Source organism: Megascapheus bottae, unplaced genomic scaffold, assembly GCF_031878675.1.
Source record: "Megascapheus bottae isolate mThoBot1 unplaced genomic scaffold, mThoBot2.hap1 HAP1_SCAFFOLD_43, whole genome shotgun sequence".
Lineage (NCBI taxonomy): Eukaryota > Metazoa > Chordata > Mammalia > Rodentia > Geomyidae > Megascapheus > Megascapheus bottae.
In genome coordinates this window covers 1,521,752-1,665,930 of record NW_028327392.1, presented here as the reverse complement: position 1 = coordinate 1,665,930, position 144,179 = coordinate 1,521,752, and the positions used below count along the sequence as shown (strand labels likewise).

At 40.6% G+C, this 144,179-nt stretch overlaps 1 protein-coding gene, 3 long non-coding RNA genes and 2 pseudogenes across 4 annotated transcripts; 1 reads left to right on the top strand and 5 right to left on the bottom strand.

Annotated features, from left to right (window-relative positions):
• Nucleotides 1-39,736: 39,736 nt before the first annotated feature.
• On the bottom strand, nucleotides 39,737-88,413 carry LOC150039983 (phosphatidylinositol 3,4,5-trisphosphate 3-phosphatase TPTE2-like). The gene is made up of 12 exons (XM_090327493.1): nucleotides 88,316-88,413; nucleotides 86,979-87,043; nucleotides 83,187-83,247; nucleotides 81,997-82,078; nucleotides 81,808-81,896; nucleotides 73,464-73,525; nucleotides 68,470-68,575; nucleotides 64,397-64,485; nucleotides 62,186-62,278; nucleotides 48,432-48,495; nucleotides 41,939-42,104; nucleotides 39,737-41,446 (listed from the first exon to the last, which is right to left on the bottom strand). The coding sequence occupies exons 2-12, from the start codon at nucleotides 87,027-87,029 to the stop codon at nucleotides 41,173-41,175; spliced, it is 1,137 nt and encodes a 378-aa protein (XP_090183619.1). The 5' UTR covers nucleotides 87,030-87,043; nucleotides 88,316-88,413; the 3' UTR covers nucleotides 39,737-41,172.
• A 19-nt stretch (nucleotides 88,414-88,432) lies between these two features.
• On the bottom strand, nucleotides 88,433-94,645 carry LOC150039981 (uncharacterized). The gene is made up of 3 exons (XR_016534141.1): nucleotides 94,062-94,645; nucleotides 91,946-92,065; nucleotides 88,433-88,592 (listed from the first exon to the last, which is right to left on the bottom strand). It is a non-coding gene; the product is annotated as an uncharacterized LOC150039981 (long non-coding RNA).
• LOC150039982 (26S proteasome regulatory subunit 4 pseudogene) lies at nucleotides 89,715-90,856 on the bottom strand (annotated as a pseudogene).
• A 1,453-nt stretch (nucleotides 94,646-96,098) lies between the features above and the next one.
• Nucleotides 96,099-103,483, bottom strand: LOC150039979 (uncharacterized). The gene is made up of 3 exons (XR_016534135.1): nucleotides 103,428-103,483; nucleotides 97,375-97,428; nucleotides 96,099-96,133 (listed from the first exon to the last, which is right to left on the bottom strand). It is a non-coding gene; the product is annotated as an uncharacterized LOC150039979 (long non-coding RNA).
• Nucleotides 102,344-102,936, top strand: LOC150039980 (DNA replication complex GINS protein SLD5 pseudogene; annotated as a pseudogene).
• A 19,693-nt stretch (nucleotides 103,484-123,176) lies between the features above and the next one.
• On the bottom strand, nucleotides 123,177-127,484 carry LOC150039978 (uncharacterized). Its single transcript, XR_016534134.1, has 3 exons — nucleotides 127,258-127,484; nucleotides 126,193-126,394; nucleotides 123,177-124,074 (listed from the first exon to the last, which is right to left on the bottom strand). It is a non-coding gene; the product is annotated as an uncharacterized LOC150039978 (long non-coding RNA).
• Between the last annotated feature and the right edge of the window lie 16,695 nt (nucleotides 127,485-144,179).

The following is a 144,179-nucleotide window of genomic DNA, read 5'->3' as shown; positions in this document are numbered from 1 at the left end:
ACTGTTTACACTGTTTTCGTGGGTTTCCTGATGTTCCGTTTCCCTTGCTATGAAGGAAATTGAGCTGATCAATCATCTACATTTCTGCTTCCTCTCTCCCCTCCTTGCTGGCACTACTGTCCTCTGTCTCTCCAGCCTCTCTAATTCATAAAAGGATTTCTAGTTCATGACTTATTCACCTTAACCTACAGAATATATGTGGAAACAAAACCACAGACATGCTTTGGCTGTTTAGGAATATTTGATTTTCACATATTTCAACCCTAACTTGATGATAAAAAACTTCTCATTCACTAAATACATCACAAATGGTATGAGGAGGTTTCTTCAGCTGCCACTTCTCCCATGAACAACTGAAATCCTAGGCAAGTCATTCTATATTAGACAGTCTCCTTCCCACAGCAATGAAATAAGACACATCAGGCATGAACATGGGCATGAACAGATTCGCTGGTCTTTTTATCATCATCATCATCTCTTGAGATAGACATCCAGCACATAATTAGGCAAATTTTTGTTTGGGGCAGAAAACGCACCTTAGCAGTAAGGCATTTTAGGAAAATACACATCAAATTAAAAATCCCCTAATAATCAGCCTTTTCTCATTCATGGAGACAAAGAGACAAGGAGACATACAGAGAGAGAGAGAGAGAGAGAGAGAGAGAGAGAGAGAGAGAGAGAGAGAGAGAGAGAGAGACAGAGACAGAGACAGAGAGACAGGGAGAGAGAGACAGAGACAGAGAGACAGAGACAGAGACAGAGAGACAGAGAGAGACAGAGACAGAGAGACAGAGACAGAGACAGAGAGACAGAGAGACAGAGAGACAGAGAGAAAGAGAGAGAGAGGAGGAGACACAGAGAGAGAGAGAGCTCGCAACTGTAACTTGTTTTATCCTCTATTTATCAGAGAGAAGTTTTTAAATTGCTGAGCCTTACAACAAAACACTAGATTGCCTTTGAACACCACAATAGATTAGGAACAATAACTCTTGACATTTCTTCTTGGAAACACCTAAGATTTTAGAAAGTTATCTACTGATATTACAGCCCAAAAATCTTAGAAAAATATCAAAGGCCCTGCAGTGTCATCAATACCTAAAATAAAGTTCAATAATCCTAATCACTTTCTTTTCAGTGACTATCCTTTTATGTATGATTGTACTTACATACATTTTATTATGCATAGATGCACATAGATGAGAGTATATATATATATATATATATATATATATATATATATATTTAGACTTTACCCTTCATTGTTGTTTGTTTTGTCAAGTTTGGTTGTGGTATAGGATGAGGTGTCCCTATAGGATGAAACCAAATGTCATAGTCAGACTCTCTAATGATTTTTATAGACTTGAACACATATCTATCCTTTCTTTCTTCAATAATCAATTAACCATTCAAAGCGTTTTGTTCCATTTCTATGTATTTCAATATTTTCTGTCTTTTATCGTTTGTCTGGTTCCAATTGAATTCCATCATAGTATGATAGCAAACAGTAACATTGTCTTTTCTTATATGTAATTGTTAAGACTTACTTTATACTCTGCCAAGAAACCTCTTTGAATGATTACTGTAGAGGAATATTAGAGGAAGGGAAAGGGAAAAAGAATAACGCTGCCTCTAGGCTCTAAATATTATTTCCTTTGGAGAAAGCTTGGGGGTTGCTAGGATGATACTTATTCTGGGACTGTTGTGTGGAATATTCTGCAGATATATGCTGCCTTTGGCTCTTGGCCTTCAGTTGAATCTGGTTTCTTGTGGATTCTTTGGAAAGGATCTAACATGGTTGGGATCCATCTACTCATTTATGTTCAGCGATGTCTGTTGTGTCAAATTGGGTGCATTGAGGATTAGTTGCATTTTTTTGTTAATCATTGCAGTGTCTTTAGCAAAATGAAATGACTTTCATGTTGTAATACTTTCATGTTTTCTTTGCCAGATAGGAGTACATTTACATTTGGTTTCTTTTGGGTGCCATATTGGAATATCTCTTTCCATCCATTCACATCAGGCCTGTGACTGTCTCTGACAGGGAGGTAGACTTCCTTCTTTCTCTTTCTTACTGTGTTTATGTGCAGGTACTATTGGGCTTCCTCTTAGGGCCTGGGTGCTCTCCCTTAGCTTTCTCTGTGAAGAAGGTACTCTACCACTTGAGCCATACTTCTGGCTTTCAGGAAGTTAACTGGATAAGAATTCCAGAGTTTCCCACCGATATTACTAATTAGATCTCCACTGCTTCGTCCAGAAAGGATTGTATCACTTGGTTGATATTCAAGGGGCTTGAACTCTGAGCCTGGGCATTGTCCCTGAGCTCTTCAGCTCAGAGCTACCACTCTACTTCTTGAGCCCCAGCCCCGCCTCGGGGTTTTTTTGGTTGTTAATGGGAGGTAGGAATCTCTAGGTCTTTAGTGCCAGGGCTGTGTCTGATCCACGATCCACAGTTCTCAGACTCTTCAGTAGCTAGGATAGCGGCTCTATGTATCTTTTATTTTTATAAAGACAGAGCTACAAATATCCCAAAGACTTTAGGGATTTTGATAAGACATGAAAGTAAATTGATAAGTACTTGATCAATCAGAGGTCTGATAAACCAAGAAAGAAAGTAAAAATTACTTCAAGCAAATAGAAAAATAAATGATTCTATTGCAAAACACACTAATTTTTATGTGGTAGCTCAAGTTGATATTTCAGATGTGTAAGACAGAAGTGTAGTCAACAGTGGGGATTTGGTAGTGTGTGTCCAAGGATTGTGAAATGCCCTTTAGATTGTGCTAGTGTTTTTGCAGTATCTCAATCACAACAGGGACATGAAACATATCTTGTATATATTTCTGTTTTTCCAAACAAAGTTAGAAAGATTCCCAGGCACACAATATCGAGATGCTATAGAAACTTAGTTAATGTCATTTCCCTGAACATCAGAAATCTGTCTCCACATTTCCCTAGAAAGGAAATTAATTTCTTTGGGAATTTACACTCTTATCTCTTCAAAAGAAAGTTTCTATGCACAAGTAAAGAAATTTTCTTTCTTAAAATGTTTATTGGTATCATGTAGTTTAATTGTACATGCAACTCACTACAGAGAAACTCAATCCTTTATGCAATCTGATTTTCAGCTGTCTAAGTCTGCTCTACTCCCTTCTTATTTTCACTAACTTAGCTCTTTTCTTAACTGCTTATCAACAAAATACAAGGAACAACAGCCGAGAAATTGTACTCTCATCAGAACTGACAGTGGGCCTGTCTAAGAAACAGATTTCTGGAGAAGGAAAGAGGCCCAACAACTCTTTTCACCTCAGAACCACTGAGACAACCTAATTGTTCCTGACTGGGATTCATATCTCTATTAGCTCAGTGCAAGTTGCACGTAGGCACTGATAATAGGTCAATAAGGATATGATTGCTAATTTCACTTCCTGGCAGACCATGACCAAGTATGTACTAATTGACTCTATCAATTTCTACTTAGTTTCAGTACAAAAATAACTATTACATGAGGATACTGATAAGCTGTCACATAGATTGTACACTAAACTCACACTACAAATGAATTTACACTCAGATGACAGATAACACAACTTACCAAATGTTAATTCTTGAGTCACAAACTGCACTTGCAGTTAACGTTGTGTCATCTCTAAACAATAAAATAAAATAAGACACAGAAAACTCATTTGGAACATACTGCAGAAATCAAACTTTTCTACGAGGCTGGGAACTTAAACCATGTCTGTGTTCATGCTAGGATCATGTTTGCCACTTGAGCTGCAGCTCCATCTCCAGCTCTTTTGTTCCATCTAGCACTGTGCTCGAGTACTCTGGTGTGAACTAAGAGACCAGAACCAAATGAAAAGCAGTATTTTCATTTTACCACAGAAATGCAGTTGAATCTCTTCAGGAAATTAAATATGGACCGTTTTAATCCAAGGTAGAAGAATTTTTCCCAGTAGCCTAACACTGGACCTAATGCTATCTTGTATGACTTTCAATATGATGTTTTTCAAGGGAACTCAACCCTGAGGTCATACCTAATACTCTGCTTCCTCTGTTCCTTCTATTCCCTCCTTACTTTCAGGAATCCTGGATGTCTTTACTGACTTACTCTCACATTGCACCAATGGGTGGCAGGCCAGAAGCAGAGAACTCTTCACTGCTCACCAGGACAGTGAGAACTCCCTCTCCTTACTGGAGTCTCAGTCCTTCACCCAATTTGCAAAATCATGGAATGGCACAGACAAAATTGCACTTCCCTGACCTCCAAATGGTTCCCACTAACATGTTCCTTCATCTCAGTACAGCTTTCTACACAAGTGTGACTGTATTTGGGTATCTGAGCTCTTATGGCTGTCCTCTGTAGATCTCTGAGTGTTCTCCTCTTCATTACCAACATGAACCATTAAGTTGTGCGCAGTCAAATACTATGGAAATTCCTAAAACTACTTTTTCTCTCCAAACAGCTATAACTAGCTGAATACTAACTCTAAATACTCTTTATATGCTAGGGGTTATTTCCTGTGTTTTCCTAGAAATGAGGCCTCTCTCTCCAATGAAATGTGATTCACAAAGATTTATGCAAGGTCTAAAAGGAGTTTTTTTTCACATGACCCTAAACCACTTTTTGCAGTGATTTTGTGGGTTTCCTTATGTTCCATATCCCTTGCTATGAAGAAAATGGAGCTGATCAACCATCTACATTTCTGTTTCCTCTCTCTCCTCCTTGCTAGCACTACTGTCCTCTGTCTGTCCAGCCTCTCTGATTCATAAAAGGATTTGTAGTTCATGAGTTATTTACCTTAATCTACAGAATATATGTGCAAACAAACATACAGACATGCTTTGGGTATTACCTTTCACATAAAATTCCAACCATCACTTGATGGTAAAAGACTTCTCATCCACTAAAAATATCACAAATGGTATGAGGGAGCTGTCTTCAGCTGTCTGTTTTCCCCAGAACATGTGAAATCCTAGGCAAGTCATTCTATTTTAGCCAGCCTCCTTCCCACAGCAATGAACTGAGACATATCAGGGATGATCATGGGCATGAAAAGATTTTCTGGTCTTTTCATCATCATCTCTTGAGATAGACATCCAGCACATAATTAGGCAAATTTTTGTTTGGGGCTGAAAACACACCTTAACAGTAAGGCATTTCTGGAACATACACATCAAATTTAAAAACCCCTAATGACCAACCTTTTCTCAGTCATTGAGACATAGAGAGAGACAGGGCGAGACACACAGAGACACAGAGAATAGACAGAGAGAGAGAAACAGAGACAGTCAGTCAGACAGACAAGACAGAACCCCTGTAACTTGTTTTATCCTCTAGCTAGACAAAATGGAGTCACCAGAGAGAAATTTCTTAACCTGCTGAGTCTTACAGCATAACACTGAATTGGTTTTGGCCACTACAATAGATTAGGAACAAGAAGAATTCATGGTATTTCTTCTTGGAAATACCTAAGATTTTAGAGAGGTCTCTACTGATACTAGAGCCCAAGGATCTTAGAAAAATATCAAAGGCTCTGCAGTGTCATCAATACTTAAAATTAAATTCTCTAATCTCTATCACTTTCTTTTCTGTAACTATCCATTCACGTGTGTCTGGACTTACCAACATGCAAATATGCATAGATACACATAGGTGAGAGTGTATGTATATTTCGACCCTACCCTTCATTTTTGTTTCTTTCAGGAAGTTCAGTTGTAGTATCAGATGACAGTTCTTCATTTTGGGGCAAAATCTCTTACCTCTCATACATTTCCCATAGAGTTTCCTTCACTGCTTAGGTTTGACAGCAGACTATAGTATTCCTACCTATGTCTCACAGCTGGGATCTCATGCCTATACCATATTGCTCTGCTACTTCTTGTTTAAAATGTTGACATCTGTTTGTGTATGCACATATTTCTTGCCTTCATTCTGACATTAGGAATACACATAGATATGTATATATGTAAATACCATCAGATCATTGAGAGCCTTCAAGGATATTAACTCACATTTCCATCCTAGATCACACATTATGTCCTACAGCCAATTTTCAGGATAGAAGTGTATTGGAATACATAGGCAGGCATGACACATAACTTTAGCATACATGTTCAGTCAAAGAACAATCTACTTTATACAAATGATCAATTTTCACTACTCATAGCAAATTGCTACCTCATAGGATACCATATATATTGATAGATAAAATCAGAAGATAGATGAAACTAGGTCATCATTTTGATTATAATAAAAATGATATATTAACATTTACTGATTGTATAACTATCCTTCACTTAACAATAGATTGTTAATATTACCACAGACCCCACAAAAGCATTTATTTCAAGCTGAAATAAATATGTACTTTGATGATAATCAAGTATTTTACTCATATCTTTACTGACACTCACTAAGTCAACTTACTGCCAGTCATACAGGGTACAATTTTAGGCTAATACACAAAGAAGAAGAGAATCAATCCTTCTCTGGGTTGGCAGCCGCCAAATAACAAAGAAGCAATGAAAAAAGGATATATGACAGAAATAAATGAGAATGGGAGCAATATGTCTCTTCTGATCAATCAGAAACTTAGGGGAATATGCATTATTCTATCCAATGAAAGTGCCAATGGTAGTAGAGTAAGTTTGAAAACCCCTGCCCCAATGATATGCTGGCTGCTGAATACCCATTTTTAAGAGTGAGGATGGAAAGGAAGAGTGTATGTCTAGAAAAAATCAAATGAAAGTAATAACAAGCAGTTCTTGATATGTAAAAAAACCCCAGACTACAGCAATCACTGGAAAAAGATGTCAAGAAGAGCAGGAAATTATGGCAAATACATCAAATAAACAACCAGGAATAGTTATTGTAAAGATAGAGGTATATAGTGCAGGAAAATGCTTTTCTATAAAACCAACATCATGAGACCTACAAGGAGACATATACTTGAAGAGTATATTACATGCATTCATATCCATTGCCAGAAAGGAAGTATCATTTAGACAAAAATGTCAATCACAAAACATCAAAGTTTACCACATTTCAAATTTGTCTAGAAGACACTTCAAAACATTTCATTTTCTAACTGAAGAATATACATTCTACCAGAAAATCACATGTTAAGCTAATAACCAGGTTAGAAGAAACTGAAACAAAAATTGGATATACCAATGTATCTTATTTTTACAAAGCAATAGAGATACAAAAAGAGAGAGGACAAAACAACGCATGAAAGTTAACTGATAGACACTTGAATGATCGGGGGACTGATAAACCAAGAAAGAAATTTAAAGTGTCTTGAAGCAAATGAAAACAAAGTGATGATATTGAAAAACATACTAACTTTAATGTGACAGCTCAACATGATAGTCAAGAAGTGTGAGGTAGAATAGTAGTCACAGGGTGGGGAGTTTTGGAGGTGGGTACAGAGTCAGTGGTGTATTAGCACAGAAGGAGTCACACCTAATGTTTTACAGAGCCCAGTAGGAGCTTGTTGGAAAGTTACTGAATGCTTCCCCTTTTTGTCACACTGGAGTGTGATGACAGGGCATTCTGTTTGCCTGCTAGGCAAACACTCAACCACCTGAGTAATGGCCTAAGTCATTTGGTGCTGTAGATGTCTTTCCAGGAAGGTCTTCCTTCTGTCTAGGTCTGGAAGTGGTCTCAGATCATCACCTGGTTATCTGTGCTCCTGGGAGAAGGGAATACAGCGGTGAGCTTCTAGGACAGGGTCACTGCTTGAGATAAGGGTCTCAATAACTTGTTTTCCATGCTGGCTTCTACATAGGATCACCTCCAATTTCCACACACCACACAGTCAGTGTGACAGGCAGACCCTTCCTGATGCATATTTTTTTCATTTTCCTAGCAGCACTGGTGATCCAACACAGAATCTTTCACTTTCTGAATTGCACTGCATCACACATGTCACCGCCCCTTTCATGCTGTTTGTATTTCTTCAAATAAAAGGGCTCAGTTCCAGCCTTATGAATGTGGATACTTATGTGTCCATGTGTCTGTACATACATTCATATAAAATATGTACATAAACTTCTACATATAGATTTGTCTAGCACTCTATTAGATGGCTTGGATTATAGCTTACCTTTCAGTCACACTGTCATCATCGTGTGCTGAACAAAATTCAAATGCAGATGTGCTATAGGAACAAAAAATACATATAGTCAGATATCACATGAATAATTAAACTTCATATTCTGGGTCAAATTATTTTGCAAGTCACAAAACAGTGGACTATGCTTCTTCCCTATAACTGAGATATTCTTCTCACACTTGATTTCAAATCAGCACAACATTACAGTTTAAGATTATCAAAGAAATATACTTGGTGATAAAATATTAACAATAAGCGTTCTTAAGTAATTGTGTATCTAGCTCACTGGGTCAGAAAAGAAGACAGGTGCAAGGTCATCTCCAAAGGTAAAGAGAACACATTACTCATTGAGTCACCAAGACACTAGGCCACAACTTCCTAAGGAGAAGGCAGGGTAGTCATCTATCCATGATCTTCACATGTAATCAAAACCTCCAGTTTTCCCAAGTAACTGAAGACAGAGGAGAGAAAGTAACCATGGAGTCATTACTTGCTCTGAACGATACTGCAATATCTTCCATTCACATGTTGGGATAATCTTCAGAGTATGTGGTGCCAAGATTGAATATTATTACCATATCAATCCAGTCACTTTGAGACTTGGCAACAACCTTTCCATATAAAGAAGAGAGAGTAGTTTGGGAAGGGACATATTTGGTCTGGGACAATTCCATACAAGAAAGCCATATCCATACAACAAAACTTTTATGCTCATTGTTTGCAACTAAGTAAAAGCAGTGCTGTTAGCTTCTAATGGCCCTGTTTTCTCATTCCAAATTTCTTCTTTTCTCACAGCTAAGTTCCAGATTCTCCACTTCTCATAGCAATTTCTTATATCCACCATTAAAAATATCTACATTGTTATAAAAGAATACAAAGTGTGGTATGAGGGTAAGTGTCTTTTCAGTTTGTTAGAGATTAGGATCAGAACAAGCTGGCAGAGGGGCACAGCTAGACCCAGGGGCATTGTAAACACTAGCTTCAAATAATGACAGGGCTGTATATTATAAGGGATACTTACATGACCTTGATCTTTCATACAAATAGTTCTGCTGCTCACTAGCCTCTACGTCTGTTTCTTTCTGCAATCTACTGCAGACCTGTGGGGACTTGTAGCTAGTGGTTTAGGAGCCATGCTGCTTACCACCTGTGCTTCAGCATGTACACTCTCAGTGATGCAGGCAGTCCAGAATCAGAGAGTGCCTGGTCCCTCCCGCCTGGAAGGATACTCCCGGCGAGTGGGGCCTGTCTCAGGACACCATTGGCTGATGGTCGCATTCAGGGAGGTCCCTATTTGATGACATGACAACCACCGCTTGATCTGTATTTAGCCATCGCGTTTTCTAAAATAAACTTAGATCTGCACTGAGAGTCTGGTGTCCAGACTCTGTGTTCCTGGGATTATTCGTGGGCTCTGTCACCATCTTACCCCCTCCTAGAAGTCTGCGAAAGACCCCAGAAACTGGTGCCCAGACGTGGGGCACAACTAGTAGGTAAGTGGACCTCTATAAGCAATTATGTGGAAAGGGATCTTGGAGAGCAGGCACCTTCACTTTTCTGATAGACAGCTTGAGCAAGTTTATGAAATTCTTCTGTCTCTCTCCCTGTGAGGGATTGGAGGTAGGATACTGGATGAGTCCATGTGGGAAAGGGTAGTCCGGCAGGTCAGAAAGGGGAGCACATTGGTGATTTGCCTCATTTCTTCCCCATCGTGGTCACTATTCTGAGTTGCCTCCGGGGTTCAGTCACCTTAGCTCCAGCGCCAGTCGGGAGACCAGCACACCCCTGGAAGAAGGCTGCCAGCCACAGCCAGCTGACCTGAGTTCTGCCTCCACCTTTGCGACCTCACCAGTATGACCTAGGACACCGACCTAATCCAGAAAAACCACCCTGGATGACTGCTCTGCTGGCTGTGGATGCCACAGACTCTGCCTCCACACTCTCCTCAAAGCTACCTCATCCTATGTCTACCCTGGCATGGGACCGTGATATGATTATGAACAATACAATCAGAGGAACTGCAACCCTATTGTCTTCCCTCAAAGCATGCTGGGGAGTACATGGGGGCTGTGACTCCCGTTAACGCCAGTCCCATCTTAAACCCACCTAGCCCTAGTTCTCTCTGGCCCACCACACTCATTTCCACAGCAGCAGGACCCATGTTTGCTTTAGCTAAGTTGGTTGAGTTTATCCAGGCTTGCCTGGATGCCATCTAGCTAATATCTTTGCACAAGGTTTGGGCCCCATCCTACATTCATTATGAGTGTCCACAAATAAAGAAAAAGGGGAAACTGCGGGGACTCCTAGCTTGTGATTTAGGAGCCCCGCTGCTTGCCACCTGTGCTTCAGCATGTGCACACACACTGACCCAAGCAGTCCAGAGCCAGAGGGCACCTGGCCCCTCCCACCAGAAATAGGAGTTCCCGGGTACTCCTAGCAAGTGGTGCGTGTCTCAGGACATCATTGGCTGACGGTCATACACAGGGAGGTCCCCATTTGCTGATGTGGCAGCCACCACTCGATCTGTATTGAGCAAACTGCACCAAGAGTCTGGAGCCTGGTCTCCAGAGTCTGTGTTCCCGGGATTATTTGTGGGCTCCGTCGCCATCTTACCCCCCTCCTAGATGTCCAAGAAGGACTCCAACACAGATCCATAGGTAATATACTTCATATTTTCTGAAGGAATATGTTATTAATGTGAGCAATGTAGATGAAGCATATTGCTCATGACCTGTTCTTCCCTCACCCAGTTTCATCTGAAGACAGATGTCATCCCCTGACACATCAGTGACAAGCATGGCAGTTAAAATGACACTGCAATTCCAAACCCTCAAGTGGGTCGTTTTACAAATTTGAACGTCTTCTTCCTTTCTCCTCTTGTTTCATCCTGCCCACTTCCAATCATGTGCTCTACACACTTAGCTATCGTTAACTCATGTGTTTTGTGTATTCACTCCTTATAAATATCTCTGCATATGTATATATGCACACTTGTGATAACATACATTTGATCACATATCAGATCTGATATATAAATTCTTAAATATTGTACAAAAATGATTCTGAAGCTTATAGCTACAGGAACCTTACGCCCAAGTAAATCAATTACTTGGAAGTTTGTATATGACTTTACAATTTACTGAGTTGTATAAATTTATGATGCATTAAACACCTATTGCATATAGGAAAATGTTTACTTCCTCTGCCTTTCTTCTCAGATGCAAAAAGGATACAGCATTTGGTGATGGTTTCTGTTACCTCCCGATTCAGTTTGTTCTCCTAGTATACATCTCTTGTATACTATTTAAGTTCTTCATCCCAGTGTCTGTCACTAACACCGAAAGTTCACCATCATAAGAGACTTCACGCTGTAACCCAAGGGTCCTAAACTAGAGACCGGCAGCTGGGCCTCTGAACAATGTACACTGGGATTGAGGTGTCTGCTATCAATATGGACAAAAGTACATAGATACTGTTATTAAATATAACTTTGGAAAAGCAAATCACTGCATTTCTTTGATGAGTCTGGTAATAACTGACCTTGAATGTTCATCTATATCGTCCTAATTCATATCTAACATCTTTAACTAGAAATGAGTTTTCCTGTGATAGTGACCTGAACATTACACTTCTGCAAAGGAAAAGCTGATGGATTCATATTGAAGGACCTATCATCTTAATACCAATGCATAGTCCCCTTTTTTAAGTACAATTACACTCTAGAGGGACACATCTTCATTGCAACCAAGAAATTCCTGATTAAGTCCCTAGACTAACTTCTTACATCCATCCATATCCACCAGAATAAACATGAAACACGTATAAATGTGAGGCAGGTTCCATCAACAGTGATGATGAGTGGGTACTTGTAGAACCAGCTTCACCTGCTGTTGAAGGTTCCTCTACGCCCTGCCAACTGCATCCTGTTCCTGGCTCTTTCCAAATTCTTTGTTTCTTGCTCTTTCAGGATTCTTTTGTCCTTCACCCAATCTGAAAAATCTCATACCAAAGCATTTTGAATGAAATGTTCTTTTAGATTGTGTGGGTGTTTTTACAGTGTCTTAAACACAACAGGGCATACATGAAACATTGCTTTCCTGACATGTTTCTCTTTTATCCAGATAAGTTTCTGTTTTACCCAAAGAAACAAAGTTAGCAAGATTCCTATACACACTGTATTTAAATCAGATAGAAACTAGGTTAATGGTGTTCTCTAGTGCTGGAAACTTCCATGAACATCACAATTCTCAGTCTGCACATTTGTCTACTTGGATAGGTATGTTCAGTATCCATACATGCTAGGAAACTCAATTGGAGGCGTCTTAGAGAAATTAAACTCTTCTACTTGCAAAAGGTAAGACTTTTCCCTAAAAGTTAAGAATACTGTGGCCCAATAAATCTACCTGATCTGATGGAGAATAACCTCTTCTGGTTTCAGTTCAACTGATTTCAATGGAAATCAAGACTTAGATATCATCTAAATATCAGCATTCTAGGTGTCCTCTATTCCCTGGTGACTTTCCTGCCTCTAAGATAGGGACAAGGAACAGAAGTCTAGAAGCAGGGCTACCATTGATTGTGGTTGCAGGCATCTATAGAAGGAAGGATATAATCTTCCTTTATGGGCCATATAGACCGCTGGGATTACTTTTTTGTTTCAGAAAGGGATTCCCAGCTGCCTGGGCTCATGTGACTAGCTGACAGGCACTGTGGTGATCTAAGGATTTGAGATGCTAGTACTTGACTTCATAGCACCCCATGAGCCAGTGTATTTTGATCTACTCTATCATTTTCTAATAAGTTTCAAACCAGATCATGATTACCTGCAGATATGGACAGGCAGTCCTGTGTAGTCTGAAGACACATTATCCTCCAAAATGATATATTACTAAAAAAAATCAACTCACCAATTACTGCTGTCTTCATTAGAATGAAAAACAACCGTTGTCAAGTCGTTGTCTTCACTGTGGACATATTAAACATATACAAAAATCAGGTTGCACCATGTTGGAAAAAAATCACACATTTTTTTCTGACACTACTAGGTATAGAAATTATGACCTTGAGTATGCCACACAAGTATCTGCCAATGGAGCTGTATCTCTAGCTTTTCTGTCCCTAACATCCCTTATCTCCAATACTCAGGTCTCAACTCAGAGCACTATCTGTGATACTCTCTGTTCATGGTATGGTGAATCTTTGTGCCTAGGCTTGCTTGATCAGTGATCTTTCCACTTGGGCTTTTACCAGAATGTACGATGGATGTGCATGCTTTTGGTTCATATGTATAATTATATCTACACAGGTGGCAAAGATCAGAGGACAGCAATATGAAAACATCCAGGGTAGAAATTTATTTTTGTAATTGTCCATCTCCAAGGATCCAGTAAAATGTTGCACTGTATGTGTGGTTCCAGAAGCAGAGCCTCAGGTATAAGCAAGAAAGTAGACTATTCCTGAAGCCCTGACTAGAAGCCATAGTATCAGAGTACCCCATCCCACATGCTCGTGGACCCAATCTGTCTCCAAACTCTTTTATTTGAAATGTGAATTTTTTCATGATCCCTGTATTCACATGTGAGCAGTAAGAAGTAAAATAAAATCATAATGCCATGGATTCATCTCTTTCACCAGTATAAATGCTGTCTATAATCTGAAAGGGTATCAATGTATGTGAATTAATGCACCTTCTATCTGGCAAATATCATGTAACCCTTTTACTAATTACAATAAAAAAATGCTGTCTATAAAGTGTTCATAGTGTCACCAACCTTAGAACCACAGTGTTTAAAATGTGGCATGAAGTGGACAATGAAAATATTATGCATAAATGAAGTTTTGGATCTAGACAAAGAGCACTCCCATCAGAGAACTGGGCATAACCAGCAAAAATATGGGAAAGAGTTGTACAAGAGGTTATTTACCCCTTTCACAATGAAACAAACTTGTAGTCTCTTTGGTATGACATTTTATTTCTTCACCTTGAAAAAAATCATTTGGTCAGAACAAATGCATGGAATTGTGTGTCACTGCTGTAACACCAAAGGAACAAATCTAATTCTAGTAGGATCTCATATATCAGCAAGGTGTGGATTGTCTAGGAATTTTGCTTCACTGCTTACTGAAATAGCAAAACACTTTTATGAGACTCGTTTCTCATTTATTCAACAACCATGGAAAAGGAGTAATATTACAGACAAAAGCTGCACTGAGAACATTTTGAACATAATTCCCAGAAACACTCTGCTTAACAACCATGTATATTTATATATCTTTATCTACATATAGATATCTGACCTTTTTGTCAATTCATCTGTCCCAACTTCTGTTGGATCCTTTCCATCCGTGCTAGAGGATTAAACGATAGTCAAATGCCATGTGAACTCATAGTCTTAGTTTTTTATTCAAATTGGCTACAGTTTATCTAACACAAATAAATTCATAGGAGTAGAAATAATACATAACTTAGCAAAATGAACAAAGGTATTTCCATTTTTCCCTGGAAAGGAAAATTAATTTCTTGTGTAAAAGAAAACTTTTATGCATGATTAAAGTCTTTCTTTCCTAGTAAACTTAGCACAATGCTATTGATATTATGCAGTTTAATGCTAGTTGGAACTCACTTCAGAGGAACTCAATGCTTTAGAACTTCTAATTTTCTGCATTCTAAGTCTGCTCTACTCCCTCTGTCCTTTCATTTATTTGGTTGTTTTTTTTAACTGCCTCTCACAAATGGACAAGGAACGGTAGCCGAAGAAGAAGGATTCTCATCAGTTCTGATAGTGGGTATCAGAATTCTGGAGAATGAAAAAGATCTGTTGTTCGTTTCATTGAGAAACCACTAAGACCATTCTCACTGTTTCTAACTGGGATTCTTACCACTGTTGGCTCTGTGAAAGTTGCATGCAGGAACTGATATGTAAATAAGGATTTGGTTGCTAGGTTTCACTTCAAAGCAGACCATGATCAAGTGTGTGTTCATTTATGCTATCATTCTCTATTTCAATACACACAAGGATTACATGAGAACTCTCTGAGAAGCTGCCATATTGATTGGGCATTGTACTTACATTGAAATGAGTTTAACTTTCAGATGATAGACAACTCACCAAATGTCAATGTTCGAGTCACAAACCGCAGTGGCTGGAAACGTCGTGACATCACTAGTAATGAAATAAAATTAGAAACAGATAATTGAGTTGGACCATGTAGAGGAACTCAAACATGTTTTATACAAGCTGGATATCGAAATCATGGCCTTGCTCCTGCTAGGAAAATGTTCTGCCACTTGAGCTACATCTACATCTCCAGCTCTTGTGTTCCCTCGAGTGATTTTCTCTGGTACTGCAGTGCAAAACTGAGAGGCATGTTATTAAATGAAAAGCAGTATTCCATTTTGCCATAGAAATGGAATTGTATCTCTTGGGGATATTAAATATGGACCTCAGAAAATTAAAGGTTTCATCCAAGATGGAAGAATTTTTCTCAGTACATCTACCACAATGCCTAATTCCATCTTGTGTAACTTTCAATGCAAGTCAAAGGAACTCAACCCTGAATTCCCTAATTTTCTGCTTCCTCCATTCCTTCAATAATCTGGGATATCTTTACTGATTTCAACTCTCAGATAGGAACAATGGACAGTAGGCCAGAAGCAGGACTTCCATCAATATAATGGTGGGCTTTTCAGTATCACCATTGTGGAGAATGCAGGGTCAATCCACACTCAATAAGAACTTTAATAGTAGGCTCTACACACCATTTCACCACAGGGTTAGTTCTGAGTAGGACTGTCACCTCCGTTGGCTAATAGAAAGCAACATACAAGCACTGACATTATGAAAAATTTGGTTGCTTCCTAGACTACAGAGCAGCCAATCCACCAGTGTTCTTTGACCAACTCAATCATCCTCTATTTGTGTCAATATTCAAAATGACTTCATAAAGATATTTCTAGGCTGTCTGTATAATCTGTATTGTCCTCAGACTCCAAAACGGTTGTACACTGAGATGTCAAATCAACTCACCAAACATTTGCGCTCGGTTCAGATATGAGGACCTCTAATGTGTGGTGCTCACTATAACAAAATACAAAACATAGAGACAATTAAGTGGGACACTGGGAGAAGAAACAATGCATTTCCCTAAAAGGTTGGGGGTTTAAACTATGGTTTGTGCTAGATATGCATTTGAGTTGTGTATCTAACTGTTCTATAGCTTCAATCCCTGTCTCTGAAACTGCAGCTTAAAGTTTGGGCCCAGTGCTGAATGAAGCTTCTGAGGACAGAAGATTGCTTTTGTCTATGCTGACTCAATCATCCCTTGCTGGCTGTGCTCTCAGGATGATCTGGCATGGGTAGATGAACCACTGTCAGACCTCTGTGATCTACTGGATCATGTACTGAGAGAACTGAAGACAGATGACAAAAACAAAGTCACTAAGGAAAAGAATGTGTCTGAAAGGCTAATTCAGTTCAGCAGCAAAATGCTGATGAGGGAATCTACAGATCAAGAATGGAAGCAACAGGGCCGGGAGTTTGGCCTAGTGGTTAAAGTGCTTGCCTAGCATGCATGAAGACCCGGGTTCGATTCCTCGGTACCACATACATAGAAAAAACCCGGAAGTGGTGCTGAGGCTCAAGTGGTAGAGCTCTAGCCTTGAGAAAGTCCAAGGACAGTGCTCAGGCCCTGAGCCGAAGCTCAGGACTGGCAAAAAAAAAAAAAAGAATGGAAGCAACACCCGTGGCACAAGAACAAAAGGAGCACAAGGCCAAATACCACAGCAACTGCACAGGAACACACACACACACACACACACACACACACACACACACACACACACAATTGGTAATTTCCTTGATGAAGAATGTGATCTTGTGAGAAAACCCAGCAACTGTCCATTTCAAAAATTACAATCATGTCTTGATGCCAAGACTTTAAGGCTTTACCCAAATAAATGACGTCTGTGCACTATTCATGGAGTCAGAAACCTTCGATTCACATTTATGAAAAAGTTGCATTAACTGTACAGAAGAACATGGCATCTGCCAAATAGGATAGAAATCTAAAGGAGGAGTGGATGGACCAAACAATTGTCCAAGCCAAAAGGGAGACTTTGTAGAGACATTCTCTTCTACTGTCTCGAACAAGAGACAAATGTTCACAGCCACTTTCAGACCTATAATCCCCAGTCGTGGGAGGTAAATTGTTAGTGCACAAGTTCTTCCTTTGTGATCCTTTGTTATTGCCATCCTAGAAAATGTGTACAAACCCTTCAATCTGTGTCTCATGCCCAGGTGGTCTGATCAGAGTTTTCTAAGAGTTCCCTTCACTGCTCACAAGGACCGGGAGAATTCACTTTCTCCTGGAGTCTGAGTCCTTCACCCAACTTTCAGAAGGATGGAATGGCACAGACAAAATCGCACTGCCGTGACACTCCAATAGTTCTCCACATTCTATGTGCTCAGTCTCTGAACATCTTTGTACACATGTATATCCATATTCTGGTATCTGTTATTTTATGCTGACCTCTCTAGATATACGTGTGATCTGCTTTGAATCATTAAATTATACACAGTAAAACACTGTGGAAATTCCTAAAACTATTTTTCACCCAAATTTGGTACAATTCATCAAAAACAATCACAAAATATACTATTTTTGGAAGGGGGAATTTCCTAGAAATGAGGTTCTTGGTCCAAAGAAATGTTGACCTCTGATAAAGGAATCTTGTATAAAAGATTGACAAAGAATTCTTTCCTTATGGACATATATTGTGGATTTGTGTCTTTCCTTATTTTCCATTTCACTTGCTATGCAGGAAATCAAGCTGATATACCATCTACACTGCTGCTTCCATGACTCCCTCAGTTCCCACTTGCTGGTGCTACTGTTGGCTGTCTTTCTAGCCTCCTTGATTGATAGAAAGATCTGTAGGCTCCCATCCAATGTGATAGTATGCCTTTCAAGGTAACAGAGGAGTGGAGTATGAAGAAGTGATTCAGGTTCCATTAGTGTTTTTTTTATGTGAAATCTGTTTCCAATACATTCAATTGGTGTGAGTTTTATACATGAACTGTGACCATCTTCATTTCCCTTTATAGATCCTACTACTTGACTTTCAAAGAAAACAGGAACAATTGTCTTTTGACCTTTTCTATTCTTATTTATGTCAAAACTTAAAACAAGGATGTACTGATACTGATCGACTGTCATATATATTGTCTACGGTTACAACACTTTACATTGTTTATCACTTAGTTGACAAGTACATGGACTCACCATATGTTGAGGGCCGGCCAGGACTGGGATACATTTCCCCTCTGGGTGTCAGATTCCACACTGTGAAGAAATTAAAGACATACACAAAAATTGAGCCAGAACAGTACAGAAAAATATCTACATTGCTGGGTATTGAAACCATGCCAAGCATGGGATCTGATATTAGAGCTACACCTCCACCTCTGCTATCCCTGCCAGGCCTCCTTGAAGTATTGAGGTTTGACTTCAGAATCTTGGGTTAGATGAAGCTGCATAGGAGTGATTCGAGTTTTGGCAATGCTGCCTCATCATGTGAACCTCTGTTTTCTCTTAGAATGGCAGGGAATGGACTGGTGAACCACTGAATAACATTTCGTGGAAGATCTGATGATAGCAAGTGGAAGGCACTCAGAGTAGAAATGGCTTTGAATGGCTATTTCCAATCCTGCACCAAAACATTGGACTACAAATGTGGAGTTTGAGTGATAATGCGTTATATTAGAGCACAAGAGCAGAGGGGCATGTCATAATACCAGTGCATAATCATATGAATACACATAAACACACATATCACACACACACACACACACAAACACACACACATACAAACACATAGGTTACACAGTCCATAATTTCTTTGGTTGAGTATGTGATTTCTTTGGAACACCCAGTCACTCTTCACTTCAGCAATTAAAATCATGTCTTGATCCCAAGACTTTAATGATTCGCCCAAGATAAATGATGCTATACAATACACATCAACTCATAAACCCTGGATTCATATTTGTTAAAAATTGGCATTGGGATGGGAATTTGGCCTAGTGGTGGAGTGCTAGCCTAGCACATGAAGATCTGGCTTCAATTCCTCAGTACCACACACATAGAAAAAAAAAGCCAGAAATGGTGCTGAGGCTCAAGTGGTAGAGCTCTAGACTTGAGAAAATCCAAGGACAGGATTCAGGCCCTGACCTCAAGGCCAGGACTGGCCAAAAAAATGTTAGTATTTACTGTACAGAAAGAATGGCATGTGCCATGTAGGTCAGAAAACTAGAGGATGAATCCATGGGCAAGAAAACTATCACAACAAAATGGGACTTTGTGCTTCAATTATTTTCTTCATCCTTGAGTCAGAGCCAAGTGTTCATGGGCCCTTGGAGAACTGAATCCCCTCAGTGCTCTCAAATACATTGTTAGTGCAGAAGCTACTTCATTGTGATTTGTCACTGAGCTCTAGAAAACATACACAATCCCTTGGAATAAAGTCTCATGGAGGTGATCTGATTATAGATTTTTCTAAGAGTTCTCTTTATGGCTCACTAGAACAACAGAAACTCCATTCTCCTCACTCATCTTAGTCATTCACCCAACTCGTGAAAGGATGGAATGGCACAGATAAAAGTGCACTACTGTGACATTCAAAATACTGCCCACAAACTTGATGCATACTCTCTGTACAACTTTATACACATACCTATCTATATTCCAGTATCTGACCCTCATGGCTGACTTCTCTAGACATACATTTCCTTCCCCTTATGATCACTACTTTATCTTTAAATTATACGCAGTCAAATACTATGTTAATTCTCACACCTACTTTTTTCCCAAAGTATCTATAATTCATCAAAAACTATCTATATATTGTATATGCAAGAGAGTACTTCCTGAATTTTCCTGGAAAATGATGCTTCGTACTGTAATAAATGTTCACCTCTGCCAAACAAAGTTTTTATTCAACATTGGCCAAGAGATCTTGCCTTATGAATCTACACAGTGTTGACTGTGGCTTTGTGGCTTCCCTTATTTTCCATTTCACTTGCTATGTAGGAAATCAAGATGACATATCCTTTACATTTCTGCTTCCGTAGCTCCTCTGTTCCCTACTTGGTTGCAGTATTAGTGGCTGTCTGTCCTACCTCTCTGATTGATAAAAGGATCTGCAGGACCTCTATCTGATGTGATGCTGAGTCTTTCAAGGTAACATAAGTGTGGGGTATAAAGAACTGATTCAGGCTCCTTTAGCTACTTTGTATGTGAAATCTGATTCCATTCCATTCAATTAGTGTGAGTTTCATATATTCACTGTGACCATCTTCATTTATCTGCATAGATCCTGGAACTTGACTTCCAAAGAGAACAGGAACAGTTGTTTATTGGTGTGTTCCATTGTGGCCTGTTTATTTTCAAAACTGAAAACAAGGTTGTACTAACACTGTGTGCCTGCCATGGGTATTGTCTATGGTTACAACACTGCATATTGGTTAGCATTGTGATGAGAAGTACACGGGGGACTCACCAGATGTTCAGGGCCGGCCAGGACTGGGACAACTTTCCCCTCTGGGTGTAAGTGTCCACACTGTGAAGAAATTAAACACATACGCAAAAATTGAGTCTAAAAAGTAAAGAAAACTATCATTTTCTATCTACAATGCTGGGTATTGAAACCATGGACTTCTCCATGCCAAGCATGGGATCTGCTACAGGAGCTACCCCTCCCCCTCTGCTATCCCTACCAGGCCTCTTTGCAGTACTGAGATTTGACTTCAGAAGCCTGCACTAGATGAAGCTGCATGGGATGAGACTAGCATTTGGCAACGCAGTCTCATCACATGAACCCCTGTTGTGCCCTCAGCATGGCCAGGAATGGATTGGTGAACCACTGCTCAACTCAATAATGACATTTACTGAGAGGACTGATGATAATAAATGGAAGGAAATCAAAGTGGAAATGGCTTTGAAAGGACATTTCCAATTCAAAATATTGGCAACAAAATATTGGACTGGAAAGGAGAGTTAAAAAGAAAATATCAGACTTAAGCACAAGAGCAGAGGGGCAGATGTCATAATACCAGAGTACCAGCACACAAACACACATATAAACACACACACACACACACACACACACACACACACACACATACTCTCTCCCTAATTTCTTTGAGAATATGATTTCTTTGGAACACCCAGTCACTGTTCATTTTCACAATTAAAATCATTCTTGATGCCTAGACTTCAATGCTTTACCCAAGGTTATTGATATCTACACACTATTCATTGAGTCATAAATCTTGGATTTAGATTTTGAAAAAGTATTCACTGTACCAGAAGAATGTGTTATTTGTACACACTGGAATTCTATGCTGCTGTCAGAAAGAATGACATTGCCCATTTGTTCGGAAATGGGAAGACTTAGAAAAAAATCATATCAACTAAAGTAAGCCAGACTCAAAGGAACTTAGGCTCAGTGGTTTCCCTCATTTGTCATAATCAGTGGAAACCTTGGGCTGTCCTAGCAGAGATTTGCAATAGGGCAAAAACCTTGATACAAAAGGCCATAGAGTAGGACGCTAAATCAAAGGATTTCTAGGATGTAGAAACATAAGCCATATAATGAATGATTGTTGTTCTTAAGGTACTATGTTATCTCTCATCTCTTTTGCTGTCCCTTGGTTGTCTCATATTGTTACAGTATCTCACTTTGTTACCTGATATATCGGATATATTTCTTTTTGGTTATTTGAAATTGGATAGGGAAGGGGGGGGGAAACTAGATGAGGGGTGGGGGTGGGGGGAGGGAAATGGGGACCAAGACATGTGAAAGGTTATCAATGTATGTGAAGTGATGCACCATCTATCTGGCAAATATCATATAACCCTTCTATTAAGTACAATAAAAATATATGAAAAAATAAGAATGGCATGTGCCAAGCAGGGCAGCAATCTAGAGGAGGAATCATGGGCCTGACAATTGTCCACAACCAGGAAAACAGGGAAAAGGGATCTACAAGGAACTTCCTTTTCCTCAGCCCTGTGTAGGTGCCAAGTAGCTGTGGGCCCTTTGATTTGAGCCCTATATCCCCCAGTGTTGTGATGTAAATTGTTACTGTGGAAGCTACTTTTTCTGTGATCATTTGTCATTGCAGTCTACAAAATGTGTACAGTCTCTCAGAATAGGGTCTTATAAACAAGCTATCCTATCAGAGTTTTCTAAGATTTCTCTTTACTGTTCACTGAAACATCAAGAACCCCATCTCCTCACTGGTGTCTCAATCATTCACCCAACTTTAAAAGGACAGTATGGCATAGATAGAGCTGTACAGCTGTGACCTTCAAAATAGTTTCCATAATGCAGGGATCAAGTGACTAAAATCCTAGCTACTCAGGAGGTTGAAATCTGAGGATCATATTTCAAAGCCAGCCTTGCCACTGTAATTTCCAATGAGACTGGAATCTCCAGTTAGCCACCAGAAACCCAGAAGTAGTGCTATGGCTCAAGTGGTATAGCCCCTGCCTTGTGCTGAGGAGCTCAGGGACAATAGCACACAGGCCCAGAGTTCAAGTCCCCATCCTACAAAATAAAATCAAAGAAAATAATCGGTCCTACATACTTATTTAGTCTCTGTATATCTTCATACATATGCCTATCTATGTTCATTATTTGACCTATCATAGCTGACCTCTCTAGATAGAGATGGGATCTGCTTTAATCATTAAATTAAGCACAGTCAAATACTATGTACAATCCTATATATACTTTTTTAATTTTTGCTAATTCTGGAGCCTGAACTCAGGGCCTGGGCACTGACCTTGAGCTTTCTCAAGACTAGCGTTATATCACTTGAAACACAGCACCATTTCCAACTTTTCCTGTGTATGTGTTACCAAGAAATAGAACCGAGGGCTTCCTGCATGCTAAGCAAGCACTCTACCACTAGGCCATACACCTGGCCCTTCCTATATGTACTTTTTCACACAAATTAGCTGCAATTCACTGAAGACTAACTATAAATATGATATATATATATATATATATATATATTCAAGAGGGTATTTCTTGTGTTTTCCTAAAAAAGAGACTTTGGGATCTAACTAAATGTTCATCTCTAAAAAACAAAGCTTTTAGACAAGACTGATGAAGAATTCTTTCCTTGTGAACCTACACCAATGTTTTCTGTGGTTTTGTTGTTTCCTAGATTTTCTTTCCCTTGCTATATAGAAGCTGAATCTGATATATCACCCAAATTCTGCTTCCAGGTCTCCTTTTATCCCTTTTGCTCGTTATGTAGAAACTCCAGCTGATATGGCTTTTAAATTTTGTATCCTTGTTCACTGTTTTCCACTTCATGCATTATAATAAAAATTCCAGCTGATATATCATCAAAATGTTTGATTCTGTTTCCCCTTTACTCCTTGCTTCCACCAATACTAGCTTTCTTTCCTGCCTGTCTTATGGAGAAAAAGATCTGCACAGCGGAAGCAAGATTCCTATCCATCATGATGGTGGTATTTCAGGTGAAATAGTCCTGGCTTTTGACACATTTATCCTGATTCCTTTAGCTATTTCATATCTGAATTCCTCCTCACTTCAAACTAGTCATTGTGACTTGAGTGCCTGACCTGTGATACTCTTTTAGCTCCTCATAGTTAACTTTAGAACAGCCTATGAGAAAGTTTCTTTTGACCTCTTTCCTTTGGTATTTATTTTCAAAACAGATAATAGTTACATGATATGGTTGGGCAGTAATATCAACTTTGTCCTGGTACCATACTTCAAAATGATTTTACTTTCAGATGACAGGTAAATCCACTCACCAATTGCTCATGCTGGATCAACAGCTGCTGCCAGAGCCCAGTTTACATGGACTCAGGCATGCCTATCACAGCATCTCAACTGCAGTATTTTAAACAGAAGGAAGCCTGGTGGTGCTGGCATACGCTGGTAGTTCTCCTCTGTAGGAGATAGAGCTGAGGCTCAGGGTTGAAGCCAGCCGCAGCCAACAGTCCCTGAGACTCTCATCTGCAATTCACAAACAGAAATGGAGATGTGGCACAAAGTATCTGAAAACTAGCTCCAAGCACAAGAGCTCAGGGACAGTGCTAATGTCCTCAATTTTAAGTACCAAGACCACAAAAAGAAAAAGAGAAAGAAAGAAAGAAAAAGAAATGTGTTTAATTTGTGAATGTGTGACATATCATTTCCATAGAGTTGACATTTATTAACAAAGAAAGTATAGGTATATTCTCAATCTCATCAGCCCAGCTTGGGACTTTTACTCATGGTTTAAAGCATCTTTGGATCCCATGACTTACATATTATATTTGTTGAGGGTCAACACTGCTACAGTGTAATCCGGATATATCTCAGTATAGTATCACTAGGTAACAAACCATTCACCTAAGAGAAGGAAAACACAGAAGAATTTCACACTGATTGTGTTGAAAATATACTTAATATACCAAACATTATGGAAAGTCATGCACACAGAACTGTTTTAGGTGGTGGTGAGCCTTTTAAAATCTATAGCCTATGAAACCTTGAAAGCCATAATTCTTCAGAGTTGACCAATCCTGGGAAAAGTACATTCTGCAATTACTTTTCAAAGTTCTGTTACAGAACAAGAGAAGAAAAATTTTTGAATCAACAAACTTTCACTGATATACAAGGCACCTTTACAGATAATGCATTGCTTCACAGGACATAGAGATGTAAATAAATCCATTATTAAGAGAGTTTATATCACAGTTATTATGGATTTTCTACTTGGAAACATTTTATAATAGAAATAAAAAGGATGAGAAATATTGTACATTCTATAATATTTCACAGAGTGGGTACATGTTAAGATAATACAATGTCAATGGGAAATAAAAAGATATTATAACCCTAGCTACTAAGGTGTTCTGAGGATCTCAATTCAAAGAAACCTAAAAAAACAGCCAGGAGACTCCACTTATCTAAAAGGAAAAAAAGCTGCACTTGAGAAAGGGTATCAATGTATGTGAAGTAATGCACCTTCCATCTGGCGAATGTAATGTAACCCTTCTATTAATTACAATAAAAAATATATGAAAAAATATATATCTGAAAAAAAGCTGAAATTGGACCTGTAGCAGATGTCATAATTCACTAATCCTGGGTGCAAAAAAAGTTGTGAAAGCATTTAAGACCCTTAATTAAAACCCCAGTGTTACCACACATTCACAACATCTGTACACACACACAAACACACCCACATACTCAAAATTGTCCAATAATAATAATAATATGATATTTACACTAAGGCATCCAGATACATGTAATACATTCCTACACTCTTCAAAAGAAAAAGTAACATGAAAATAAAATTCTTCTTGTAAAAATATATAAATAAATACATTTAGGTAAAATACTGGTTCTGACTTTTAGATCTGGAGCAGACACTTGTAAAGCACATTGCATCCAGCCATACCATTTCATACAGAAAGGAAACAGAACTCCCAATGCTTGCAGTCCCTAGTCCTTAGGCCCTAGCCATGGGAGCCAGAAGAGGTTAAGGCAGAGAAAAAAGACTTGTAGCCAGCCCTGCTTCTGCTGTGGAGCTGTGACAGAACTGTGAAGAGCTTCAGATACCCTAAAATAATTAGGCAAAAGGACTCAAACTGTCTCCAGCCTTTCAGTTTGTAAACAGCTAGACACAGAGGAGGATCAAACTCTGTCACAAATTTAAATCATAGCTGATTTTCCTGCTACCTTTCAGGCTAAGAACTTTCTTTTCTTTTTCTTTTCATTCATTTTGGTTCATCACTTCCCCTAAACCCAGTTTGTTAAGATAAATCTTTAGAGGAAATGAGCTTTAGGTGATTAATCAGAAATCCCAGCTATTCAGGAGCTGAGATCTGAAGACAAGAAGTTCAAAGCCTCAAAAAGCTTCGTGGAACTCTAATCTCCACTAACCAGCAAAACTTGTACATGGAGTTGTAGCTCAAGTGGCAGAGTGGTAGGAGTTGGAGAAAAAAAAAGCTAAGGAACAGTGTCCAGGCCCCAGTTTCAAGTCCCCATACAGACACACACACACACACTTTATTCAGGTAGCTACAAGGCAAAGCCTTCATATGTAAGAACCAGAGAGATCCCCAGTCAGCTCTCACTCCTCCAAGTCCCCTCCAATCAGCCCCTTCTCCTCCTCACATTATCCAACAAGCCCTCCCTCAAAAAACTCATTCTTTTTACTTTAATCCCTATGGAAAGGATGGGAAGAAAGTCCAATGTCATAGAGAGCAAACCCTATGATAGACAGACTGCCCTTGCTCAGACCCTTACCTTGTAGAGCAAACTCTACTCATATAGTTGCTCCTATGGCAACCCCAAACAGAATGTACTGGTCATCTTTACATCACTGCAGAATGAGGAATGGAATGTTTGAGAATTAAAGGCATACCAGTTCTCCTTAAAGACAGTGGACTGAAATTGGAAAGGACATAAGACCAAAGTCGAACACTACAGTAAAATAGTTTCAACACATAGAATACCTCACCTTTTCTTTTGCCTATATATTTAATCTGGAGAATTTTTCCGTTAACCCAAACTTGAAAAATGATTTCTGAAATAAAAGTCTGGGAGATTGGCCTAGTGGTAGAGCATTTGCCTAGCATGCATGAAGACTTGGATTTGATTATTTGGTTCATACCTAGAAAAAAATCCAGAATTGGGGTGTTACAAAACCATTTATTAGCTCAAAATTCAGCCAAAAATTAGGTATGTTTTTAATTTGGCAAAACTAGTGGAGCTTGTTCCCATGGAATATGCTGGCATACCAGAATGCATAAAACAAGTTGATCAAGAACTAAATGGAAAACAAGATGACCTGAAGAGTGAACAGTAAGTTTGGCCTCTCATCCAGACAGAAGTGAAGAATGTGCTGATGAAGCAGTGCCCTTTTTACTTTTATTTTTATGTAAAATGTTACAAAATTGACTTTTCTTAATGGACTTCTGTATTAGGAACTGTTCACTGCTGTATTGGTTTGCAGATATTTACCAAAATGCTTCCATATCACTTAGTTGAACTAAGGACTTTGAGCTAGTCACATAAGGTGTGCTATAAAATTTTTGTGGAATTCTGTTTGGCAATACTGTAAATTACATTATGTTTCCAAGTCATAGAACACCATTACATTGTTGTTTGGGATGACACATTTAATAGAAACATGAAAAATTTGTTCTGCATTGAAATAAATTTTATTTTTGCCTCCAAACCCAGATTAATTACATAGAATAATCCTATTACAAGTAGCATACTATATGTCATATGCTAGACATAAATTTACTTAGTAAACTTAATATCCAATATATTTGAAGGCCATACTTCAGAGCTCTTCATATAAGCTCTTTTTTCAAGAGTGGCCTAGATTAGTAAAATTAAACCAGAAGTGAGCTAAGCTTTTAAGATTCATTCTCTCTCCTGTACTGAACACATTATATCTATGGTTCTTTGTTTTTTAGAAATTTTTTGTATAAACTTTCTTTTACAAAGGAATTCTTTTTTAAAAAAATTTATTCCTGCTAAGTCAAATCCAGTTATAAGAGATATTGAAGCATTCCAGGGGTTCCCCAGTAGCCTCTTATCTTTGATCCAAGATGTCCATTCTGTATTAATGTCACTACAGTGAGTTAAGCCAAAGACTTTTACTTAGGCATTCCTTCTGAGTTCAACACATCAGAATTATGAATAAAAATCATGTTGGGTTTCATTGTAATTGTATACGGTATATGGAGGACATCTCAAACTGTCACTCATCTATATGTCTTCATCATCTTAAAATGGACTGAACTTTTGGGAGGTGGTTTTCTACTACATTTAGGACTTGGCTCTTCAAAGAGTTTCAAAAATACAAAAAATAATTTCAAAAAAAAAAAGAAAAAGCCAGGAGTGGTACTGTGGTTTAAGTGGTAGAGCTCTAGCCTTTAGAAAGTCCAAAGACAGTGCTCAAGCCCTGAGGTCAATCCCAGGACTGGCAAAAAAGAGATTTCTGAAATAAAAAGCTTTACTAAACTCTTACAAACTCTAATTAAAAATAAGTGTTAATACTGTTCCAATTCCCTACTGAGAATAGGTAAAAGGAAAATTGCCCACCTAGTGAAGAGAACCAGGGTATTTCATTAATACAAAGAATATCTTGAAAGAATACTAAAATATTATACTGCATCACATGAAAAGGAAAGCACAACACAAAGGGAGGAAAGTCTTGAACTGATAGAAATTTGCTCTTCCTTGATTGGTTCTTAAGGAGAAGTACAAAGTTCTTGGTGACTAACCTTAAGAATGCAGGGACTCAGTTGAAGCATTGTCCCCTTTTCTCTAGTTTAATGTTGTTGATGTACTCTGTTTTTCTCTTTCCTCCTCCATCCTACAGTCAGTAACAAGTTGAGAAGTCTCAGAATCCTCTTATCACCTATTATGTATTCTGATAAATATATTACATTGATCTGTGTCTTCCACTGTTGGTTGGATAGAATGACTAGAAGGCTGGATATTTTCTGACCCATATTCAATTGGGGTCCACTAGGCAAGAGCGATAGTGAGGACTTGGGGAGGAATAGTTGAATCGCTCACGCTCTCATTTCAGAGAATTGAGAATTTATATGGCTGAGTATGGTGGCTGTAGCTTGCCATCTTATCTATTGAGAAGCAGAGACTGGAGACTGTGGTTCAAGGTCAGCCAAGGAATACTAGTTCTTGAAAGCACATCTGAACTAACTGTTATTATCATAGCTCCAAGGGAGACACAATGGCTGGGATCCGTGTTGCACGCCTATCCTACCCAGCAAGGTGACTGCAAAAAGCTCATCTGGACCAGACACAAAGCAAGAGCTGCCTCCCTCAAAAAGAAATGAAAAGAAATAAATCACTGCAAATTAACATTTTTAACACTATACATCATAGTTATGGTTGAATACAGTAACAGAAGAAAATTAAATGAAATAAAGCTAAAATGCCCTGGATATGACTCCTTGGAGATTTCTATGAAAAAAAATTACCACAAAGGGGGACTCAGTAACCCAACAAATGGGCAAACACACGGAAGAGACATATCTTGAAAGAATACAATCAGGAAGAAGTCTTCAAAAATTCCTTGCCCTTAGAGAAATAGAAACCAAACGTGAGAACTTCTTCAACATCAGTCAGAATTGGCAATCACTCACAACACAAACAGCAACAAATGGTAAGGAAACAGAAATCAGTACAAGCACTATGGAAACTGATACGGAGGTTCCTCAAAAACCTAAAAATACATTTACCAACCAATACAGTGATAACATTTTGGGTCATGTATCTGAAAGAATGTAAATCAGGATATGATAGAAGCACAAGCAAACACACAATCTTTGTAGCACTGTTTAAAATAGCCAACATATGGAAACAGTTGGCCCAAAACTGTCAAATGAATTGTTAAATGGGGTATAGCTACATAATATGTATTATTCATCCATAAAGATGAAGTTATATTGTTTTCAGGCCAGGTTCACAAGGGAAAAATCACATGTTTCCTCTCATATATGCAAAAACATATGTAAAAGGATACATGGGATCATACACAAAAATACAGGAGTATCTTCATTATTATGGGAATGTTTTATTAGATTAGAAGGAAATGAGGAAAAGAGAAGGATAGATGTTGAAAACTACTGCAATAGAATGTATCTGTGAATGGAGACAGTATTCAGACGCTGCTGAATAATACCAGATATAGGGAGAGTAAGAAAACGTGGGTCCATCTAATTCAAGAATACTAGGTGTAGGTTTGAAACACCCTGGTGAAGGATGTAGGTTCTACAAATAGATTTAGCTTGGGACCCTGCCATATTGCTATTGGGGATATATCTCAAGGAATCTAATGAATATACAGGAAAACCCATGCATACCATGTTTATTTCAATTCGATTACCACAAGCATACGATGGATTCAGCTAAAGTGCCTAGGAACTAAAGATTAAATAAAGAATTGTAGTACATATATATGATGGAATATGACTCCGTTATTTTTTCTCTCATATATTTTATTGTAATTAATATAAGAGTTACATTATATTCACCAGATAGAAGGTACATTACTTCATATATATTCATACACTTTTTCATGTCATGGTCCCCATTCCACTCCCCCTTCCCACCGCACAACTTGATTTCCCCTCTTCCCTCTCCTATTTCAAATAAGCAATGAAGCATATATAAAATATATCAGATAACAAGGTGAAATATTGTAATAATATGAGATAACCAAGGGACAGTAAAAGAGATGAGAGATAACATGGTACGTTAAGGACAGCAATCACTCATTATATGGCTTTTGTTTCTTTATCCTGGACGTCCTTACATTTAGCGTCATACTATATGGCCTTATGAATCTAGATTTGGTTCTATTGTGAATCTCTGCTAGGAGAGCCCAAGGTTTCTATTGATTATGACAAATGAGGGAAATCATTGAGCCTGTGTTCCTTTGAGTCTGGCTTACTTCACTTAATATGGTTTCTTCCAAAGTTTTCCATTTCCTTACAAATGGGCGGTGTCATTCTTTCTGACTGCAGCATAGAATTCCATTGTGTACAAATACCACATCTTGTTGATCCACTCATCAACTGAGGGACATCTGGATTGGTTCCATATCTTTGTTATGGTAAATAGTGCTGCAATGAACATTGTTGTGCTGGTGGATTTAGTATGTCCTTGTTTCTGCATGATTGGGTAAATGGCAAGTAGTGGAATTGCTGGGTCATAGGGGAGTTCTATATTTAGTGTTTTGAGGGACTGCCTTGCTTTCCATAGTGGTTGAACGAGTTTGTACTCCACCAATAGTGTAGTAATGATCCCTCCTTGTCCATATCCCCTCCAGCACCTGCTGGTAATAGATTTTTTGATCCTGGCCATTCTAACTGGAGTGAGGTGGAATCTTAGAGTTGTTTTGATCTGCATTTCTTTTATGACTAGAGATGTCGAGCATTTCTTCATGTGTCTATAGGCCATTCTTATTTCTTCTTCAGAGAAGTCTCTCTTTAAGTCTTTGGCCCATCTTTTAATGGGATGGTTTTTTCTTTGGAGATTACTTTTGGAGTGATTCAATTTTTTGAGCTGTTCATATATTTTAGATATGAGGCCTTTGTCTATTCTATGGTTAGTGAAGATCTTCTCCCACTCTGTAGCCTTTCTAGTTAATTTGCTAGCTATGTCCTTTGCCATACAGAAGTTCTGCAGTTTAATGCAGTCCCAATTATCCATTGTTTCTTGGTCCTTATTAAGAAAGTTTCAACCTGTGCCAAGGAGACCTAGAGTATCTCCAATTCCTTCTTATAAAGTTTTCAGTGTATCAGCTTTTACTTCGAGGTCTTTGGTCCATTTGGAATTAATCCTAGTGCAAGGTGAGAAAGAAGGATCCAACTTTAGTTTTCTGCAGGTGCTGAATGAGTTCTGTCAGCAACATTTGTTGAAGAGGCTTTCTTTCTTCCATTTTATTTTTTTGGCTCCCTTATCAAAGATTAGGTGACCATAGGTCTGTGGGTTAATGTCTGGGTCCTCAGTTCCATGCCGTCTTCCGTAAATCCTCAGTTATTTTTTTTTTAAATCCTAACATCCTGTGATTTACAGTAAAGTGGACAGTCCTGGAGATGATCATGTGATTGAGATGAACCAAGCTCAAAAAGAAAATATCACATTTTCAATTATTGCTGGAATCCAAACTTTAAAGGCATACCAGTACATGTATATTATATATATATATGTCTGTACACACACATATACACAGAAAAACCAACATGGAGGCTAAATATAATCAAACTATAGTAAATAAAAAGGCTGTTAATGAACAGAGGAATGGGAGATGGAAAGAGAAATAGGATGAGATTCTTCCTATTAAAATGCAGTGTATACACATGGCAAATATTATGGATATACTGCTTTATGTAGTAAATATACACTAAAAATTAAGCTCTTCAATTAATACCAGCCTTTATTAAAACAATACCTAGCAGGAACCCTAAATAATAACTAGAGGGGCGTACTCTATCAATCCTTCAAAAAATGGATAAAGACATTAAAACATGGAAAACTGAATTGTCGGAATTTATATTAATAGTACTTCATCATTATAATTAAGGGATAGTTACAGTAAAGCCTTAACATGTATCATTATTTCATGTTAATTATTTACTAATTTCAGTTTTAAACCTTTCTGAAAGTAATCTTCACATCTCTGCAAAATTTCACCCAAACTTCACAGTGATTTTTTTCCTGAAATCATCATAGCAATAAATCATTAAATTCATAGGGAAACATAAAATATCCCAGGTAGTAAAAATAATCCTGGGTAAAAAGATCAAAACACTAAAGGTTTTATACTACCAGACTTTAAAAGATTGTAAAGCTACATGGATAAAAACAACATGGTCCTTAGAAAACTAAGAAAACAAAATAGAAGACTCAAAATTAAATGCACACAGCCATCCTCATACAATTATTGGAAAAAGGAATCAAAAGTATGGTTTAACAATTTTGAACAACTGCTTATCTACATGTAGAAGAGTGAACCTACAATCATAGTCTCTCTATACAGTTCAAAAATCAATTCAAAATGGATCAAAGCTATTTATATTAAGATTTGAAACTTTGACATCACTACAGAACAACACAGGGTGCAGTGAACAAGAGAGACAGGAAATTATCTCCTGGATAGGACTCAAGAAAATAAGAACAAGAATTAGTTGACAAATAGGATTCCAATCAATTAAAAAGTCTCTACACATCAAATGACACCATAAATTCATGCAACAATTTACACAATAGGAGAAAATCTTGGTCCTCTATAAAACACATAAGGGTTAATATGAAGAATACACAATTCTACAAACAAAAACCAATTAATAAATTAGCAAATGACTTCTTCAGGTTGCAGCAGTACAAACAGTTTCCACCTCATTTGCAAAGTGACCCTGAGACTGCAATCTCACCACAGTGAGAACAGCAATTATTATAAAAGCAAACAACAAATGCTGATGATGAGGTTGTGAGAGTAGACATGGGGAAAATATCCTTTATACAATACACTACAGTGGGTGGGCATGTAATTTCGTGTGTCCACTGTGGAAATCACATACTTATAGGATGCTATAAATATATACATACTTGTATGTAAATATATATATGACTATATATACACAAACTCACATATAAGTATGTATATATGTGTATGTATCAGTATATATGTGTGTATATACATAAATGTATTTATACATATATAATTATTTATTTATGTTGGCTAGTTCCATTAACCCTAGCTAATCAGTAGAGTGAAACCTGATAGATGACAGTTCCCCCCAGCCCTGGAGGAAAGTCCATGGTACTTCATCTTCCAAAGTGACCAGCAACAAGCCACGCTGGAGTATGGTTTAAGTGGCTAAGTACCAGCAAGCAAGCCAAGAGAACAAACTCTAGGGCTTGACCTAAAATTCTCCTATTTAGGGGCACTTGGGATAGGCTAAAATAGAGCAACCTTATAATCCTGCTGTGTGACCTTTGCATATAGAGTCAAAGGATTGATTAGACATAAAACTCAGATGCTGCTATATGACCTTTGGACAAACATCTGGAGAAATGTAAGTTGTTAAAACAGTTAAACATTTATAATACCCATTTTTATTGTAGTGCTCTTCCCAACAGTTAGGCTGTGCCTCAGCCAAGGTAAACAACAACCAATGAATGTGTAAAGAAAATGTAACACTCGCGCCCAAAGGATAGCCTAGTGGTAGTGTGCCTGCCTAGTATGCACGAAGCCCAGTGTTACATTCCTTGGTACTACCAACACAAAAGCCCGAAAAAGCCAGAAGTGGTAATACCCTAGCCCTGAGAAATCCCAAGGACAGTGCTCAGGCCTTGAGTTCAAGTGCTAGGATTGGCAAAAGGAAAAAATGTAATACTTACAAGCAATGGAGTTTGATTCACATGAAGAAGAGTCAAATATCATTGTCTCTAGGCAAATGAATGCAACTGGGATCATCATGTTGACTGACATAAACCAAGCTCAAGATGTCAAATAGCACAGGTTTCCATTCATGTGGAAACTAGATCTAAAGTAATGATAATAAATAATAGTAAAAATGGGAGATGTGTAATAAAAAAACAAAACAAAGTGAAACAAAAACACAACAAAGGGAAACCTGCTGATTAAATAAGTGAGAGAGGAGATGGAAACCAGGTATGAGGAAGATGATGTTTCATACAGACACTCACCTATATATGGAGAGAGTCTGCAGAAACCTATTAAATGCTGTATGGACAAATGGGTTAAAAAGGAATATGACAGGAGAAACTCATTCAAAGTTCAATGTACATATGTATAGGAATATCATAATTAAACCCCATGGTACTACTCATAAATGCTAATAAATTGTTTAATCATTACAAAATGATAATTATGCAAACAAAATTAGTAAATCTCATTACACTAAAATGCTGAAACCAATTTCAATACCAAGGAAAATTGAAACAGTTAACTCAATATGATCTATCGACTTCAGAATTTGCCCTAGTTATAGAAAGTAATGTGTAGGAAGAGTAGACATAAACATGACTTCTTATTTTTATAAAGACTGTTCATGAGCTTAATATAATGTCTGTATAGCTGCAATATCACACAGCCATACAAATTAAAAATGCAACAAAATGGGAGGCAATTTGAGAACATCTCATAGAACCCAACAAACTAGCTTCACAAAAATTAGGTCTTCATTCACATGCGGAATCAAAAACTAAAAGGAGTATATATTCATGTTTAGGCCTATATGGATAAATATACAGCAGGAATTTGACTAAAGGACTACTTAAGTATAAATGGAGAAGGGTGGGTAAAATAAAAGTAGTGGGTAAATATTGAAATAGCTAGTTTGATTGCAAAAATTCTGGCAGAGCAAGGAAACCTGTTGAAAAAATTGGGGGAAAGTAATAAAGGAAGATTGATTACAATATATTGTATACATGTACGAAAAAAAGGCAAACCAATTCTCCACCTTAAAATTAATATAAGCTAATACAAGACTATTTGTAACTTATGTGTCAATATGCACAGGAATGGTGAGAAAGGAATCTCTCAACATACAAAAAAAGTTTTTCAGAATACTTCAGATTCTCTATGCAATACTATTGAGGGGAAATAGAACTGAATGAATTTTTCCTCACAATGAAAACATTTGAAATACAGCTGGCTGTACCCCAAAACACAGACAATACCGAAGGCTGACAAGAGACATGGGGAAGAATTGGGAACAAGACTACAAGGTGATGCAACTGCTTTGGAAAATGCATGTAATGAGGCAGATCTTCACAGTGACCATAGGACTCAATACTTCTAATGTAAGCTGTGTACATACCCAAGAGAAATGAAAGCACTTATCCACAAATGTTCACTGCTGTATCACTCAAACCACCCAAAAAGTAGTAACAACACAAATGAATGCTTGAAATATGCCATGTCTATGCGATGGGGTATTGACCATCCAAAAGAGTGCAGAATGGATATATAGATACATACTACAACCAGGAGGAGCTTCCAAAGCATACTAAGAAAAACAATCCATGAAAAGTCTGAAAAAGCAAATACACAGATACATTAGTAGTTGTTTATAGCTCTGATGGAGAGTCAGGAAAAGAACAGGAAATATGACTGCTATTAGGTATGGGGTTTCATTATGTGTGATATGGAGTGATAGTTTCCTCACTCTGACAATGTAAAGAAAGTACATTAACCTGTATATATAAACATAACTACATAGACATAAAAATCTATGATGGGCAATATACTCTATAGAATAATGTTTTATTACATAGATTAATATTATCTATGCCACACAAAGACTCAGCTTAATTTTATTTATGTTCTAAAATCTATGTGCCAGTGACTGTATATTGACATTCCCTTTGTTAAACATGACATTTGAAATAGGATGTAAAAATCAATGTTAAAAAAAAAGTGAAATGCAGGGTAAATGAATTAGCTTGCAGTGAACATGTAGAAAAATCTACATTCAGTGACGCTTCTAAGGGTGGTAACTAGTTCCCATCTGATGGTGTAAGTGATGCATGCTAGGCTCTCCATGAATGCACAATTTACTAATACCTGAGGTTGTGAAGACTGAATGCTCTGCTTCAACACACAGACCACTCCTGACAACTACGATGGCCTCCAGAAATCCTGTTCCTGTCCCTCATGCGTTCCCTCGTCGTTGAACCTGGCCTCCATCACCTCTTCTTCTTGCTTAATTCAGGACTCAGTATTAGCAGCTGCATGGCCAGGGTCAAATCTTCTGGAAGCCAGTCCAGGCAGACCACAGTCTGAATACAAATGCTACAGGGAGACAATCTGGCATACTTGCTCTTCATCTGGGGAGGAAGAGGGGCTGGCCTCCATCCCTTCACTCACAGTCCTTCCTGTCCCTTCCCCATGTTTCCAGAACCCTGGGGCTCTTGGGGCTGCAGCAATTTAGGCCAGGCCATGGAATAACTTCGGCAGGTCCGCCAGGCAAATCCCCCAGTCTGGCACTGCCTAGATGCCTCTTCTCTCACTGCAGGCGGCCCACTGGGTCAGGCAGGCACCAACTCCTAGGCCTGGAGAACTGCAAGTCTGGGCCTTTGGCCCCACCACTCGGCCAGCCTGGCAGCCCCTGTAGGATGGAGGTTCCACGAGCAGCGGTCACCTCTTCTGCAGCCTGGGCTCTGACAGCCCAAGTGGACCGGCGGGCCGGGCCCCCCACGCAGGCCGCTGCCGGGTGCTCATGGGCTCCAGGCCGCTTCAAAACTGCCGGCAGGACAGGTGACCTGGGCTGCCGGGAACCCCGAGGGTGAAAAGGAGTCCTGCCACTCCTTCCCCAGGAAGGCCATGGGGACAGAACTTAGTCCCCTAGGTGCAGCTGGAGGAAATGGCCGTCAAGAGCCGGAAGTAAATGTTCCCAGTGTCCCAGCATCCAGCTGAGGCTGCATCGGTGACATCCTGGTTCAGGCTCCGCCCCTGCCCAAGTCCATGTCCAGTCCAGGTCCTGTCTTCAGGTAGACCCGCCCCAGAGCAAGTCCACGTCCAGTCCAGGTCCTGTCTTCAGGTAGACCCGCCCCAGAGCAAGTCCACGTCCAGTCCAGGTCCTGTCTTCAGGTAGACCCGCCCCTGCCCAAGTCCACGTCCAGTCCAGGTCCTGTCTTAAGGAAGACCCGCCCCCTGCCCAAGTCCACGTCCAGTCCAGGTCCTGTCTTCAGGTAGACCCGCCCCTGCCCAAGTCCACGTCCAGTCCAGGTGCTGTCTTCAGGTAGACCCGCCCCAGAGCAAGTCCACGTCCAGTCCAGGTCCTGTCTTCAGGTAGACCCGCCCCAGAGCAAGTCCACGTCCAGTCCAGGTCCTGTCTTCAGGTAGACCCGCCCCTGCCCAAGTCCACGTCCAGTCCAGGTCCTGTCTTCAGGTAGACCCGCCCCAGAGCAAGCCACCTCCAGTCCAGGTCCTGTCTTCAGGTAGACCCGCCCCAGAGCAAGTCCCCGTCCAATACAGGTCCTGTCTTCAGGTAGACCCGCCCCAGAGCAAGTCCATGTCCAGTCCAGGTCCTGTCTTCAGGAAGACCTGCCCCAGAGCAAGTCCACGTCCAGTCCAGGTCCTGTCTTCAGGTAGACCCGCCCCAGAGCAAGTCCACGTCCAGTCCAGGTCCTGTCTTCAGGAAGACCCGCCCCAGAGCAAGTCCATGTCCAGTCCAGGTCCTGTCTTCAGGTAGACCCGCCCCAGAGCAAGTCCACGTCCAGTCCAGGTCCTGTCTTCAGGTAGACCCGCCCCAGAGCAAGTCCACGTCCAGTCCAGGTCCTGTCTTCAGGTAGACCCGCCCCAGAGCAAGCCACGTCCAGTCCAGGTCCTGTCTTCAGGTAGACCCGCCCCAGAGCAAGTCCCCGTCCAATACAGGTCCTGTCTTCAGGTAGACCCGCCCCAGAGCAAGTCCATGTCCAGTCCAGGTCCTGTCTTCAGGAAGACCTGCCCCAGAGCAAGTCCACGTCCAGTCCAGGTCCTGTCTTCAGGTAGACCCGCCCCAGAGCAAGTCCACGTCCAGTCCAGGTCCTGTCTTCAGGAAGACCCGCCCCAGAGCAAGTCCACGTCCAGTCCAGGTCCTGTCTTCAGGAAGACCCGCCCCAGAGCAAGTCCATGTCCAGTCCAGGTCCTGTCTTCAGGTAGACCCGCCCCAGAGCAAGTCCATGTCCAGTCCAGGTCCTGTCTTCAGGTAGACCCGCCCCCAGAGCAAGTCCACGTCCAGTCCAGGTCCTGTCTTCGGGTGGACCCTCCCCAAGGCCCCAGCAGAAGCCCACGCCTACTTATCGGTCCTGCCTTTCAGTGACCCCAGGAATGGCTGGCAGCTCCCTGAGGTGAATTTTGGGCACAGGTGATTTCCCTCACTGCATCGGGAATTTGCAGCCCTAGATTATCTTGGTTCCTCCCTGGGTGCTGAACAGCCCACCTAGGACACACAGCCAATGGTGGGAGTGGCCGGTTTCAAGGTGGAGCAGCAGCTGCTGCCTCCAGACATGTCTCCCTCAGGTGGTCTTGTGACCCATCTTCCTCTGCAGTTCAATACTTGAATATTAACAAGAATTCTCAGAAGACTTATTGTTTGTATAAAGAATCATCCAGTTTCAACTATCAAGTTTTTCTCAGCAAATCTATCTCCTGGAGGGAGAGGGTAACCAAACAAGTCTGGGAATACTTTCAAAGCACATTGTCATGACCTGTGAGAATTTAGGCAAAAAGGTTACTCCACCCTTGCATAAAGGCAGGCAGATTGTACTCTTCACCCTTTGTCCTCAATATAGGCCTTTCGAGTATAACTCTGTTAGACCCCAGACTCATATTGGTTTCCCACAATACCTAACATAGAAGTTATTAATATTCACTTATCCAGCAGGCATTCTAGTGATGGCAAGACAATGAGAATTTAAAGACAAAGGTATAGAGCTCACAAGTGTGGCACAGGAAGTTTGACCTGTAGCATAGTAAAATCCAATTATTTGCTTAGAACTTAAGTGAAATCTACCATCACACCCAAAAGACTTACAGCAATAAATGTTATTTAAAAAAATTAATGTGAAAGTGTGGTCAAGAAAATTACAATTTAGAGATTTTGTGTTTGCACCTAGGATTCTCCTGGTAGAGGATTACAATCGCACAAAACCTAGATACATAAGGCCATATAGGATGAGGCTAAATGAAAGGATCTCCAGAATATGGAAACAAGAGCTTTATCTTGTGTGATTATTGTTCTTAATGTACTATGTTATTTCTCTTCTCTTTTGTTGCCCTTTGGTTAATCTCATATCATTACAATATCTGACTTTGTTGCCAGGCATAATGTACATACATTTATTTTGTTTATTTGAAATAAGAAATGGAAGGGGATAAAACAAGATGATCGGGTGGGGAAGGGGAATGAGGACAAAAACATGAGGAGTATCAGTGTGTGAGAATTAATGCGCCTACTATCTGGCAAATATAACTGTAAACCCACTATATATTACAATAACAAAACCACATAGAAAAATATTTTGTGTTTGAACAAAATTTTATTGACACAATTTTATTCATGAAACAGAGTTCATTTTTAAAGTTTACAGGTCCATAAAATTATTTGCTGACATTTAATTGTAAGCATATGAGCTCCAGCATGGAGGGTAAGCTTGAGATGGTGCAGGACAATCAGGTTTTGCGAGGTGAAATCACGCAGGTGGTGAGCATGGCCAGTGATGTGTCTAGACAGCAGTGTTCATTTACAAACCAGTTCAGATGCCGCTTCCACAGAAACTTAAAATATGCTAATTTCCATATCCTTATGGAGTCAAGTTACACAAAACATAACTTTTCTCATCGTACCTTTGTGCCTATTTTAGCACTATTCAAAAGAGTTGAAGCTGGACACCAGTGGCTCTCACCTGCAATCTTCACTAGTCAGGAGACGAGATCTGAGGATCACAGTTCAAAGTAGCATAGGCAGGAAATACATGGCACAGTACTCTCCAATTGATCACCAGAAAAACGGAAGTGGCATTGAAGCTCAAAGTGGTAGAGCCCTAGCCTTGAGCTGAAGAGCTCAGGGAAAGAGCCCAGGCCCAGAGTTCTGGTCTCACAACAACAACAACAACAAAAATGTTGAAACACAGGAATCAAAACTATTGCCTACTCATCAATGAGTATATACAAAACTGCTATATGTGGACAAAATGAGGAATGAGTCTGCTCTAAAAATGGAGTGAAATCATTATGAGGACAATGGATAGGAGAACTCATCATGCTAAGCCAAATACATCACACTGAGAGCCAAATGTCACATCTTCTCTCCATTTTGTAAATCTAGACTTTAAAGATGAATAATAGGAATGTACAAGAGGACCTTTTGCAGTAAGGGCAGCAGTGGGGAGTGAGGACATGACAAGAGAAGGTATGGGACATGTATAAAATGCTCTTCAGTATACTATCTGATAAACATTAATAAAGTCAGAGCAACTGTTGAAATTATCCCACGAATGGAGAACACAAGTATGGAGGATACTGGAAGCCCCACTGTGAACAAAAAAGACATAACAATAACAAACAAACAAAAACAGCTGCCCAGGCACCATGGCTCCTGCCTGTAATCTTAGCTACTCAGGAAGTTGAGATCTGAGGATCACGGTTCAAATCCAGCTCAGGTTCTAAAGTCAATGAGACTCTTATCTCAAATTAACGACTACAAAATCGGAAGTGGCACTGGGGCTCCAGGGTAGGGCAAGAGCTTTAGCTTTGAGCTGAAAGGGCTCAGGGACAACACCCTGTCCCATGACCAAAAAAAAAAAAAAAAAACCTGTAGCAATTCAGAATGAGACCTAGAGGTTTTAAAAAATGCCAAGATCTCCAATTCTTTTATGAACACTGAATGGTAGCAATCTTAACTGAATACATACAAGGCAGTCAAACAAGTCAGGATGTCAAAAACTGAAGAATAATCATTCAAATACCGCAAGCCAGTGGAAAACATTGACGCAACTGACCCTGCTCAGGTACTGGTCCAGGCTCTCAACTGAAGTGTATGCATTTGAGGAAGAAGTCACATGGTTTTCTCCAGGAGAGAAACTTCCCTTCAATTCTGCAACATGTGGAAGTTTTTCTGTAGAATAGCCCTCGCTGCTAGGCCTTGTGACAGGAGTATGGGCAAGAGACTGAGTGTGTGCAATCACCAAGGAAATTCCTTCAATGGCCTCCTTCATGCTGTCCACAGTCCTGTGAGGTTTGCCAAGGAGAAATACCAGCATTTCATTAGTCAATAAAGAACTCCTAAGGAACTTGCATTTCTGAGAACCAGAACAAAAGAATAAATGAAAAATGCCTTTGCATCCATAGTGTTAGTAATATTGGAAATATGTCATAACATGGCTGAGTGCTGAGGAGCTGTGAATGAAGATTCTTTCTATGAGTATTTTTGAGATATTGATCAACTCATGTTTTAATTTTATAATCCTTTACATAAAAATATTTGTTGAAAGTAATTAAATAGGAACATATAAAATTATTTATATACAGAATATTTTTTCTGGCAGCATCAACAAATAGCATATTCAAAATGTTTTGCTTTAAAATGAGATCTCAGTATATTCTCCTTTTAGGAAGTCATTAAAATTGTGATTTAAGAAATATGCCTTTAATCATTACATGTATCAGTGATAAACTAACTTGTCCCAAACTGTCAAACACTACATATAGATAGGCATTTACCTCAAAATGACAAAATTCTCCTTCCTGTTCTTCACACTGTAACTGTGATAACATATTCTTTGCTTTTTTTTTTGCTCCTTGTCTTGGCATCTCCACATATTTCCCAAGCATATTCTCATATGTATTTTACATATGAATGAAGTGCATTCTGGATGAAATAACCAACCTGAAAGAAAACAAGGGAAAAAGCTATGTCAGGTTGTGTTATTTTTTTATTATAAAGGAACACATATTTTCTCATCCACTCTCTGTCCAAGTGCATAAAGAGGTTCTACTTCATGAAACAACTACATGAAGATCTGCAGGTAGATGAGTTACATCCTTGTTCTGGGTTAGCTTAGAGACTAGGGCAATGGAAAGGCAGAAAAATGGCCACTATCGATTCACTAGATGCTGGAATAAAATGCATTTTCTCCTAGGAATTGACCTTCTTTAGGCACAGGAGTACTTTCCAGAAGAAAATAGCTACATTGATAGCTAAACACTAAAAAGGAAGCAAGAAGAGAGACTATGAACTGGCATTTATCCAGTCTACAATATTTACTGATGCTTCATGGCAGTCTGTTTCTACCTAAGGTGGAGTAAGCTGCACTGAGCTCTGTTTCTGTATGAAGCCAATCCAAAAATATTCAAGCAAACCACATTAAAGAACTTTGAAGACAACCTATTTGAGAGAATGGAGTCAGTGAATGCACAGACCAAGGCAAAGAAAGAAGGGAGCTAGGTGGTGCACACTCCAAGTTCCCAAGATGCAATGGTGAGTGAAACAGGCTGATGGAAGCGAGGAGGATGAGTGTCAAGTGACAGCGCACTGGAGAGTTCAGAGTGGTATGAGGGAAATCCAGGAGAGCTACACAGGACCCCCTTGCATATGTAACGGAGCAGTGGATCACGTGTGTTCAGAAAGGAGCCTGACATTGAGGAATAAAACACATGAAGAGATGACAGGAAACTACCTATTGTTCACACACTGCCAGGAAGTGATGTCTTTACAGAACAGAGGACATCAGAGATGCCTTGCTACAGCAGGGCAAAATTAACACTCCATAAATCCTGCCCTGAAATATCCAACAATTTATAAAACCAAGAGAGGAAGAACCAACTTTCTTGTAAGTGATCTAATTATTGCCAAAAATAGGGCTCAAGAAATCTAATTACACATTACAGCGATAAAAGTTTGAAATCATACGGAAGGTTGATGAGCATAGCGAATGTTAACCCATGTGTTAAACATGGGTTTTATCTGAGTAGTCCTAATTACAAGTCATTTGTTTTCCTCTGACATTTCTTACAAGTGAATAAAAGAAAGAAACCCCATGCCAATAGATATGCATGCCAGTAATTCATCTCTTATAATCCTATTTACTCAAGAGGCTCAGAGGATCTTGGTTCATAGCTACCAGGGGTAGGTAAATATAGAAGAACTTTACCTTCAGTTAGTCATCAAAAAACTAGAAAGTAGAGGATCAAGTGGTACAGAGCCAGCCATAAGTAAACAACCAAGCAAGTTTTTGAGGATTGGATTTCAAGCCTTACTATACACACACACACAGTGATCAAATTAGTGCCAGAAAGTATCCTCTCTAAGAAGGAATCTAGGGCTGGGAGTTTGGCCTAGTGGTAGAGTGCTTGCCTAGCATGCACGAAGACCCGGGTTCAATTCCTCGTTACCACATACATATATACAAAAAAGCCAGAAGTGGTGCTGAAGCTCAAGTGATAGAGCTCTAGCCTTGAGAAAGTCCAAGGACAGTGCTCAAGCCCTGAGCTCAAAGCCCAAGACTGGCAAAAAAAAAAAAGAAGGAATCTATTAGGCTGAAGAGACCCCTCTCTAGATTTCCCCCTAATTTCCTGAGTAAGCTGTGGGCTGTAAATTCCTGACAGAAGAACAAAGGCAAGAAACCAGGTGGAAATGTTACAATTTTATTGGCCTCTTGCATATGGCCAGCTTGTGCCTTATGGTCAAATTACTAAAAAAAAAAAAAACCCTGCTAACTGAAGGGTCGGGGCTCTCAATTCTAACCTGCTGTGTGGCTGATGATTAGGAGCCCAGGCTCAAGCTTGCAATAAAAGGCTCTCAGGTGTTTACATCAGCTCCTAGCTACTCAGGAGGCTGAAATGTGAGGAACAAGGTTCAAAGCCAGCCCCAGAACAAAAGGACTTGAGACACTTTATCTTCAATTAATCTCTAGAAAGTGGGAAGTGGGGCTTGGCTCAAGAGTAGGGAAGCTGAAGAACTCAAGGACAACACCTAGGGTAGGGTGGTAAACTTGAGCTGAAGAGCTCAGGGACAGTGCCCAGGCCCAGTTCAAGACCCATGACCCACCCCCCAAAAATTACAAGATGTGGTTTAACAGATGCCAGAGGAAATAAAAGTAGTTTTCACAGATATTAAAACTCCATCTTGCACACTGAAGTCATCATACAGAGAAAATCAGAGCTTTTATATTTGTGTTTATTCTTTATTTAACTTAAACTACTATAGTTGAGTATCAAATACATATTTTAAGTACTAATATCTTCACTGGGCTAGAAATAAAATATGAAAACACTTTCTAGAAGAAAAATTGCTTATGTCTCAAAAGATGATATTGATATAATCAGAGGGATCCTAATACTGAATTAAGCAAAAGAAAAAGTATCATCAGCTGGGCTCTAGTGCCTCACAACTGTAATCTTAACTACTCAGGAGGCCGAGGTCTCAGAATCCCTGCTTGAAATCAGCTTAGGAATCAAAGTCTATGGGACTTATCTCCAACAAACCTCCAAAAAAACTAGAAGTGGAGCTGTGGCTCAAATGGGAAAGTGCTAACCAGGAGCAAAAACATGTAGGTGCCCAGCTCTGAGTTAAAGCCATAGGATCATCACCAACAAGCAACACCAACAAGAAGAAAAACAAGTGTTTTCCTAGATACAAAAGGACCCAAGAGGGTATTAATCTATTTATTAAGGAAAAGCTTTCTCTGGCAAGAAAGCAGTAAATCATGTGAGAGAGTTCAATGGAAATTTTCTTCTGTACATTAGCTTTATTCTTTTTCTTTTTTTAATTTTTTTATTGTAATTAATAAAAGGGTTACATGATATTTGCCAGATAGAAGGTTCATTAATTCACATACATTGATACCCTTTCACATGTCTTGGTACCCATTACCCTCCCCCCCACACCCCCCACCCATCTTGGTTTTCCCCCCTTCCCTATCAAATTTCAAATAACCAAATACAAATAAATTCAATATATCAGATAACAAAGTGAGATTCTGTAACAATATGAGGTACCCAAGGGACAGCAAAGGAGATGAGAGACAACATAGTACATTAAGGACAACAATCATTTGTTATATGGCTTTTGTTTCAATATCCTGGAGGTCCTTTCAATTAGCTTCATACTATATGGCCTTACATATCAAGATTTTGCTCTATTGCAGATCTCTGCTAGTAGAGCCCGAGGTTTCTACTGATTATGATGAATGAGGGAAACCATTGAGCCTAAGTTCCTTTGAGTCTGGCTTACTTCACTTAATATGATTTTTTCTAAGTCTTTACATTTCCTATCAAATGGGGTGATGTCATTCTTTCTGACAGCAGCATAGAATTCCATTGTGTACAATACCACAACTTGTTGATCCACTCATCAACTGAGGGACATCTAGGTTGGTTCCATATCTTTGCTATGGTGAATAGTGCTGCAATGAACATTGTTGTGCCAGTGGATTTAGTATGCCCTTGTTTCTGGATGGTTGGGTAAATGCCAAGTAGTGGAATTGCTGGGTCATAGGGGAGTTCTATGTTTAGCCTTTTGAGGCACTGCCACACTGCTTTCCATAGTGGTTGAACGAGTTTGCACTCCCACCAACAGTGTAGTAGTGATCCCTCCTGGCCACATCCCCTCCAGCATCTGTTATTATTCGTTTTCCTGATCCTGGCCATTCTAATTGGAGTGAGGTGGAATCTTAGAGTTGTTTTGATTTGCATTTCTTTTATGACCAGAGATGTTGAGCATTTCTTCATGTGTCTATAGGCCATTTTTGTTTCTTCTTCAGAGAAGACTCTCTTTAAGACTTTGGCGCATTTTTAATGGGATGGTTGTTACTTTGGAGATTAGTTTTGGAGTGATTCAATTTTTTGAGTTGTTGATATATTTTAGATTGTACATTAGCTTTAAATACTATGTTTGAGCCAGGAGTTTGACCTATTGGTAAGAGTGCTTGTGTATCCCATATCACGTGTCATGTTTGATTCCTCGGTATCACATACGTAGAAAAAGGTGGAAGTGGTGCTGTGGCTCAAGGGCTAGAACACTGTCCTTGAGAACATAAGGACAGTATTCAGGCCCTGAGTTCAAGTCGTAAGCCTGGCAAAAAACAAAAAGGAAGAAAAGAGAAAGAAAGAAAAAAGAAAGAAAGAATGAATGAAAGAAAGGAATAAGGAAGGAGGGAAGGAAGGAAGGAAGGAAGGAAGGAAGGAAGGAAGGAAGGAAAGAAGGAACTACAGCCAAGCACAGTGTCTCATGCCTGTAATCTTAGCTCTTCAGGAGTCTGAGATCTGAGAATCTCTATTCAAAGCCAGATCAGGCACTAAAGACCCTGAAGACTGTGAGACTCTTCTCTCCAATTAACCACTAGGAAATGGGAAATGGCACTGTGGCCAAGGGGTAGGGCAGTAGCCTTAAACTGAAATGCTAAGGGACAGCACCCAAGCCCAGAATCCAAGCCCAACAGCCAAAAACGGAAGAAAATACCATTTACAGCTTTCCTCTGTGAATAAAAAAAGTATAATAAGCTTTAAAAAAAAAGGCAAAAGGACAGTTGCTTGCTTAATCCCTTTATCTTTCTTTCTTTGGCTTTCAGATTTAGCTGGTTTCAGCCTTTAAACTGAGGGCCTCTCTTACCCTTTCTCGCCTTTCTATACACACTTGGCCTTTACCTCATGAGGTACACTGTCTGCCTCCTTTTTTTACTACTTATTGTGGATAGGGAGTCTCCCAGACTTTTGTGATGGGTTGGCTTTGAACTTGGACCTACCAATTCCCAGACTCTTGATTAACAAAAGTATAAGCTGTATATGGTAAGAAGAGTTACTTCTTTTTTTTTTTGCTAGTCCTGGGGCATGAACTCAGGGCCTGAGCACTGTCTTTAGGCTTTTTCCTCAAGGTTAGTTCTCTACCACTTGAGGCAAAACACCACTTCGGTGTATGTGGCACCAAGGAATCAAATCCTGGTCTTCATGCATGCTAGGCAAGCACTCTACCACTAGGCCAAACTCCTATCCCAAGAAGAGCTGCTTTTTAAATGTGAGAAATCTCCTTGTCCTCCCGCTGTCATTCCTTTCTGTTCATTATAACAATGTAGATGCCAGGATAATGGTATCTTTCTAGCTGACACCTGCTCAGCCCCTGACTGTCAGGATAAAATGATGAACCTAGGCATGCTCTGCTCATCTCCCTGGATGATGATCCTCCTAGAGATTCACTCATCTGTCAGCTTTCTTTCCATGGAGGATCAATGTCATATTAGGGAACCTGTTGTCTGAGTAGGGAATTTTCTTCCTTCTGGCTTCCATCTCAGGTACAAAGGAAATGTAAATCCTTCTCAACATCTTCACTGGAAGGGGTTCTAGAGCTAAAAATTCTTTGCTGACAGATTCCTTCTCTGTCATGTCAATACAATGCAAACATGCATGGTTTGTTTCCTGATGGTGTCTCCATAGCTAACTATTCAGAAAGGGAAACTGATTCAGTTTTGAATACACAACACAATTTTAACATGGCATGAAGCCATGATTTCTAAGTTTCTATTGGATATATGGATTAATGGTTTTCTTCCACTTGGTTATAGTCTATACAGGGTCTTTCATCTGTGTATACTCACAGCAGAAAGTCCAGTGTGAATCTATGCTAAGCTATATTTATATCAGTCTATAAAAATGTGGTTGTATTTTCTGATCCAATTCATTAAAATGAAATATTCTGGGTTTTTTGTAATATTCAGCACCCTTCCCAATCATCTCCTTCAGACACATGTCAGACTCTTCTCTCCCTCAAGCCACACATGTAAGGCACGCATACCACATGATATATTTCTGTTCCAGTCTTTGGCATTAATGATTTTAATATGAAATTATGAATTGGGAGCCATTAAGAATTATTTCCCTTTGATAAGAAGCTAAGGGTTAATGACAAAATAGGATTCTTAATTCTGACTAATTAGTCAGTCTTTGATTTGGATTTAAAGTTTTATCACATGAGGCATATTTATTATCAGAAGCACAAATCAATCACACATTTTGAGCATAACTCTAAAGATCATACTTAATATGATGCTGATATTTCTTAAGTGTTTTAGTAAGTACTCATACTTGCAAAAATAATTATAGCAGTTGCTGATTTGACCTATTAATTGTTCAGGGTAGTCTGGGAAGTAAATTCCTTTGGCTACATTATTGAAAATACAAAACCCACTTATACGAGAAGATAGAATATAAATAATGAACATACCAAAGGCTGGATATGTTTCCTCACAACTGTCTTGCTCTTCTGATGCAATATACTGAATCACATCCTGTAAAGTCAGATAAATCAAGGTATTTACAGCAAAAGAAACACTGATCCTTAAATAAGAAATAACAAAAGTATATTTCCTCAGGTGTTCAATGTAATTCTTATTGGAATACTTTTATTTTTCCTTCAGGTATTACTTCAGTGACCTAGATCTTCATCATTTAAATATATACTGAATATCATGTAAGATGAACACACAGAAACATTTTGGTTATTAATTTGACACAAGTAAGCTAGCAGAATAAAAAGAAACAGTAGGGCTGGAATTGGGAGCAGTAGTATTCTAATGGTCTAGTGCTCACATAGCATGTATGAAGCCCTAGGTTCAATTCCTCAGTATCCCATACACCGAAAAAAAGCTGGAAATGGTGATGTGGCTCAGGTGATATAGTGCTAGCCTTGAGAAAGCCCAAGAACAATGCCCAAGCTGTGAGTTCTAGCCCCAGGACTGGCAAAAGACAGAGACAGAGACAGAGAGACAAAGAGAGAGAGACAGAGAGACAGAGAGAGAGAGGCACAAAATACCAAAATGAGGGCTGGGAGTATAGCCTCATGGTAGAGTGCTTGCCTAGCATGCAAGAAGCCCTGGGTTCAATTCCTTGGTACCATGTACATAGAAAAAGCTAGAAGTGGTGCTGTGGCGCAAGTGGTAGAACATTAGCCTTGAGAAAGTTCAAGACAGTGCCCAGGCTCTGAGTTCAAGCACCAGGACTGCCATTAAAAAAATACCAAAATGAGGGGCCGGGAGTTTGGTCTGGTGGTAGAGTGCTTGCCTAGCATGCATGAAGACCCAGGTTCAATTCCTAGTTACCACATAACAGTGCTCAGGCCCTGAGTCCACACCCTGGACTGGCAAAAAAAAAAACACCAAAATGAGCAAATTTAAAGTGCACGTTATTGTGTACTTCACATGAATAACCTATAAACACCTTGTTCCAATTTCTTTCACCTCAACAATAGGTATTTTCCCAAAGTATTTCTTCGATTACTTTGGCAAGTCTTTTCCTCATTAAAGACTTAGTCTACCATTTGTAACCTTCATTAAGGATTCCTTTTCCTCCTAGATGCCCACACTAACATTCTTTGAGGTTAGCTTAATTCTTTATCAAATTTTCACTGTGTCTATAACTCTCAGAATGGACAATATTTCCTTAGATGGTTTTCCCTTTCCTGCTGGTAAGGAGTTTTATACTGCCTTATTTTCCCTGACAAGCTCAGAAAGGAATGGCCTTGTGAGCATGTAGAATTAAGATTGTATTTTGGTCCAGTGATCAGACTCTTTCCAAATAGCTTTCTCAACATTAAGCGTGACACCTAAGGGAATAATTTATTACATTTCTAGGAAAAAAATGTTGTTCTTCATTTGCCCATAGCCATTTCTATACATAAACTTTGTTTTCCTGGATCTAGTACATTGTCTCTGAGTGAGCTTCATTATCATTTCCTTCCTCCTGTAAGCCCTATTGAAACTCATTATGGAACCCCATTCTGTGGAATTTATAGAATTTGATGATAAAAAATGGTCAATTTACAAGGTAACTTTTGACCTATAAAGAAAAAGGCTAATTCAATATGCTATTGTAATTATTCCTTGGATCTACCTTCTAAGCTTACCTTTATTATCTATCATTTGTTAGTGGCTCATATCTGTAACCCTATCTCCTCTGCAGACTGAGACTTCGGGATAATGGTTTGAAGCCAACCCAGTCAAGAAAGTCCATAAGACTTCAATAAACCACCAGAAAGCCATAAGTAGTGTGGCTCAAATGGTATAGCACTAACCGTGAGCAAGAAAACCCAGACCTTTCCCCACCCCAGTTCAGGACCCACTCCCCAAAATGAATGAACAAATTATTAGTTATAAGTAAACTATATATAAATAAACGTTTAAATTATAAATAAAGTACATATTTTAAGTTAAAGTCAATGTACGAGCAAACTCCAGATGCTCCTTTAGTAAGTCTACCAACAGCCCCTGTCCGTTGGCCTCCAACTGTGCTTTCCACAGGGATTCCAGGCAAGCAGCTCCCATGGTCCTCTGGGCAGGAGGGGCGTGTCTAAGTGCGGGTGGGTGGGGCCTTGGGGCGGGGCTTGGATGGACTGCAGTCCACCTGCAGGTTGCCAGCCCAGCTGGTAGGGGCATCCTCACTGAGCTCTGAGGGAAGGTCAGTGGAGCAAGAGCCAGCCGAACTCTGCTAAACCATCTGGAAGAAGATGGGTGAAAACCAGCTGGTTGCCACGAAATAGCTCTTGCACCCGCAGCACTGATCTCACAAACTTGGCCAGGATTTCTGTTCTTTTTGGTTCTTTCCATCTTCTTGTTAACTGAAGATAAGAGCTTCATACCCTTTGCAAACCAAGTTCAATTTGCACTGCAATCCTCAGATCTCAGCTTTCTGGGCAGCTAGAATTACAGGTGTGAGCCATCAATGTCCTGCAAAGCCTCTCCTCTTTAGAAGTTCACTCTCAGGTATTTGTTTCACGAATGGAAACTTGATTTCCAACATCTACCATTGCAAAAGCATGTGTTAACTAATAAAAAAATTTATCAGGCACCGAAAACCTCTCACCTATTCTGTCTAACAAATCTAACTAAAAGTAGTGATTTCCTGTCAGATATTTACATTGTCATAACTCTTGGGCATGTATGCCAGGACTGAGACTTAAACTCAGGGCCTTGCATTGTCCCTGAAGTTTTTGCTCAAGACTAGTACACTAGTGGTTAATTGGAAATAAGGGTCTCATGGAATTTCATGCATAGACTGGCTTTGAACCTCGATCTTCAGATCTCGATCTCCTGAGTAGCTAGGATCACAAACATGAGCCACCAGTGTCAGGCAATTTGATTTCTCTATTTCAAATAAATGAGAGTAGCTGCTTTCTTGGGGTTAATAATTTATCAGTAATATTTTACAATCTTTTTGTACAAACTAGGACTACAATTAATTCTCAATGTGAAAACACAACAGTTGTTGAATCCAGTGACTCACAACTATAATCCTTGCTACTCTGTAGGCTGAGGATAGTGGTTCAAAGCCTACCTCAGCAGAAAAGTCCATGAGACTCACATCTCCAATTAACCAGAAGAAAAGCTAGGGGTGAAAATGTAACTCAATTAGTAGTGAACTAATGTTGAGTGAAAAAAGACAAACAAGTGCCTTAGGTCCTCAATTGGTGCCACATTAAGGAAAGAGTAGGAGGAGGGAAAGAATCAGGAGGAAAGAGAAGAAGACGGTGAGAGAGAGGGAAAGGGGGAGAGAGAGAAGGAGAAGGAGAGGGGAAAGATACAACTACTGAAATTCAAAGTCTTCTTTTCAGTTTCTCTTAGTCTGCTGCCAACCTGCACTAGCCATCTGGCTGCTTTACCTGAGTCTCCCTTCGGGAAGAACTATGTGAGAAAGAGAGTAAGAGGCCTGGGAGGTAGCTGAGTCATGCCCAGAGAAGCAATCCAGCTCATTCTTGTGGACTTTGGACACGATCTTTACATTCGAATTTGACATCTTCCTACCTTAACCCAAAATATCACTCACACTATCTGCCCATATGCGTAAAGTTTCTCACTTGCCATTTACAAAATAACTGGAGCCTACCAGTAAATTTTGATCTTATCTTTATAAAGACATTACTGTAAGTTGCCAAATGTAAAAGTCTTACATCTATTTAAACCATCAAACTACAGCTGCTAAGGAAATGTACTTAACATGTAAAACACAGGAGGCCTGAGGTGTTATAAGCTGTAAGCATACTATTACACATTCTAAAGCAGCATATGAAGGCAAGGACAGTTTTATTAAAGAATTTCTATATTAGGGGAAGCATTCACTGAAATCTAGCTGTTATTTTTACAGCACATCATTAGCCAAAGATGAGTTAGTGATAACCAAGAATCATTTATGAGAAGTGTGTGTGTGTGTGTGTGTGTGTGTGTGTGTGTGTGTGTGTGTGTGTGTGTGTTTCTTCCTGGGAATCAAAGTCCTGGCCTTGTCCTTGTTTACCATAGGGCTTCACCTACATTTCTATTCATGACATTTTTGGGGGGAGGGGTAGCAGTGCTGGCACTTGAGCTCAAGGCCTTTTTATTCACCTAACATGTCCATTTTTCCATGATTGCCTGAGTCAAGGATTAAAGCAGTTTTAGAATTTCAGATGTGAATTTTGTTTTTCAAAGTGAAAGAGAAGCAGTAAAGGCTGGACTGTGGTTTGGAAAGAAATTGATAAGTCTTCCCCAATCCAATGTAAGTTCTGTAGTTAAGCACCCCCTGAAATTTTCATTTCATTTCAATGGAACTAATTGTACTCTGTCATGCTATCTGTGGCTGGTGGCTATTGTGTAAATGAATACAGATTGTACCACTTTCCCTATCTACCAGGGTAGCCTTCAGTTCTCTCTTATGCATTTGCAAAATGTCCTCAACAAATGAATGGATAGAAAGATGGATGATGGATGGAGAAATGGATAATGAATGATTGTCTGTATGGGAGGATGGAGAGCTGAATGGACGGATGGGTGGTTATGAGGTATGAATGGATCAATAGGTCAATGCGTGAATGAACAGCCTCAAATGTGCTTAACAAGGTTGCTAGTGCTGAAATTAGTATGCAATTTCTTTTCTTTTCTGATATTTAGTTCAATTTTTGGTAGGGCCTCTGTGTGCTAGGGAGTCTTTACCACACAGCTGTGCCCTCAGCCCAAAGCACTGCTTCCTGTCATCAAATTCCTTTGTATAATATCTTGTTGCATGGAGCAATTTGAGCATTCTTGGTGGGTGCTGAACAGCAGACATTATTCTTGGCTTGGAAATACCTACCCATTTCTTTCCAAATCCTTTCAGTCCTTACTGATCCTACTTTCAAATGGAAAAGCGAAATTCACATCTATGATCCCCAAACCAACTGAATTCCTGACTGAAGGGAGCAGGAAAAAAATTGACATATCACGTGAGGCAATATGACTTTTTTTATTAAAAAATAATTTTATTTAACAGGAATTAAACAATGTACAGAAAGAAAAGGTGCTGGTATCAAGATCTGTTTGTGTTCCTTCCCACGGCTTTCTGGTCTTCTTCAGCCATCGTGAGGCGCTTCTGAGCCCCTTCATCAGCCTCCTTGTCTGAGCGCTCCAGGACATGGCGAGACCGAGCCTTGTCCCACTGACGCATTTGCTCCACAAAGGCATCGCGTCCCGAAGGCGCTCTCCTTCTCTCCACCCGTCCTCTGATTCTGCTTTCGGTGTCCGTTCTTCATGCTCCCCTGTCTTCCTTTTCCTTTTTTTAGAAATGTCTTCCTCTTCTTCCTCCTCCTCATCACAGTGCTTCTTCCTGGGATGTTTCCGTTTTTTATGCTTTTTCTGGAGGCTGCTCTTACTCAGAATCCCACTTTCCTCACTGCTCTCTTCACTCTGTTCCAACAACTTGTAAGATCTGTTCTTCTCTAGCAGGGCTCGAGCCTCTCGCTCTGCGACCCTAGCTGGCTTTTCTACCACCGGCTTCCCTGGTACCTTGTGCCACAGCTGGATGGCGAAGTCCCGCGCGGGCGCGCTCAGGTCCAGCGCATCTTCCAGGTGCTGCAGGAACTCCTCCGCCGAGGCCTAGCGCTGCATCTTGGCCATGAGGAACCCCTGGAGGTGCCGCTGGCTCAGCCCCAGCACCAAGTGCAGCACCTCCTGCAACCTGTGCTCCTGCTCAGTCGGCTCCTCCATGGCCACTCACGCTCTTGGCTCCCAGCCGCGCAGCCTGCAGAGCCGAGGCTGAAGCTCCAAGCTTTGGCTCTGCAGCCACGCTGCCTCACAGGTGGGATTTAAACCGTCTCACGAACCGAACCTTCTTCCGGCACCGCCCGAGTCCAGACAGGATTTCAGAGTTATATTCTGATCCTGGATTAATTCCACCCTAAAGGGGGTGGGAGCCTGGGGGTAGACTAAGGATTATGCAAATTGTCAGCGGTTTACGGTTTAGCTTTAGTTTGGTAGAGGATGCAGAGTACCTGGCTTCTTGGTGATTAAGAGTCCATCATTATGGTACCAAGTGAATAAGAAAAAATAGAGAAAGCTATTCCCTTACTGGCATGCTATCCAAGGTATTAGATTACTATGTTGGGTGTAAATCCTGAATTTGTTACTTTACTAATTTTTTGATATATCTAATTGTCCAAACTTCTAATTTCCCAGGAAAATAGGAGTAATGATAGCACTTGAATTATGAGGACTAAATGAATTTACTATTGAAGAGCTTCTAGGCAGTGCGATTTATTATGATTGGGCTCCATAAATGTTACTATTTTTAGAATTATCATGAATAACTCTCTAAAGTAGCTACCGAAGTATACTAATAACTTTGCTCTTCTATGATATTGAAAAGTCTATTTTCCTTTTTAAAATTTGTGTGTGCATGTGTGCATATGTATGTATGTGTGTGTGTGAGAGAGAGAGAGAGAGCAAAAGAGAGAGAGAGGGAGAGAGAGAAAAAGAGAGAGAGAGAGAGGGAGACAGAGAGAGAGAGAGGGAGGGAGAGAGAGGGGGAGAGCCCATACATGCGGGAATGTACCTGGGTATGTGCCCATTATGTGCTTGAACTCAGGGCCAGGGCACTGTCATGAGCTTTTTGGCTCTAGTGTAGTGTTCTACCACTTAATCCACTTCTTACTTTTTTGGGGACGTGATTAACTGGACATCTGAATCACATACATTCCTGACCAGGCAGTCTTTGAACTGGGATCCTCAAATCTTAGCCTTCTGAGTAGCTAGGATTACAGGCATGAGGCATTATCTCCCAGTTGAAACATCTTTGGAAAATCTTTTCTGCATTACATTTAATTAGTACATTATATTTAATTAGTGGTTTCAATCGAACATGTCACTTTCTGAGTGCAATGCATGTTGATCCATGCCACGCCTTCAATCATTTTTCCCAATTTCTCCCAATCTTTTCCATTTCTCAAGTTACCTAGGTCCATTTTGATATAAAATTCCTCACTCTTCCTCTCTCTCTGGATCAATCTGATGTAGGGCATCTGAGCTGTTTCCTTAACATGGTTGTATAGTAATTAGTGCATCAATGAACATGGAGGTATATATATATATATATATATATATATATATATATATATATATATATATCTTTATTGTATACTGACTTTCAGTCTTTTGGATAAATTCCCAAGAGGGTTACTGCTGGAACATAAGTAGTTCTAAATACCTATCTTACCTGAAAACTCTTTTTAAAATTTAAAGAGCTTGTAACATAGTGTATTGGAAATAAATTATTTTCACTATAGACTATTAGAGGTAGAATGATGTAAATTATATGCATATTTTTCTAGCAGTACTTTTTTATTTTTCTGCTGGTCATGGGGTTTGAACTCTGGGCCTGGGCACAATCCCTTTGCTCTTCAGCTCAAGGCTATTGCCCTGGCCCTTGAGCCAGGGGCCACTTCCGGTTTTCCTAGTGGTTACTTGGAGATAACAGTCTCATGGTATTTAGTACCCTGGCTGGCTTTGAACCCAGATCCTCAGATCTCATCCTCTTGTGTAGCTAGGATTACAGGAGTGAGCCACCACTCCTGGCTTTTTTGTAGCAATTCTGAAAAATGGATACACAGGGAAGAAAGAAAATGAGTTGAGAGAAGGCCAGTAGTTGTGGAGACATACAATTGGTAAATTCATAAACTAGCCAATTCAAGATTATGATGTATGTACATATGTATACATGCATTGATGAGTTCATAGAAACATACACACTCTGAAGACAGGTTACTATTACCAATATATAATTTATTTAATAAACATACAGAAAATTTAAACAGTGATGGGTATAAAGATAGTGTGTTTGTCACTGAAAGACTTCTTCAAAGAATATATCTACAGCAAAGTCTGGACGATATATGTTCCATGTCTTTTCTTTATGTGGATTGTCCAGGTCAGCTCGTGTTAAATAAAGTCTAAGGACAGGAAAAAAAGTCATTACATTTTCTTTTAGGGCTTACAGTATGTGATTGTAGTTCTTAATGTACTATGTTATTTCTCTTCTCGTTTTTTTGCCCTTATGGTTTTTCTCATGTTGTTACTGTGTGTGACTTGCTACCTGGTATATTGTATACACATTTATTTGTTTATTTGAAACAGGGAAGGGATGGGGGGAAAAGAGAGGACTGGGAGGTGGAGGAGGGGACAAAAGCATGAGAAGGGGTACAATTATATGAGAAGTAATGCACCTACTACCTGAGGAATATAACTATAATCCATCTTTACATTCTCCCGACATTAAAAAAAGAACAATAAAACCAAAACAGAATAGTCATCCAATAGCACACCCTTGTTTACAAAGAGACTTGCTGGCTGCAACCAGGATTTAAGTCCTACTTGTCTTCACTACTTAGCCCATTCTGCCTCTTTGGAATGACATAAAAGACCTTAATCTTCAGAAACAAATTGATCAGTCACAACATGCCTGTTAGAGAATTACTGACACCCACATTGAGCATATTATCTAAGTGTTTTGTAAAACTTTTTAAATTTCATTTGTCAGGTAGTAGGAGGTGCAGGTCTTCTCACACATTAATACACCTTCTCATGTGTTTCTCCCTGTTTCCCTCCACACACCCCCTTCCAATCATGTTGTTTCGCCCCTTTCCCTACTTCAAATAAACAAACAAACATATATTCTAAGTGTTTATAATTAACAAAAGTTACCAAGGGGCTGGGAGTTTGGCCTAGTGTAAGAGTGTTTGCCTAGCATGCATGAAGACCCAGGATCAATGACTCAGTACCACATACATAGGAAAAGCTGACAGTGGTGCTGTGGATCAAGTGGTAGGACTCTAGCCTTGAGAAGGCCAAAGAACAGTGCAGAAGCCATGAGTTCAAGCCCCAGGACTGTCACAATAATTACCAAGACATAATTGGGTGTATAATGAAACCTCGTAATTAAATAGTGTTCTGGGGTTTTTTTTGTATTTGTCTTTGTTTACATTAATGTCAGTAGTGGGGTTTCTACTCCCGACCTTGAGTTCTCAATAAACTTTCTCTGCTCAAGCTGACCCTCTCTTACTTGAGCTCCAGTTGCATTTCTGATTTTTCAAGGACTCATTGGAGATAAGTGTGACATAGACATGCCTGCCCAGGCTAGCTTCAAACTGTTCCTCAGATCTCAGCCTCCTGTGTAGCTAGAATGACAGGTCACTGAGCCACCAGTGCCCAGCTATATCGCCCTGAATCGGTGAAATGATGTTTTTGTCTAAGCCACAATCTCATCAGTGTAAAAAAGATTTATCAAGGGCCGGGAGTTTGGCCTAGTGGTTAAAGTGCTTGCCTAGCATGTATGAAGACCCGGGTTCGATTCCTCGGTACCACATACATAGAAAAAAAACGGAATTGGGCCGGGAGTTTGGCCTAGTGGTTAAAGTGCTTGCCTACCATGCATGAAGACCCAGGTTCGATTCCTTGGTATCACATAAGTACAAAAAAGCCAGAAATGGTGCTGAGGCTCAAGTGGTAGAGCTCTAGCCTTGAGAAAGTCCAAGGACAGTGCTCAGGCCCTGAGCTCAAGCCCAGGACTGGCAAAAAAAAAAAAAAAGAAAAAAGCCGGAAGTGGTGCTGAGGCTCAAGTGGTAGAGCTCTAGCCTTGAGAAAGTCCAAGGACAGTGCTCAGGCCCTGAGCTCAAGCCCAGGACTGGCAAAAAAAAAGATTTATCAAGCAAGGAAAAAATGATACCAATTTTCCAGAAATGACTACAAAAAGGAGGATCCAATGTTCTTATAATCTCCAATGAGATGATGGTGCTGGAAAGGACAAAGCTATCCTTTAGCAAGAACCAGTTTGACAAGAAGCAACAAGTAAACACCCTGCCTTTGTCGAGGACTTTGCTCAAGAGACAGCTGGACACGTAGGAAAATTGATAGAATTTTTCCTTTAAATGTAGAATTTACTCTTTCCAAAATCAAATTGTATGTGAGTTACAAATCTGTAGAAATGAGGCTTTCTTGCTGCTGTCTTAATAGATTTGAGGTATTATCAGGCCCAGTTCAGATTTCAAGAGAAGTCTGGCACTGGATGTAACCAATACTATCCAGCTTCTGGCTTTTTCTATGTATGTGGTACCGAGGAATCAAATCTGGGTCTTTGTGCATGTTAGACAAGCACTCTACCACTAGGACAAACTCATGACCCAAGGTCTTCATTCTCCTCCCCGCCCCCCCCTCTCTCTCTCTCTCCCTCTTGGTGGGTCATGGGGCCTGAGTGTTGTCCCTGAGCTCTACAACCCAAGAATAACACCTTACCCTTAACTCAACCCCTATTTCCCTTTTCTAGAGGTTAATTGGAGATAAGAGTCTCAGGTCCTTTAGTGCCCAGGGTGGCTTTGAGCCTTCATCTTCAGATCAGGCTCTTGAGTAGCTAGGATAATAGGCCTGAGCCACCTCCCCCAGCTCCAAGGTCTTCATATCTATCCTCACACTTTTCTGAGGACATGGCAACAGTCATTTCTGCCTTGATGTGAATGATCTAGAAAGTGTTTTTCTTTTTACCACCACAGGTCAATACTCCTGAAAACTGAGTCTTTGTAGGTTCAGGAATGAGCTTCTAGATAAAGTAGTAGGTTCTTAGCAATAATACATCATTCAGTCATGAGGAAACCTTTTCAAAGGGGATGTTAACCAAACAATGCTTTTGAAATTGTTAATAGTTCTCAGGCCTTAAAACTTCTGTCCTACATGGAAATGTGCTTACAGCAGAAGAAAGCCAGCTAAAGCCTCCCTAGACTAATCCCACAATCATGACCCAATAAAGTGACATCCACTTAGACCTTTCTATATTCCAGGAACCGGGTAGATGTACACTTCGTGAGAGAACTTGATCATTATTATGATCTGGGTAATTGCCTCTTCACTGACACATTGCCTCATGGTAGGGGATAGGAAATGTTTGCTTAAGCAATTCTTTATTTTTGTAGAAAATGAGCTTAGTATAGTAGGCAAAGGAATTGCCAATCTGTCTTACAATCTGTCCTTACCTGTTTTTCTCTATGAGAGATGTATGGAACCACATGAAGAATGCGCAGTCATCATAATAGTTTGGAAGCTTCTAAAAACACATGATTAAAGAAAGAGGTGATTTGTATAATAAAATGGATACCAAAAACTAATAATTGCATTGGGGTTGATGTTCCTTCCTTCTGCCTTTTTGTGTACATCAATTGCAACATCCTATCTATTACAATGTACTCAGAGGCTTGAAGAGAATACTTTTTCATTAAAAATATAAAGGATCAAAATTACTACAATGAAATAGAAAACAAGTGTTCAGTTGGGTTTCATTAAAAGACATAATCAGGGTGAAAAAATATAGCACCAAAATAGAGGGAAACATAGGCATATTTTGTATCTGGATGGGATCTTGTATTCACAATATTTTTAATTCAAAAACTAATGTCTGAAAAACAAAAGCAGATGCAACAAACACCAAGGGTTTGAGCATATACTTCAGTTAGTCAGAGAGTATACCCCAAAGGTGGCAAGCACATGCAGAGCAGAGCTGGACGTCTACTGTCTCACCCACTAGGATCACCAACAAAATTCAGCAAAACCACAGACCACTGGAGTCCTCAGACCTTGCTGACACAAATGCCAAATGGGAAAGCAATGGTAGAAAAGCGTCTGTGGGTTTCTCAATAAGTTAAACATAGAATGACCATTTGGCACCAATTCAACTTCAGGGATGTTTTTATATGATTAATATAGACAATGATCTCTCAATCTGATTAGAACACCACTAAAGAATCAACTAAAGACCTATGTTTACACACACACACACACACACACACACACACCCCAAACATACTGTGATGAATTCTTCATCCTTTCTGTTTGCTCTGCTTTCATTTTGACTCTGTTAGGCTGGAATACCAGAAGCAGGGCACAGCCACCCCCAACAGTTTCCAGTCTCTGCTACCTCTCAGTTCCTCAGTGGGAATGAGCTAGACACTTGTCTCATGCACCCATTTTCTAGTGATCACCTGTCTATGTGAAAGCAGATACAATGCACTTGACCTAGTGACTCCATACTACCAGGGACCTCTGAAGATATGTCATAGTGACTACTTGTGTTACAGCACCTTGGACCACAATGAAACCTCCCATGGAAAACCTGCTAAGGTCACACCTGGCCCCCGAGAGAATGTTATTTGCTTCTAAGGTTGCCTTGTGTCCCTCTACTGGTCAGGTATCAGTTTCCCCTGGATGGCTCCCCTCCATCCACTGGCCCTGCAAGATGTGCTGCCTTTCCCTTCTCTGTCATAAACTGCTTCTCTTATTCACTGTGTTGTGTTTTCATGCTTTGTTGGTGACTTATGTAATAAGCATATACAACCTGCTCTATTCAGGGTTTTCCTAGAGTGATTAATTTGGTAGAAAGTCAGACAGCAGATATAGGTCATCTGTCAGTACAAACAAGCTTCCTGTGAGGAGCATCCATGGTCACCAGTGGGCCAATTAGACATGAAGCCACTCCCCACCAGGGTAAACAATCATCCTGTGAAAGACACACTGTACAGCATCCACAGCCATTTCACCTGGAGCTCCATCACAACAAAGCTGGAATGTATGGTCCTGTCCAGAGACAGAGTCCTTGAGAGTCAGCCCAAAGACCTAGTACTCACATCTATTTCCATAACTGACAGCTAGTTTGAATAATTAGGCATCAATATTGGTGATGGCTAGCTACACAAGAAGCTGAGATCTGGAGGATCAAAGTCAGCCATGGCAAAAAGTAAAATATTGTTTCCACGTTAACCAGCAAACAAACAGGCTGGAGGCATGACTCGAGTGATAGATGTTTAGCCAAGCAAGTAAACCAAGCAAAAATCCAAACCAAAGTATGGCCAAAACCAAAACAAACCAGTAATTAATAATTTCCTCATTTTTCACAAGCATGCCATCCCATCTTAACCCTTAATAATCACAAAACTAGCTCTCATCAAGACCCCCTGCACCAGGGAAAAAAACCACAGTGTTTGTTTAGAGACACTAGCTAAGCAAGAATTCACAGTGGTTCTGTTATCCAAGGGGAAACATTGAAATGGAGAGACTTCCCAGGTGGTCACTTGCTTCAACATTCACATTCATATCTCAGAACCTAAGACTGCTCAGCAGTGAGCAAGCAGGTAATGAAGGAGAGCATACAGAACACATGGAAGTTCTTACTGAGAGTAGGAATAGATGATTTCATAGAAAATCATTATAGTCATATATGACACTCAGACATGACATGTACGGCTGATCCATTAAAATTACACAGTCATACTAATGATAGCAAGTCAATAGATAATTATGGACAGGAAAGTAAAATCTCCCTCACATTTGGTAAACACACTGATCACGACGTGTTTAAAAGATGGACAACATAACTGTAATTACTCTTATGGAAAGCCAACAATGTCGGGTTCTTTTTAGCATCTTTGCTTTCATACTTTTCTCATTTGATAAGTAACAGATATCAAGTGCTTACAATTCAGAAGAAAGTGATCAGAAATATTTTAAATATATACAAGAAATCCTGATGACTTTGTTTTGTGTTTTCCTCCCCTTCCCGAGACATGCATTTTTATCTGTCCTTTATATTTTAGGGAACTGCAGCAAAGGAAATCGCAAACCCAGACCAAACAAAAGAGCATACAATCATGCAGGATACTTGAGGACTCACCGAAGAAGAAAATTTTACTTTTATATCATCACATAAGTCCGGACAGTTGGGCACCAAAAAGATTGCTCTATTGGTATCAATATCATGGACAACCTGTTAATGAACACATGGAATTAGGAACTCAAAGTGTTGCCAGCGATTAGTATTCTTTTTCACTCATGAAATCATCCTTAATTCATTATATACTCATAATTTCATAGCTCAGTAATTTCATATAGAAAATAGCAGTATTTTTTTTCTGAAGTGGTAAAGGTACTGGGCTCCAAATGTTTGATAGCTATCTTAAGACTACACTTGAGAAGCAAAGTATTCATTTTTGACAAGTGTCTTTTTGTTTATTGTAATGTATAGAGGGATTACAGTTATATTCACCAGATAGTAGGTGTCTTACTTCTCACATATTGATACCACCTCTCATGGTTTTGTCCCCATTTTCCTCTCCCAACACCTCTCCCAATCATATGGTTTCCCCACTTCTCTTTCCTATTTTAAATAATCAAATAAACATACATACAATATACCAGGTCACAAAGTCAGATACAGTAACAACAATATGAGATTAACCAGAAGGAAACTAAACAGAAGAGGAATAACGGAGTGCATTAAGAGCCACAATCACACAAGATAAAGCTCTTGTTTCAATATCCTAGAGATCCTTTCATTTAGTCTCATCCTATATGACCAGGAATTTCTAATGTAATACACATGACTGTTCTATGTGAATCATCCGATTTTTATATTCTTTTAAGGATGCACTTTAACTTCAGTCTGAAACAGTATATTGATGTTCAAGAAGCAATGAATAATTGACCCCACTTTCATGACAAATATTATGTTGCTGATGAGGTCAATGAGCCATTCCAGTGAATGGAATGACCACAAACAGGTCAAGTTTGGGGATTAACAACTATGAAATTATCCCATGTATTACTCTGATATTCATATACCATCATAGATTAAGAAGAAAGCTATGCTAGGCTTCAAGAAACATACCCACAGAAGACTCTCACATGATTTTCAAGTTTTCAGGAAGTTTTCTACATACAGAACAATATGAAAATAATATATTGTTTTCAAGCTTTATAAGGAAGTGTGCAAGTGTGTCCTATGGGAGGGCAGTATACAGCAGAAAGTTTGAATAACAAAGCATATTCTAGAAAGTAGAATTTCAGTTGGTCATTGGAGGATTTTAATAAAGGAGGAATAATATAGGCCTGAGAAGAGAAACCAGCAAAAATATCACTGAAACTGAGAATTTTATTCCATGTGCCAAACAGATGAGTCAGTCTTCTCTAATGGGAATTTGTAGGTCCAGATATTGATGGAAATAGCTTGGCTACACTAGGGTTGTTACGGATTCAGAGCTTAAAATCCAGGAAAATAAGAATAAATGTGGGCTAAGAATTGATGGGATCAGTGTCCCATGTGACAAAGTGGTTTGAAAATGGTCACTTTTTACACTGATTTGATAACTCATAGATTAGAGATTAAATTCAAATATATTACCTAAACCTCACAACACACTACACTTGTGTGCATGTACAGAAGTTACAACAGGAACCTGGGAATCATTCTGAAAGCTTCCTTTGGGATTAAAAAGGAAATTAGCCAATTTCTCCTGGAAAAGGTGCACAGTCTTGAGAATTTCTTGAACATTTCAGAAATGGCTGTGGGTAAAGAGGCATCTCCTCAGTCCATATGCTGTCTCTACTGCTCTCAAGGTGACATCCAACAAAACGTCTCAATGACAGTCACTGAGCCCATTGCTGAGTGGACAGATTCTGCATCACTCTTTGAACCTATGACTTTCCACTTCCACAAGTGCCAAGGTGACCTTCAAGAACACTGCATTTGAGAATCAGAGCTTTGTAATAAATGATCAAAATGATCAAAAGGAAGATCATATGGCAAATACTGACATGATGTATGCATTTAAAGCCTCGAGTAATTCCTGGGGACATTCTTAGCATTTGTGGGCACAAGTGAATTCGAAGCAGCACTAAACTGAAGCACAGTTTGACAATATCTTTCAGAAACTGTTTGGAACAAGGCTCTGCTTTGCATCTGAACTAAGCAATGCCAACTGGAATGGTGACAGAGGGCAAGAGCTGTCTCTTTTTGGTGAATGTTACTTTGGGGAAGACCATCATGCCACTTGACTGGGAGCTTTGACACAAACATGAGAATTCTCATTTATGAGCTTTGGCTCACCGTGCAGGTTTGGCGAGTACAAGTAAATACAGTCTTGTGCTGCATTATTATTTCAATTTTCAGGTCTGCTCCATTACCTTCTCCTACTCCTGCATAAAAGTGAAAAAGAAAACGTGTATGTTTGTTAGAGTACAGAGCAAAATGTCTTGCCAGTTAACTCAATGGAGAATAAAGAGAGAAAATATTGGCCTACTAAGGTTGTGGGTTTAGTTAATCATTTGATCTTGCATAGAATTTGTCCTTTACAAATGGTTTCTGCCTCTTAAAGCAGTTCACAATATTGCAAAGAAAGAGAAAAATCATTATATCTTAATCTTCTACAAGATAAATTCTTACTACATCACCATTCCAGGAAAAAAAAAACATTGGGAGCTTCCAGAATTTCTTGCTTATGAAATGCTACCTTTAGAGTTCTATAATAATAATCTAAATTTAATTTTCTCTAAGTCAAATTTATAAATCAATATCAAGGATAATATTGGTGAGGTATACCCAAACATTAGAGAGAAATAGTTCTATGCCATTTTAACTTATACTTTTAGTATCTTAGGTGGTTACACAAGTGGGTTTATATTAACCAATCAGTTTATAAGTACAACATATCTTGATGGATATATCAACCCCTATCCTATCTTCTCCATTTCCCCAGGTTCATAGGATATATGTTGTTAAATATTATGGCTGCATTCCCCTATTCTCTCCACATTAATCTAAATTCCTCCTCTATATAGACATAAAAACCTATGACTCTATAGACATAGTTTTATTTCATAAATTAATGTGTTTCTATGACATACAAACCTTAGCTTCATTGTGATTAAGTTCTAAATACTAAGTCCCAGTGATTGTAAATAGAGATTGCCTCCTTGAACACTTGTATGTTAAACTTGTCATTTAAAAGATGATGTAAAAATCAACGTTAATAAATTCTTTTTTTAAAAAAAGAAAAGGTTAAAAAAAAACTAATGGGTTGTCAGCCTGACAAAATGAATGTGCTCAGGAAAACAACCAGGGAATCATTGGGAGAATTCACCGAAGCCAGGCCTTAGGTTTACCTTCTTTAACCAGTTTGTGCAGAAATTTGCTGGCAACCCAGCAGGAGGTGTGACATTCCATTGGAGTTACTGAGAGATGAAACTGCTGCCACATATTCGGTTCTGCCTGATTCTACCACCACCACACAGCCATTTCCTGAGAGGACTGGAACCAAAAACTCTTGGTGATGGGACATTCTGTGCTAAACTCAAAGTCCCCTAGTTGGTTCCAGCCATTATGGTGACTCTGGATGGGTGAATTTTCCATCCAGTGCTGAACAGCCTAGATGAGGGAGATACTAAATGGGTATGAGGACTATGGGGCCCCCAGAGGAACCGTAATCCCCACTCGAGGGATATGCATCTACCGTTGACCGGTGTAGAGCATTTGCATGAGGTGCAGCTAAGACTGCGAGGAGACAGCCTAAACAGCCCTCAGTCTTGGGGTCTCCTGAGGGACACGCCCAATAGCATGGAGGTTGGCATCTATGAAAACCATTCCCCCGCAAAAAGATGCTTGGCCTCAGCAGAAAGACAGATACATGAGCCAGTGGGTCTTGCTTCTTCCTCAACATGGCCTCCATTCTAGGAATCAGGGCCTCTGTCCCCCCTCTCAGGTTAACGCCTACCATAATTCAGATATTGCCTAAATCCTTGCCCCTCACTTACTTCAAGATGACGGGAGGAGATCGGGGACATTCTCCCCCTCCCTGAATTCTTACTGTAAGAATGTGCTTGCATCTTGTAAGTAGGTCACTAAGCAACACATGCCTGCTTGCGTTGATATGCAAACATCCTACTACCTGGCCTCTACCCCAAGCAAACATCCTACTACCGGACCCCCTCCCCCGAGCAGTTCCTATACCCCAATCCCTCTCCTGAAGAGGCATATAAACCCTTGTGTGAAAAATAAATTGGCAGCTTGATCAGGATGCTTGTCTTGCTGCCTTCTTCATGTCTCCTGTCCCTTTCATTCCTCCCTCTAGGTTCTTGGCCCTAGTTGATGTCCCGCTGGATGGGACACCCTTTCACTTTGGAATATTTATAATTAATTGGGGATAAGTGTTTTCTATCTGGGTTGGCTTCAAACCACAATCCTCAGTTCTCAGCCTCCTAAGTAGCTAGGATAACCAACGTGACCCCAGGGTGTGTGACCTTTTCCTCAGTTCAAATGGCCCCTCTTCCTTTAGCCTTTCCTCCAAGATCTGGTTTCAGAGTCCACAATGAAGCTTTTCCTTTCAACCTTGCCTATTTCACATTAACATGAAGCATGTCTGATTGGGTTTTCATCTTGCCTTGTTTTGGTGTCTCTTAATTTCATGGATCAAACACTATCATCAGAAAGATTTCTGATGGAAACATGGCTTTTGCTGCACTCTCCTCCCCCTTGTTCCAGTTGTCCAACTGCTTTCTACTGATATCCTCTAGCAATAAGCCACTGAAATGCACAAGTACAATGTGCTAAGCCTTTATTTTCCTCACATTTAAACAATTTACATCACACAAAGGAATTTCATCCTTGAAAAATACAGACAAAGCTGGGCTCAGTGGCTTCCATAGTAACCATAGCCCTAAGTGTCTGAAATCTGAGGATCAAGGTTCAAAGCCAGCCTGGGCACAAAAGGACCCGAGACTCTTATCTCCATCTAACCTCCAGAAAACAGGAAGTGGGGCTTGGCTCAAGGGTACTGCAGAGCTTAGGGACAACACCCAGGAACAGGGGTAGGGTTGTAGCTTTGAGCTGAAGAGTTCAGGTACAACTCACAGGTTGGGCTGGAAACGCATGATCTCCCCATGCACCCACCGACAAAATACAGACAAAATGAAGTGAAAATTCTCTGTCTCACCTTCTTCTACATGTTTAGGTTTCTAGCTCTAAATAAATAACCTCTTTCACTATTTTTCTAGGCCAGCCTGTGTAAAGAGAGACTTCATCTAGGAAAAGAGTAGAGCGGCCCAAGCCTGTAGTCCCAGTTGTGGGAAGACTGAGATGGAGAACCCAGGGGAAAACTTTGGAGAACTGGGTGGTCTGTGCCAGTCTTTCCAGCAATATTGGGAAGTCTAAACTAGACAGTCTGATTTCTTGGAAACAGCACCAACTTGGCAGTTGCTAGAGGAGTCTAGTAGAAGAACAAGTTCTCCAAACCTGTTCTATGTCCATGGAGATTCAGGTGTGAGTGTCAAACAAGGGCAGTCAGGGGAATCCAAGTGCTGCCCTCTAGGAACCTTGTCTGTACTACCTAAACCTGGCCTGCAACAGAGTCTAACTTTTGTATTTGCAAGTAGCAGAGTTTGAAGTCTGGGTCTTGAACCTGCTCAGCTTGTCTAGCTGACACTCTATCACTTGAGGCATGCCCCCATTTTGCTTTTTTTGGTTGCAATTGGAGACTCAGAGTGGCTTGGGATGGCTTCAAACTGTGGTCCTCCACATGTCAGCCTTCTCAGTAAGGAGGCTTTTAGGTAAAGAGCCTTGAGAACCCCTGCATTGTAGTTGGTTTTTTAAAATCTAAGCACTTATTTGTCTTTTCTGCTCACAACACCAGCTGAATGCTAGCATATGACCTGGCCAAAGGTGGCAACAAATAAAATAAGGCATCCTGATGGAGAAGATAGTGAGGAGATGCTTAGAGGAGGAGGAAAGAGAGAAAAGACTATAGTTCTGAGAAGAAAGGGCCGCTGGAAGGACTGGCCAAGAAAATGAGGCAGGGCCAGCAATGCTGAGATGAACCATGAAGGAGAAATGAGTCTGAGAAAGAAGGACTCTACTGGGTTCTTTAATCTTCTCTTCTCCTATGGAAAAAAAATCTATCCTAGGTTGAGACAAGAACATCGAGAACAGAACGCAAGGGGTAGAACCTCCCCTCAAGTGGAAATGGGTAAGGGAATAAGAGAGGCATCTAAGGAGAGCTCAAGAGGGAGAAGGTCACATGCATTGACCCTTAGCTGTGATGTAGGATCATTTGCATAACATAAGCAAAACCCTCCCAAATAGTGGATCGCACATCCTCTTGTCTTCTCCTTCCTTTCTAAAGCACTTACCTTGGATGGAGTAAATCACAAACTTCACAATTTTAAGAGGTTTTTTCCCTGGCATTTCCCAGTTCAACACATTCTTCAAGATGTCAAAGTAGTGGACATAGCGACTCTGTAAAGCAACAAAAGCCTCCACTTTAGTGGGAATGCCAGATGTAAAGTCATTATCCTAATTTCCTTCTCTTTTTCACCTTGTGAACAGCAGTAAGAAAGGAAGACAACATTTAGAATGAGCCCTTACATTATCAACATTCTTATGTGTTTTCCTCATTGTGGAAAAAGAGCCCAGCTGAGACTTGCAGACAGTAACATGGAAAGAACAAGCCCTTGCTTCTAGGCTTGCTTATGACCATGAGAACAGTGAAGGTGCTGAAACAGCGATGACAAAATCTGTTGTCATGCACTAGAGAAAGGACTATGGTTTGGGAGATAGTTCCTCATCAGGAGGAATGACATCTCCACATAGCGGCACTAGATGATTGTGTACCCTTAGTGAGGGGTCCTCTACAGAGAAGAGATTTTTTATCTGCCTTTTTCTCCAATATGTTTTTTTTGGTAAGGGAACCTTCCAATACTCTTTGGCTCCTAGCAAGTTGCTCAAACAGGATTTCTTAGAATTCTCTTTGAGAAACTCCAGATGTCTGATGATGAACCAACTGAGAAGAGTTCATAAAGTGAACTGCCACATTTCCAATTAGCAAAAGCACTTGTACTGCATGTGAGTGGCTGATGTCTGTAATCCAAGCTACTCAGGAGGCAGAAGCTGAGAGGACTGAAGAATAATGCCAGCCAGGGCTGAAAACTTTGAGATAATCCATCTCTATATACTTAGCCAGAAGTTGAGCTAGAGATCTAGCTCACCTGATAAAGTGCCACTTATGAAGAGTTCAAGCCTACTGAGCAGCAGGCCACTGAGTTTAAGCCCCAGGATGGGCAAACAATGAAAAGGCAATAGTGAGAAAGATGCCTGAAAATGCAATAGGGCAATGCAAGATGCAATAGGGCAGTGCTGTACCACTTCGCATCTCCAACTCAGGCTGTTTTGGTTCTTCATTAGAACTAAGAATGAAAGGATTTCCTGCCAGGGCTGGCTTTGAAACACCATTCTCAAATCTCAGCCTGTATCTAGAAATACAGACAGGTGCCAGTCATCAGTGTCGGGTAGATGCTTTGTAGTTGTTGGATTTTTTTTTAAGAGTACATATGTTGGGTGTCATGCCAAACTTCTTGTGAGGTAAAAGGACCTGATGAATAGAATTTCCTTCAAAGTAATCCTGGTTGAGGAAAGAAGAGTAGGAAGGGTGACCCAGGGTTTGAGAAGAGTGGGGAAGGAATAAACAAAGCATGACTGTAGGTTGGGATGATGATTGCAGGATACACTGTATGGTTCCATCTTTGTGTGTTAGAATTTGGATATGAAATGTGCACTTAAAAGGCTCATAGGTGGAAGGCTTGATCCCCAGTATACCAGCAGTGTTCAGAGGTGGGTATGGGGAAGTAATTATATTATGAGGCTTTTGACTTTATCCACAGATTCATTTGTTGAGGGCTTCCTAAATTTAAAGCTTTAGTAGGAGGTGGGGAAAATGTTAGGAGTTGGGGCCTCATGAAACCAAAGAAGTCACTGGAAGGATGGATCATGTCGCAAACCCTTCCTTCTCCTCAGCTTCCTGGGAACCTTGAGGTGAGCAATCCTTCTCCACGATACCCGCCTCCTTGACATGATTGTTCAGTGTCAGTGTAGGCCCAAAGTAATGGGATCAAGTGGCCTTAAAGTAAATCCTGAAACTGTGAGCCCAAATGAATCTTTCCCCACTTTAAGTTCTTTGGTCAGTTATTTTTTTTATAGTGACCAACACTCCAATCCAATATAATTGGGATTTTTCATATTTTCATAATAAAGTATTATCAGAAGAAAATAGGACAACAGTGGATAGTTTAAACAATGTTAAGAATATGGCATGAAAGTATATGATAATGTCTGCTGGAACAAGATTTGTAAAATACTTATTTTCCCAGTTCATTCTGTTTTCTTCTTTCATACTCCCATTATCTCTGTGTGTCTTTATCTCTCATTCTTGGTCTGAGGATCTCTCGTTCTTCCTCTTCTCTGCACTATTCTTTCCCCTACACTGGGGTCATCACAAAACCATCCTGGCAGTGTTCTAAAGACCTTGAATTGCTCATTGCCTTAGCAAAAACTGGTGAAGGATCCAATCTCTCTTTCTAGGGAAACCAATGGCTAGTAGATCATCTACTAGCCAGAGATCATCTTCAGGCATCAGAAAACCTCAGATATTTGACCTTCCTTTTTGGGAGGGGACTCAATTCCAGAAGCTGTAGGGAATAAAGAATAAGAAATGGAATGTGTGATGCTCTGTTGAGAACTGTTGGGAGCCAGAGTGGAATCAAACTGTACCTTGATTTGCATCAGACAATTGCTTTATTGTCTTATGGTTTTCTGGCCTTATTCTGTTTAAATGACCTGAGATTTACCATATGAATGTAACACCTGGAAGTTCCCTGGTTTCAAGAAGGGATAGAAGCCTTGAGTTGAGGATAAACGGGGCTGCAGTCTTTACCTGGGCTACAGACCTACCAACCCCATGTGTTTGTCTCTCTTCTATTTTTTCCAGTCCCTGCCCCGTATTTCAGGAACCCCAATTTGCTGCCCGTAGGCCCCAACAGAGAACCAAGCCAAGTAGCCTATGAGGCTACAGATGTGGGCCTCCAAAGATCAGGAAATGGTTAGGAGTCACAAGTCCTCTGCCATCATTGATTGTTAAAGAAGGGTTACAGATGCGACCAGGCTAAATGTGCCACTAACATCTCCCCATAAATAACTTTGTGACAAGAGAAACTTACTTGGAAAGGAGTTTCTACTCCTTGAAACTGACTGCTCACATTTCTGTCAGTTCTGCGCTCCCCGAAGTACTCCAGGCTGTCCTACAGAAAAGGGGTTAATACAATCACAGTGCTTATCTGTCCTCTTTGGACAGAGCTACTTATGAACTTTCTTAGTTCCTAGCTTTTTAAGTGGCTAAGATTACAGGCACAAGTCTACAATGCCCACCTTTCCTTTGATTCTTTTAAAAATTACTTTATTATTTTTTTGAAAGGTCTTTCTAGCTCCTTTGCCAAATTACTGATTAGCTCATTAGTTTTGGGGAGATGTTAATTTTTGAGCTTCTTGTATATTTTGGATATTAGGACTTTGTCAGATATATTGTTGGTAAAGATCTACCAGTCTGTTGGCTGTCTTTTTAGTTTAGCACCTATGTTCTTTGCTGTGCAGAAAATTTTTATTTTGATATAATCACATTTGTCAAGTCTCTCCTACTTTCTGTGGCCTTGCCACTATTTCCAAAAAGTTCCTGCCTATGCCTATCAGTTCTAATATTTCTCCTACTCCAACTTGCAATAGTTTCAGTGTTTCAGGCCTGACTTTGAGGTCTTTAAATTCATTTGAGTTGATATTGGTGCATGGTGATAAACAAGGATCCAATTTTAATTTTCTACATATGGAAGTCCTAATACCAATTATTGAAAAGACTATATTTTTCCATCACACATTTTTATTGTGCCTAATTTCTTTATATATATATATATTATTAAGATGCTGGAGGGGATGTGGCCAGGAGGGATCATTATTACACAGTTGGTGGGAGTGCAAACTCATTCAAGCATTATGGCAGCTCCTCAAAAGACTAAACATAGAGTTCCCCTATGACCCAGCAATTCCAATACTTGGCATTTACCCAACCGTCCAGAAACAAGGACACACTAAAGCCACTAGCACAACGATGTTCACTGCAGCACTATTTACCATAGCAAAGATATGGAACCAACTCTGATACCCTTCGATTGATGAGTGGATCAACAAGATGTGGTATTTTTACACAATGGAATTCTATGCTGCTGTCAGAAAAAATGACATCACTCCATTTGGAAGGAAACGGAAAGACTTAGAAAAAAATCATATTAAGTGAAGTAAGTCAGACTTAAAGGAATATATACTCAATGGTTTCACCTATTTGTCATAATCAGTAGAAACCTTGGGCTCTCCTAGCAGCGATTTGCAATAGAGCAAAACCTAGATACATAAGGACATACAGTATGTCGCTAAATGAAAGGACCTATAGGAAATAGAAACAAAAGCCATAAAATGAGTGATTGTTGTCCTTAATGTACTATGTTATCTCCCATTTCTTTTGCTGTCCCTTAGTTATCTCATATTTTTATAGTATTTCACTTTGTTATCTGATATATTGTATATATGCATATTTGGTTATTTGAAATTGGATAGGAAAGGGGCAAAAACAAGATGAGGGTGGGAGTGGGGGGAGGGAAATGGGGACCAAGACTTGAGAAAGTGTATCAATGTATGTGAAGTAATGCACCTTCTATCTGGCGAAAGTAATGTAACCCTCCTATTAATTACAATAAAAATATTTTTAAAACTCATTATAAAGGTGTTGTACAGAGAGGCTACAATTACATAAGTCAGTTAATGAGGATATAGCTTTTTAGAAAACGTTGATTCTTATTTCTTAAATACGGAATTACAAAGTCACGTGTATATCCTACAACATTAAAGAAATGGTAGGAAGGAAGTAGTGGGTTGAGATGGAGGGAGGAGAATGATGAACGAGTGACCTTACTCACAATGCACTGAATTCTCAGACTACTTTTTTGAATGGCAACTACTTATAGATGGTAAAAAATATACCTTAAAATGCTGTTCTTCTTAGTGATTCTGAATTTGGACATTCCTTTGCATTTGTGTCTTACTGCTCTCACTATAGGCTTGGCCCAGAACAAGAATACAAGGGTACAAGTCCAGTAAATAACTGCATATTAAACAAGGCTGCATTAATCCATGCTTTCACTTTCACTTAATCACCATGAGCTAAGCATTTCCTTAATATTTTACCATGAATGCTTCAGAACTAGCAAATTCAATACATATAAAAGACTAAGTATCAAAACCTTTTTCCTACCTTTGCGGTTAAAAATGTGCCAGTGGCAAGAAGTAGAATAGATATCATTGTTCCTGTTCGTCCTAGAAAAGAGCAGAAATGAGTTCAAGAAACCTTTGTTCCAGTGTAAAAATACACTCACAAATACTCATTTGGTATTGGTACTGTTTCTTCTGAAGTGCTGCTGTCTCAAAATTTCCAGTTGAGAAATATTAAGACTTTATTTTTCATTAATGTAATGAAAAGAACGCTGGTCCTCGTGTATAATTCCAGATTCCCAGGTGGGAAGATCAGGATGGTTGTGATTCTAACCAGCTTAGGCAAAATAAGCAGGACCCCATTCTCAACCAGCAAGATGGGCCGGGTGCTTCACATCTACAGCCCTCATTGTGTGGGAGATATAGAAATGGGTTTCAGACTGATGCCAGCTCAGGAAAATGTAGGATACTTTATCTACAAAAAGCATTGAAGAAAAACAGATCTGAGCATATACCTGAAGTGGGAGAATGCTGGCCAAGCACGTGCCAGGTGCTGAGTGCAAATGCAAGCAGGAACCCACATTACCAACTAGAACTGTAGTCCCTATGTAATTGTATTATTTGAATTGTATTGTGAACATTTGCAAACATAAGAATATAGAGAGACAAGCATAATGAATACGCATATTCCTATTCCTCAGATTATGTAATTCTAAGTATTTTGCTGTAGTGTTCTTGCTCACTTTCTACCTCAGCTTACATGCCTGCTTTTCTCTCTTCTCCCTCTCTCTTTTCCTCTGCCTGTGTGTGTGTGTGTGTGTGTGTGTGTGTGTGTGTGTGATAGTGTTTTGTAGCAAATACTTTGACAATTATAGCAAATCCTTGACTTCTTCAAATCACTCATCCTCTAAGTCTCTTCTGTTACCTTCTACTTATATCTTAGTTCTGTCCTACAAAATTTAAGTTTGAAAATATGTTCTTTTCTCTTTCTATATTCATCCTTATAATCTAATTTTTAACATACCCTTTCACCTGAAAAGTACAAATTTTTCATCTATTCTTTAAACATTTTTTTCCACTGGAGGAAGAACAGATTTATTATCTTCATGTACAGAGAAATCAACATTGCACATCTAACCCAGCTTAGTAGCCAATTCCTTAGCCTTTGCCTCTTCCAGCTTGCCAATTTGAGTCACATATTTTGGACTGAGGACGTGCCTTCCCAATGAGGATAGATCTCATCGTGAGTATATGTCTTGGGAGCTTCAACCCATGAACTCCTTTGGCTTCTTTTGATCAAGAGAAGGTACTCTACTAATTCAGTCATATTATTTCTACTTCTAGCCTTTTGTTTGTTAAACAGAGACAACCATCTTAGGGATTTTTTCTTGCCTGGGTTGCCACAAATCTCACATTCTTGAGTAGCATGGGTTACCAGTGCCTGGGTGAAACTTTCACATAGGCAAAAACAAAGTATCTTAAATGCCAAGTGAGAAGTCATCCATGTTGAGGTCTGGTTCTCAGAAGATATGCAAATGGCTAATTGATACCTAAAGAAATGTTCAACTTCTTTAACCATAAAGAAAATACAAATAGAATCTGTGCTGATTTCATCACACCAAGGCAAAATGGAAGTCATAAATAAACAACAGCAAAGGTTGGCAAGTATGGAGCAGAAAGGTGAGAATGAACTATATTAGTATACTGTTGGTTGGTTTGAAATTAGTCTATCCACTAGAGAAATCAGTATGGAGGGTCTTCTTCAAAACACTAATCATAGACTTACTTTGTAAGTTTTATAGGTCTTATAAGTTACAAAGTAACTTCTCATTTTATAGAATATCTTGTTTGTGACTTTGGATGTGGTGAGCTCTGTGTGTGTGTGCTGTGTGTGTGTGCTGTGTGTGTGTGTGTGTGTGTGTGTTTCATACATTTTACTACAGAAAAATCTCAAACCAACAATTTAATGGTACAACTTAAAATGCTGGAAAAAGAGTACCAAACCCAACCAAAATCTAGTAGAAGGAAACAAATTATTAAAAGTAAAGCAGAATCAAATGAATTAAGAATCCAAAAAACCCCAGAATCCACAAACAAGGAGTTGGTTCTTGGAAAAAATTAACAAAACTGAGAGACCCTTACCAAATCAGATCAAAAAATGAAGGGAGAACACCTAAATAAACAAAATTATAGACAAGAAGGGCAATACAACAACAGAAATTACCAATATCCAGAGCATCCCAAGGGATTACTTGTCAAATCTTCATGCCAACAAATTTGAAAATCTAGAAGAGATGGACGAATTTCCAGCAAATATTGAAATAACCAAACTGAACCATGAAGATCTAAATCTACTAAACAGACCCACTTCAAGTAATGAAATAGAAAAAGCAGTAAGAGACCTCTCATCCAAGAAAAGCCCAGGACCTGAAGGATTCATAGCTGAAATCTATAAGGCCTTCAAAGAAGAGCTCACACCAATACTCCCCAAAATCTTCAATGAAGTTTAAAGTGAAGGCTCTCTACCAAACCCATTCTATGAAACCAGCTTAACCCTCATGTCAAAACGAGACAGGAACTCATCAAAGAAAGAGAACCAGAGACCCAGTTCTTTAATAAATATTGATGCAAAACGGCTCAACAAAATATTGGCCGATCAACTTCAACAACTCATCAAAAAATTATACACTGTGATCAAACAGGACTGATCACCGGGATCCAAAGCTGGTTCAATACATGCTAGTGGGTTAATATAATTCATCACATCAAAAGTAGCAAGGACAACAATCACATGCTCATCTAAATAGATGTAGACAAGGCATTTAACAAGATCCAACACCCCTTGATGCAAAAAGTTCTGGAGAAAGTAGGAATCATGGAACATTCCTCAGTATAATCTTACACGACCACCCTACAAACTAGCATAAAAGTAAATGGAGAAAAGGTAAAGCCATTTCCTCTGAAATCAGGAATGATACAAGGATGCCCACTTTCTCCAGTCCTGTTCAATACAGTATTAGAATTCCTAGACAGAGCAATAAGGCAAGAGCCAAACATAAAGGAAGTTGAAATAGGGAAGGCGGAAGTGAAACTTTCTCTCTTTGCAGATGACAGGATTCTTTTTTCCATACATCTTTCATTGTAATTGATAGAAGGATTAGATTATATTTATCAGATAAAAAGTGCATTACTTCATCTTGATTTCCTCCCTTCCCTATCCAATTTCAAATGACCAGTTAAGTATATATAAAATATATCAGATAACAAGGTGAAATATTGTAATAATATGAGATAACCAAGGGACAGCAAAAGAGATGAGACATAACATGGTACATTAAGGACAACAATCACTCATTATATGGCTTTTGTTTCTACATCCTGGAGGTGCTTACTAGATTTTGTTCTATTGTAAATCTCTGCTAGGAGAGCCCAAGGTTTCTACTGATTATGACAAATAAGGGAAACCATTGAGCATATGTTCCTTTGAGTCTGGCTTACTTCACTTAATATGATTTTTTCTAAGTCTTTCCATTACCTTACTAGTGGGACAATGTCATTATTTCTGACCTCAGCATAGAATTCCATTGTGTATAAACACCACATCATCTTGTTGATCCACTCATCAACTGAGGGACATCTGGTTTGGTTCCATATCTTTGCTATGGTAAATAGTGCTGCGATGAACATTGTTGGGTTCGTGGATTTAGTATGTCCTTGTTTCTGGACAATTGGGTAAATGCCAAGTGGTGGAATTGCTGGATCATGGGGTGATCTATGTTTAGTCTTTTGAGGAGCTGCCAAACTGCTTTCCATAGTGGTTGAACAAGTTTGCACTCCCAATCACAGTGTAGTAGTGATCCCTCCTGGCCACATCCCCTCCAGCATCAGTTGTTATTAGATTTCTTGATCCTGGCCATTGTAACTAGACTGAGGTAGAATTTTAGAATTGCTTTGATTTGCATTTCTTTTATGACCAGAGATATTGAGCATTTCTTCATGTGTCTATAGGCCATTGTTATTTCTTCTTCAGAGAACACTCTCTGTAAGTCTTTGGCCCATCTTTTAATGGGATGGTTGTTAATTTGGAGATTAGTTTTGGAGTCATTCAATTTTTTGAGCTGCTGATATAGTTTAGATTTGAGGCTCCCAAAATACAAAACAAAACAAACAAAATTAAACTAAATCATAGACAAGAATGCAAATACCACAGCAGAAATTACCAAGGTACAGAACATCCTAACGGAATACAGTTCTAACTTTATGCCAACAAATTTGAGGATCTAGAAGAGATGAATGAATTTCTAGCCAATATTAGCATACCCAAGCTGAACCAAGAAGACCTAGTCCAAATAAACAGACCTATGTCAAGTCCCGAAATAGAAATGGCAATAAGAGACCTCCCATCCAAGAAAAGCCCAGGGCCAGATGAATTCACAGCTGAATTCTATGAGGCCATCAGAACAGAGCTCACACCAATACTCCTCAAGCTCTTCAATGAAATTGAAAGTGAACACTCTTCTGCCAAACTCATTGTACAAAGCCACCCTAACCCTCATCCCAAAACCAGATAGGGACTCATCAAAGAAAGACTCATCTCTTTGATGAATATTGATGCAAAACTGCTCAACAAAATACTGGCCAACCATCTTCAGCAACTCCTCAAAGAATTATACACTACGAAAAAAAATTATACACTATGCTCAAACAGGATTCAGCACAGGGGTGCAAAGCTGGTTCAATAGACGCAAGTAAATTCCTATAATTCAACACATCAACAGGAGCAAGGGCCAGAATTCCATGATTGTCTCAACAGATGCAGAAGAGGCATTTGACAAGATCCAACACCCCTTTATGCTAGAAGCTCTGGAGAAACTAGGAATCCATGGAACATTCCTCAGTATAATAAAGGCTGTGTATGACAAACCCACAGCTAGCATTATACTTAGTGGTGAAAAGCTAAAGCCATTTCCACTAAATTCAGGAATGAGACAAGGATGCCCACTCTCTCCACTTCTCTTTAACATAGTATAGAATTCCTAGCCAGAGCAATAAGAAACGAAGCAAGTAGAAAGGGGTTCCAAACAGGGAAAGAGGAAGTGAAACTTGCCCTCTTTGCAAATGACATGATTCTTTATTTAAAGAAATCTATAGATTCTACTTGCAAGTTGCTTGAGCTGATTTGAAACTTTGGCAAGGTAGCAGGGTATAAAATTAACCCTCAAAAATTAACAACCTTCCTGTATACCAGCAATGAGGGGATTGGGGCAGCAATCAGGAAAGCAACTCCATTTGCAATAGCCTCAAGGAAAATAAAATACATAGGAATTAATTAACTAAGAATGTAAAGGACATTTATGATGCAAACTTTAAAAACCTGAAAAATGAAATTTAAGCAGATCCGAAGTAATGGATAAACTTCCCAGGCTCCTGAATTGGAAGAATTAACAACATGAAAATGGCATTCCTGCCAAGGGCTATGTACAAATTCAATGCAATAATCATCAATAGCCCAATGTCATTCTTTAATGAAATTGACGAAGAAATCCACAATATCATATGGAATAATAAAAGACCCTATATAGCAGAAAGAGCAACTCTGAAGGAATATCCATATCAAATTTCAGACTCTATTACAAAGTTACAGTAATCCAAACAACTTGGTACAGGCACAAGAATAGGGCAGAGGACCAATGGAATCAAATTGAAGGCCCAAAAATCAACGCACAAACCTATGGCCACTTAATCTTTGATAAGGGAGCCCAAAAAATAGAATGGAAGAAAGACAGCCTCTTCAACAAGTGATGCTGGCAGAACTGGTTAAGCACCTCCAGAAAATTAAAGTTGGTACCTTCTATGTCACCGTACACTAGGATTAGTACCAAATGGGTCTTAAAAACTTTACAAGAAGGAATGGGAGATACACTAAGTCCCCCTGGCACAGGTCGAAACTTTCTTAATAAAGACCAAACAAGCACAAAAAATTAAATATAGCTAGGACAGAGGGGAATGCATTAAATTGTAGAGCTTCTGTATGTCAAAGGACATAGGTAGCAGGTTAAATAGAAAGCTCACAGAGTAAGAGAAGATCTTCACTAATCATACAACAGACAAAGGCCTCATATCTAAAATATACCTATAGCTAAAAAAAAGGAATCATTCCAAAATTAAGCTCCAAAGAAATAACCATCCTATAAAAAGATTGGCCAAGACTTAGAGTCTTCTCGGAAGAAGAAATAAGAATGGCCTATAGACACATGAAGAAATGCTCAACCTCTCTAACCATGAAAGAAATGCAAATCAAAACAACTTTGAGATTCCACCACACTCCAGTTAGAATGGCCATGATCAAGAAATGCAATAACTACAGATGCTGGCTGGGATGTGGCCAGAAGGGATCATTACTACACTGTTGGTGGGAGTGCAAACTCGTTCAACCACTATGGAAGGCAGTGTGGCAGTTCCTCAAAAGGCTAAACATAGGTCACCCCATGACCCAGCAATTCCACGACTTGGCATTTACCTAATAGTCCAGAAACAAGGACATACTAAAGCCACTAGCACAACAATGTTCATTGCCACAATATTTACCAAAGCAAAGGTATGCAACCAACCCATATGCTCCTCAGTAGAGATTGAAACACCAAGATGTGGTATGTATACACAATGGAATTCTATGCCGCCATCAGAAAGAACGATATTACACGATTTGTAAGGAAATGCAAAAACTTGGAAAAAATCATATTAAGTGAAGTACTGAAAGAAACATAGGCTCAATGGATTCCCATTTGTAATAATTAGTACACATCTACTTTGCCCCTAGCTGAGGAACACAGTAGCTCAAATCCTACACACATATTGCCATATAGGATGAGGCCAAATTAATGGACTACCAGGACATGGAAACAAGAGCTTAATTATAAGTGACTGTTATTGTAATGTATCATGTTCTTCTCTCTACTCTTGTGTTGCCCTTTGGTTAATCTCATATTGTTACAGTATCCCACTTTGTTACCTGGTATATTATCTAGATGTTTACTTGTGTATTTGATATAGGAGGGGAAAAATCAGGGGAGGGGTTGGGCAGAGGGAAATGGGGACAAAAACATGAGACGGGATATAGATGTGTGAGAAGTTTGGCACCTTCTATCTGGCAAATATAACTGTAACCCCTCTATACACTAAATTTTTAAAAATAAAGTAGATAATCAGCTGAGCAAAGAGGTATACGCTATGGAACCAGAGAATCTCCAAAATGGGTTAAGAAACAACACAAATAGCAAGACAATACATTAACCTATCCTAAAGCAGGACAAAGAGGGAGGTATGGTGGCCATTTCTGCCATTCAGCACACAGAGGCAAGGGCAGGAAGATAACAAGCTTGAGACTATATAGGGAAATCCTGACTCTATCAAAACCAAACAAATGCTCACAAAACACAAAGCCAGCCAGCCGTAGTGGCTGTATTACTAGCTATTCAGATATAGACAATGGGGAGGTTTGTCATTCAAGGCAAGCCCAAATCTATACAAGAATTCTTCTCAAGTAAAAAGTAGAGCATCACAGTATGTATCCATGAACCCAAGTGTGTGAAAAAGTTAAAGAGGGTCACAGTCTAGGCCTTTCTGGATTCAGGATGAAAAGTGAGAACCAATGTGAATAATGACTAAAGCAAACAGGTATGAGGAATGTAAGTGGCTCCAGTAGTAAAGGGCCCCAGGACGTGTAAGGCCTTGGGTTCCGACCATATTAATGCCAAGAAACAATACAAAATCACCCCACACTCCCAAGAATCAAAAGGCAGTGTGGTAGGACACAGTACTTGGAAAGACATTTCTGAAAACGAAACCTTAAAGTGGCCAACAGATTTGTGAAACAATTCTCAATGTCACTAGGTAACAGGGAAGAGCATCTTAAAAGCCCAAGGCAAGAATGCATTTGTTAACTAGCTTCATTCAGCATTCCACATTGTATATAAATAGGAAAGTATTACATTTACATGATACATAAGTGCAGCACTGTCAGCTAAAGAAGAAAAAGGCATCACTGCAAATGAGATACAAATGCAATACCATCCTGAAGTTGAACACTGTTTGGGGGAGGCAGGTATACATGGGGAAACCAAAATGGAAGAAACCCATATAATCAGCAATTAAGGGAAGTAGCTCATTGTCCTCCCTTCTTTACATTAGTTTTTCCTTTGTTCTTCCCTCCCCTTCTCTATTTTCCTTTTAGTATTCTTTGCTTCTTTCATCCTTTAAACACAATATTAATATGTTAGCAATGATGAATCTATCTGAGGAGTAGCAGTAGGTATCTTCCTAATGCCTGTCAATATTTATTCTCAACTATCTTTTTACAAAGGAGACAGAAAGGAAAGCATCATTACCTTTTCCACCTTTGCAGTGAATTATGATAATGTTGTAAGGATCCTTGAATAACCAGGCAATGACTTCTTTAGCAAATGAAACCATCTCTCTGGTTTAACAAAAATTTTTAGTTAATTAAAATTCATTCCCAAATTTCAAGCCCAGTGAATTTAGTGCTTTTCTGACCATCCGTGTGGCATCAGACTTACTCAAGAGTGGGGACATTATGATCTTCTATCATTATTCTATGCACACGGTGATGAAAATATTTAGGGTCATAAGACCGTTCGCCTGAAAGAAAGGAGATATGTGTCAGAGCTGTATGCCTACTGACATGAAAGTTAGGAACAAAGTTTAAATTTCTCTTAGGAATTCTTATCTCCTTTCCATTGTTCTAAACGGATTTTTAACATCACCAGCACAAAGGTCCTGAGAGGAACACAGGCAGACCAGTGGACAAAAGAGCCAAAGAGACATGAAGGACATTAGGGACAGATTCTTGTCCTTAAAGACTTTTTCATCCCAAGTAATTTAAAATCAACTCATGCTTCATATTCCTTACCTTTAACCTTCTAACAGAGTGATTATTCGATCTTCTAGACTGCATATCCTATCATCCTGCATTCTGCTTATTCTATCTTCTAGACTGCTTATTCTATCATACTACATAGGTACCACTAAGTAGAGGTTAATGGTGCTGTCTAAATGCTCAGTCCCTGAAAATATCATTAAATGTTTATTCTGACAAGAAAATGCAATAAAAATGTACATAAAAATCATGATTGGGAAATCAGGGGACAGTGAAAGGGAGACAAAAACATGAGAAGGGGTATCACGGTTTGAGAAGTAATGTAACCATTACCTAAAAAAATCTAACTTCAACCCTTCTATACATTAACCCTAAATAAAGTACAAAAAAAACCCCACACCACCATAAAAAAATCTAGACAGGTGTTAATGTCTAGACAGGAGAAAAACTGAAGACAGACACAGCAGAGAAACTGGGGGCACATTCTTCTCCTTCTTCTGTTTTCTTTTGTCGTTTCTCATCACGCGCCTTGTTCTCATCACCAACTGTTTCTGGTGGATCATAGAACATACTTGCTGAATTGTCTGTGATACAATCTGGCATTAAAGGCAGGAAGAGTTGATTGAGCATAAGAGCAGATCTTTCCTGAGCATTTCCTCTGTAAGTCTGCCTCTTCGCTCTCACTGGCCGATCTCTTTCTTAGGGAATGTTGTGCTGCCAAGCTCACTTTTCCTACTACACAGCACCAGCGCAATACAGAGATTTCTGATCTGACTTCTTACTACGTAATATTTACAATTAAATGAAAGATACCCAAGGTGACTTTCTTACATATCTACAGTAGCAAATATATTAAAGTGATATACATACTACAAAGGTTGTATACAAAATAATGCTCAGGATGTCTGGTGTTGAAGAAACGAGCCACTTCCTAAAAAAGATAAATACATTCATAAACTATATTGTTGAAGGCGGCTCCTTTGTACAACTACTTAAAGATACTAGTAAAACATGCTGTCTACTTTTGAAAACGCTTTTGTCACAGCTTTAATCTTCTGATTTTCTTCTTCTTCAAGTCTGTGAAATGCTTCTTTTGACCTAAGAGTATACACTAGCTTCCCCCTTGTTCTGAAGGACAAAGCAGCCAAACATTCATGCCTTCTAATCCTTGTCTATCTCCAGATAGACCCTCAGATTAAACAGGAAGGTGCTGGAGGCATTAAGGTAGGCATGTTAAATCTGTCCAAGTCTCAGTCTGAATGACCTGCCCTTAGCCTTTGTCTCTGGAGGCCTGGCCAGTGTTTATAGTTCTGGATTTTTCTCTTCAAGATGACAAGAAAAGGCATTGTGTTTGGAAAGCAGTCTGCCTTTTGCAGTTTTATAAATCCTGTTCTTCCTGGATCCCTAGATATCTATGAAGTGACTACAAGAGAGCATGGCTAAGATCAAGAACACATTGTATTTTCCAGCAAAAGTAGCTTTTACTTGACTTAGGGGCAAAGGGACATGGTCTGACTGCATACAGAAGTGGCCAGACTTGTTGATGCTTCCTCACTGTGTTTGTTTCTCCAGTAACTGTGGCTGTGTCCCACGCACCTGCACTCTGACCCTTTTCTTTCTATATTCAGTGTTGTTCAAAATACAATGCTGAAACCTTCTTCCCTTTGAAGGACAAGCAGGAGCATATGACCTGCTTAGCCTCCTCAGGAATTAAGTTTGTTCAGTGTTATGTTTATGATGTACAGATCAACACAAAGTACAATGCTTACCCTCATTGTTTTCAAACTCAAATATTTAAAGTCATATGAGCTATAAAATGTCCACTCAAAAACTTCCAGCTGCCAAATTTACATCTCTTCCTCCAGCTTTATTTTGTCATAGTTGCATGTTTTCCTTTCTACCAAATGGATTTGCAGAATATAATGCATTTCATGACACTTTGGAGCAGTATATAACACTATACTTTCTGTGCGTGCATTTTCCATAGATCCATAAATATTAATCCTATTTTTAAAAGAACAACCAGGGCACAAAACTAGAATTTCTTTTGCTGGTAGAAACTCAGTTACAAAAGAGCTACCATATGATTCTACTATGAGAAACTCAAGAAACATTAAAACTGATCTATGGCAATCAAAAATCAAAAGAACACTTTCAGTGTTTGAAAAGTGATTATAAATGCCAGAACATTGTCAACAATTTGATAGTGGTGTTCATTGCATGCCCTCATACATAATTGCATTAATAGACAAATGTAAGATGAGGGCAATGTGGAGTCTGCATCCGTAAAGATTTATTTATATAAGCATGCATTACATAATGATGGTTTTTCAGTTAAACACCAATTGTTTTTTTGTTGTTGTTTTTTGCCAGTCCTGGGATTGAGCTCAGGACCTAAGCACTGTCCTAGGACTTTCTCAAGGCTAGAGCTCTACCACTTCAGCCTCAGCACCACTTCCAGCTTTTTTCTAGGTATGTGGTACCGTATTGTTCTTTATTGATACATACGGAAGAATAAATGTCATGCATATTACTAAGTATCACATGAGATTTTGAGACACACACGTGTATATGCGTATACACATACAAAAACACATACATACATGTACATAAATCAGGTTAAATACAACTACTATGTCAAGCATTAGATAACATCATAGTGAAACTTTAAAATCCTTTCTTCTTTAATAATATATAACACAATGCTGTTGTGTGTAATCAATCTACTGTGTAACAGCTCAGTGAAAAGTTACCTCTTATGTCATTATAATCTCTTGCTCATTGATCAACCTTTGTCCAAACCTTCCTCCTTCTGACTCACCCAAGTTTCTTATATTCACTAGTCTAGGCTCACCTTCATTGAGATCAATGTTTTTTTTATTTCACATATTCCATACTTGCCATTTGGCTTATTTGATTAACGTATAACTTCTCCTTTTGTGTTATTGACAAAGACAGTTTTTTGCAGGAGTAAACAATGCACTATCATGTAGAGGTGCCACAACATTCACCTTGGAATGGAAACTTAAGAGGTGGATTTCATCCCTTGGCTATTCACTGCTGAGCAGTGAGCTTTTAAACAGGGGTACATATGTCTCTGCCACATAATGATCTCTTTAAGTCACATCAATACCCAGTCGAGGTATGATTGGATCCCAAGATCATTGAAGTGTGATTTGTTTGAGAATCTTCACACTGTTTTCTTGAATGTCTATGCTAATTGATATCATCAATAGCTTGCCATGGGCCATCTTTCTCCACAAGTTTACTAGCATGTGTTACCTCTTAACTATTCAATAATTGTCATGCTTGTGGAATGTTGCAGTGCTATCACATTGTGGTTTCCACCTGCATTTTTCTGATGATGAGTGAGGTTCTACATTTTCTCTTACACTATTTTTTTTTACCAATCCTGGGGCTTGAATTCAGCGCCAGGTACTCTCCTTGGATTTTCTCAAGGCTAGGGCTCTACCACTTGTGCTACAGCACCACTTCTGGCTTTTTCTGTGAATGTGATCCCAAGGAATGGAACCCAGGGCTTCATGCATACTAGGAAAGCACTCTCCTACTAGGACTTGCTCGCTTCTCTCATAAGAGTTGTGGAGCATTTATTATTTGCCTTGTGTGGGGAAAGAGACCTGTAGTCCTGAGGCTATGTTTGGATAACTGATGCCCAGCTTACACAACAGTACTCTTATGGGATGAAGCTGCTGAGAATTCCAGGAACTTACTTCAAGTACATTCATTGATGTTCACACACTGAGTGATCACCCATCAGAGCATTTCCTGTCATTGACCACTGAATGTATATACGTTATATATGAACCCATACACAGATCTCCAATTATATTTCATTAAGGAAAAACAGTAGGAATTACTACAGGAATTCACTGTATGTGAATACATACGTACATATATCCCTAACCCCAAATTTTATGTGCTTTCTTAGTAAGGAGCTTCAAGGGGCTTAAAATTAAGTTAGTCACTTACAGAGCCCAAAGTGGGATTTCCCTTATTTAATTATCAGGGAATCTATGTGAAAGAACATATATATTTTTAGACATGGCTTTCTTCTCCCTGAAAGACTACATATGGGGACACAATTCCTCTCATCCTGTGATGGAGCCTATTTTCTGATCCTTGAATCCAGACTGCTTTTGTAATTCATTTTTGTCTTAGCTAATGAATTCAAGGCCACTCACACTCACTTGAAGACTTAGTCTTAATGGAATTACATTCATTTGCTTGCTGTTCCTAAGGCCATCTCAATGGTCCCCAAGATCTAGCTGCCTGGGAGAAGAGACATAATAACAGAGAGGCAATCAGAAAAGCCAATTCAGATTAGCCAGTCCTCAGAGGAGCGGCAACTGATCAGAGATGCCCAGATCAGCCCAGTGAAGTAGCCAGTCCTGTACCTAATCGTTGGAACCACTCCATTAAGCCCCATCCAAATGTTCAAACCACTCTATCTTGAGATAAATAAATGGGTGCTCTTACTAATCAGTAGGACCTCCAGGGCTTCGCATAAACAAAAGCAAGTTGATACCATGCTTTTATGATTTTTCACCAGAAAGAATAAAATGGTAGAACACTGCTTTGCCTGGGTCAACACTAAGCTCTTGAGTCTATAGAGTTCACTCTGTGCTGCACAAATATGCTTACCTGCATTGGATTCCTATAGAATGTATGTATCCCAGAGGATGGAAATGACATGGCGACAAGACGGTCTGGAAAGCAAAAGAATCCCTATTAGGAAAGTCAGTACAGATGGGAACAACAATAATAACAAAAATTATTTGTACATCTATCCAGGTTCTTTTCTCAGTGTACAAGAAGAGTTGATATGACAGTGACATAACCAAGATGATGCATTAAGATGAAGCAATAGAAGTCTAGGGAGGTGATTTTGTGGCGGAGTGTTTGACTTGCATGCAAAAACACTCTGAGTTGGATTCCTCAGGACAACATAAAGAGAAAACACCAGAAGTGGCAGTGTGGCTCTACTGGTAAAGTGCTAGCCTTGAGCAAAAGAAGCTCAAGGACAGTTATCAAGTTCTGAGTTCAAGCCCCAGGACTGACAATACAATACAAAGGTAAATAAATAAGTTATGCAATATCATAATATCCTTAGGCTCAACAGGAACTTAGTGTTTGAAGCCGTCTTCCCTTAGCAAACCTGACCTCATGGATAATGAACTTGTTCTCTGGGATTTTAGAAGATTAAGGTCTCTTTCTCTTGGATGCTTAGATAGCTAACAAAACTGAATAAATAATAAGTGAAATTTTAATGGAGCCACTTGAAATTGCATCGTATTTACTGTCTAACCACCAGGGAGTCTTGATTTGAAATGAATGAGATTACCTGTACCCAGATGTAATCTACCAATATATTACCATAACACAGTAGCCTATGAAATCATTGAGAAAAATACTTTGAGAGTATGGAAAGGAAGGAAGGAAAGAAGAAAGAAGAGAAGGTAAGCGAGACAGAGAAAGGAAGAAAGAAGAGAAGCAAAAAAGAAGAGAGAGAAAGCAAAAAAGCTAGGCATTTTTGGCTCAATCTTGGAAATCAGCTATTCAGGAGGCAAAGATCTGAGGAACATGGAAAGACTTCATCTCAATAAATGGCTTGGTACAATGGCATACAAGTAGAAGAACTGTAGCTCAGAAAGGCTGGGACAGAAAGCAAGAGCCTACCTTGAAAATAACGATTACATAAAAAGTGCTAATGGTTTGGCAGAAGTAGGAGAGCCTCCCAAGCAAGCAAGAGACTGAGTTCTTTTCCCAGAACCACCAAAGAAGCCAACGTAGTAACAAATCAAAAACAAAAAGCACAAACCAATGTGCCTTAGATGAAAAACATTGTAGTTTGGGAAAATCAAAGGGAATATTCTTACTTCAAAGGAAAATGTGGATTAAACATAAGTCAATCACATGACAAGTTTCAAAAAACAGTAATATAATTAAGAGAAGTCAATCAACAGTTAAGTTTCACAAACCAGTGATGTAAGTTAAATCTAGGTCAAATCCATCCTTGGCATATCGTCTCTTATTGCCAGACACCTGGGAGGAACAAAAATGATGAAGCTGTAAAACAGAAGTCAAGCACAAAGAATTTGATATTGCTACCTAAAACTTTTACCAGGATGGGAAGCAAACATGTCCTGCCCACTTACCAGTCTTCTGATTAATTTTTCTAGATGTCTTTTCTGAGTTGCAAGGTGAAAGATCCTCATAAGTGTTATCAGCCTCAGAAGCCGAAAGAATACAATCATTCTAAAAATTGATAGATACATACTTTAGTTCAGAAAGAGAAGAGGTCATCAATACATACGTTTAAATCTGTGTACATATGTTACATTGCTCTGCACCACCCCCATGGCCTCCACGTTCTGCTCTAGTGCTCTAACAGTCAGCTATACCCCTCATCCCAGAGGACACTGGGTAACATATGGACATACTTGGTGGTCACAACCAAATGGATGCAGGTGCTAATCACATCTAGGACTGCTGCTAAACACCCTACAATAAATATGAATCTAGGAAGAATGATAGGATGTTTTTGTCCTCTCTTCCCTACCCAAGTAATAACTATCTTCTCAAAATATCAGTAATGCTAAGATTGAGAAATTACTGTCTGGACAAACAGTAATGAGTTCATTCAGATTTATAGACTATTTTAGTTTTCATCTTCCCCCCAAATGAACTTTGATTGTTTGTACATTGGTGTTATTCCTTTTAGTAACAGAGGCTCCCTACAGCTAGTACATGCATATCAGGCAGGGAACAGGTTGCAATACTTCCCAACCATACTGGCTGGTGTTTCTCCTCCATGCAGAAACACAAAGGTGTGGACATGTCCAACAAGATTCATTTGGCAGAACTGCTTCAACCATGGTTCACAGATCCCAGAGTTTCCAATTCAGTGGTCTAGGGTGGAGGCTGATGTGTTCTTTCTTTCTTTCTTTCTTTCATCTTTTCTTTCTCTCTTTCCTTCTTTCTTTCTTTCTTTCTTTCTTTCTTTCTCTCTTTCTCTCTCTCTTTCTTTCTTTCTTTCTTTCTTTCTTTCTTTCTTTCTTTCTTCTTTTCTTCCTTCCTTCCTTTCTGTCCTTCCTTCCTTCCTTCCTTCCTTCCTTCCTTCCTTCCTTCCTTCCTTTCTTCCTTCCTCATTTCTTCCTTTCTTTCTTTCTGAAAAACGCACTTTATTGGGAAGTAGAGTGCTGCACAGCATAGACAACAGAGATTGCCAGATGTGAGACCTACAAGCCACATTTCCTAAGACAAAGGGGAATTTTTAGTAAAATCATCTGACCCATGGTTTCCACTGGGCAGGCACTAATGGCTTCCCAATGGAGAGCTAGGAAAACTCCCATCACTTTCCTGAGGCAGTTGTGGTTCCTAGAGATAGAGCCCCTCACGTGTGCCTTCTTGTTTTTAATAAACAAGATTTTCTTTAGATTTTTTGAAGTCTACATTTGTTACTTTAATTCTGTGTTCCCTCAAGGCCATCAGCCCAGCTTCCGTACAGATTGCCTTATTGTTGGCCCCAGAGAGATCATCTTTGCCCTGATCAAGTCATCTAGAGTCACATTGTCTGCCAGGACAGTCATGCTTTTATGAATGTGGAAGGTGAGCTTATTTTTTTTTCTCATCTGGCAGGGGGAACTCAATCTTTCTGCCAATGAAGCCTGGTCTGATCAGTGCTGGATCCAAAGTTTCTATCTGGTTTGGGGCCATGATCACTTTCACATCCCCCCTTGAATCAAAACGATTCAAGTGGCTTAACAGCACCAACATGGTTCTCTGAACTTCTCTCTCACCTCCAGAGTCCAAATCTTACATTCTGGTGCCAATGACATCAATTTAATCAATAAACACAGTGGATGGTTCGTGTTCTTCTGCAACTCGAAACAATTCCCATACAAGTAGGGGCCCGTTGCCTAGGTGCTTTTGAATAAGTTGTGAGCCCACCTCTCTCAAGAAAGTGGCCAATGTTTCATTTCCTACTGCTTTAGCCAACAGTTTTACCTGTGCCAGGTGGCCTATAGAGAATGATGGGTGTTTTATACCAATCTCTTCATAATATTCAGGATGAGTGAGAGGCAATTCCTCAGATTCCTTAATATACTGGATTTGGTTGTCTAAGCCACCCATATCTGCATATGTCTCGTGGGGAGCCTCTCCACCTTCATCACTGTGACCAGGGGGACCGTGTCATCCATTAGCATTCCTATCACCGCATGCACTTTGTGGTTGAGCAGGACTGAGCAGCCTGGTTCCAGCAGGTTCTTGTCCAGGATGGAAAGGATGATGACACAGTGCTCAGAGCCCACAGATGTGGACACCATGGCACAAATGTCATCAGTGATCCTCTTCCAAGGTGCCTACCGACATCAGGGCCCCCCCAGGTCATCCACCTTCCATCTTTCCTCCTCTTGCTTTGCTTCTAATAGCTTCATTTGTTCCTGATTTCTAAGAAATTCTTCTTCCATGAGAAGATAATCTTTAATTATCTCTAACTTCAGTTATTTCAAGCGACACTGAGTGTAAGATGTCACCAGTGGCAGTTTGCTGGCAGCATCTGGTCACTTCGTTTTCTTCTTCTATTTCTCCACTCTAGTTGGTACAGGTGCTTCATATTTCCTTTTCTTGTCCTTATCATCCTTCTTGCTACCTCTGGCCATGACCACGACTCTGACTCCGATCCATCTTGATTCAGCTGCTGTAGCTGCTACCTCAAGTGTTGTCTTGCTACCAAGGTCTCAAGTGGTGCTGAGGTTGCCCATTGAAGGACCATATGGATTGAGGTTATTTTCAAGATCCAAACCCTAGCCAAAGCAATATTTACTTGGGGATCACACTGGACCTCTCAGAAATTTTGGTAAGAAAGAATCTATTTCTTTGACTTCTAATGAATATAGCTAAAAGCCTCCTAACATTAGCCCTCCAATGTACATTGGTATTTTTCTATCTCATTTAGGGAAAGGGAGATAGAGACAGAGGCAGACACAGACACAGATACAGACAGACAGCCACACCCATACACATATTACTTAGTAATCCCTTACTGCTTTAACTTTGCCTTAACATTCTTCGTTTTACCAAACTGCCATTGCAAAAATCCATTATCTGGGTTGCCATATACGTGATTTCCTGGTTTCCATCGGCTATTTTTTAGAGAAGTATAACTAGAGCCACTGAAACTTCATACATGTTCAAGTCAATACACTTGCAACATTAGGAAAAGCAGATTAGTAGATCATCAAGGGGGATTTCAAAATGATGTTCCAGTTCCTATATCCAATGGAAGTACTTTAGTGAAGACACCTTTAACTGGCTTTAAATGCTGTCTGTTTTTAGATCTCAAGGGTATGAAAATGTATCATTTTCCCTTCATTTGTTCTTCCATTTTTGTGTTACAGTCCCTTGAAATCAGGTTCTTACACTTGCTAAGTAGGCCTCTACCACTCAATCCATGTCATCATCCCTAATATTTTATTTTCAAAAAATGTATCAGTTTCAGAACTTAAACAGAAATCAGTTCAATATACACAATTTAAGCCAAGAATAAGTACAAATTAAGGAACAAATGAAAGAAAAGTGTGACAGTTAAGTCATGGGCTTCCTACCTTTGGATATCTTTAAAAAATGTAGCATTAAAGAATATGTATGTGATGTCCATAAATAAAATAATGATAGTGATGGCAGCATCTGTAATATTGAGGAAATCTGAAAAATAATGCTTTTTCCTGTAAGAGAAAGTAAAAAAAATGGTTATCTTCTTTAAGGGGATAGAGGAAAATCTTTAGAGCAAAAAGTACTTGACTCAACTTCATTAAAATTGTTATTGTAATAGATTCTATGAAATGGATGGACTGGATTTGGGAAAGAGAAAACATAATACTGGTGGAAGGTATTCAAGTAGTAAATTTGTATTATTACATACTTGCATACCTGATGACAATCAAAGCTTAATGAATAAGCCATCTACCCCATCCATTGGACAAGAGGTATGCACTGCCTTCTCCCATGGAGTTGGAAGAAGACAAATGCAACAGTTCTGTTGAGCAACAATTTCAGTACATCATACTATCCCCAGATCAATATATGAGTATCATATGAGATGGGTATGAACTGCGCTTCTGAACTCATAATCTGTCCTTGCACCCACAATGGAATCCCACGGGGCTGCTGTGTCCTTAAAAGGACAAAGACCGACATCCATCTACCAGACTCCTCTCCACCACTGACTCCTGCAGAGGTGAGCACTAGTCCTCCAGGAAAAGCATCTTCACACTCTGAGGCAGTCTGTCAGGATCAGACTAACCTGGCAGTGAATAACTCTGCTTAGCTCAAGAGAAGAAGGAGAACAAGTCCTCAGGAAAGAACATACGCTACCTTCTGAAATGACTTGGAGAAAGGGAGGCTAGGAAACCCAGTGCCTGACTCGCCCAGCAGCCCATCCCCAAGGCTTGCCTCACTCATCCTACTTTTCAGAAAACCAGCAAGCAGGAAAGGGAAGCAATCTATTTCTTTCTTGCTACATCTCACTAATGAGATGATAAGCAATCTCCACATCACCTGCAGATGCTTTCATTGAAACTTTTCCTTTCAATGAACTCGGGACTATTTAGAGTGCAGTATCTAGTATTTCACATACTATCAAACGTTACTTGAAATTCCAGTCAGAATCAAAGTATTGATCTATAGACCTCAAGTATATACTTCTCCTTCTAATTTTTAACAGTCATGGGGCAGAACTCTGGGACTGGGTACTGTCCCTGAGCTATTTAGCTCAAAGATACCATGCAACACTTGAGCCAGAGAAACACTTCTGGTTTTCTAGTAGTTAACTGGAGATAGGAATCTCACAGACTTTAGCACCTGGGCTGGCTTGGAACTGTGATTCACAGATCGCAGTTTCCTGAGTAGCTAGGATTACAGGCATTAGACACTGGGCCCAGATTCTTCTTCTTTTTTTTTTCTCAAGTCTTGGTGCTTCAACTCAGGGCCTGAACACTGTCCTTGGACTTTCTCAAGGTTAGAGCTTTACTACTTGTGCCACAGCACCACATCTGGCTTTTTCTATATGTGGAACCGAGGAATTGAACTTGGGTCTTTCTGCATGCTTGGCAGGCATTCCACCATTAAGACAGACTCCTGGCACTCATACTTCTCCTTCTTAACATACACATTGACATATTAATTACCTGGTCCCTTTTGGTAAATCCCTTTAATCTTTATCTGTTCAAAGACTTTTCTCAACTACTCCATGAGAGTGTCTCAAGCAATATAAAACTAATTAAAGCTACTCAATGAAAATCTGGGTTTGGGCCTTGGCTTCAAGAATGCTTTTCAAGAGGCACATATTTGTTTGGATTGATCTTCTAATTAATTTAGTATCCTGAAAAAAATTTGGCTGGGAGTTTGTCCTAGTAGAATGCTTGCTATCATGCACCAAGAACCTGGTGCAATTCCTTGCCACCACATATATAGAAAAACACTGGGAGTGGTGCTGTGGCTCAAGTGGTAGTTCTTTAGCCTTGAGAAATGTCCAAGGACAGCGCTCAGGCCCTGAGTTCAAGCACCAGGACTGGCAAATAAATGTTATTTTGTGTAAATCAAGGAGATAAATGGGAGTTTCAAGCACACAGTTAAGGGAAATAGTGAGCCTGAGCTACTTGGTGGAGGAGCCAGTCTCAGTAGGGTTCTTCAGATTTAGGCTTCAGAGAGAACAAAACTTACCCTTTCAGAAATACTTGTAGAACAACATCCAAAAGGAAAAATATAGCAATCACAAGGGAAAGTGATCTGTACTCTAATGGAATATGGAGTTTGCTGGTTGTAACTGTAATATCTGTTACCATTAGACCAAGATCGACAAAAATCAGTAGTATTGCCAAAATCCTAAAATAAATAAAGACAATGAGAGTTTGGCACCACATTTCAACAATTCCTAAAACTATATGTCAGATGCTAAAAAGACATTATTTAAGATTATAGTGGCCAGTGGTATGAAGAATTAGTGCATTCCTATCTAAAAACATTGTTCAGTTTTTTTATCCAATAGAAGCACTGAATAGTGAACAACATTCCCTCCTAAACAGTATACTGGAGGGTATGTAGAAACCACACAATAACTGCAAGCTAGAACAAAAATGGAAATGAAATGACTAGTCTGTCAGTATAAACTCTTTAAATATTGATAAATTCTGAAGATGAATCTATCAGTTTCTTTTAGCACATTAAAAGTCATCAATCTGAATCTTTGTCAGACTGTAATAGTTAAAGCTCAGTGAAGGCATAACTGACCTAAGCGCTTGAAGGACTACCTGCCTGTGTGCGGTGGTTCATAGCTATGATATTAGCTACTCATGAGACTGAGGAGGATACCAGGTCAAGGCCAGCCCCAGCAAAGAAATTCCACAAACCCACTTCAACAAGACGAGCTAGGTGTGATGATGTGAGCCTCTTGTCCCAGCCAGGTCAGTAAGGCAACTTCAGTCTTCCTACTGAAGTCCAGGCCAGTCAGAGCAAAAAGCCAAACCTTATCTCAGAAATAAGAAAGCAGGAAGGGCTAGAAGTCTAGTTCAGTCAGTGAAATGCCTGTCCAGGAAGCATGAGGCCCTAAAATGACTAATGCCCACTTGGATCCTAAGATGTTTATTGAGGATTTTAACATGGATATGATTATTTATTTGGGGGTACTCCGTGCGCAGCTATGGACACATGAAAAAGAATTCAATTCCATACATATTTATGGAATTGAACTCTAAGTGCTTTGAAGCCTTTCTGTCACATATTTTAAACGAACTACCCATTGGTTGATTGTATCGTTTATGTCGTTATGACGATGAATTGAGAAGATTTCAAAGTCTTTAAAACTGAAACTCAAATGAAAATACTATTAATTTTTATGTACTCTAAGGCACAGTATAAAATTATTCTCATATGTAGAGTGGAAGCCTAAGGAACGTGTTTCCAGAATGGAGGAATCACATAAATAAGGGAGTTATTAGAATACAACCTATACTTCCAAAAGTTTAACACTTCGTTGTTATTCTTTCCTTTATTTTTGCTTTCCTTCTTTCCTCACTCCCTCCATACTTTTCCCTCTTTCCTTCTTTCCTACTTTCCTTCCTTCCTTGCTTCCCTCCTTCCTTCCTTGCACTCCCTCTCCCTCTCCCACACCCTCCCCCTCTCAATCTCCCTCTCCCTCTCCCTCACACCCCTCCTCTCATTCTTCCAGTATTTCTGTCTTTCCTTCTTCCTTTTCCATTCCTGAGCCTTGTACTCTAGGTGCTGTCCCTGAGCTGCTTTTGCTCAAGACTAGCAAACTCACTTGAGCCAAAATGCCATTTCTGGCTTTTTCTGGGTCATTTATTTGAGATAAGAATCTCAAGAACTTTCCTGTCCAAGCTGGCTTCCAGTGGTAATCCTCAGCTTTCAGCAAGGATTAGAGATGTGAGCCACCAGCACCCAACTTATATTTACTTACTTTCATGAGTAGAAAAACACATAGCCATATGTCATTACATAGACTTGCTTAAATGCCATTTTTTTCTGAGTTATAAGACCAGCTTAAGACAATTTTCCAAGATCAATTGGATTATAGTATGAAGGCACACACGGGTTATTTTTCAACATCTTAACAGTAGAAACTCTTGTTGCTCAGTTTGGACTTTCTTAGATTCTTTTCACTTCAAATATTGATGTTATATTTTATATACATACTTCATTGCTTGTATTTCTACAGTCTTACCCACCTGAATGATAGAGACGGTAGAATTTTATTTGCAATTTTCTTCATGTGGTTGCTGTAAAATGTGAACAAAAATAAAATCAGTCACATTTTGTCTCTCTTGATATGGCTTTTTTACCTTTTTAGGAAAAGAGTAATCTGTTGTTCTTAGGAACCGAAACTTTGGTGCAAATCCAAACAAAAGTACATGCATTGTACAAGATTAACCAAAACCAAAGTCCTGTATAATATCAATTTAAAGGGATATTCTACACCAGTTTTATAATGAAATGCTTTTAATAAACAACTAAAATATTTACATTTATGTTTCATGAGTTTTTCACCTTCACATCCAGAATATATGAGGAAACAAACATACATATACCATACACCAAGTTTTGAATCTTTAGTGTAATATTTACCTTTCACATAAAATTCTAACCCTGACTTGATGGTAAGAGACTTTTCATCCACTAAATAAAGCACATACAATATGAGGGGCCTGTCCTCAGCTGTCAGTTCTCCATGAACAACTGGAAACCTAGTCAAGTCATTATATATTGGCCAACCCAATTCCCAGAGCAATGAAATGAGGTACATCGGAGATAAACACAGGCCGAAAAAGATTCTCGTGTCTTCATCATCATCTCTTGATATAGACATCTGACACGTAGTTGGGCAGAATTTTGTTTAAGGCTTGAAATACACCTTGGAGGTGAGCCATTATAGGAAAACATATTTCAAATTAAAACTTCCCTAAGGACTAGTCTTTTCTCATTCTGAGAGAGAGAGGGGGGAGGGAGGGAGAGAGGGAGAGAGAGGGGGGAGGGAGGGGGAGAGAGAGGGAGGGAGGGAGGAAGGGAGGGAGGGAGGGAAAGAGAGAGAGAGAAAGAGGAAGAAGAAGGAGGAAGAGGAGGAGGAGGAGGTGGTGGTGTAGGAGGAGGAGGATCAATGCTGGTGTTGTATCCTCTAGCTGGAGATAATGGAGCACCTGCAGAGTAGTTTCTTATCCTGCTGGGGCTTCCATCAAAACACTGAATTGGCTTTGGCCATTACAATAGATTAGGAATAAGAAGAATTCTTGATATTTATTCTTAAGACAGCTAAGGTTTTAGAAAGGTAGCTGCAGATATTACATCCAATGCATCTTAGAAAAATATCAAAAATCCTGTATTGTCATCAATACTTCCAAGAAAGTTCTCTAATCTAAATCACTTTCCTTTCTTTGACTATACTTACATGTGTGTCTGTACCTACATTCATGTTAATATCTATAAGTATACCTAGGTGAGTGGTGCATATATGTTCAGAACATACCCTTCATTGTTGTTAAGTTCATCACGTTTTGTTGTGGTATCAGACAAGATATCGCTACAGGATGAAAACAAAGCACATTGTCAGGTATCTTCTAGACTTGATTACATATCCCCCCATATTTCTCCAATAACCATCAACCAACCGTTCAAAAATGTTTTGCTCTACTTCTATGTATTTCAATATATTCTGTAGTTTATCTAGCTGTCTATTTCTACTGGAATTCCATCATGTGATGATAGCATGCAGTAATACAATCATTTCTTTTTTCCCATATATTTTTTGTAATTAATAGAAGGGTTACATTATATTCACCAGATTGAAGGTGCATCACTTCACATACATTGATACCCTTTCTCATGTCTTGGTCCCCATTTCCCTCCCCTCCCCCCGGAACATTATCTTGTTTTCCCCCCTTCCCTATCTGTTTTCAAATAACCAAATATACGTATATACAATATATCAGATAACAAGGTGAAATACTGTAACAATATGAGATAACCAAGGGACAGCAAAAGAGATGAGAGATAACAGTACATTAAGGACAACAATCACTCATTATATGGCTTTTGTTTCTATATCCTGGAGGTCCTTTCATTTAGTGTCATACGACATGGGCTTATGTATCTAGGTTTTGTTCTATTGTATATCTCTGCTAGGGGAGCTCAAGGTTTCTACTGATTATGACAAATGAGGGACACCATAGAGCCTATGTTCCTTTGAGTCTGACTTACTTCACTTAATATGATTTTTTCTAAGTGTTTCCATTTCCTTCCAAATGGGGCGATGTTGTTCTTCCTGACAGCAGCATAGAATTCCATTGTGTATAAATACCACATCTTGTTGATCCACTCATCAACTGACGGGCATCTGGGTTGGTTCCATTCTTTGCTATGGTAACTAGTGCTGCAATGAACATCGTTGTGCTAGTGGCTTTAGTATGTCCTTGTTTCTGGACGATTGGGTAGATGCCAAGTAGTGGAATTGCTGGATCATAGGGGAGCTCTATGTCTAGATAAGTAGGGCTGCGTTAAACTGCAGAGCTTCTGTATGGCAAAGGACATAGCTAGAAAATTAACTAGACAACCTACAGAGTGGGAGAAGATCTTCACTAACCATACAACAGACAAAGGCCTCACATCTAAAATGTATTAACAGCTCAAAAAAAATGAATCACTTCAAAACTAATCTCCAAAGAAACAACCATCTAGTAAACAGACGAACCAAAGACTTAAGAGTCTTCTCTGAAGAAGAAATATGAATGGCCTATGGACACATGAAGAAATGCTCGACATCTCTGGCCATAAAAGAAATGCAAATCAAAACAACTCTAAGGTTCCACCTCACTCCACTTAGAATGGCCGTGATTGAGAAATCCAATAACAACAGATGCTGGAGAGGATGTGGACAGGAGGTATCATTACTCCACTGTTGATGGGAGTTCAAATTCGTTCAACCACTATGGAAAGCAGTATGGCATTTCTTCAAAAGACTAAACAGAGCTCCCCCAATCATTTCTCATGTGTATCTATTAAGACTTCCTTTATACTCTACAAAGAAAACCATTTGTATAATTACATTGCAATAGAGAAGGAAAAGAACAATTCTGCCTTTGTGCTGTAAATATTTCCTTTGGAGAAAGCTTGGGGAGTGCTGGGATGATACTTATTCTGTGACTGTTGAGTGGAATAATAGGCAGATATGTGCTTCCATTGGCTATATGTCATCGGTTGAATCGGTTGTGGATTCTATGGAGAGGATCTAACATGGTTGGGATCCATCTCCTCATTTATGTGCAGCGGTGTCTGTTGTGTGAAATTGGGTGCTTTGAGGCTTAGCTGCCTTTTTGTTGCTAATCATTGCAGTATCTTTAGCCACATGAAGTCACTTTCATCTTGTATTATTTTCAAGTTTTCTTTGTTACATAGAAATACATTTTCATTTTCTTCTTTTTCAGCTCCATTCTGGGAATACCTTTTTCCATCCTTTCACTTCAACCTGTACTTGTCTTTGCTAAGGAGGTGAACTTCTTTTTGGGATATTTTTGTGCTGAAACTACTAGGGCTTCATCTTAGGGATTAGTTGCTCTTCCTTAGGTTTCTCTATCAATTCTGGGACTCTACCACTTGAGCCATACTTTCAGCTTTTTGCAAGTTAAATGGAAATCACAATCTCATACATTTCCTGCCTATGCTGTCTTTGAACCATGGTCTTCATGAGATCTCAACAGTACTGACCATTACAGGCATGAGACACCATTGCCCAGAATCTGTGTCGTCTACCTTGACTGAGGTAAAAAGTACCAGGTGTATAGTATTCATGAGGTACATAGTATACATGATTCCATCATTTCAGCAAAGCAGTGCCAATATATATATATATATATATATATATATATATATATATGTATATATATATGTATAAAAACACACACATGGAGAATTCTTAGGTGAGTCTCCTGTCTCCTGGAATTTATCATTTGTTTAGATATCAGACTCTTCTTGGGGTGGCTAAATAAAGACAATCGCATTTGGAACAGCATGAGGTAGTGGTGGGCAGGAAGCAGAGGTGACTTCAGAAAGTTCAGTGAAGCTAAGAATCCTACAAGTGCTCTTCCCTCTCAGGTAGTGTTGTCTCTATGTTAGGTGGGTGCCCCAGGCCTTCACAAGTTCCTTCATCATTTCTGATGGAGCTTCTCTCACAGCCCTATAAAGTCTTGATATGTCTTCACAGAGATGAAACACTGAACCTTGAGTTTTTCGGCTGTTTTGCTTTGTTTAGTTGGTTTTGTCCTTCTAGTCCTGGGTCTTGAACTCAGGGTGTGGGCACTGTCCTTGAGCTGTTGCAATCTATCACTCTATCACAACCTACCACTATAGCAGCACTTCTGAGTTTTTCTATGTGCATGTAGTACCTAGGAATCAAACCTAGGGTTTCCTGTGTGCTAGATAGGCAATCTAATAGTAGACCACCCACTCAGACCAGTTGTTTATTTTTTTCTTTTATTTCCTTTCTTTCTTAGTTTCACTCCCTTCCTTCCATCCTTCCTCCTTCCCTCCCTTTCTCCATCTCTCTGTCTCTGTCTCTCTGTCTGTCTCTATCTGTCTCTCTCTGTCTGTCTTTTTTCTTTCTTTCTTTTTCCTTCACCTGGCTTGATACTTGATTTTTGGGGAGAATGCGGTGGGCGTTGGTCCAGAGTCTTATACTCAGGGCTTGGCTGCTCTCCCAGACGTCTTCAGCTCAAACTTGTGCTATGCTCCTGGAGCCATAGCTGCACTTCCAGTTTTCTGATGATTAATTAGAGTCTCCTGGAGTTTTGTGCTTTGGTGACTTTGAACTGCAGTCCTCAAATCTCAGCCTCCTGAATAGCTAGGATTGCAGGGGTCAGCCAATGGCACCCAGTGATACTTGATAATTTTTTCATGAAATATATTAACTGTAAAGTGAGATGACTCAAGACTTGAGCTGTGGCATTCACAATCAAATCAAATGTCAGTGACAACATTGATTTGTCTTTTCAATCAGCTGTAGTTTGGAGGTGTAAATGCCCTCAATCCACCCAGTTTGCTGATTCCTTCATCTCATCCATTCTTCAGCATCATCTTGACGCTTCTGTCTCAGATAGGATTCAGAAACCATAGTCCTGAGGCAGGAGCTCGATCCTTGGGATTAGAATTGTGGCCCTCACTTCACTTGGTAGAAGCACCATAGCAGAAGCACTCTGGCAGGATAATGAATACTTCTAGGATTTTAGTTTCATTGTTTTCTGCTAAAGAGTCTTCAGAAAACAGTGGAGCCTCCTACATCCTATTACCTCCAAATAAAATAATTAAATCACTACTGCTTTGTAAAACTTAAGAGAACTTTAATCTCCCTGAGAGAGTCCACATGAAGTATCTAAGTGACAAATGTAGGAATGATGATTCCCTCAATAAGAAAATCACTCCCCCCTGCCCTCCTCCCCCTTCTTCTCCTCTTCCTGCCACTTTCTCCCCCTACTCTTTTTCTTCTGTGTCTTCATCTTTTATGTCTTCCCTTTATCCAATTGTCTTTCTCTTGCATTGTAATGGGGATTGGACCCAAGAACTTGCCCATGCTAGACACTTAAATGACTTGCTACACATATCCTATCTCAACCCAAAGACAGAGGAATAGTCTGTCCCGCTTCAGTGAGGAAAATGCTCTGAAGTCTAGACACTGGCCGTCTCCCTTCCCAGCCCTTCCATTCCCTGTGACCACCCCAGCCAAGATGGCCTCTAGAGTGCAAGATGATGAAATGTGTCACATTTTCTATGACATGGAAGTTTAAAAATTCTCCACACCAGAATAAAGCAAGAAAAGGAAGAAGGTTGTCCTTTTTTGTCTCATTGCAGACAAAACTTACATCATTTTTGAAGAAGGCAAAGTAATTTTGGATGGAGATGTTGGTGTTACCATAACTGATCCTTTCAAGCATTTTGGGGGAGTGCTTCTTGAAACAGGTTGTCACTATGCTTTGTATGATGCAAGCTTTGAAACCACAAATTCTAGAAGAGTTGATATTTTTGTGGGAGCAAAAAAAGTCAAATGATCTGTGTGAACTCCATGCCATTACAAAGAAGCTTCAAGGCATAAAGCACAAATGTCAAGCAAATGGGCTGGAAGACCTCAACATGCTTGTATTGCTGAAAAGCTAGGTGGGTCATTAATTGTGCCTTCTGAAGGGTGCCCTGTTTAAGCCATCATTCAGTGCCACAAATTAAAGCTTCCATGTTTAATGTTATCCTGTTGCTACCTAAGTAAAGCAAATTTACCTAGGACAGGGTTTTACTGGGGGGAAGCTGTCTTGTCATCTTCTACAGTAAACTAAGATATATAAATATGTGGGGAAAATAGCCATAAATATATCTAGAGTCTAAAGTTAAAAACAAAATCTTGGTGCAGGAGTGTGGGAGTTGGATGGCAGGAGGTGAGGTTCCTGGATTCAGAGAAGATGACAGAGGAACTGGATTTCATAGGGCAAGACTCAGTGAGGAGGTGGTCCTAACTCTTGCAGAGCTCATGGAAAGGCTGGAGCAGGCCTGGAGGATGCAAACTTTGCTCCTGAACTTCTGGAAAGCAAGTGTGAAATTGTAGAATGCGTCACAGAACAGCTGGATCACATGGAAGAAAATCTCAAAAGAGCCAAAAAGGGAGATCTGAAAGTTAGTATATGTCAAATGGAGATGGAGAGAATCCGTTATGTCCTTAGAAGCTGCTTGCAGTATTGACTCACAATGATAGAGAAGTTTTTCCCTCACATTCTAGAGAAGGAGAAGACAGGATCCTGAAGGGGAACCTTGCAGCCTTTCTCCAGAGGAATTTCCCTTCACCAAAGAGCACATGGCTCACAAGGACACTTATCTTAAAAATGTCACCTTAAAGCACATGCCTCCCAACTTACAGAAGGTGGACCTCTAGAGGGCAGTTACCAAACTAGATCCAGACTCATATGTGTTTCTGAGAGTAAAAGAACAGCAATAACATAGTTTGGTAGAACCCGAATCAGATGAGCAGATGGATTGCATGAGGATTCCCAACACTTGATCCAGTATTGTTCCTCTGATTGCTTCTGGAGCAGTGCAGCTAATTTAAAAATAACCAAGTGTGAAGACACGGAACCCCAGAAAACATGAGAAAGCCTATGCCACTACCTGCCTCAGAACACTAAGGAGCTATTGCTCCTGACAGCAGGCTTTTCTCCCATTGCTATGGGCCAGTAAGAATGGCAGGAATGCTACACTTCCATCTCAGCCAGCATCCTTGGGTGGGTCCCTTGCTCTTTTTGTTCTGAATATGAGGCAAATAAACAAGTCTGTATACCTTTTCAAAATAAAATTCTTTGAAAAATAAAGAATAATTCTTTAAAAAAATCTTAATTGTGAGAAGACTTTAAGAACAGTGTTGAAAGAAATCTATGGACACTTGGATGCCAATACAGTGATCTCCGTGTTTGCTTCTTTAAACACACACACACACACACACACACACACACACACACACACACACACTGTACTTTCTATCTTTTTCTATCTTACATTTTAAATGGTAATCCACTTGTAGGTACTCTTTTGGTTTCTACTTCAGTTTTGCTAAAGAATAAAAAGGAATGCAAAAGAAACCATGTCAGTTTGGGTCAAGTTAGTTATAATTAATGTTTAACTAGCAAGCTGATCTTCTAAACTTTAAACGTAGCAATCTACCATGTCATCTGTTCTAGAAAATGATTCTAATTGATCATATCAGGCCTGTGAAAACAGAAGATTTCAACCTGGTTATAGTTCTGCATGCCTGTAATCAATGCACACTGAATGCAGAAGAAAGATCATTCCAGGAGAGCTCAGAGTACCTTGAGACCATGGATTAACAACAGCAGCAAAATGCCGAAAGATGTATTGTTGAACTTCTTATTTTTACTACAATAGGACTTTATAGGCTAGCAATGAGGACCTCAGAAAATAGTATTATAAAAGTATCTTTATTAAAAAGTGAAAGATTTATACAATCTGAAGAGAAACCAAACTACATGACTCTGATGACAAAATGCCATCGTCATATTCATAAAAATCTCACCATAATGTGGAATTAGGCAGACAGGCTCACAAGATGACCTAGGACTGGTTAAAGAAGAGCTTATGTGTGATCCTCGACTTTGCTCCACAAAGGATTCTTTCTTTAGCATAAATTTTCAGTCAAAAAACTCATTACATATGAACCAATCGATTTTCACTGCTCATGTCATATTGCTACTTCATATGACACCATACATATTAGTAGCTAAAATCAGAAGATAAGTGAATTCGGTCACAATTTAATTAGAATAAAAATGAAACGGCTTGAGATAAGTGCCTTCCCAAGCAGGCTTCTAAATGAGATCACATCCAACTTCCACTCACCACACAGCCATGTGAGAGGCATGTGTGACAGGCTGACCCTTCCTGATGTATGCTCCTTTCATTTTCCTAGCAGCACTGGTGTTCCAACACAGGATCTTTACTTTCTGCCATGCGCTGCATCATGCCTGCCACCAGTCCTTTCATGGTGTTGGTGTTTCTTTGTGTCCAAGTGCTCAGCTCCAGCCATGTGTATGTGCATACTTATGAGTACATGTGTCTGTACATATATATATATATAATATGAACATAAACTTCCACCTCTACACTTGTCTTGGTTTATATCTTAACTTTCTGTCACATTGCCATCATCAGGTGCTGGACAGGATCATGTGCAGTTGTGCTAAAGTAACAAAAACACCTATGGTCACATATCACATGAATACGGAAGAGTTCAAATTCTGGGTCAATTTCTGATGCAGGTTCTACATTCATGCACTGTTTTCCCTATAACTGGTTCTCTGTACTATGCCTCTATCTCCTCTGTCTCTGCCAAAACTTCTCTCCAGTACTGAACTCTGAACTCAGAGCCCTGTCCTTGCAACTCCTGTAGTGATGGCATGGTGATCCCTCCTACCTAAGGCTTGCCTGTTCAATGACACTTCCCCTTAGGATTTCACCAGAATGGTAGATGGATGTGTAGACTTGGGTTCACAGGTGTGATTCTGTCTACAGTGGAGTGAACAGCAGAGGATAGCAATATGAAGCCTTCCAGAGTATTCCTTCTGGCAGAAGTCCATCTCCACGGAATGAGCAAAATGCATTGCATGTGTGAATGAGGAAGAAGAGATACAGTGATAAACAAGAAAGTAAAATATTCCTGGAGCCCTGACTTGAAGCCATAGTATCAGAATATTGCCACTCTGCCACACACGTGTGGACATTATCGATCTCTCTCTCTGTGTCTCCTACCTCTTTCATTGTAAGCATAAATTTATTCACAAAACCTGTATTCACAGATGTGAGCAGTAAGGAGCTTGACATAATGCTGTGGAGCCATCTGTCTATCCAATCGAAATAGTGCCCATAAAGTACTCGCACTGTCACAAACCTTACAACCACAGTTTTGAAAAGTTGGCATTAATGCACAACGAAAATAATATGTATAATTTAAGATCTAGGCCTACAGAAAGTGTATAACCATCAAAGAACTGGACATAGCCAACAGAATATGGAAAGGACCGAACAAACATGTAGCCACTTCGATCTGACACTTGTATTTCTTCACCTGTGAAGAAATTGTTATGGCAGGAAATAAATGCACAGGATTCTGTGTCTTTGCCATCAGACCAAAGGAACACAACCAGTTGTAGTAGGATCTCATACACTGGCAATGTGGGGGGTTTTAGGCGTTTCCCTTCACTGCTCCCTACAATAGCAAAACACTTTTGTGCAACTCATTTCTCATTTACTCATCAAAATGGAAAAGGGGCAATCTGACAGACAGAAGGTACACTGACAATATTTGGAAACTACCCAGAAATGATCAATCTGTTTCATAACATTTATATTTATGTATGTTTATCTACTTGTAGATATCTGACCTTTGCTTGAATTCTTCCGTCCCAAGATCTGGTGGGTCATTTTTATCCAAGCTAAAGAGAATTAAATTATAGATAATCAAATACCATGTGCAATCATAGTTTTACGTTTTCACTCAGTGTAGTAAGTTAATCTAAGACTAACAAATTTGTAGAAATCAAAACTTTTACATATTTAGCTAAATGAACAAAGGAATTTAATTTGGGGTAGGGGAGTTACATTTTATCATTTCAAAAGAAATCTTTTATGCATGGTCAAAGAATTTTTCTCTCTTAGTAAACCTAATACACTGCTCCCTACAAGAGCAAAACACTTTTGTGCAACTCATTTCTCATTTATTCATCAGAATGAAAATGGAACAATATGACAGACATAAGATACACTGACAATACTTGGAAATTTCCCAGAAATGATCAATATGTTTCCTAACATATACTTATACACGTTGACCTATATGTCTGTATCTGACCTTTGCTTGAATTCTTCTGTCCCAAATTCTGCTGGATCATTTTTATCCAAGCTAAAGAGCATTAAATTATATACAGTCAAATACCAAGTGCAATCATAGTTTTACTTTTTTACTTAAGGTAGTAAGTTAACCTAACACTAACAAATTTGTAGAAATGGAAACTTTTACATATTTATCACTTCAAAAGAAAGCTTTTATGCACGGTCAAAGACTTTTTCTCTCTTACTAAACCTAACACACTGATTATTGGTATCATGTAGTTTAATTGTACATGCAACTCACTTCAGAAGAACTCAATCCATTATACAATCTGATTTTCAGCTTTCTAAGTCTGCTCTTCTCTCTCCTTCCTGTCACTAACTTGGCTGATTTCTTAACTGCTTCTCACCAAAAGACAAGAAACTACAGCCTAAAAGCTGGACTCTCATCATACCTGAAAATGAGCCTGTCTACTAAGTACCAGATTTCTAGAGAAGGAAAGAGGCCCACCAACATTTTCACCTCAGAAACACTGAGACCACCTCATTGTTCCTGACTGGGACTCTCTCCTCCATTGTCTCAGTTCAAGTTGCATGTAGGAAATAGGTAAATAAGGTAGAGAATAGGTAAATAAGGATACAGTTACTATGTTTTACTTCACAGTATACCATGACCAAGTCTCTGCTGCCTGACGCTATCATTTTCAATTTAGTTTCAGTACAAGAGAAGGAATACATGAGGACACTGATCAGCTGTCATATAGATTGGGTACTAACCTCACCCTAGAAGTGAATTTACACTCAGATGACAGAAAATTCACCAAATGTTAATGCTTGGGTCACAAACTGCAATAGCAGTTAATGCTGTGTCATCTCTAAAAAATAAAATAATGTAAAATCAGCCACAGAAAATCAGTTGGAACATTTAGAAGAAATCAAACTGTTTCTACAAGGCTGTGTACTAAAACCATAACTGTGTTCATCTGAGGAACATGCTCTGCCACTTGAGCTACATCGCCATCTCCAGCTCTTCTGTTCCCTCTAGCTATTTGCTCTGGTACTATGGTGTGAAGTAGGAGACCTGTACTTAAATGAAAAGCAGTATTTCCATTTTACAATAGAATGGATTTGAATCTCTTCAGGAACTTAAACATGGAACTTAGAAAAGTAAAGTTTTCACACAAGATAGAAGAATTGTTCCCCCTACCACAGTACCTAATGCCATCTTGTATGACTTTCAATGCAATGCAATTCAAGGGAGCTCAACCCGGAGGTCACAGCCAATATTCTGCTTCCTCTGTTCCTTCTATTCCCTTCTTATTTTCAACAATCGTGGATGTCTTTACTGACTTACTTGCAGAGAGTACCAATGGGAGGCAGGCCAGAAGCAGAGAACTCTCCACTGCTAACCAGGACAGAGAGAACTCCCTCTCCTCTGGAGTCTCAATCCTTCACCCAATTTGCAAAAAGAAAGAATGGCACAAAAAATTGCACTTCCCTGACCTTCCAGATGGTTCCCACAAACATGGTGCTTAGTCTCTGTACAGCTTTCTACACAAGTCTGTCGACATTTGGGTATCTGACCACTTAGGGCTGTCTTGTGTGCATCCATGTGCATCCTGCTGGTTATTATCAACATCAATAATTAAATTGCACACAGTCAAATACTGTGAGAATTCCAAAACCTACTTTTTCTCCCCAAATAGCTATAACTGCCTGAAAACTAACTCTACATATACTGTATATGCAAGGGGGTATTTCGTGTGCTTTCCTAAAAATATGGCCTCTCATGTCAATGAAATGTTCACCTGTGCTAAACAACCACTTATGCAAGATTGAAATATTCTTTTCCTAAACCACTGGTAGCACTGTTTTTATGGGTTTCCTTATCTTCCATTTCCCTTGCTATGGAATTAATCAAGCTGATCTACCACCTACATTTCTGCTTTCTCTCTTCCCTCCATGCTGGCACTATTGTTCTCTATCCATCCAGCCTCTCTGAGTGATAAAAAGGATTTGTATTTCATGAGTTATTCGCATTAATATCCAGAATATATGTTGGAATGATAGCACAGACATGCTTTTACTATTTAGTAGTATTTCACATTCACATAAAATTATAACCCTCACTTGATGGTAAACGCCTTCTCATCCCCTAAATAAATCACAAATGGTATGAGGGAGGTGTCTTCAGCTGTCACGTCTCCCATGAACATCTGATATCCTAGTCATTATATTTTAACCAGTCTCCTTCCCACAGCAATTGAAGGAGACACATCAGGGATGAATACGGCATGAAAAGATTCTCTGTTCTTTTCATCACCATCTCTTGAAATAGACATCAGCACATAACTGTGTAAATTTTTGTTTAGGCCTGAACGTGAACTTAGAAGTAAGGCATTTTTGGATAATACATATCAAATTAAAACCCAGTAATGACCAGCCTTTACTCATTCATTGTGGAGGAACGGAGGGAGGGAGAGAGGGAGGAAGAGAGAGATGGAGAGGGAGATAACCATCCTCTAGCTAGAGAAAACAAATTCAATAGAAAGAAGTTTCTTAACCTGCTAAATCTTACAGCAAAACATTAAATTGTTTTTGGCCATTAAAATAGATTAGGAACAAGAAACATTCTTGATATTTCTTCTTAGAAATAGCTAACATTTTAGAAAGGAACTACTGATATTATGGCCAAAGTAAATTAGAAAAACATCAAAGACCTTCAATTGTCATCTATACTTACAGGTCCCTAATCTCAATTACTTTCTTTTCTGTGACTGTCCTTTCATGGATGACTGTACTTACATACATGTAAATATGCACAAATACACATGGGTGACATTGTATGTTTATTTGGACCTTACCCTTCATTGTTGGTTCCTTTGTCAAGTTCAGTTGAGGTATCAGATAAAATATCGCTAAAGAATGAAACCAAAATATATAGTCAGAGGCTCCAATGATTTTCTACATTTGATTACATGTCCCTCTTTCTTTCTTCCATAACCCATTAAACATTCAGATTTTTGTTCCATTTCTATGTATTTTAATTTTTTCTATTGTTTACTTCCATGTCTATTTCTAGTTGAATTCCACCATAGTATGATAGCACATGGTAATATTATCTTTTCTTATATGTCCTGTTAAGACTTCCTTTAGACTCTGCCGAGAAACCTCTTTGAAGAATTACTACGGAGGAGTATTAGAGAAAGGAAAAGAAAAAAGAGAATAATGCTGCCTCTATGCTCTAAATATTATTTCCTTTGGGGAAAGCTTGGGGTTGCCTGGATGATACTTATTCCGGGACTGCTGGATGGAATATTCTGCAGATATGTGCTACCTTTGGCTCTGGGTCTTCAGTTAAATCTGGTTTCTTGCGGATTCTTTGGAAAGGATCGAACATGGTTGGGATCCATCAACTCAGTTATGTTCAGCGATGTCTGTTGTGTCAAATTGGGTGCATTGAGGATTAGTTGCCTTTTTGTTGTTAATCATTACAGTGTCTTTAGCAAAATGAAATGACTTTCATGTTGTAATACTTTCAAGTTTTCTTTGCCAGATAGGAGTACATTTACATTTGCTTCCTTTTGGGTGCCATTCTTGGAATATCTCTTTCCATCCATTCACATCAAGCATGTGACTGTCTCTGCTAGGGAGGTGGACTTCCTTCTTTCTCTTTCTTATTATGTTTCTCTGCAGGTACTATTGGGTTTCCTCTTAGGGCCTGGGTGTTCTACTATAGCTTTCTCTATTAAGATGAATACTCTACCACTTGAGCCATACTTCTGGCTTTCGGGAAGTAAACTGGATAAGAATCTCATAGGGTTTCCTGCCGATATTCCTATTTAGAATGCCATTGCTTTGTTCCAGAAAGGATTCTATCCTCTGGTTGACTGCATTTGTAACATCTTGGGAAGTGTAGCTGGCATAATGACTAGAAGAAATTCTCCTCATGACCTATTCCTCTCTTACCCTAGTTGTTATAAAGAAGGAAGAAAGATGTGCATTTGTCTCTCAGTAGCTGGGCTGTCATGCCTGTGTCTTATTTGCTTCCCATACTTCTTATTTCACATTTTGACATATGTTGGTGTACGCACAAATATATTTCTTTCCTTCATGCTGCCTTTAGAAATATGTGTGGATATATATGTATATATATACATATATATATATTTAGAGAGTCTTCCTACATTTGAACTCACATTTCAATGCTAGATCCCACATAACATTCTACAGACACTTCTTCCAGGATAAGAAAGTCTCGTCATAAGGCACATTTTCAGTCAAATAGCTACGTACTTTATACAGGAAGTGATCAATTTTCTCTACTGCTATAACGCTGATACTTCATACTTCAGTATACATATAAGTAATTAAAATCAGTAGATAAATGAAGCTAGGTCATCAGTTTGATTCGAATGAAAGTATGTTGTTAATGATTACTAATAGTGGAACTTTCCCTCACTTAACAACAGTTTCTTAGTATTACCATATATGCACATGAAGGCATGTATCACTTGGAAAGTTAGAGTGTAAATTCTGCACCCACACAGATTTTACTGATTATTAAGTCTTTTAACCATATGCTTCCTGTTGCTCATTAAGTTAACTACTGCCAGTAGTAAAGAGTAAATTGATAGGTCAGATACACAAAGAAGAAAAGAATAAAACTTTCTCTACACTTTCTCCAAACAACAAAGGAGGAAAGAAACAAGGATACAGTAAAGAAAAAGAAATGTGAGCAATATGTCCCTTATGATCAAGCAGAATTTGGGTGATACGGACTATTCTCTTTAATGAAAGATGCCAATGGTTTTAATGGTTTAAATATAATGAATTTAACCTTGACTCAATGATACACTGCCCACTAAACACGCATTTCATGAGTGAGTATGGAATGGAGGAATTTATTTCTGGAAAACAATCAAATGTAAGCAATGACAGAAAATTCTAGTTACACAGTTAAAAGAAAAGCACAGTAAACAGTGGAAAAGTATCAAGACTGGCAGGAAATTTTGTGAACTATATCAAATAAACAACCATGGCAGCATAGATATCTCCTGATTTCTGCTTTTCTGAGGTGTTATTCCCAAAGAAGGAAATTAGTCATAAGTTCTTGTCTCTAGACTTTCTTTATGGAGAACTCAGGTTAAAATATATAAAACTAACAAAAATAGAAACCCCATCTTGTTTTCCCCCTCCTCTTCTCTATTTCAAATAAATGTATTAAAAGGGGGGAAGGGAGGTTAGCCTAATGTTAGAGTGTTGGCCAAGCATGCAGAAAGACTCGGTTTCGATTCCTCTGTACCATGTACATAGAAAAAAGCCAGAAATGGTGTTATGGTTCAAGTGGAAGAGCTCTAGCCTTGAGAAAGTCCAAGCACATTGCCCAGGCCTTGAGTTCAAGCCCCAGGACCGACAAAAAAACAACAACCATGAATAGTCATTGTAACAATATAGGTATATAGTGCAGGAAACTGCTCTTCTATAAAACCAACAGCATGAAATCTTCAAGGAGACATACACTTGAATGACATTAGATGCATTCTATCCATTGCTAGTAAGGAAAGATCAGTTAGACAAAAAATATCAATCAAAAAACATCAAAGTTTACTACAGTCCAAATTTGTTTAGAAGACACTTGAAAACATTTCATCTTTTAGCTGAAGAATATATATTCTATCAGAAGATCAGATGCTGAGCTACTAACCTAGTCTGAAGAAATCGAAAAACAAAATTGAAATCAAAAGTGTATCTTACTTTTTTCAATTCATGTGGCTTCAACACTAGGCCTGGGCTCTTTCCGTGAGCTCTTCAGCTCAAGACTACTACTACCCTGTCCCTAGAGTCACAGCACCACTTATGGTTTTGCTAGTGGTTAATTGGAGGTAAGAGACTCACAGAGTCTCACAGGCCAGGGCTGGTTTTGAACTGTGATCCTCAGATCTCTGCCTGCTGAGTGGCCAGAATGACAGCAGCAGTGTATCTTATTTAAGGACATAGAGCTACAAAAATACTAAAGGTATTAGAGATTATATTAGATATGAATGTTAACTGACAATTGATCAATCACAGGACTGATAAACCAAGAAAGAAAGTTTAACTTACTTAAAGGAAATGGGAAAAAATTGATACTATTGCAAAACACACTAACTTTGATGTGGTAGTAAAGCTGATATTCCAGATGTGTAAGATGGAATAGTATTCAGATAAGGCGCTGTCAGTGAGGTTAGAGGGATTGTGAAATGTCCCTTGCATTGTGCTGGTGTTTTATCAGTGTCTTACCTCCTGGGAACTACAGACAAATGAGAGTACCTTTTTGTTTCAGAAAAGGATTCCCTGCCACCTTGGCTCATTGTGAGTAGCTGACAGGCACCTAGGGATTCTAGGTGCTAGTTCTTGACATCACAGCACTCCATGAACCACTCTCTTTTGATCTGCTCTTCATATCCTGCTTAGTTTCAAAACACATCTGGATTACATATGATATTCATAGGTAGTCCTCTGTATCCTGAAAAGTCACCACTGTCCAATTCTGATTTATCACTTGATGACAAAAAAATCAATTTACACTAAATGAAAGGAACTTTAAAAAAATGGAACCAAGAGCTTTATTTTGTGTGATTGTTGTTTTTAAGGTACTATGTTATTTCTTTTTTCCTTTTTCCTCTTTATGGTTAATTTCCTATTAGGACTGTATCTGACTTTATTATCTAGTATATTGTATATGTTCTTATTTGGTTATTTGAAATAGGAAAGGAAAGGAGGGAAGACAAGATGATTGGGAGGGGGTGGGGAAAAGAAATGGGAAAAAATATGAAAAAGAGGAATCAGTTTGTGACAAGTAATCTTCCTATTACCTGACGAATGTAAGTGTAACCCTTCTATACCTTGTCATGACCAAAAAAAAAAATCAGCTCGCACACTACTTATGTCTTCATTTGAAGGAACAATAACAGTTGTTAAGTTGCTGTCCTTGTTGTGGACATATCAAAACATAAAAAAATTAAGTGGGAAAATGTGGGAGGAAATGATACAATGTTCTAACACTACTCGGTTAGAAAACTGTGGCCTTGTTTTTCTACACAGGTGGTCTGTCAAATGTACTATGTGTCTAGGTCTTCTGTCTCTGTCAACCCTTCTTTTCCTGAGATTAGAACTCAGAGCACTGTCCTTGCTACTCCCATGATCATGGCATGTTGATCCTTCATGCCTAGGCTTGCCTGATCAATGACCCTTCCCATTAGGCTTTCAACAGAATTTTAGATAGATGTGCAGACCTTTGGTTTACAGATGGGAAAAATATGACAGGATAGCAACAGAAAGCCATCCAGGGTATTCCTTTCTGCAGAAGTACATCTCCACTGAATCAACAAAAGGGTGCACTTCATGTGTGGATCAAGAAGCAGAGGCCCAATGATAAGCAAGAAAACAGATTAATCCTGGAAACCTGATTTGGAGCCCCTTTACCTAAAGCACACATGTGGACACACACTCTCTCTCTCTCTTAGTCTCCTAGCTCTTTCATTGCAAACATAAATTTATTCACGAACCGTATTCACAGGTGTGAGCAGTAAGGAGCTTGTCATAACACCGTGGAGTCATCTGTCTATACAATATAAATGGTGTCCATAAAGTATTCACAGTGTCACCAACCTTAGAACCACAATTTTGAAAAGTTGGCATGAAGTTCACAATGAAAAGAATAGATATAGAGAAAGAGTATACCCATCAAAGAACTGGACATAGCCAATACAATATGGAAAGGCCCGAACAAACTTGTAGTCACTTTGATCTGACACTTGTATTTCTTCACCTGTGAAGAAACTGTTATGGCACGAAATAAATGCAAAGGATTGTATGTCATTGCCACCAGACCAAAGGAACACAACCAGTTGTAGTAGGATCTTATACACTGGCAATGTGAGTGGGGGGTTTAGGAGTTTTCCTTCACTGCTCCCTAAAATAGCAAAACATTTTGTGCAACTCATTTCTCAATTACTCATCAAAATGAAAAGGACTAATATGACAGACAGAAGGTACACTGACAATATTTGGAAACTACCCAGAAATGATCAGTCTGTTTCATAACATATATATTTATGTATGTTTTTCTATTTATAGATATCTGACCTTTGCTTGAATTCTTCTGTCCCAAATTCTGTTGGGTCATTCTTATCCAAGCTAAAGAGAATTCAATTATATACAGTCAAATACCATGTGCAATCATAGTTTCACTTTTTTACTCAAGGTAGTAAGTTAATCTAACACTGACAAATTTGTAGAAATTGAAACTTTTACATATTTAGCTAAAGGAACAAGGTATTTCCATTTTTTTCCCTAGAAAGGAAATTCGTTTTGCAGGAACTTATATTTTTACCTCTACAAAAGAAAGCTTTTATGCATGGTCAAATAATTTTTCTCTCTTAGTAAACCTAACACACTGTTTATTGGTATGCGTTAGTTCATTTGTACATGTAACTCACTTCAGAAGAAATCAATCCACTGTACAATCTGATTTTCAGCTTTCTAAGTCTGCTCTTCTCCCTCCTTCTTTTCACATACTTGGCTGTATTCTTAACTGCTTCTCACCAAAGGACAAGGAACAACAGCCTAGAAGATGGACTCTCATCATAACTGTCAGTGGGCCTGTCCAAGTATCAGATTTCTGGAGAATGAAAGAGGCCCACCAGCTCTTTCACCTCAGAAACACGGAGACCACCTCACTGTGCCTGACTGTGATTCTTACCTCCATTGGCTCAGTAAAAGTTGCATGTAGGCAATAAGTAAATAAGGTAGAGAATAAGTAAATAAAGATACGGTTGCTATGTTTGAATTCACAGTAGACCATGACCAAGTATCTGCTGCCAGATGCTGTCATTTTCTATTTAGTTTCAATACAGGAGGAGGAATAATGAAGACAACGATCAGCTGTCATATAGACTGGGTACTAAACTCACACCACAAATGAATTTACATTCAGATGACAGATAACTCACCAAATGTTAATGCTCGACTCACAAACTGCAATGGCGGTTAAGGTTGTGTCATCCCTAAAATGTAAGTAAAAAAAAAAAGACACAGAAAATTGAGTTGGAAACTGTAGAGGAAATCAAACTTTTTCTGCAGGCTCGGTACTAAAACCATAACTGCGTTCATCCTAGGAACAGGTTCTGCCACTTGAGCTACAGCTCCATCTCCAGCTCCTCTGTTCCCTCTAGCTCTTTGCTCTGGTACTCCGGTGTGAACTAAGAGACCAGAACCAAATGAAAAGCAGTATTTTTATTTTACCACAGAAATACAGTTGAATCTGTTCAGGAAATTAAATATGGACCGGTTTCATGCAAGGTAGAAGAATTTTTCCCAGTACCCCTACCATAGTACCTCTTGACATCTTGTACGAATTTCAATACAATACTCTTCAAGGGAACTCAACCTGAGATCATAGCTAATATTCTGCTTCCTCTGTTCCTTCTATTCCCTCATTACCTTCAGTAATCCTAGATGTCTTTACTGACTTACTCTCAGATTGGACCAATGGGTGGCAGGCCAGAAACAGAGAACACTTCATTGTTCACCAGGACATTGAGAATTCCCTCTCCTTACAGGAGCCTCAATTCTTTATCCAATTTGTGAAAACACGGAATGGCACAGAAAAATTTCACTTCCCTGACCTTCCAAAGGGTTCCCACAAACATGGTACTTAGTCTCTGTACTGCTTTCTACACAAATCTGTCTACATTTGAGTATCTGACAACAAATGGCTCTCATCTGTCAATGTATGTGTATTCTGCTCCTCATTATCAACATGAACCATTAATTTATGCACAGTCAAATACTATGGAAGTTCCTAAAGAGACTTTTTCTTCCCAAATTGCTATAATACCCAGAAAACGAACACTACATATACTACATATGTAAGGGGGTATTTCCTAGAAATGAGGCCTCTCCCTCCAATGAAATGATTACCTGTGCTAAATAAAAACTTATGTAAGATTCACAAGGAGTTCTTTTCCTATGACCCTAAAGCACTGTTTACACTGTTTTCGTGGGTTTCCTGATGTTCTGTTTCCCTTGCTATGAAGGAAATTGAGCTGATTAACCATCTACATTTCTGCTTCCTCTCTCCCCTCCTTGCTTCCTCTGTCTGTCCAGCCTCTCTGATTCATAATAGGATTGGTACTTCATGAGTTATTCACCTTAAACTACAGAATATATGTGGAAACTAACACACAGACATGCTTTGGCTATTTTGTAATATTTGCCTTTCACATAAAATTCCAACCCTGACTTGATGGTAAAAGACTTCTCATTCACTAAATAAATCACAAATGCTATGAGGGAGCTGTCTTCAGCTGTCACGTCTCCCATGAACATCTGAAAACCTAGGTAAGTCTTTCTATTTTAGCCAGCCTCCTTCTCACAGCAATGAAATGCGACACATCAAGGATGAACATGGGCGTGAAGAGATTTGCTGGTCTTTTCATCATCATCATCATCGCTTGAGATAGACATCCATCACATAATTGGGCAAATTTTTGATTGGGGCCAAAAACGCACCTTATCAGTAAAGCATTTTAGGAAAATACATAACAAATTAAAAAGCCCCTAATGATCAGCCTTTACTCATTCATTGAGAGAGAGAGAGAGAGACAGACAGACAGACAGACAGACAGACAGACAGACAGACAGAGACAGGCAGACAGACAGACAGACAGACAGACAGAGACAGATAGAGACAGTGTGGGAGAAAGAGAGAGAGAGAGAGCGAGACAAACAGACACACACACAGACAGACACACAGACAGACAAACAGACAGAGAGACCACCTTGTCTTATCCTCTAACTAGAAACAAGGGAGTCACCAGAATGTTTAACCTGCTGAATCTTACAACAAAACACTAAATTTCTTTTGGCCACCACACTAAATTAGGAACAAAAAGAATTCTTTTTTTCATATATTTTATTGTAATTAATAGAAGGGTTACATTATATTCACCAGATAGAAGGTGTATTACTTCACATACATTGATACCCTTTCTCATGTCTTGGTCCCCATTTCCCTCCCCCTCCCCCCGCCTCTCATCTTGTTTTCCTCCCTTCCCTATCTGACTTCAAATAACCTAATACACATATGTACAATATATCAGTTAACAATCTGAAATACTGTAATATGAGATAACCAAGGGACAGCAAAAGAGATGAGAGATCACATAGTACATTAAGGACAACAATCACTCATTATATGGCTTTTGCTTCTATATCCTGGAGGTCCTTTCATTTAGCATCATTCTATATGGCCTTATGTATCTAGGTTTTGTTATATTGTAAATCTCTGCTAGGAGAGCCCAAGGTTTCTACTGATTATGACAAATGAGGGAAACCATTGAGCCTATGTTCCTTTGAGTCTCACTTACTTCACTTAATATGAACTTTTCTAAGTCTTTCCATTTCCTAACAAATGGGGTGATGTCATTCTTTCTGACAGCAGCATAGAATTCCATTGTGTATAAATATATTTTGGTTATTTTTGCAAAAACTTTTTTAATCTATATCCTTTCAATTCCTACATAAAATGTGAAATATGTTTGCTTATTTCTATGTAGAAGTATAGAAATTGCAACGTAAGTGTCGATAAACCTGATGAAAATTAACTGCTTGTCACGATTATATCATTGAACATTTGAACATGAGTTATTTCTCCTTATATTTCAGTTTCCCTTTAAGATTCTAAGGAATCTTTAACAGATTTTAACATGTATCATATTATATACTGTATATATTTTATTATTTATTCAACTACCATATTTCAGAATCTATAACTTGATTATTTCTTGTGAGTATAAAGAAGTAAATGTTATTTTTATTCTAATATTATATAATGAAGCCCATGCAAATTCACTTAAATTTATTTGCTCTTCATAGACGTCTTAGATTGCTTTTAAAGACTGCTTATATCTTTTCTTTAAAAACATATGTATACTTTGCCTCTTTCCTTATACTGTTGATGAGAATCTCCTGTACAAGACTGAATAGCTTAAGATTAGAAAATTGAGTGTTGCTAGATAATTATAGGTTGCTTTGTAATATTTTCTTCTCTTTCATATGTAGTTTATATATGCATATATAAATTTATTTAATTCAGAAATATTAATGTCTTAAGGATTTTGATGCATTTTGTCTTATTGTAAGAAAACACTGTGCTTTCAGGAGCTGATATTAAAAGGGTGTTGACTGAAATGTAAAGTAATGGAACCCTGATCCTCAGAACTCAGCCTCCTGTGTAGTTAGGATTACAGTTGTGAGGCACTGTGCCTAAATATTTTCTTTGTATGTGGTACCGAAAAATCGAACCCAGGTCTTTGTGCATGGTAGGCAAGCACTCTACCAGCAGGCCATACTCCTAGCCAGGATCTAATATTCTTTTCAGGCAATAATGCCTGGCATATAATAAGTAAGGCCATAATACAGTATTTAAACCAAAGCATACATTAATTACTAATGCCATCGGGAAGGACTTCAATATTTTGAGCCTATATTATTAAAGAAGATGAAACAAACAGTTCTAACAGGTGCACTTTATTTTCACCCATTTTCCAAGCTCAGGTGTGTCTTTGAGTTCTGCTCCTGTTGATCATGCTGCTGGATCACCAGGAACTTTAGCCTACCTGCAAACAAAATAATCATATGTCCTGCCCTGAACATTGTCTTGTATAAATTAGAAGAAAAAGCATTTTATCTTCATTACTTTTTAATACTCAGACTATGATTTTCGCAGGCTATCTCAGTGTCTTTCTCTTTTTTTTAATTTTTTTATTGTAATTAGTAAAAGGGTTACATGATATTTGCCAGATAGAAGGTGCATTAATTCACACACATTGATACCCTTTCACATGTCTTGGTACCCATTTCCCTCCCCCCCCACACCCCCCACCCGTCTTGGATTTCCCCCCTTCCCTATCAAATTTCAAATATCCAAATACAAATAAATTCAATATATCAGATGACAAAGTGAGATACTATACCAATATGAGATAACCAAGGGACAGCAAAGGAGATGAGAGACAACATAGTACATTAAGGACAACAATCATTCATTATATGGCTTTTGTTTCACTATCCTGGAGGTCCTTTCAATTAGCTTCACATTACATGTTCTTATGTATCAATATTTTGCTCTATTGCAAATCTCTGCTAGTAGAGCCCAAGGTTTCTACTGATTATGACAAATGAGGGAAATCATTGAGCCTAAGTTCCTTTGAGTCTGGCGTACTTCACTTAATATGATTTTTTCTAAGTCTTTCCATTTCCTAACAAATGGGGCGATGTCATTCTTTCTGACAGCAGCGTAGAATTCCATTGTGTACAAATACCACAACTTGTTGATCCACTCATCAACTGAGGGACATCTAGGTTGGTTCCATATCTTTGCTATGGTGAATAGTGCTGCAATGAACATTGTTGTGCTAGTGGGTTTAGTATGTCCTTGTTTCTGGGTGGTTGGGTAAATGCCAAGTAGTGGAATTGCTGGGTCATAGGGGAGTTCTATGTTTAGCCTTTTGAGGCACTGCCACACTGCTTTCCATAGTGGTTGAATGAGTTTGCACTCCCATCCCTCCTGGCCACATCCCCTCCAGCATCTGTTGTCATTCGTTTTCCTGATCCTGGCCATTCTAGCTGGAGTGAGGTGGAATCTTAGAGTTGTTTTGATTTGCATTTCTTTTATGACCAGAGATGTTGAGCATTTCTTCATGTGTCTATAGGCCATTTTTGTTTCTTCTTCAGAGAAGACTCTCTTTAAGTCTTTGGCCCATTTTTTAATGGGATGGTTGTTACTTTGGAGGTTAGTTTTGGAGTGATTCAATTTTTTGAGTTGTTGATATATTTTAGATATGAGGCCTTTGTCCGTTGTTTGGTTGGTGAAGATCTTCTCCCACTCTGTAGGCTTCCTGATTAGTTTACTAATCTGTCGGCTCACAGTTCAAACCCAATTAGGGCAGAAAAGTCTATGCCACTCTTCTCTCCAATACAATATTCAAAAGAAGCCAGAAGTGGTGCTGTGGTTCAAATGGTAAAGTGTTAGCCTTGAGCAAAAGAAGCTCAGACACAGAGAGTAGGCCATGAGTTCAAGCCCCTGCACTAGCACAAAAACTAAAAAGTCTCATTTACTTGCTTGCAGAGACTAATTTCAAACTGCAATCCTCAGATCTCAGTTCAAGCCCCAGGCCTGGCAAAAAAAAGAAAAAGTCTTCTAAATGATAGAAAAAAGAATTCAAGTCAGCTGCAGATTTTCAGGTTTCTAGTACAGTAGGCAATGTGACTAAGTTCAATTTCAGTACCATAAGCTTCAGTAAAAATCTACCAGAAAAGGCATACAGTTCAAGCAGTGTATGTGGCTCAAGGTTTAAGAAATTAAGGTTTTGGGTTCCCAAGTGAAAGCTTCATTTCACCAACCATCTATTTCTCATCATCCAAGCTCCCACTTTGCTACTTGTCCAAATATGCCACCCAAATCATCCACAGACAGATGGCCCCCGCCACCTCAAGAAATGCCAGCACTATTACCTAGGGGTACCAGCACCTGGGCCTGAGTTCCTGTCACAATGCATCACGACCCAGCTTGTAGAGAACAAGGAGCCTCTGCTGGATCTTAGCCCCATCTGCTTCATGCTTCCTGGTTAGCCCATCTGCAGTTTCTACATCCACACACCACAGTATTTCTTCTCAACCAAAGATAGCAATCTAATGACGTGCAAAGACTCTTCAGTGATCTGGTAGAGGAAGATCTGTTTTGAAGAACAAAGTATCACTGGGTAGCTTTAATGATGAGAACATCTGTCTTTCTCCTCCCACCTCTCCAGACGAACAGAGCAAAGTTAAGACAATTACTGAGCTTATAGGACACCTAGTACCTTCCAAATGTGGTACAAGTATACAAGGAATTCGATTGGGGGGATTCAGGGAGGCTTTGAATCATTAAGGACAGGTCAGTGAGCCCTTCTCTGGGCAGAGCCCATGCTCCTTCAGCTGCATGTGCTATACAGTTTAGACCTCTATCTTACAGGAAGAGCCTCCCTCAACCTACCCTAGAAGCAAGTTTTTCTGTGTGCATGTGTGTGTGCATGCCTGCCTGCGTGTGTGTGTGTGTGTGTGTGTGTGTGTGTCTGTGTCTGTGTGTGTTTTGGGTCTCGTTGTTGGGCTTGAACTCAGGGTCTGGGCACTGTCCTGAGCTCTTTTGCTCAAGACTTGTGCTCTATCACTTTGAACCACAGCTCTGATTCCAGTTTTCTGGTGGTAAATTGGAGATGAGTCTTATGGACTTTCTCATGTGGGTTGGCTTTGAATCATGATCCTCAGATCTCAACCTCAGGAGAAATTCATGGCTGGTGACGCACTCCCTCAGGAAGGCTCTTCTCACATATACCGTGGATCACAGTAATGCCATCATATTCGAAAAATTAAAGAAGTGATCAGTCCATGGATTAGCCAAGTTCCTGGTGCTCTAATTGTCTTTGGAAACACTGTAGCAGACCTACCGTGAGGTACTTTATTTGTGGATGTACCTGAAGCACCTGGAGTGATAAGGGGGGAAGGGGATACATACCTATCCAGCCAAATGTGCCAAATCAGACCTGCTGATCAAGGCAGTGACAGGTCACACTGAAGTTGCCCTCACATCCTTTCATGATTTATTTTTACACCAGTCTTCATCCAGAATCAATCCATCCAGTTAGGCTGGGGGCAGTGGCAATTCTAATTACTTGAGAGGTTGAGATAGAAGGATAGCAGTTTGAAGCTAGCCCAGGAAGGAAACTTCATGAGACTCTCATTTCCAATTAACCAGCAAAAATAGCCAGAAGTGAAGCTATGGCTCAAGAGGGAGAATAGTAACCTTGAGCCAAAAAGCTCACAGATATCTCCCAGGTCCTGAGTTCTAACCCCAGGATTAGGACAAAGAAGAGAAATCAGCGGGCCACAGGTTAATGTGGAAAGAACTTCCCAAATTGGTGTTTGGTTCAATTACCTTCTATCTCATAGACTTCACTCTGTTGTACTTGAGGATACCGTTTGAAATTGATCTATTTTAATACTTTCTGCAGAAGGAGCTAATATAAAGATTAGCCTTCCAAGAAATGGAAATTCTTTCACCCCATGAAGCAGACAAGTTGGTACTCGTGACTTAGTCTTAAACATCATTTCTGAGCTTAGGTCAAACATAAAAGTGAAATACAATTTTCCATTTGATCTATTTTAGAATCCCAACAGTGGGGACAACCTTGAATACTTTTGTTTTCTTTTAGAAAGTGGTCTGCAATGACAAATATTTGTGAAGATCAAAGTCACTTGCAATTCTGTGGGGAGTAATAGAGATACCCGGAGCTATTAGATTATAGCTCCTTGAATAGTTTATCTTTCTTTATTTGACCTTCTGTGAACTCTTTCTTAATGTCCACCAACTTTTCTCATCATCATCTTCCAATTAAAGCCATACAAAACCATACGATGGAGAGATAATGCTGAGGGAGAGAAAGGGAAAGACAAGAGAACACTCTCAAGGATAATGCCTGTTTTCCTTGTAAACACTCAGCCATGCAACTTCCCAGTCTGCTACTTTGACTTACAAATATTCTTTTCAAAGACAATCAGTTTTCAGAGTATATTCCACCATCTATGAGATCTCCTGCAAACTCCAGTCCCACTAATTGGGAACCATGTTAAGGCAGCCCCCACTGTAGTGAAACAGAGTTGACCTCTTCCTTAGTGGAGGGGGTGGGGGGCAGGCCCTTCCCTTCACTCAAGTACTGAGGGTGGCAGCCTTCCCTATTCATACATAAAGTCATAGGCATCCTGTCAGATGGAAGACTGTCTCTGTAAAATAGAGATAAAAGAAGAAAAGCACAAGGACCAGAGCAGAGAAAAACAAGAACTTTAATTAAATGTGAACATTCAAATCTAACTTATCTTTCTGAAAAACCCCTCCAGTCCCATTAGTATTTTACTTTCTGGCATATACACAAATGTTCATTGCAAATAAATCATGTACAGAGCAAGGGCCCATGCTTCCTGAAATTCCAACCTTCAGTGGTCTCCAATGTCTGTGGTACTGCTCTGTGAAATGTACACGGACAATGGGCCACTGAGTCTGCATGTGTATGTAAGAATAAGTTCTAGAAGAGGCATTTTCCTCAACACCAGAGCTCTGCAGTGTGTGGTTTCCATCACTTGGTGAGTCTCAATCAAGCCTCATGGCAGAGGCTTGGATTTTGGTGTAGCCTAACAAAGATTAGAAAGGCTGAGGGTCGCGAATTGTCCTTTGGTGAATCTTTGAAGAAGAGAACTACGATTTTGGGAGTGGAAGAGCCAAGTGCACAAGTGGTGGTGACCTGTAGTAGAGTCCAAAATGTCAGGTGATAGTGTGGTGGGTACAGTTGTCCTGTGATGGCACAGGGTGCCCTAGGCACTCAGGGAGTCCAAGGAGGGGAGGGGAGTTTGGCTAATGCAAGTAGCCTGGGCACAGCAGGGTGGTTTTGTAGGTGGAGTGTGGGTATCCTGGGCTGGAGTAAAAGAAGGTGCAGGGTGGCCAGGGCCACTCAAGTCATCATGGTCAGTAGGATCCAGGGAGACATGGGCACGTGGAGCTGTCCTTAAGCCTTGCTTCCCCTCCTCTTCCTGTGGAAGAGGCTGAAGCTAGATCTCTGCTTGGCAGGTGTCCTCCGGGGGAAGGTGTACTTCCGCAGCACCACATGGTAGACGTCCATAGTCTTCAAGGCATAGAAAATGTTGGCATCATCAGGAATCCTCAGCTCTAGTGGAAGAGGGACACAAGCCTTCTTAGCTGTCCAAACTGGGGCTGAGACCACTACCATTCCCATGCACTTAGAGATCAATTGTGGGTTAGGACCCCGAATGCCTCCAATCTCTGATTCCTGCATGTGAAAGAACTGCTGAAAACTCCTTTCTCAGAGGACTTTGGACTTCAGGTCCTGCCAGGTCAGGGTGAAGGAGGCACAAGCTAATCCCCTTCTGACCTCACTGCTGCCATATCAGCATCACAGACACAACAGGCTTTGCAGTGTGCAAACCAGCTCTCCTAAGATTGTCCTACAAACCTGTACCCTCAGTACCACAAAAAGCAAGGCCTAACTCAGGCTTCTTGCAGTGAGTTCCAGGGTCCTCTAAGACCATGTGCCCCAAGTAGACTGCAAGTCCTGCCTTTGGCCTTTAATTTATCCCCAGTCTCTTCTGTCCTGCACTCTTTGTGAGAGGAAAACCCCATGCTGTGAGAGGGAAAACCCCATGCTGCCAGCATAGTGGGAATGGTAACAGAGGTAGGAAGGAATTCAGAACGCATCCTGCATGGAACTTGTAATCAGTAATCAGTGCTGGTCAACTCCACAAAGAACTGGACAGATTCTGCACCTCATTGCAAAGACAAGACAGCAACACCACTGTGGCTCATTACCATTTGTGTTCTTGGTATACATGAGTCTTACCTGAGTCTGACTCCTCTTACCATCTGTGAGTCTGTCTCTGTGTCATTTTTCTTGCCGGTCCTGGCCCTTGAACTCAGGGCCTGACCACTGTCCTTGTGCTTTCTCAAGGCTAGAGCTCTATCACTTGAGCCTCAGCACCATTTCTGGCTTTTTTGTATGTATATGTGGTACTGAGGAATCAAACTCGGGTCTTAGTGCATGCTAGGCAAGGACTCTACCACTAAGCCAAATTCCCAGCCTGTCCCTGTCTCTTTTGCTACTTCAAGTGCATGCAAAGCAAGGACTCTAACACTAAGCCAAATTCCCAGCAAGTCCCTGTCTCTTTTGCTACTTCAGTCTCTGTCCCTATCCCTGTCTCTCTGTCTCTGTCTCATCTACCTAAACTTTTGTCTAGCTTTTCAACTTATATCTTTTATGAGTAAGTCAACTTTTGGTTCACTTATCTAACTCAGTGACTCGGTTCTCCCCCTCACCTGTTTGTTCAAGATAAGTGTTGTGCCACTGGCGCCATATGATTTTTCCTGCTTTACTGTGGTTGATAAGAACAAAGAGAATCACAGACTTCTAACCCAGGCTAGCCTCCAACCTAGTGCCTCAGTTGAGCCTCCTAATGAACTGGGTTTGTAGGCTGAGTCCTAGGCACCTGGCTTCTAACCCATTTGGAAGAAAAACACATAGGTAGAGAATATTGGGAAGTTGCCCATGAGTTCTCAATAGCTCTTTCAGGGCTTGCATTAGTCCATGATATAGGGTAAGTGGTGTTTGGAGGCATAGTTTTAATGGTGTGGTAACAATGCAAGGGTCTCAGGAACTCTCGGCACACACTTTACAACTGAGTGACACTCAAGTATCAGGTATTTTCTCAAGCCATGTGTTCACATTGGAGAATGACAAAGTCCGTTCTGGTGAGCAAGCCAGCCATTCTGTCCTATGAGCTGTATTCTCTCTGGTCCTCACGGATGGTCTCTGCACCGGCTACTTCCTCCTCAGCCAGCGCAAGAAGAAGCATGTCCATGAGGGCAATAGCTGTGCAGCAACCAGGGCTGGCTTGGGCCTGGGGTCTAAGGCTGCCCTTATGCTGCCATACCCTGATGGAGGGGTTGGTGGGTGAGGACACTCTCTCCTGCCATACTTCTTTTTTTTGCTAGACCTAGAGCCTTGAAGTCAGGGTCTGAGTACTGTCTTGGGGCTTTCTGAAGGCTAGAGTTCTAACAGAACCACTTCTGGCTTTTTTTTTACCTATGTATATATTTCCAAGGAATCGAACCCTGGTGTTCTTGCATTCTAGACGAGCTCTCTACCACCAATCCAAATTCCTGGGTCCCTGCCCACCAACGTATTTGCCTGTCCTAGCTATTGGTTTAGGACTCATTTTGATCCTGAGTGATGATCTGCACCAGCTCTAAGTCTTCTGGCTTGTATCCACGCACCTGGAATTTCTTGATAGCTTTCATGATGACGTCTCGGGTCTTCTCCTGGTTGGTCACCTGGGTTGGATCAGGAAACAGGCCCTGAGGACTGGGTCCCAGGGATCCCTCCGTGAAGTCAGTATCCAGGGCTTCTGTGGAACCATCTCAGTGTTAAACATGAGAAATGCCATTGGTGTCATGGGTGTGTTTCAAATCTTCCTTCCTGAAGAGGAGTCCATGCATTGAAGTTGGTTATTTAGTATTCTTAGAGTTTACCAGCTCTTCCTGGATCTGCTTTCCAGGTTTGGGCCCCTGCGATTTAGTGGAATACACAATAAACTCCAGAAACCCCAGGCAAGGGAGGAGCCAGCCAAGTGCCCAGTGCCTGCTCCTAGCCAGGTCTGGGGTGAGTTGGAGGATGCAGTGATTGACAACACCCCGTGGAGCCTTGATCAACTCCCCTAACACTGAGAGTCCAGGAGAGAGGAAGTCGTTGCCTCCCCAGATGAGTGCTCATGACACCTGTTCTCCTTCCTGTTGGTGAGAGGACTGAACCAGATGCAGACACCAGACCCAGCATGAGGAAGGAGGGGCTCTGAATGTCACCTGCCAGTTGAGTAGCTAGAAGAGCAGACATCTCTCTCTCCTGTGAGGAGTTTACTTGTGAGCAGATCTTTTAGCTCCATCATCTGCATCACCCTGCCTTTGATATTCCTCATCTTCCCAGAACATAGGATCCCTATGTCTCGCTGTCCTCCAATCCAGATGTGATTGTCAGAAGACCCTACTAAGTAATATGCGAGGATTTTCTGTGAAACAGTAAACAGTCTCAACTGGCAATCGTGTTCATTCACTACTAATCTTGTGATCAAACACCAGCCTTTAGGTTGTTTCCTGGGGAAAGTGAAGTATCTAAACTATGCCCTCCAAAGCCTAGGATTTCCCCAATCTTTGTCCGCATTCTTCCTCTCAGTCCTCCTCACTGACCCTGCCTGAGGATCTATTCTAGCCTGGAGACTGGGCATAATTTTCCCTCCCTCTTTTTTAGGTCAGAAGAGCAGAAGGAAATGCAGCCGCCCAACTCACCTCAATGCTTTTGCATAGACGTCTGTTTTCCACAGGCAGCACCACCCTGATGACACACGAGTCTCCCAGCCTGAGATGGGGAGGCACAGATGAGCTGTCACTACTCTGCCCTGAGGTGCCGCTGTGAGTGTTGGCTGAATTGGTGTCCATTGTGCTGGTGTCTGTGGGTGAGGATTGGCTGGCAGAGGCCAAGCTGGTCACCCCAGTGGACTGGGAGGAGGATCCCTGGACCTGTGGATGCCAGCAACATCAGGAGAAGTCCAGGTTTCCAACCAGGTCTAGGGCTTTCCTCTCAGGCAGTGGAAAGCAGGACTATGGGCAAGACAGGACGTCACCTTTTTCGGGTCTCCTGAGGATGTTTGTGAGATGCTCCTGATGAGCTCTAGGTAGGAGCTGGAGGAGGGAGCTGACTGCACATTGCTGTCTGACTGCACTGCAGTGGTGTTTGTGCTGCTCATCTCAGGGCCACCCTTGTCCTGGTCCATCCACTTCAACTGGGAGCTGCCACTGGTACTAATTGCAGCACTCTGGGTCTGGTGACTTTAGAGAGGGGTCAGCTTACTGAAGGAACTTCTCTCAGGACACACACAAGACCCTAGACCTCAAACACTGGAGACCTGAATCTCCACTCCATGATCTGGGTCAGTTAACATTTTCCCATTCCCTTATGTGATGGATGAATCACAGAGCCAGAACTCAGTATGAGCAGAGGGGCAGACACCCCAGAGAACTGAGTGCCACACCTGGCTTCTCAATGGAAATGTCTCATTCCCACAACCATCCCATCATCTTCCCTGGCTCTTGCCCATCAGTGGCAAGGTCCTTACTGCTTCCAGGCCATCCAGATGCTGAAGCGCTTCTTGGTCAGAGGGCTTGCAGTGTCATTCTGTCCCGGGGGCTCCAGTGTACATGACAGGTCATAGCTAGGCAAAGGGTGTGAGGTGAGCAGACCAAATTGAAGCTTGGGACCTCCCAGCGTCTGCTTAGAATTCAAAGCCTACCACCCACCTGGTCACTGGCCCTAGGGAATGTAAATCCTCAAGTCCAGACATGTGACACTCAGGCTGGCACCACATCCCAGTGACAGGCCACTCTTCCTGTCCTAGTGCCTCCCAGCTCACCTGGCCTCCTCGCTGAGCCGCTCCAGGCCCCTGAACCAACCTAGAAACTTCTCCTCTGGGGTGATGTGTTCATAGCTGCAGCTTGCCTGTAGCTGCTTCAGTTGCTCCATGATTGCATATTCCTGGCCAGGGAGAGCATGAGGAGAGTGGAGGGCTGCGCTGTGATGCCCAGAGGATGACCATTCACCAGGCTTTGCTCTGGGAAGCCTCAGTGCATCAGGGTGCTGTGGCTCTCATAACTGTCCACACTCATTCACAGGAAGCTCTCCTCTCCCACTTCACATCCCCACACTGTCGTCGGGAAAGATCTGCACTCTGAACCAAATTTCCCTACCGGTCATGGTGACTGAAGCTGACTCTGCTGCTGGTCCCCATCCAGCCAGGAGGGCACCTGAAACTCACCTTTCTCAATTTCTCAAAATGGATGACTCCCTCCTAGAAGGCAGAGAACAATGTGAGGAGAACCCCACCCTTCCTTCATTCATTCCACCCTGTCAGGGGCTGGTCCTCTTCCATGGGACAGAGGGCATCTACATGTGCCTGTGAACCAAGTCCTAAATGGGACCTGGACACATCTCCAAAGATGTTCTGGAATCATCTTGTCCAAACCTTCTGAGGACATGGGGAGACTGAGGGCTCAGCTGAGCCGGACTCACAAGTGCCTGCTTGGCCTGTCCTTTGTTTTCCACTAATCCCAACTGCCCACTGTGCCCAGAGGAACTTGAGTCCCAGCTGTGCTATGTGCCCTAGCTCCCTGTCCCAGCAGCTCTGGATGTCCCTTCTTAAGATGGATGGATGCAGTGATATCTTAAGAAACCCTTCACTGTGCCAGAACTCAGCACACAGCAGGAGACTTTCTGTCCCAACCCCAGCAGCTCAGTGATGCCCAGACTACTCACATCCAGGAAGTCCCTAAAGGCCGTGTCGATCATTCAGAAGTCTCCCAGGAAAGTTTTCAGGTAGGGCACAGTGCCCTTGATGTGAACCTGTGCAATTGGATGGGTTGATGTGCCATGGCCTAGGACCCCATTGCAGGCTTCCCCATACAGCCTCCATCCTCACAGGGCCTTTCTTATCAGAGTCACCTGAGGACCTTCTGGCCAATCTGTTAGAGCCCCTTCTCTGCACTTGGGATAATAAACAGTATAAGGGTGGCATTGACACCTCCCCAAGTTAGGGAGCCTCTGAAGGCCACCTGCCACACAGGCTTTGCCATGCTCGGGCTTCTACTCCTCCTTTGTCTCTGGCAGCCACTCAGGACAAGGGATTATAAGAATCAAATCCCATGTCTATGGAGTTATTTCAGGCAGGGGAAGAAGAGGTAAGATGAGCAAGCAGACCTCTCTTCTCTTCTCTTACAGGCACTCTTGGTGCGTTCAGGACACAGTCACTCACCATGTCCTCAGCCTGCCTCTGGCCTCTCTTGGCCTTCTTCTCCTTGGGGGCAAAGTCACCAGGCTCCTGTCACAATGGAGAGCAGAATTCCTGAGACATGTGTCCACTCAACCTTTGTCCCTGACCTGAGCATGGATGGTGCCAAAGCTAGTGCCACCTGCTGCTTTGTTCTGGTTAAGTCTCTGCCTCAGCAGATCTGTGGGATGCCATGCTGTGAACTGGCCTCCCTCTGCCTGCTTCCTCATCTGCAAACTCTGCAAATAAATGACGTTCCTCTTAGCGCTGTGGGATCCAGTAGTTTCTCCCACTGTTGGTGCTGCCCTGAGTCTCTGTGCCTATGCCTTCTCTGGACTCCTGGAAATTTGTTTCTCCTCATTGTCTCATCAATCATCCAGATTCCTCAGTCTTCATAGGTGACAGGAGGGGACCGAGGAATAGGAAGGGATGGTGGCCTGTCCACTTCACTGTAGGCAATCATAGAAGAGACACTCTAACTCTGTGAGCAGGGTCCAGTCAGTGAGTGCTCCCATAATTGTCATGGGCCAGAGGGTAGAAGAGTCCAGGAGGGAGAGGATTATGGACTTTCAGCTAACTTACTAAAAAAAAGTTCTGGATTTCCTCACCTAGGGGAGGCGCTCTGAATCATGAGAAAGCTTCTGTCCCACAAAGCTCTTCCCTATGTGTCTGTGCCCTGACAGAAATCTTTCTCTATGCATCTGGGTGGGGAGTTCCCCAGATATACTGTAGTGGATAAGCGGGTCAAGGTATTGAGGAGTGCAATCTGTAGCCCTTCCCACTGAGGCTTCTGGAATCGTGTGTGAAGGAGCTCAGTATGTTGGAATGTAGAGATAGATACATCTTTTCCTTTCTTGATTTGTGTGGGTGACTCTATCTGAGCGACTAGTTCACTTGGGAGGTTTCATGGTTGAGTCTCAAGGTTTGGGCTCGCAGTCATGTGCAGCTGAGATTTCAGGGCTGAGTGAGCAGTGCCTGGCCTCCCTTGTCAAGAAAACCCCCAGCCACCTTCAGTTCCCCTGTCTAGTCCTTCTCTGTGTTTGTATGGCGGTGAGCAGCATCTGCTCTAGGGAGAGCACGGAGAGACCCAGTTCCTTCAGGTAGAAATCCTCGGTCTGAATGTTAAGATCCAAACCAAGTGTGTGCTATGTCTGTTTGGCTCCAAGGACAGCTCTGAAATATCCCATGACAGAGCAACTCACTCCTGAGCAGTGCAGCTGACTTACATACCAGGTACTCAAGAGCCTGAGATCAGAGGATCCCAGTTCAAACCACAGTCACTGAGTCTGTGAATTACAATCAACTCCAAACATGGAGTGGGCTTGTGACTGAAAATGAAGGGCACTGAGTATTAAAAACTGTGGACAACAGTCATGCCCTGAGTTCAAGATCCAGAATGGAGAGAAAAAAAAAAACGGGAAAGCATTTCTTTTTGGAACTGGATCCCACTTTTGCCTTCTTAGCCCTGTTTTTTCTGACCCCTTTCTCTCTACCTGAAAGAGTAGCACTTTGGTCCGGAAGTAAGAGCATGAAGGAGGGGGCCGGGAGTTTGGCCTAGTGGTTAAAGTGCTTGCCTAGCATGCATGAACACCCGGGTTCGATTCCTCGGTACCCCACATACATAGCAAAAAGCCAGAACTGGTGCTGAGGCTCAAGTGGTAGAGCCCTAGCCTTGAGAAAGTCCAAGGACAGTGCTCAAGCCCTGATCTCAAGCCCAGGACTGGCAAAAAAAAAAAGAGCATGAAGGAGAAACGATCTCTGACAGTTTCTGGTATATCTGCATGCTGTCTCTGTAGGAGGGACAGAGAGAAGTGACAAATGGTAAAGTGAGATGGAAGGGAGACAGGCTTGGTTTTGTTTTAGAGCCAGGCCTGCAAGTTGCCTGAACAGGAGGTTTTCAAATGATTGCATGAAGCTCCCAAGGACCCAGGAGCTGGAAGAAATTTCTCCTTCCTGTCCCAATGGAGTCCAGCCCAGTTCTATTAGACAACTGTGCTCAGATTTCAATTGGACAGAAATGTAGAATTACCACAGAAACCCTGGACAGCTCCTCTGGGTCTCTGTCCAGCTGCAGTGAGACATTGAACTGAACATTTTCCGGTGCATGAACAGGCATAATGCAGGCACTGTCCCTGTTTTCCTGGCTAGCAGCCCAGGTCATACCGGCTTGGCTGTGGGGCTGGTGTTGAAGCTGGCTAGTCCCTGTGTGTGCACAGCTTCTGTGGAGAGAGGGACCCACCTGGAGACCTCTTGCCATGTGCTGTCCAGAAGCTGGATGGCGCTGCTGTGCAGAGCAGAGAGGATGGCATGGAGGGAGGAGAAGTTCCTGAGGACTCTGCATTTCTGCATGGGAAGGGGGTGTGAGACTGCATGCTACTGCTGCCACCTGATGCCTTGCTGGCTGGGCTAAGCCAGGGTCAGTACAAGGATACTGGGGAGCTGCTTACAGGGTTTCTGGGGGGAGAGTTGGCTGACCAGGCCTGGGTGAAGTTGCCCCTGAGTCCTGAGTGTGAGGAAGGAGTGAGCACCATTGCATGTGTGGTATGTGGGAGTCCAGACAAGATGGCCGTGGGCAGGAGGCCCTGAAGTCCACACAGGGCTCTGAGCACATTGGCACACCTCAGAACATTAGACCCTGAAGGGAGAGTCTCTAGGCAGCAGCTGTGTCTTACCATGGCCACCGAGATCCAATGCTCTAGCACCCTTGCCCTGGAGCAGGGCTGCATGCTGTGGTCCCCTAAGCAGGTGGTGAGCACGCAGGAGAACACCTGGTCAAACTGTGTGAAGGTGGCCCAGATGGTGGGGGCCAAGTTCTCCATGTCATGTCTGTCCTTCTGGGAAATGGCAGAATGCAGGCAGTGGTGGGGCACCACCTTCAGGAACAGCTCCTGCCAAAGGAAGGAGTGTCTCATTGCCTGGCCCACAGCACAGTGCCCAGCCCCAGATTGGGTCCCGTAGTTGGGCTGAGAACTCAGGCTGTGTAGGGGTCTCTGAGGCTTGGCATGGCTTTGTAGGGATATCATGCTGCTTCGCAACCCTGGAGGGCACCTGAATGTCCCTACCTAATGTCAGGGTCTGCTGTGCAATGTGACTCTTCCTCCTTGGCCTAGGCCGAATTTCTGCTCTCCCCAAGTCACCCCACGCTTGTCCAATGGTGCATATCCACAGAGGCTGGTTCTGAAGAACTTTCTGTTTTCTGCACTAGGCTCTGGCACACACACCAGAATCCTCATAATTGCTTGGGGTCATGTGGTCCCTGCCAAATGCGGAGGAGCTGCGATTCTGGCTGCACCTCTCCACGCATAGCTCCTGGGACACAGAGGTGTCATGTACACTTTAGTGTCTGCACTTAAGAGAGTGATGCTAGGAAGCGTGATCCAAGGTGAAGATCAGGCTGGATGAAAGCTTGGGCTCTAGGGGAAGGAGAAGGATGAGAAGGCAGCCATGCACAGAAGGAAACCTCGTCCACCCTTCCCTGCCCAGGGCCTCACCGAGTCCATCCTGGTGAGCTGCTCAGCCACCAACAGGGGAGGGAAATCTAAGACCTCATTCTTCTCCTTGTTCAGTCCCTCCCCTGTGCTCCCTGAAGAAGGACAGGAAGATCCTGTGAGGAAAGCGTGCCGGGTCCAGTTTCGATTCTCCATATATTAAGGGATCCCACCCAAGCTGTGGACCAGGTGCTAGGTTGTTGCTCCCCAGGATATGGATTCCAGGCTTCCTTGGGAGTCTGCCATGAGGCCAAGTTTCAAACTGGCTCCCAGTCAGCAGAGCAAAGGAGGCTGGCACTGCATGTGACATAGCCTCAGAGTCCGGGAAGACATGGCTGCCACCCACATCTGATGCTGCTGCTCCCATCTCATGGTACAGTAGAGTCAAGGCTGACTTTGGGTGTTGGTCTAATCCTGGTAATGTTCCTGCAATTAGGCTGCATGCCAGAGATTGGAGCTCAATGCTGCCCTCTTCTTATACTTAGAGAAACACTGGGCTAATGCTAGAGATACAGGAGAAGACAAGGCCCTCTCCATGGAGGATTTGTCCTGAGTCTTTGAAAAGAGAATAAAGACCCTCTTCCCTTTGACTTCCCAACCTGGATCCCTCTACACATCCTCATTTTCAACTTCTCTGCACAATCTCTATGTTCCAGTGTCTTTCTTCTTCATGGCAGAGGGCCTATATTAGAGCCTTTCCACCCTGTTATGGCCCACATTCATCCCGCCTCTTTCTTCTGTCTTCTCACCCAGTTTCCACACCATCAGGCTGTGTCTGGCTTGGCTCTTGGGCCTCCATCTGAGCCAGGAGCAGTTGTGCACGGCTCTCCACGTGTGATCCAGTCATGTGCCTCTTCAGGTGAGCCAGCAACTGCTTGAGGCAGGCAAAGTGTGCAGGCTGGCAGAAGTCCTCCCCGTACTCGTCCAGCCACATGTCCAGGATAGAAGAGATGGCACTAGGGGAAGATGGTGGGCAGCAGAGTCAGAAACCTGACCAGCGGCTACCCCACTCATTTGAAACATGGAGATCAGTATCTCCCCAAGCCAAGCTTCTTTGGTGGTGGAGGTAGTGACAGTCCTCAGGAACCAAGGAGGGATTGAAGGGAATTCCAGGGAGCCAGCACCCAATCATGGGATGAGCAACTCTGCCCTCTCCAGGGAGCTCCCCATACTCCTGCAGCTCTCCAATCCCTCCCCACTGCATGGAGTCTCCATGGGGTCTGTTGTATGCCTGGCATGAACTGGCTGCTGGTTCACATCCACTGGGGACTCTGCTGCCTCAATTCCAAGAGCCACACATGGGCTATCTCCCCACCTCACTGTTCTCTTGGTGACCCAGCCAGGCCTTCTACTCTGCCAGCCTTCCTAGGGTCAGTAGAAGTCCTAAAACATGACATCAATGCTCTAATCCTGTTTGCGAGGCCATGGTGAGGACAGGCAAGGCTGGGCATCAGGGGCTTTGCAGAGGATGGGTTGGCACAGGGCTCAGCTCTGAGTTGAAGCCTCCACCAGTGATCCCAACAGCACTCCCGGTCATGGGTCAGCCTCCTCCTGCATACATATGCCACACTTCAACCCTGTGGTGAGAACGTCAAGATCTCTGGGATCCTGAGCTTGCCCACCACGCTACACTCAAACCTGGCTCCACTGTGCACACAGATGCCCTCCTTTGCGACCAAAGTCCACACACTTTCTGAGTTTGCCCTTGGCATGCCATCCTGGCTGGAGAAAGGCAGGATTTCATCCTGTGTAGAGGAGTCCTTGAAGGCCTCATCTCTACTGAACCTGTGGAGGAATTGGACAGTTACTGGCTGTCTCTTCCTGTGTTTTATCCAGCTTGCAACAGTGCGGCTTATTTGTGCTTTCTCCCTACAAACATGTCCAGACTCGTAGGGGCTTCAACCTCTATGCAATGGAAAGGCACAAGCCTTTTCTCCGTTGAGAATCCTGTGGGCCAAGGGTCTCTCACTCTGCCTTCAGCTATCCCTGCTCTGTCTACATGTAGTTGAGGAACCATTCTCCAAACAGGGAAAGTCTGCTTTGTCTGAGGCTCAGAGCTTGGAGGCAGAAAGCTGTGTCCTGAAGAAGAAGGTCACAGGGCTGAGCCTACACTACCAGGGAGCACACAAGGCATTTCCCATGGCTCTGGCATAAGTTAAGATGCTTCTCTGCCCACCCCCACTCCACAGGATCACAGTAGCCCTGAGAGTTGTGCAGGTCATTTCCAGGGTCCCGTGGAGAAAAAGAGTCCACTGCCCTTGCAGTTGGTACTCACGTTTGGAAGAGCAGGTCCAGGACCTGTTCAGTGCTGGTGAATTTTCGGTAAGTGGAGAGGAAGGTGGGGATGAAGAAGTGTTTCCCGGTCATCTGGGCAGGCACCAAGTGTTCCACCAGCTGCGGCAGGGTGCCTGCCCTGCAGCCCTCGTCCTGGCTTGGAACTTCATCCTGGAGTGGGACCAGGGGAATAGTTTAAGCTGAAACTAGGGAACCAAAGAGGACTCTGACATACGGTCCAGGGAATTACATTAAAATAAGTTCCTATTCTCTCTATGTATGTCTTGCTGTCTCTGTCTCTGTATCTCATTTCCTGTCTCTCTGTCTTACTCTCTTGTCACTCTGTCAGTCCTTCTGTCTCCATGTCTTTCTGTCTGTATGCCTCTCTCTGTGTCTGTGTCTGTCTGTTTGTCTGCCTCTCTCTGTCTCTGTCTCTGTCTCTGTCTCTGTCTCTGTCTCTCTCTCTCTCTCTCTCTGTCTCACACACACACACACACACACACACACACACACACACACACACACACACAGACAAATAGACAGAGGAAATGGTGAGCTGGTAATGACTGGAGACTTAGATGTGGTGGGCTTTCCAGCCACTTACTGGCCTGGGCCTCCTCATGTCACCTGTGGGGTCCAATGATCCAGAAGTTCTCACTGCCAGGACTGGCCTTGTTTGGACACACGTGTGCCAGGCACCCTCTGCACTCTTCCATGAGGCCTGAGCCTCTCCCATTTCAGGAAAAACTGGCAAACATCTCCTGAACGTCTGCTAGCCACACAAGTGAGTGGTGTGGGCCTTGTGTTGACTGTGGGTGCCAGGATACCAAGGTCCTAAGTTCCATTGTGAGGCAGTGAGGTCATCTGTGGAGGTCCCTTCAATTGACCTCTTCCTTCTGACACTCTCTCTCCAAAGGTCCCCTTCTCTATCCATGTGCTGGCTCTGAGCAGGATACAGCTGTCCAGTGTTGCCCCAGCACCTCAATTCTATGGTCCTGGGGTAGACCTGAGTGGAGTTGACACCACCCTGGAGGAGACACAATTGGGTTCTCAGCCTCATGGGACCCAAACTTAAACCCCTTTTCTCTCAAGTCCCACTCTGCTCTTCACTTGTCTTCTAAGACATGAAAGGGGAACCTTAAGATGAAGATTTCTGAGAGATGCTATGGACTCCCCAGTGGTCAGGCTTCAGGGTCAAGTCTCACCAGTTGCCATGCTTCAAGTAGAAAATCACTGAGGCTCAGGCCAAGGTGCTCTGTCCCTGATACACAGTTGTTGTCTACACAGGGCACAACCCCTTCCTTACTGGGACTGGAGGACTGACACCTGGGTAGAGCATGTGTGAGTGTGGGCCAAGGGAAGTTTGACATCCTCATTTTGTGGCTGTCAAGAGTGGGTTTGGGGAACACTGTATTTCAGTATGGACCTTTGTGGCCATTTCCTGGTCTGAGAAGTGTGTTCTGTCATGTCTCTCCAGCCACAGGGACCTCTTTCCTACCTGCTCCTGGACACACGTGTGCTTCTGCTGTCTTCCTGGTGCCTTCATCGCTCCCCCCACATTCTCCCACTTATTCCTAGAGAGTTTGGCAGGGGCCTGAGAGACTGAATGGACATCTGCCCTCAGGAGTGAGGTGGAGGACTGGGCCCCTCCTTCCTGCAGGCGGCCAGCTTGCAGAGGACCCATGTAGCCTGCAGTCTCTCCCAGCTGCGGTCACATAGCTTGGATCCCATGAGCACCTGAGCATTATCAAGGTCTCCAACCTTTCCCTTCCTGTCTTTAGGAATTTGTACTCAGGACCTGGACGTTGTTCTAGAGCTCTTTTTGCTCAAAGCTAGAGTACTGCAGCTTCAAGCCCCATGTCTACTTGTGGAGTTTTCAGTGGCTATGTGGCAGGAACATTTCATGGGGACTTTTCTGCACAGGCACCGTGATCCTCTGATCTCAGCCTCCCACCAGCACCAACCAGGCTCTCACTGTATTTTTTTATCACTATGTAAAGAAGTTACATTATTTTCACAGATGCGTAGAATGGTTAGTTACATAGGACATGTGTTGAGTTCTTTTCCTTTTCTCCAGTGTCAATCCTTCCGCAAACTATCAGTTTCCTGCTTCTGTTTCTACATGTGACTTGTGTAGATGTCTTTCAATACAATGTCTATTGAACATCACTGATGGACATTTTCACACTTTTTTCCTGAGTTCTATGTTCCTACCCAAGATACACACGAAAACAAATGTACAGAAAGAAATAAGAAAACAGAATCAGCAAAACCCCACAAGAAAAATGTTTTTCTATAGTGTCTTTCATAGAGATATGTTTCTGAGTACGTATATATACCTATTGTTTAACCCATGTATACATCAGTATATAGCTATGTATTTATATATATATGGCAAACTGATAAGTATATTGGGTAATTGTTTTCTCATATGTTTCAGCCTGGTCTTCACAGATGATTTAGTTGGGTTATCCTTTATTTTGCTGAGAGTAGATTGTTAACATCTATTGTTGAACGGAGCCATCATCTTTGGTTAGCCTTAAGACACTGTTTTAAAGTGTACATAGTTGATGGGCCGGGAGTTTGGCCTAGTGGTTGAGTGCTTGCCTAGCATGCAGGAGGACCCGGGTTCGATTACTTGGTACCACATACATAGAAAAAAAAGCCAGAAGTGGTGCTGAGGCTCAAGTGGCAGAACTCCAGCCTTGAGAAAGTCCAAGGACAGTGCTCAGGCCCTGAGCTCAAGCCCAGGACTGGCAAAAGAAATAAAAATAAAATAAAGTGTACATAGTTGATTCATTGGTTTGTGCATCAATGTTTATTTACCTCTTCTTGGGTGTTTTCCCCTTAGATCATTCCCTTCATTAATATGCAGTGTCCTTCATTGTCTCTTTCCACTGGTTTGAATCAGAAGTCTATTTTATGGTGTAACCTCATACAAACCCCACATTCAGCCAGATATGAGCAATGATGTGCATGTTTGGTATTCTTTTAGGCTATTTGTGTATCCTGGCAGTGGATCATTGTTGGATAATGTTCTGTGTGCAGCTTCTTGAATGTGAGTTTCATGGTCATCTGGTGACATACTCCTTTGAGACCTATTAGCCCCATTGGCATTATTTGAATTCAGAAATATGTTTGTCCATTTTCTGCAGTGAAATCACTTTTCTAGCAATTATTGGACTGCATAGAAGTCAGCATTACAGGACATCATAAGACATGGAACATCTGTACAAGAATGAAGCTTCTTTAACAGTGGAAGGGCCTACACACTGAGGAGAGTCATTAGATCTAGGGATACTGGAACTCTCGACTACATAGAGCAGCTGCTTTCTATCTCCACTATGTTACAGCATACCCTTGAGTTTCTTGAGCACACACACACTCACACACACACACACACACACACTTATATATACTTATATATTTGTGCATCTCTCTCTTCTATGGATATATGTAAGTGTCAGAAGCCTAGACTGAATTGCCAAATATAATTTTTTTCTTTTATCAGTCTGGATATCTTTAAATACATGCTTGGGAGCTGTCCTTAAACTTTATTTTTTCCTACGTTTAGAGCTCTAGCGTTTGAGCCACAGGGTCACTGGCTGCTTTTCTAGAGTAGTTATTTGGGGTTTAGTGTTTCCTAGAGATTCTGGCCAAGGCTCTACCTCTTGTTTCTCAGCACCTCTTTGCAGGTCTTCCTGTTTCTGTTGTACTGTGGAGTTGAACCTAAGGATTTGTGCATGCCTGGCAAGCATTCTACCCCTAGGCCACATTCCCCGCCCTGTGCATTTAAATGGAATACCATGTGTTGTAGGTCCAGTGTATATTCTCTGCAATTCCAGTGACATTTTCTGAGAGGCTGCAGTCCTGTGTGGGTGGGTGACCTCGGGTCTCTTGAACCACATGCCTATGGGATAACCACCATTCATAAGGAGGATTGGAGCAAGGTACCCCTATCCCATTGAATATCCTCCATACTCAACAATGTACTAATGAGGAGTCCAGTTATTGAAAAAAGAACAGTGATTAAGGTTTACAGGCTCGTGGGGTTGTCTATCTTAAGAATAAGGTTTCGGGTTCAATGCATAACAAAAACAAGCAAACAAACAATCCAAAAGTCATCTGTCCTGCCCTGCTTTGATTCATTCCTTTTCTAAGATGAAAGAAAGAGGCTCATATAATGAATGATTGTTGTCCTTAATGTACTATGTTGTCTCTCATCTCCTTTGCTGTTCCTTGGGCATCTCATATTGTTACAGTATCTCACTTTGTTTTCTGACATATTGAATTTATTTGTATTTGGTTATTTGAAATTTGATAGAGAAAGGGAGAAAACCAAGACGGGGCGGGGGGAGGGTAGTGAGTACCTAGACATGTGAAAGGGCATCAATGTATGTAAATTAATGCACCTTCTATCTGGCAAATATCTTGTAACCCTTTTATTAATTACAATAAAAATATAAAAAATACGTACTTTGGGTGTCAGGATAAGTAAGTAAATGAATGAATGTATAATAAATAAATTAATTAAAAAAAAAAGAAAGAAACAGGCTCAGTGACAGCAGCTTATGCCTGCACTCTAGCTACTATGGAGTCTGAGATCTCAAGGAGATTCAAAGGCAGCCTGAGGAGGAAATTCTGTGAGAGTTACATGTCCAAGTATCCACCAAGTGCCATAGGAACATATGTCTCATGCAGTATAGTACTAACCTGAGACAGGAAAGCTGAGGGGACTCTAGCCAAAAGAACTTACCCCTGGCAATGTTTGTGTTCCCTTAGGATGACTTTCACCTGGCCTTCCCTTTTGAGACCAAGCATACTCCTATGCTTCCTCCTGATTAGTGTGTCATCACATGTTTACACGAGTGTGGATTAGCCAGAGAGTCAACAAATATGAGTACACATCTCTGATTTTTGTTTGTCATTCATTTAGTATGCATGCACGTGATTATTGACAAAGCATACTTAATAGCTCTATGCTAAAAAAAAGGCACATGGAATAGGCAAACATAGGGTCAGGTGAATTACTTAAAGAATTATTAACCACACATACACACAAGTACACACACACACACACACACACACACACACACACACACACACACACACGGAGAGGAGAGCCGTTAATGACCAGGAAATTTCCATATGTTCAGCTCCCCAGACTCTCACTGCCCTGAACCTCCCCATGTCACCTGTTGGGTCCAGTAACAACATCTCCACAAGTGTCCACGGGCAGGCCTGGCCTTGTTTGGGCACACGTGGGCCAAGCACCCTCTGCGCTCTTCTATGGGACCTGAGCCTCTCCCATTTGAGAAAAATCGGGCAAAATCTCCTGAACGTCTGCTAGCCACACAAGTAAGCAGTTGGGGGCTTGTGTTGACTGTGGGTGCCGGGATACCAAGGTTCCAAGTTCCACTGTGAAGGAAGTGAGGTCATCTGTGGAGGTCCCTTCAGTTGAGCCCTTCCTTCTGACACACCCTCCCCAGATGACCCCTTTTCTCACCACTTGCTAGTCCTGAGCATGAACTCATCCATTCACTGTTCTAGCAACTGTTCAATACTACTCTCCCCAGGTAGACCTGGGTGGAGCAGCCACACCACCTTAGAGGAGATACAGATGGGCTCTGTGCCTCCTGGTGCCCAGTCCTGTATCCCTTTAACCACAATTTCCAATGTTCTAAGCTGGTGACTTTAAAGAGAAAGAACAGGGCAATGGAAATTTGAGGAACCATAAAGATTGTATGGGATGCCCAGTGGACAGGCCTCAGGGCTAAACTCCACCATGTCCCGAGTTGCAAACAGAAAAGCACTGAGGCTCAGCCCAATATGTTCTGGCCTCTGACACAGAGTCTCTCAGTCTACAGCCACAAGCCGGTCCTCACAGGGCCCTGAGATTGAGGCCTGGCTAACGCACGTCTGTCTCATGGAGTTAGGAAAATTTGATTTCCTTCAAGTGTGTGGCTATCAGCAGTGGATTAGAGGACACTACATTTCAGCTTAGAAAGGTGATGTCATTTGCAGGCCCTATGATATTCCTTGGACACCTGTCCCTTCATGCCCCCTCATCCACACTTACCTCTGTACTGGGATGTTCCTATTTATGCCTCCAGTGGAGCTTGGAAGACAGATATGAAGTGGTTAATGTTTGTGTTCTTTCCTGGTGCCAGTTGTGAGGCTTACATTCTGGTTCTGGGCACTGTCCTTGAGCTTCTTGGCTCCAGGCTGGTACTCTGTCACTTCAGCCATTCTTCCACTTTTGACCTTTGAGTGTCAGGAACTTTTCTTCTGGAGATGGCTTGGAACCTCAGTCTCCACATCTCAGCCCCTGAGAAGCTATTAATACAGTGGTTCCTCATTGGCGCCTGGTTTCTATAATGAATTTTCACTGTTGTGTATCACATCTCCTTTTCCTTTCAACTGCTGGACCCACTGTTCTCGTGACCTTCCTGACAGGCCAATATCTGAAGGTCCTTTCCCGGACTCTATGTCATAGACCTTTGCGTGGCCTGCCAAGGAAAATACAAGCAATGATGATGTCCCTCAATTGATGAGTGGATCAACAAGTTGTGGTATTTGTACACAATGGAATTCTATGCTGCTGTCAGAAAGAATGACATCGCCCCATTTGTTAGGAAATGGAAAGACTTAGAAAAAAATCATATTAAGCAAAGTAAGCCAGACTCAAAGGAACTTAGGCTCAATGGTTTCCCTCATTCGTCATAATCAGTAGAAACCTTGGGCTCTACTAGCAGAGATCTGCAATAGAGCAAAATCTTGATACATAAGGCCATATAGTATGAAGCTAATTGAAAGGACCTCCAGGATATCGAAACAAAAGCCATATAACAAATGATTGTTGTCCTTAATGTACTATGTTGTCTCTCATCTCCTTTGCTTTCCCTTGGTTATATCATATTGTTATAGTATCTCTCTTTGTTATCTGATATATTGAATTTATTTGTATTTGGTTATTTGAAATTTGATAGGGAAGGGGGGAAAACCAAGACGGCTGGGGGGTGTGGGGGAGGAGGGAAATGGGTACCAAGACTTGTGAAAGGGTATCAATGTATGTGAATTAATGCACCTTCTATCTGGCAAATATCATGTAACCCTTTTACTAATTGCAATAAAAAAAATGCAAAAAAAGTGAGGATTTAAGCTAGGAAATGGGTATGTAAAGTTCCAGGAGAGACCTTGCCTCCATATCCTGAAGGGTTCAAGAATGAACACAAGTACAAAACAATAACAACTCCCTGTGGCTTGTGTTCTTTCATCACTTTAGTTCATGTTTTGTGACAGCCGTTCTTGCTGACACCCTGTATGCGCAGGGTAGGTAATTCGTAATTCAAGGCTATTTCCAGACACTTTTCTTCTGAAAACCCTTCTGAATCCTACACCTGGCTCTCCCACATTGCTAGTTTTTAAAGTCCTGGAGAGATAAAAGAAACCATGGTGGATCATTGTAGTGGTGCCTCTGACCTCTTCTCTGTGCGAACAAGTAGTGCTGCTAAATAAGCAGCACAGACATTGGAGTGCTTTTATAACTATGCTGGGAAACATAAGCTAGATCTGAACCTGAAAATGGAGTCATTTTCAAGATCCCTGAAAATGAAAGACCAACTCTAATTGAAGTAGCCTGATTGCAACCAAGTTTTGGCTACTATGCTCAACCTTCTTTCCAACAAGCTAAGCACACCATAAATTATTCATATGTGTCAATGAGATAGGCTGGTTGTCATGATGAGATTCTGGCTATGGGGCCATATCTAATTCATCCTCAATTTATTCTAACAATAGAGTACTCTTACCCTGATCAGGGCCTCATGTCCTTGGAAAGAATTTTCCCAGATATGGATAAAAAGCTGCCCTTCCCCCTGCCTGAGCCTCCTGATAGCACTATAAACTTAGAACACAAGGTGGCATATAAAAACCCTTCTGGCACTTTATGGAGAAATTGCTGATTCCATCCCTTTGCAAGCCAGAAAGAATGGATGTTAGCCAAAGATCCAGTCCAGAGACCCCCAAGAAGGCAAGTGACTTAGCCCAAACCTCACTATTTTGAAGGACCAGACTTTGCAGGATCAGTCAAGTGTCAGTGCCTCATACCTGCACTCCTAGATACATGAAGTGAGGGGAGACACAGCTGAGTTCAAAGCCTACCTGAGAAAAACATCCTTGGGACTCTTTTATAATTAACTAACAAATAGCCTGTATAGTTCAAGAGGTAGAGTCCCAGCCATGGGCAGAAAAGCCTAGCAATTGATACTGCAAGGCCCTTGTATCAACACACACACACACACACACACACACACACTATTTTGCAAGACCCAAATAAGTCTTCTCACTATCAAATTCAAGTTCATTCCTTCAAATGGTTTGTTTCTAAACCAAAAGAAAATAGTGAACAATGAAACACCTTTTCTCACCTAATGAAATTTTACAAATGAATTTACTTCTTCCACCACCTGAGCACTCCTCCCCTCTGGTCTAGACAAATGACAGTGGAGTTACTCTGATTGTAAGAATTGTCCCTGAGGAACCACTGGAGAAGCACATGATTCCCAGGTAGTGGGGGGTGTGGAATAAACTGAACTAAGGGTCCCAGAACAATGCATCTGGTTTCTCT

Coding starts and splice junctions, on each gene's coding strand:
- LOC150039983 (XM_090327493.1), bottom strand. CDS start 87,029: ATGTCATTTCCATCCTCTGGGATACATACATTCTATAGGAATCCAATG. Junction 64,486..68,469: donor TGTGATTTACTCCATCCAAG/GTAAGTGCTTTA, acceptor ACTTTTATGCAG/GAGTAGGAGAAGGTAATGGA. Junction 41,447..41,938: donor GAGAATTTTGTCATTTTGAG/GTAAATGCCTAT, acceptor CAAACCTCACAG/GACTGTGGACAGCATGAAGG.